The 139,327-nt window shown below is 46.9% G+C and overlaps 6 protein-coding genes, 2 non-coding genes and 1 pseudogene across 12 annotated transcripts; 5 read left to right on the plus strand and 4 right to left on the minus strand.

The window, feature by feature from the left end:
• Positions 1–4,181: 4,181 nt before the first annotated feature.
• LOC122490145 (WT1 associated protein) lies at positions 4,182–31,121 on the plus strand. 3 transcript variants are annotated; one of them, XM_043592684.1, is made up of 8 exons: positions 4,182–4,744; positions 11,623–11,660; positions 13,921–13,976; positions 16,746–16,804; positions 18,513–18,640; positions 22,775–22,953; positions 28,047–28,201; positions 29,864–31,121. In XM_043592684.1, the coding sequence occupies exons 2-8, from the start codon at positions 11,631–11,633 to the stop codon at positions 30,445–30,447; spliced, it is 1,191 nt and encodes a 396-aa protein (XP_043448619.1). In that variant the 5' UTR covers positions 4,182–4,744; positions 11,623–11,630; the 3' UTR covers positions 30,448–31,121. The 3 variants fall into 3 exon arrangements, with proteins under 3 accessions (XP_043448619.1, XP_043448618.1, XP_043448620.1); XM_043592683.1 differs by lacking the exon at positions 4,182–4,744 and adding an exon at positions 4,864–5,078; XM_043592685.1 differs by lacking the exons at positions 4,182–4,744; positions 28,047–28,201; positions 29,864–31,121 and adding exons at positions 4,884–5,078; positions 23,173–23,999.
• On the minus strand, positions 20,446–20,558 carry LOC122490717 (annotated as a pseudogene).
• A 6,390-nt stretch (positions 31,122–37,511) lies between the features above and the next one.
• Positions 37,512–53,732, plus strand: ACAT2 (acetyl-CoA acetyltransferase 2). The gene is made up of 9 exons (XM_043592687.1): positions 37,512–37,650; positions 38,253–38,387; positions 41,502–41,683; positions 43,125–43,242; positions 50,179–50,322; positions 51,174–51,296; positions 51,875–52,029; positions 52,595–52,705; positions 53,333–53,732. The coding sequence occupies exons 1-9, from the start codon at positions 37,596–37,598 to the stop codon at positions 53,501–53,503; spliced, it is 1,194 nt and encodes a 397-aa protein (XP_043448622.1). The 5' UTR covers positions 37,512–37,595; the 3' UTR covers positions 53,504–53,732.
• On the minus strand, positions 53,638–64,778 carry TCP1 (t-complex 1). The gene is made up of 12 exons (XM_043592686.1): positions 64,386–64,778; positions 63,458–63,543; positions 63,130–63,258; positions 61,548–61,645; positions 61,062–61,172; positions 60,344–60,525; positions 59,833–59,959; positions 55,950–56,125; positions 55,460–55,583; positions 54,961–55,153; positions 54,434–54,597; positions 53,638–53,942 (listed from the first exon to the last, which is right to left on the minus strand). The coding sequence occupies exons 1-12, from the start codon at positions 64,447–64,449 to the stop codon at positions 53,726–53,728; spliced, it is 1,671 nt and encodes a 556-aa protein (XP_043448621.1). The 5' UTR covers positions 64,450–64,778; the 3' UTR covers positions 53,638–53,725.
• Positions 55,270–55,401, minus strand: LOC122490705. The gene has a single exon (XR_006299238.1). It is a non-coding gene; the product is annotated as a small nucleolar RNA SNORA20 (small nucleolar RNA).
• LOC122490707 lies at positions 61,257–61,396 on the minus strand. The gene has a single exon (XR_006299240.1). It is a non-coding gene; the product is annotated as a small nucleolar RNA SNORA29 (small nucleolar RNA).
• Positions 64,779–64,823: 45 nt separating the features above from the next.
• MRPL18 (mitochondrial ribosomal protein L18) lies at positions 64,824–70,406 on the plus strand. 2 transcript variants are annotated; one of them, XM_043592688.1, is made up of 4 exons: positions 64,824–65,612; positions 65,876–66,062; positions 69,294–69,525; positions 70,014–70,406. In XM_043592688.1, exons 1-4 carry the CDS (start codon positions 65,561–65,563, stop codon positions 70,083–70,085), a joined length of 543 nt encoding a protein of 180 aa, XP_043448623.1. In that variant the 5' UTR covers positions 64,824–65,560; the 3' UTR covers positions 70,086–70,406. The 2 variants fall into 2 exon arrangements, with proteins under 2 accessions (XP_043448623.1, XP_043448624.1); XM_043592689.1 differs by having other exon boundaries at positions 65,296–65,612; positions 69,294–69,376; positions 70,014–70,081.
• Positions 70,407–71,743: 1,337 nt separating this feature from the next.
• On the plus strand, positions 71,744–89,977 carry PNLDC1 (PARN like ribonuclease domain containing exonuclease 1). Of its 2 annotated transcripts, none has more exons than XM_043592690.1 (19): positions 71,744–71,872; positions 72,288–72,345; positions 72,641–72,714; positions 74,556–74,595; positions 75,121–75,244; positions 75,643–75,731; positions 77,165–77,265; positions 78,163–78,239; positions 78,401–78,544; positions 79,026–79,098; positions 80,739–80,824; positions 82,018–82,073; positions 85,614–85,678; positions 86,126–86,179; positions 86,379–86,421; positions 87,872–87,971; positions 88,239–88,414; positions 88,552–88,650; positions 89,716–89,977. In XM_043592690.1, the coding sequence occupies exons 1-19, from the start codon at positions 71,797–71,799 to the stop codon at positions 89,777–89,779; spliced, it is 1,599 nt and encodes a 532-aa protein (XP_043448625.1). In that variant the 5' UTR covers positions 71,744–71,796; the 3' UTR covers positions 89,780–89,977. The 2 variants fall into 2 exon arrangements, with proteins under 2 accessions (XP_043448625.1, XP_043448626.1); XM_043592691.1 differs by having other exon boundaries at positions 71,745–71,872; positions 79,029–79,098.
• Positions 89,978–128,983: 39,006 nt separating this feature from the next.
• On the plus strand, positions 128,984–138,224 carry MAS1 (MAS1 proto-oncogene, G protein-coupled receptor). Its single transcript, XM_043592693.1, has one exon. The coding sequence runs from the start codon at positions 129,015–129,017 to the stop codon at positions 129,990–129,992; it is 978 nt and encodes a 325-aa protein (XP_043448628.1). The 5' UTR covers positions 128,984–129,014; the 3' UTR covers positions 129,993–138,224.
• The last annotated feature ends 1,103 nt before the right edge of the window (positions 138,225–139,327 follow it).

Raw genomic sequence — 139,327 nt, forward strand, 5'->3', positions numbered from 1 at the left:
GTTTTAGAGCCCATTGACTATTCTTGCCTGAATTAATTATTTCTTTAGGATTTTCATAATAGTCATTTGCTAGTGATATTATTTATTCTACACTTATTTACTACCACCCTATTATAAAGAATTTTTCCTCATTAATCAGGAGTGAACCATAATTCTTTTAAAAGAAAAGAGATGGGGCGCCTGGGTGGCTCAGTCGGTTGAGCGTCCAACTTCGGCTCAGGTCACGATCTCGCGGTCCGTGAGTTCGAGCCCCGCGTCAGGCTCTGGGCTGATGGCTCAGAGCCTGGAGCCTGCTTCTGATTCTGTGTCTCCCTCTCTCTCTCTGCCCCTCCCCCATTCATGCTCTGTCTCTCTCTGTCTCAAAAATAAATAAATGTTAAAAATTTTTTTTTATTCTTTTTTTTAAATTTTTTTTAAAGAAAAGAGAGAGAGAAATACTATTTTCCCTTTAATAAGTAATTTTCAGAGTAACTTGACATAATAATCATTTCCAATGATGAAAAATAGTCCTCCACCCCCTCTCTCATCAAGTATAGCTGCAGTCATAGATTTTTACCTATTGAGTATTTACAATTAATTGTTGCCATTTTCTTTTTGATGGTAAAGTTACCCCAAATGTGGCCTGTGGGAGATCCTTCAAGCTGGCTCCTGTGTCTTTTTAAAATTTATTTTTGAAACCTGGATATACAAACGGACATGGCCAGACCATATATAAAAATAGAATTGTGACCCACAGCTGGCAGCAACCTGCCCAGGAAATCAACCTCCTTATCTGCAACAATGAGCAAGGAAGCCAGCTTCCTGTAAGGCGAACTTGGAGGAAGCCAGATTACTATCCCAAGTAGTAATTCAAGCAGCTAAACAACACCTTCTATAACAATCAGCTCAAAATGGCCAGGGCTTGATTAAAAACTCACAGCTTCCCTAATTTTTGTCCCACTTCCAACTTAGAATTAACCAGAGAAGGGGTGTCTGGGTGGCTCAGTTGGTTAAGTGTCCGACTTCGGCTCAGGTCACAATCTCACCATTTGTGAGTTTGAGCCCCACGTCAGGCTCTGTGCTGACAGCTCAGAGCCTGGAGCCCGCCTTGGATTCTGTCTCTGTCTCTCTGCCCCTCCCCTACTCTCTCTCTGCCTCTCCCTCAAACATAAAACATAAGAAAAAAACTTTTTAAGAATCAATCAGAGAAAGTCAACTATGCACCCCAGCCAATCACATAGGATGCCCTGCTTCTGCTTCAGCTTCTCCATGCCAACAGCCCCCAACAGGGCCACCTGAAGCCATTCCATTTTTTCCACTGTGAAGCCTTCCCGCTCCTCTGCCTGCCTTTCAGTGTCTGCCAAGTGCAGTGCAAGTGATGGGGCGGGGCAGGGAGGGGCAGGGGGAGGGCGCCTGGGTGGCTCAGACCGTTGAGCATCTGGCTTTGGCTCAGGTCAGGATCTCACAGTTAGTGAGCCTGCATCGGACTCTGTGCTGACAGCTCGGAGTCTGGAGCCCGCTTTGGATTCTGTGTGTGTGTGTGTGTGTGTGTGTGTGTGTGTGTGCGCGCGCGCCCCCTCCCCTGCTCATACTCTGTCTCTCCCAAAAATAAATAAACATTAAGAAAAATTACTAGGAAAAATGCAAGTAACAGTGCCTCTCTTATAGCAAGCTCTGAATAAATAGCCTCTGCTTTCTCACTTGGCTGGTCTTCATTTATTTCCATGCTTTAATGAGGTATAACAGACATACATATGAGGGTTAACTTACATGAAGTGTATGTATGTAACAAATATGTATACTTTATATGAGGTAAAAGTGACATTAAGTGTACCCATTTTAGTGCTGCAGTTGATGAATGTTGACACACATATGCAGGCACACACACATATACACATGCACCTGGGTAAGCACTTTGTGATGTACAATATTTTCATAACCCCCCCAAGTCCCCATTCTCCTTTCCAGTCAATTTATGCTCCTTCCCTCTCCTAGCCAAGCATGGATTTGACCTCTATCACTGTAGATTAGTTTTGCCTATTCTCCTAAGTTCTGGTGACAGATCTTCATTAGCCTAAGCACTTCCTTTGCATTCAGGCACCAAGTGTCTAATTCATCCTGTACTTTCTTTGCTCCAGAACTGGAATGGGCCAGTTCTCCAAAGAGCTTTGTATCTATTTAGAGAGAAATGGAATTTAGAAACTACCATGCAGGGGGCAAGAGTGCTCATTGTTACAGAAGGTGACTAACCATCCCTTTGCCTCTGATGGTGCCAGTTTTGACACTGAAAATCCACATTCTGGGAAATCCCTGGGGACAGTTTGTCCCCCTACTGCTTCTAGGCCATTTTGGTGCACAGAACTAGGAAATTTATTTTTAAAACAATGTGCTCAAAGTGATATTTCCAATTTAAATTATAGGTTTTTTTTTTTCTGAATTTTCTTGATCTTATAGTTGTACCTCATTTTCTCTTGAAGTTCTATACATTACTACTTGTCTCACCCCACAATATGTATAGTTTCAAAACCACAGCAACAGTATTACAATTATAAACCACTGAGAGAAGCTTAAGATTTCTTTGCCGTTCTTTTTCATTCTTAGACCATCTCCCACCACAGATATTGTCGGAGTACTATGTTCAAAAGCCCTGAGGGAATAATTCATTTCTCTGGGTAACAATAGTTATGTTACCAACTTGATTTAAAGTTAACTTTGTTTCAATTTGTTTTCAACTTTGGGTTTATCGTCTTTCCTTTTTTACTTACTTTTTGGCTATATAAAACTTTTTTTTTTAAGTGTGCAGTTTTTTTTTTTTTTAAGTTTATTTATTTTGAGAGAGAGAGAAACGGCACATGCAAGCAGGGGAGGGGCAGAGAGAGGAGAAAGAATCCCAAGCAGGCTCCACACTGTCAGTGCAGAGCCCAACACGGGGCTCCATCTCAGGAACCAAGAGACCATGACCTCAGCTGAAATCAAGAGTTGGATTATACCTAACCCACTGAGCCACCCAGGCGCCTCATCTATATAAAACTTTAAAAATTCAAAACCAGGGGCGCCTGGGTGGCTCAGTCAGTTGATCATCCGACTTGGGATCGGGCCATAATCTCACACTTCATGGGTTCGAGCCCCGCATCAGGCTCTGTGCTGACAGCTCAGAGCCTGGAGCCTGTTTCGAATTCTGTGTCTCCTTCTCCCCCTGCCCCTCCCCTGCTCACTCTCTGTCTCAAAAATAAATAAACATTAAAAAGGTTTTTTTTTTTTTTTTTTAATTCAAAACCTCTGTAGGTAACCGTTTTTGTTTCTTGGATACCCTTCCAGGATACCCTTCCAAATTTCCAAACAAGCTCATTCCAAAGCAACTCATTTTTTATGGCTGCATTGTATTCCACTGTATGGTTGTATCTTGTCCAAACAGTTCCCCATTAATGGACATCTGGGTTATTTCCAAACTCTTGTTATGACAAATGATGCTGCAACAAATCATCTTGCCTACATGTTGTTTCTATTTGTGGAGGTGTATTCTCAGAATAAGGTTAGGGTTAGAAGCAGAATTGCAAGATGTAAGAATTGATGCAATATAATTTTGGTACTCCATAGGGCTTCAATGATTTTCCCATTGCCACCAAAAAATTTATGACCACTGTTTCTCCAGAGCCTTGTGATTTCAACGTGCGTTTCCATTGTGAGGACAAACAGCCTTGTATGTTTAAGGACCACTGATAGATATTCTTTGCCGTGAATTGTCTGTTCAAGTTCTTGCCCAAAAATTCTCTTCAGATTGTGGTCTTGTTCAGTCTTTCAGATTTCCTGTGAGTTGCAAATATTTTCTCTATACTGATCTGGGAATATGCCATGATCCCTTTGACCATCTGGAGTACACTTTAATCTTATCCTTATAAATCCCCTCATTTAAGGACACCTCCTTTGGGGATAAACAGTTCTGGTAAAGCCGGATAAGAGGCAGATCAATCAAAAGAATTTCTGACCCCTTGTAGGACGCGAAAGAGATTGTTTCACGTTTAGCAGGTAACACTGTCGTTCTTATGCAATGGTCCGGGTGACAAAGTCTTGCGTAAGGGAGTATGTTCAAATTACAAAACTTATCTGGTTCGTTAGAAACTCACAGGGTTCGCCTTCCCTTAGTTTCTGACTTTGCAAGGTGCCCCTAGAGCTGCTGACACCGGCACAACCCCCATCTCCTAGACAATAGCTCCTCGGTTTCGCCACGAGATGTCAAGGTGGAGACGGACCAAGAGGCCAGGAGGCTGCGCTTCACGACAGAAGACAGAACGCTGGTTTCTGAGGCCTCAAACATCACGGCTTAGTCAAGCCTAAACCGACCCACCCACGGCCTAGTTCCCGAGGTAGCACCTGGCCCGCCAGCGCGCGGAAGCATCACCGATGGACGCTACACCATACAGCAACCAATCACGCGCCGCCTGGCCCAGATTCCTCCGCCAGAGGCGGCGCTGCAGCCGCAGGTGGCCGGCCAGCGCGTTCGCCCCGCGCCGCCAATCGCGACCCCCGCCGCCCTTCCCGTGATGCCCCGCGGCTGACCTCCGACCTCGCCTCCCACCCCTCCCTGCGGCCCTCTTCTCCCCCGGCCCCTGCTGAATTTGCCGCCTTCCGGAGGCTGTGGGGCGTGCCACCGAGGCGCAGCACCCCCCCCGTAGCGCCTGGGCGGGTGCCGTCCCTTCGTCCTTCCTCCCCGTGGCGGGGCCTGGTGACGGGCCGGGGGCTGCGGCCGCGTCCGGGAGGCGACTCGGTGAGTGAGCCGGCCGCTGACAGGACCGGGCGGCGATGAGGGCGGGCTACGGCTGCGGCGCTTTAGGGCCGGGCGGTGGGCGGCGCGGGGCGGGGCGGGGCGGGGCGGGGCGGCGGGAGGAGCGGGAAGGGGGTGGGGCGTCGGGGCCTCGCGTCCTCCCTCAGCGCCATTTTGTGGCAGCGAGACCCGCAAATAAAGGGGAGCGCCGGGGCTGCGGCGGGAGGAGGAGCGCGGGGGCCGGCGGTAGCGCGGTCTGGCCGCCTGGGCGGTGAGCGGGCAGCGCGGCCTTGGCCTATGTGACTGGGCGGCGCCGGCGCGGCCTCCGTCTGGAGAGGTAGGTGCGGGCCGCCGGCGGGAGCGGCCGCGAGGACCTCCGGGTCCCGAGGGCTGAGGCGCGGCCGACCCGGGTAAGGGGTGGGCAGAGCCCGGAGGGCGACTCGGGGCTCCCGGGCCCGCCGGCCTCCCGTTAGCTGCGCTTTCTTCTCGCCTGCGGGGACACTTCCGCCGCCCCGAGGCCATTTTGCCTTCGGCCTCCGTCCCGGGGGCGAGGCAGGCGCTCCCGCGGGCCGGCGATACCGGGAGGCCGCCCCCTCGGTGTGCGTCGTGTCCCCGCCTCGGTGTCGCCCCCTCCCACCTCTCCGCGGGATCCCGAGGGTTGGCGGCACTAACGAGTCCATTAAGGGAAGGAAAGCCGTGGACCAAATTTCACGTCGCGCAGTAGGTTATTGCTGCAAGCTGCGTCCTCCTGTAGACTTCCATTTTTGAATGATTGCATGCATTCTGAGTAAAGAAAAAATTCTTTATTGAATTCGAGGTTTTCGTGAAATTTCGGGGTCTCACCTTGGGTCTTTCCAAGGCTGCTGTTTACTCCTGTCGTTCAGTAGCATCTGATGAGGCTAGTCGGCGAAAGAAATTGCAGTCCACCAGGTGGCATGTGATAAAGGATGAAGTTAAATTTGAAGGGTTTGGGTGCGTGCCTTTCGGGAGTTCTTTTAGAGCTTACCTTGTCTTAAACAGGTAGCTATAGCCAGGTAATCAGGATTCTCCTTTCTCACTGGCGGACCTTAAGCAACCTACCTAAATTTCTAAGCCCCAAAGGACGAAAGTAATAATAAAAATGTGTCCCCGGCACTGTTGATGTTTTACTTAGCTTATGTAATTTATAGAACTTAGTAGTATCTAGTTTTCCTGATTCAATTTTGAGTCCTACTTGCTCAAAATATTTTTTGTGTTAGAAATGAGTTGGTATATGCGATACAGAAAATCTGTGGCAGCTCTACGATGTGGAGACGAGAGCTGTAATAATTTGTACAGTACGCTACAGCTTTCAAAGTCCTTTGTGTTCTTGTATGTACGTATGTACTTGTATGTATATAGTATAGAATCCCCTAGAAAATAACCTTTACCTGATTTGGTCTTAGCATTTTCATATAACTGTATGTTACCTCGCTCTTGAAAGAAGATTTTGCCGCTAATTAGCAAAACAATAACCAGATAATGTTTGGTTTTATGCTTGTTTTTTAAATTACGGTTTTTTTTTTTTTACCTGTTTTCTGATACTCAGATTATCAGAAAAACTTTTCAGTATTCCCATAATAGTATATTCCATTGGGTATTAAGCTGGTCCATCAGATTAGAACTCCGAGCTATAAATATTCTCCGGTCTTGACAATGTAGTTGTTGCGTTTTGGTTTAATTGTTTTTAATGCATATTAAATTTTTAATGTTGATATTTTGTTTAAAAAATCATTTGTGTAGCATTTTTATGGCACTTGGATGTTGAGATTTCCAACACTATGTGAGGCAGGCAAAATTGGTATCCTTTTTTTGCTGATTTGGAGACTGCAGCCCAGAGTTAAGTGACTTGCTCAAGATCCATGACTGATAAGAATCAGGAAAAGGTGGTTTTCCAGTTCCTAATTAGTACCCTTTTTACCTACCACAGACCCAGTGTTGTATGCTGTCAGATTATTAGTTTCTTGAGTTTAGTTATGATTAGGTTCAGTGAGGTACATGCTTTCTTAAATTGTGTTGGCTGGTGTTCGCCTAAGAGAGAACAGAGTTGCATAACTTCGGGTCATAATGCTAAGAGCCAGGGAAGTACTGGGATCTGGGATGCTAGGCACCTAGCCAACCAAAACTGAACTCTCCATCATTAAATGTTTCTCATTGTTAAGGCATTAAGAGTACATGGTGGTTCTGAGATCTGAGTTTAAGAGGTTATCCCTGAATTAATCCATAGGAATAACTGAAACCTTTACATAATTAAAAAAAATTTTTTTAATGTTTTTATTTATTTTTGAAGGAGAGAGAGACAGAGCATGAGCGGGGGAGGAGCAGAGAGAGAGGGAGACACAGAACTCGAAGCAGGCCCCAGGCTCTAAGGTGTCGGCACTGAGCAGATGCGGGGCTTGAACTCACGAACTGTAAGATCATGACCTGATCTGACGCTCAACCGACTGAGGCGCCCCCTATTTTGCTTTTTTTATATTCTTAGATTAGTTAAGCTTAATAATTATTGACGATGGGAGAGTGGGAGAATAATCCATCTTATTCTGAGATGGTGTGGCATTTGGGGTCCTAACCCCCAATTTATTAATAGCTGTTTTGACCAGAGCTAATCACCAGATGACTCAATCATTTTCATCATCTAGAAGATGGGGACTAACTTTGATTTTGGAAAGTTTTGATTATTAAGCATGTGACTCATAGCACTTAATATTATATTCATTTCCGCCCCCCCCACCCCCCCAAGATTCTGAATTTAAATCTAGATATTTCAGTCATTCATTTTTCTGATACAAAAGTAGATGGTTCTAAGAACCTGGAATAAACATTGTCTTTATGAATCTAGAATTGATTTTAGATGGCTATTGTGCTTGTCAGTTGAAATTTAAAAGTTGCCTAAGGCAATAATAATTTTCTTAGTACATTCATGTAATATGAAAGACAAATTTGAGAACCAAGTTCTATTTTGACTAAATAGTTAAATATTGATGCTTTTAAATTTAAATATGTTCCAATTTGCCTTTTCCCCTTTTTTTTTTTTTTTTTTTTTGCTTTTGACTCTTGTGGCATATTATGGATTCTCAAGGAAAGAGTGACATTTCAACAGCTACAAATCAGGGAGGGATTTCTTTCAAAATGCTTATACTTTGAATTCCCAAGCCACATACATATCCTATAACGTGTGGAATGACCTGTGACTCTGAGAATAGACATGAAATGCAAACCTTTATACAAAAACTACATTTATTTCTGATGTATGTCACAAATTTACATATTTGTTTTATAAAGAGAATACAGATACTCGTTAAGCTGTGTGTAATGAAAATTTGCCCACCATCAAACTTTTTAGAAAGAAAGAGAACATAAACCAATGTTAAAAATTTTAACAGCTTGCTGTTTAGAATTCTAAAGATTGGAGATCACCAAGCATTCTGCAGTGGGGCTTAGAAACAAAGACGGGAGTATGTCTTGATAGTTATCCTCAACCTGTGAATTCTCCTTTCAGTTTCTTCAAGAAGTAGCGACTGAAAGTTTTTATTTTTTTGATGGGGAGAAGGAAACTAATAATTGCTTATTTTGTGCCGGTCACCATGCTAAAGATTAGTGTTTATCTTTAGAAGTAGCTGAATAGTTTTGAGCCTTGGTGGTGGTAATCCTTTTTGGGTTGGGCAAAATGGGCTCAGAAGTTCTGTTTTTTTTTAATTTTCAAAGTTTGTCACTCTCTTAGATAAAAGCAGGGTTATTAGAATTTCATGTGTTTCCCAGTCCTTTAAATGCCCTTTAAAAACAGTTTAGCTTATTCATTGCTAATTAAGTGTTTAATTTTATTTTAATGGAATAATCTGAATACGTATTAAAAGAATGAACCAATCTGGGGGAAAATGTCATGCTATAGAAGCATTTACTAGTTTATAAACTGGAATTTATGTTTAATAACAGCCATAATGCTTAAATTTTACAACTAAAATTCTGAGTAGCTGTGGTGCCCATTTAGCAATACTGTGGATTACCTATCCACAGTGATAAATCTAGCAGTTTTGAAACTGTCACTCATAGCAGTGTTATCACAGTATCTGTTATATTAGGTTCCATATTTATTCTCAAGATTTTTACTGTAGGTCATCTTGGTTTTTTGGGGGGGGGGGGTGGAAATTAGATTGGCTTATTTAGTTCACTTTTATGATTTCATTGGTAATTGAAGCAAATTCATCTGTTCATACTTCCATTCAGCATGTTTGCGTGTCTCCAGTGTACTGTGCCATCAGCAGTGAATAAAACAATTCTAATGGATCTTATTTTATAATTGGGAGAAACAGATAAGTATGCAAAATATCAGCTTATGATAAGAACTATGAAGAAACATAAAGCCTGATGTGAGGGGATAGTAGGGATCAGTGCACTATTTTGAGTGAGTTGGGTGCTTTTAGAAGGAGTAGTGACTTGCAGAGGCACATGTATACTAGTTAAAAATGGCTAGAAGTTCAGAGGGCCAGAATTGTCTCGTAGGTTTTTTTAAATGTTTATTTATTTTGAGAGAGAGAATCCCAATTGGAATCTGCTCTGTCAGCTTGGAAACCAACAAGGGGCTTGAACTCAAGAACCTTGAGATCATACCTGAGCCGGAAGCAAGAGTCAGACACCTAAGCAACTGACCCACCCAGGTGCCCTTCATCAGTTTTTAAAAGTTATTTAGTTTATTGACATTTACCTGTTATATTTAGCTCAAATGGGAAATTCTAAGGAAATGCCACGCTTGCTTTCTGGGTTCCAGTAGGTTGCAGTCTAGTAGAGTGAGTACACTTTGAACATACAAGTAGACCTCTGAGGACAAACATGGTGAAGGTTTGTTTCCCAGATGATTGGAATCACTGGTATCACGTTAGGAGAATCACTAAGCAGCTGTCTGTTACTTCCAGCAGAGAGTATACACTGGGCAACAAGAGGCCTAAAGTAAACAGGGACCCATTTAAAGGAAAAAAAGAAAAATATACAGATTTTATATCGTAGAAATAATGGTCATGTCTTCATAGGTTTTGGTCAGTGACTTGGTCAGCTTCTTAGTGCAGAAACAGATAACCTCAGATTTTTGCCTTCTGCCCCCAATGATAAAATTATTAAAGAAGGAAGAATTAAGCCAGCAATATATAATATCAACTTACGGGATTTTTTTTCTAAAATGTACTGATTTCTTTAACACTGATTTCTCTATCTAGTCTGAAAATGAGGTTTTAATGGCAGCATATGATTAGAATGTCTGATTTACACAGTTGGGATTGTATGTAACATAAAAAGTGATATTGGAAGATTATCTCCTTTTGAGGACTCTCAAATAGTAAGAAGTCAAGTAGCTTTTAAAAATTCGGTTTTAGGGGCACCTGGGTGGCTCAGTCAGTTAAACATCCTACTCTTGATTTTGGCTCAGGTCAACATCTCACTGAGTTTGAGTACCACGTGTGTGTGTGGGTGCCCATGCTCTCTCAAAATAAATAAATAATTCAGTTTTAAATAATAAATTTTTTGGTTAATTTTTTTATTGAGGTATAATTGATGTATCTTTAGCTTCAGATGTACAATATAATGGTTCGATATTGGTATATATTGTGAAATGCTCACTATAGTAAGCCTAGTTACCATCTGTTACCACAGTTAGAAAGTTTTTTTTCCTTGTGAAGACTTTCAAGATTTATTCTATTAGCAACTTTCAAACATGCAGTACAGTATTGCTAATTATAGTTACCATGCTGTGTGTTACATCATTGCAACTTATTTTCCTTTGGCTGAATGTTTAATAGTTGGGATTTGTAATAAGTGTGGGTAAGTAAAATAAATATAAAGGAAGTTTAAAATATAAGGGGAAGATTCATGACAGTGCTGTTGGAAATAAAACTTAGGAATGAATTTAAATTTGCTTGTGTCCTTATTTGAACAATAGGAGGTATCAGAAAGTGTTTTCAATAAGCATAATAAAGTTACTGAGAGTAGTTCTTCTCTATAACCTGTCTTTTGCAACTGGGTTCAGTAAATTTTGTATACGTTTATAAAAAGCTAACGACATAAATTCTGTGGCATAAAATTAAGTAGTTTGGAAATATTTTTATTAAGGTGTAGTATATAATGTATATAAATGTTCATTGTACAGTGGTGAATTGTCACAATGATGACAGATTCTACTTTACTATAGCAACCTAATGCTGTAAAAGGAAAGACTTAGCAACTGGTACTACCCTTCCTATTCTTGCGGAAGATGTCTGGGATACTGCCTGAGGTCAGTATCTGAGTTCAGTACAAAGCTATTGCTTCCGTAAGGTTTCTCTTTCTCATAGGACAGTTGTCAGAATGCATTGAGAGTTACATTTCTGGTCAATCCTTTATGGGAACATCAAAAGGAATGATCAGTTTTTTTTACAAAGGAATTCTTAAAAAATCTAAAGACAGTAGTAACAAAAGATGTTAACAAAGGAGAAGATGGGTGTGGAGTAAACTGGAGCCCTGTGATATCTTTGTAACTTTTTTGTAAATCTAAAACTTAAAAAATAAAAGGTTTTTAGGGGCACCGGTTAACTCATGGTTTGTGAGTTCAAGTCCAGTGTCAGGCTCTGTGTTGACAGCTCAGAGCCTGGAGCCTGCTTCAGATTCTGTGTCTCCCTCTCTCTCCACCCCTCCCCCGCTCAAGCACACGCTGTCTCTCTTTCTGTCTCTCAAAAATAAATAAGCGTTAAAAAAAAAAACTATGAAATAAAAGGTTTTTAAATAAATAACCTAGTGATTAACTAAGTTCCCTAATTGGTTTAGAAAAGCCAGTATATTATGTTCCTACCTTAACTGGGAGAAAATCAATCGAACCTCTGCTCTCTGCCTCTTTTTCCTAGGATTCAAGATGACCAACGAGGAACCTCTTCCCAAAAAGGTGTGTTTTTTTTTCAGCAGTTTTTTAAGCACTTTGTGTTTGGGGGTGGGGGGTGGTTAATAGAATTAAAGGGACTGTCCTTATTTGCTTATTGTTCATTCTTTTGCCTTATAACACTAATAGCATTGTGGGTGTATAATGTGTTAGACATAATCTTATAGGGAGTGTATTTTTAGAATATTTTGAGTTTTTAAAAGATTTTTATCTCCATGGTCTACTCTTAATCTTTGTTTTACAAGTAATTCCATCTACATGACTATAAGTGTCAAAAAAGATTCCTTCACAAGTTCTTATAAGTTGCTTATTTTTTTTTCCTACTTTTTAAATCCCTTTGGTTGTGTGGTAAAACCACTTCTGTGTTTTTCAAGAAAAGGTTACAGCTAGTTCTTAGATCCTCCGTTTTCTCTGAAGTTTGTTTTCTAGTCTTATTTTCTCCTTGTCCTATATCCCTAACTTAATTCAATTTAGTCAGTCACAGAATTACAAAATAACATTTTCCTAAAAGTAATTTATAATTCAAGTGGGAAAGCAGGGTATGTACATATTAAGCAGTGAGTATTTAAGTGAACACTTAAGATGGTATTATGGGAATTCGTCTTTAGTTTTGAAGTTAAATTATTCATGAAATAAAGAATTGTAATGTGTTTTAATAATCAGAATTGTGTGCTTTTTGTTAGACTTTTAATGTATTTTGGTACAGTGATTTTCCCTTTTCCTTTTGATGATAGTACTATTATACTGGTTAGTGTTGCAATTTGAAGCAAGTTTCTTAAAAAGGAAACTAATAAAGCATTAATTTCATACTAAAGTAGGAGAGGTGTCTCACCTGTATAGTCTTCATTTGGTATAGAGAAAACACAATGTTTCTCAATTTACAAAGCAGTTTCAGCTAGTTGGAATATTGTGCTCATTTTTTTTTTTAACTTTTAATTTTGAAACAATTACTGATTCATAGGAAGTTGCAAAGAAATGTACAGGAAGGTTCTGTGTGCTCTTCACCCAGCCTCCTTCAGGATCTGAAGTTAATTTTAACTTATCTGAAGTTAATTTTGCATAACTATCAGAATCTTGTATAACAATATGAAAACCAGGAACTTGGCATTGGCACAATCCACAGAGCGTGTGTGTGTGTGTGTGTGTGTGTGTGTGTGTAGCTCTGTGCAGTTTCTTCGTGGGTAATTAAGTGTAACCATCACCACAACGAAAATAGTCAACCGAACCATTGCTAATAAGCCTCCATTTTGCCACTCCTCCATAGCCCCATCCATCCTTTCCCTCTCCATCCCAAAGCCCTGGCAACCACTAATCGGTTCTCTATTTTAGTAATTCTGCTGTTTCACAAATGTTACACCAAAGAAATTATGCAGTATGTGTGTCTTTTGGGACTTTTTTTTCCCACTCAGTAAAATTTTCTGGAGGTTTGTCCCAAGTTGATCCATAGACTGTTTCTTTCTTAACGGTAAATACAGTATTCCAAGGGTTTGGATATATTGTAATTTGACCTGTTGAAGGAAGTTTGGGGGCTATTACAAATAAAGTTGTGAACATTCATATACAAATTTCTGTATGCAAATAAATTTATTTCTCACCAGCAATGTATGACACCCAGTATTTGTTGTTACTACTGTTCTTTAAAGCCATTCTAATCAATGTGTAGTGATAGCTCATTGGAGTTGTAATTTGCATTTCCTTAAGAATGATGCTTATATTAAAGATAAGTAGTTCACTTTTGAAAAACTTCTTTTCAATAAAATAAGATTTAAAAAAACAATATACATTGAGCCATTTAAGTCTCAGGCTCTGGAAATGCTTCATCTCAGTACAGAGCTCCTTTTAGGAGGGGTGCTGTGTGATTTTAGTAATGAGGGTAATGCTAATAACAGAAATGAGGGATTAAAATGTTACGATCCTGTTTAAATAAAAAAAATGTGAAGAATATAAGAACTAGTAGTATTCAGTATTTAAAAGTTTTAGGAATTGGGTTTCTAAGTTGGTTAAGCGTCCAACTCTTGATGTCGACTCAGGTCCTGATCTCATGGTTCCTGAAATGGAGCCCCGTGTTGGGCTCTGCGCTCACAGCCTGGAGCCTGCTTGGGATTCCTTCTCTTCCTCTTTCTACCCTTCCCCTTCTCAGGCATGTGTGCGTGCGCGTTCTCTCTCTCTCTCTCTCTCTCTCTCTCTCTCTCAAATAAAAATAAACTTTGGAAAAAAAAAGTTTTAGGAAGAGCAGTCAGTTCATGTTTTAAATCTCTTTATATAGGTTCGACTGAGTGAAACAGACTTCAAAGTTATGGCACGAGATGAGTTAATTCTAAGGTAAAAAAATTTTTTTAACCAAAAATATAAAGCACTTTCTATAGAACATACTGTGATTCTATCCTGTAATTATCTTCAAGTTAGACTTTTCTTTTTAACGTTAATGCATCCTCAAATCACTTAATGTACTGTCAAACATAATATGGTCTGTTCATTGTGTAAACATTGAAGGAAGTATAACACTTCATAGAACTAAAGTACTAGCTTGGGTAGCTTCTAGACTAATAGGTAACTTGAGGTTTTCTTGAGGGAAGATACTCAGAATTTTAACTGAAAGCATTTGTACTCCATGTGTATAACTTGGCTATGGGGAATAACCCTGCTTTCAGAAGGCTTTTAGTTTAACAGGTATATAGACTTGTTTTGATGTTATTTTTTCCTTTTCTGTTCAACATGTGAAAAAGTTGTAGTCCTGAAGGATGACAAGTCTAGTTATGGAAGACATATATCATTTGCTGATAGGCAAAGTTACTCTTTCTCAGAACTGACTTTGGTCAGCTCATTTAACTATACCCATTTTCTCATCTGCAGGTTAAAGGAGTTGAATTAAATTATTTTTAAAGGTTACTTTAAGCTCTGAATTTCTATGGTTATTCTGTAAATGTCTTTGGAAAGCAGATTGTCAAGAACAGCATTAAGGGGTTTTTTTTTTTAATGTAAAATATGATCAACACTGGTTTTGTGTTGTGTAACTTAAATGTGTTCTTTTCGCATTTTATTACTTTGGTAAGTTTTTTACATGATAGTTTTTAGAACAAAGATTTTTCAGGGCACCTTTGCCAAGGTCATTGAACTTTTTTCTCTAGAACTTTCCAAGTGATTTTTACTTGAATAAGTAAATTTAATTGGCTGGAAGTAGGGGAGAGAAAAAAGGTGTTTTATAAGATGGGCAGGCACAGATGACATGTTCCATTGTTAACTAGAATCTGATAATTTCCCACCTCCTTCAGCTACTCTATTGTAGACAAGCTTTTTATCTTCTTCGTGCGGAGGACAGTTTTTCCATTGCATACATTTATTTTCCTGCACATGAAATTTAAATCCATAGTATTCTAAAACACTCTTATCCTCCTGCTGAGGTAGTCCCTTGTTTATGATAATACTGCCATTCACATGTTGATACTCTCTCTGTATATTTGGTTGGTGTGTGCAGTCTTGATTCATCTGTAGGGGGAGAAATCAGTACTATGATCTTAATAAAACTCACGGTAGCAATTTTTTATATTAAGTTACTTTTAAGGTTTTAAGTCATGTGCAGTTTATATTCTTGAGGTCAGTTTAACTTCTCTTTCTTCAGGGAATTCTCACATATGACTTTTAAGTGAGTTTTTGTCCTCATTAATTCTCCTGGTGATTTTAAATCAAGTTCTGCTTATTTAACTGTTCTGTGTTTTTTCTGTCATCTTGATAAGGATGTTTTTGGCTGAGCTTTTATATTTTTCTGTTCCTCTAAAATAGTTGTTAATGTGGCTTCCACAAAAGATGTTTATTCATCTCCAAACATTGAGTGAAACTCCTGTTTGTGTCCTAGGTTGTAGAGCCCGTAAAAATAAGCATGCCTTTGACTGAACAGTAGTATGAACAGTAAAAGGTGAATTTGCTTGGTATCCTGGAATTTTTTTTGTTCATTGTGTTGTAATGTTAATATCTCGTAGCAAAGTTTTCAGAAGTTTTTGAGGTTTTGTAGAAAGATTTTCTAAAATGAAGGGTACAGTTGACCCTTGAACAACACAGGTTTGAACGGTGTGGGTCCATTTACGTGTAGATTTTATACAGTACAATACTTGAAATGTATTTTGTTTTCTTAATATTCCCTTTTTCTAGGAAAATTTTCTGGCTTTATTATAAGAATATAGTATATAATACATACACAAAATACATGTTATTCAAGTGTGTATGTTACTGGTGTAAGGTTTCTTGTCAACAGTAGGCTATTAGTAGTTAAGCTTTTTGGAAAGTCCAGAGTTATACATGGATTTTTGAGCATGCAGGATTTCTCCTCCCTAAACTCCACCCCACATGGGTCAGAGGTCAACTAAATTTTGAATAGCTGTAACTGAAGAGCAGCTTGAAAACATAGCTCTTCAGAAGAGCAGAATAGTAGACATTTGGGGCAGGTTACTTTTTGTTGCGTAAGCATAAGTCTGGGGACCTTGTTTATCAGCAATAATAGCCAAGCTAACATGGCTTGTATTTTGAAGGTAGAGGAATATAGCAAGGAAGAAAGGTTTCCTCATACTCTCATAGCGTATGGCATTTATGCAGATTGTTTCTGCCAATTAGATACGCTTTAAAGAATAGTTCTGAGAGAGAGTATATTCTCTCCCCCCTTTTTTACGGGCAAAAATAAACGGAGTCACGTGATATTTTCAGAAAAGAGCTAAGATAACCTTGAGTCCCTTATAAGTGGGCACATTTCTTAGGTGCCATTTGTTTGAGGTGGACAGCATATCTGAAAGCGAGTTGTTTACTCCGCTTCCTTTATCCAGGCATGTGCTGAGCATCAGTGACAGCGTCCTGTAAGGCCCATGAACTGACCTGGAGGAGCACACTTAGTATATTCTCAGCAGAGAACACTGTGTTCTGTGTTTCCTTTTGCCTAGTTCCTATAAGTTGAGAAGGAATAATGAAGTGACTAACTTTATTATTGGTTAAAAATCATGTAGTGAAATTCTTGGCATTACTTAAATTTATAAGTTTATAAATTTATAAATTTAGTAAAAGCAATATCAATGTAACAACTAATATGTGAATTTATTTTTGTGCTAGATGGAAACAGTATGAAGCATACGTCCAAGCTTTGGAGGGCAAATACACAGATCTTAATTGTAAGTTTTTAAGTTTCCTGAAGATTACATGAATATCTCCTTTTAGATTTTTGTTAAGGAGAATTTTTGTTGCAGGATAATTGGTTTTACTAAGCAACTGTAATTTATGTTTAATGTTTATTTTTGTGAGAGAGACAGCATGAGTCGGGGAGGAGCAGAGAGAGAGGGAGACACAGAATCTGAAACAGGCTCTGGGCTCTGAGCTGTCAGAGCTCTCAACCTAGAGCCCGATGTGGGGCTTGAACTCAGGAGCATTGAGATCATGACCTGAGCCAAAGTTGGACACTTAACTGACTGAGCCACCCAGGCGCCCCAGCAATTGTAATTTTTATTCAAGCATTTCGTTCCAGAAGTCTGTCCAAGCATTCACTGTATTGCTGCTGCAAAATAGGTGAATGAGCCGTGATCTCTTTTCTTTAATTCCCTTCGTGTGCAGTTCTTGGGAAAGACCGACATCTAATAATCATATGATAGCGAGACTGTTTTAGTAGAATTACATAAAAGTGTCTGAGAGCATAGATGGGGAAACTCAACAACTACTTGAACTTTCCTTGATGTGTCCCTCATTGCTTCCACAGAAGAATTGGAAGTGAAACATGAGTTATTAGTCTTAGAAAGGAAGTACATAGAAGCACACACAATAAACTTGTAAGAGCTTCAAGTGTAACAATAGATATATTTACAGATTTTTCAAAACCTGCTGAAAAATAATACCAACAAAGTTTATTAGTTTCAAGCCATTTTAGTTTTTGTCACTTGTCACCGAGTTAAGAATAACATACTATTTGTGAACATAAAAAACGATACAGGGGCACTTGGGGGCCTCTATCGGTTAAGCGTCCAACTTTTGATTTCGGCTCAGGTCGTGATCTCCTGGTTTGTGAGATCTGTGCTGTGAGCATGGAGCCCACTTGGGATTCTCCCTCTCTCTGCTCCTTCTCTGTTCCTACATGCACTCTCAGTCTCCCCCCCCCCCCTTCTTTCTCACACAACACACACACACACACACACACACACACACACACACACACAGTAAATAAACTTTTTTAAAAAGGGTCAATATAATATAGGGACACCTGGGTGGCTCATTTGGTTGAGTGTCCCAACACAGCCTGCTTGGGATTCTCTGTTTCCCTCTCTGTCCCTGCCCTGCTTGTGTGTGTGTGTGTGTGTGCGCGCGCTTTTGCTCGCTCGTTCGCTCGCTCTCTCAAAAATTGAAAAGGGCGGAGGGGGACAATATAGTTTTTCAAGTCCAGAAAGCTTAATAACCTGAAGTTTCAGTTACTATATGACTGTATTATAATCCACACACATTAGCATTATGAGAGCTTAAAGTAATAATCGTGCAGTTTTTGGCATATTTACATTGAATAGGTTAAAAACAATATAGTCAGGACTTTGTCAGTGTGTTACAGTATAGACGGATGCAAATAATGAAGCTTCCCATGTTCTGGGAGATGGATTGGACAAGAATAATGTAATCCCATGTAGGATGAGGTGGCTGTGGGCCACTCTAACACCACTGCCTCCTGAAAGAGCACTCGTGATCAAGAGCACATTAGGATAGAAACTAAAGACTGATGAATTTTTTTGCCTTTGTTTTTTTTATTCTTGACAGAGGCAGTCGGAACTTTATTTGGGTAGGTCAGGTTGATCTTGAAATTATATGTCCTAATGTTTGGGGTTTTTTTTTTCTTCTAATCATCAGCTAATGACGTAACTGGGTTAAGAGAGTCTGAAGAAAAACTAAAGCAACAACAGCAAGAGTCTGCCCGCAGGGAAAACATCCTAGTAATGCGACTGGCTACCAAGGAGCAAGAGATGCAAGAGTGTACTGTGAGTATTTCAAGTGGTTGAAGTCTTTTGGCGAAATTGGGTTTTAGTCTGCATTATGACATGTATCCGTAGTTAGCGAATTTTATATACTTGCTTGTAAGTATAAACGCACATTTTGTTGAGATAGATCAGCTTCATGCTATAAATATGCAAATTGTAAAATCTTGGGCGATCACCCTGTTGTCGGGTTTGAAGTTTTTTTCAGTGGCCAGGAAGTTCAAAGTTTTCAGTTATTTTCCATGATACAATAATCAGCATATTGATTCAGATGTTTTTTAGTAGGTTGGTATCTGAGAGTATAAGGAGCATTTGCTCCTTTCTAAGCAAGCTGTTTCTCTGCTCTCTTTACCTCTCTGTGCATAAAAAAAACTTCTTCCGGGTATCAGCAACCTCTGCCATGTCTGCTTTTAATTGTTAAAAGCTTTCATTTGTACACAGATCTGAAATCCATTGACATGTTTGATCATTTAGGTCTGGTTGGATTTAGGTTCGATTTTACGCTGTCTTCAGTAGTCTCAGTTATTCCTTTTTATTTAGTGTTTGTATATATGTTATGTAAAATAGAGGTAGCTCTATCCATGTTGTTACTAATTTTAAAAATCTGAAATTTCTTAAAATTTTATGTATTTAAAGTAATCTATCTTTACACCTGATGTGGGGCTCAAACTCATGACCCTGAGATCAAGTTGCATGTTCTTCCAACTGCCAGACAGGCAGCCTGAAAATCTGAAATTTTCTTGAATTCTTTTGTGTAATCTCCATTGGTCTGATACATTGTTTATTAAATCTAATGCAAAAGATAATATTCTGGTCACTGGAGACTGATCATAAATGGGACACAGTCCTATTCCTAGTTGTTTTCTCACTAATAAAATGTTTTTCAGGGTTCAGTCACAGTCCTTTTACTTCCTGTAAAGTTTGTTTTCTCAGTAATCACACACCTTCACTTTCTATATTTTCATCTCTTGACCACTCCCCACCTTTGGCTGTATTTTTTACCTGGACACTTGGTTTCAAGAAGTCTCACCAATAGCTTGAATATAATTTTCTTTTCTTTTTTTTTTTAATGCTTGTTTTTTTGTTGTGTTTTTTTTTTTTAATTTTTTTTTTTTAATGTTTACTTATTTTTGAGACAGAGAGAGACAGAGCATGAATGGGGGAGGGCCAGAGAGAGGGAGACACAGAATCTGAAACAGGCTCCAGGCTCTGAGCTGTCAGCACAGAGCCCGACGCAGGGCTCGAACTCACGGACCGCGAGATCGTGACCTGAGCTGAAGTCGGCCGCTTAACTGACTGAGCTACCCAGGCGCCCCAATGCTTGTTTATTTTTGAGAGCGACAGAGCAGAGCGCAAGTCAGCGGGGAGGAGCAGAGAGAGTGGGAGAGGGAGGCATAGAATCCAAAGCAGGCTGCAGGCTCTGAGCTGTCAGCACAGAGCCCAACGCAGGGCTCGAACCCACGAACCGTGAGATCATGACCTGAGCCAAAGTCAGGCGCTCAACTGACTGAGCCAGCCACCCAGGTGCCCCTAATTTTCTTTCTTTATAGGTAACACCCCAATCTCAAAACTCTTAAGTTCTTTTCTCCTTTTTTTGATACTAAGGATTCTAGATTCTACCTAGTTTTGGGTCAGTTTGCATGGCACTGTGCCAGATGCTTATACATGCAATGGAAGAATCTTATCTGCAAGATACAAACTGCTGGTAGAGTGTGATTGGAGGGTGCCAGTGCTAATATCTCCTAGCACCAGTGTGTCTTGAATTCTTTCTTTAGCCCTACTCTTGAAATCCTAGTTCGTGTGCCTTTTTTTAACGACGGTTAGATGACACAAAATAGGTGGCAGTGCCTTAACCATATGTGTTGTCATGCCCGAGGGCCTCTTCCATCCTTGTCAAGTGAGTGCTCCTTTCGTACAACACCTAGGTCACATACTTCTTACTGCTTGCCTAGACAGTATGTACTGTTGACTCACTTCTATTGTTCTCCAGCTATGCTATGGCACAGACAGTTTTGGTAACATCATGCCTGATCAGAGCCTTTTGTGATGCTCATTTACCCTTTTGTCTTCTCATCCTAGGTTTTTAAGGTTATTTCAACTAGAATCTAACCATTTCCAGTCATACTTTTTTTTAATAGTTTTCCCCTTCACATGTCAGCTGAACCAGCTCGTTTTCAGTTAGTTACAGAGTAAGATTTTGCAGAAAGGGTGGTAGGAACAAAAACATAAGGAAAGGACAAGATTATCTATGGCAGATGAGGGCAGTTCATGTTGTAAACCTAAATAGTAACTATGTCCATCTCGGAGAGGCATGTTTTCTTAGGGATCACAGTGGGTGATTAGTGCTGTATGACATGCTTTGTTCCTGTTCAGTTATCTTAACAACTGGTCTTATGTTAAATAAGCAGCTGCACTTTTTTGTTTAAAATGAGTGACTTTAAGGAGCACCTGGGTGGCTCAGTTGGTTGAGCATACAACTTTGGCTCAGGTCATGATCTCGCAGTTCGGGAGATCGAGCCCAGCATAGGGCTCGAGCTGCTGCAGCGCAGAGCCCACTTTGGATCCTCTGTTTCCCCCCCACCCCTGTCCCTCTCCCACTCATGCTCGCTCTCTCTCAAAAATAAAATGTTTTTTAAAAAATGAGTAGCTTTGGGACGCCTGGGTGGCGCAGTCGGTTAAGCGTCCGACTTCAGCCAGGTCAGATCTCACGGTCCGTGAGTTCGAGCCCCGCGTCGGGCTCTGGGCTGATGGCTCGGAGCCTGGAGCCTGTTTCCGATTCTGTGTCTCCCTCTCTCTCTGCCCCTCCCCCGTTCATGCTCTGTCTCTCTCTGTCCCAAAAAATAAATAAACGTTGAAAAAAAAATTAAAAAAAAAAATGAGTAGCTTTTGGGGCGCCTGGGTGGCTCAGTCGGTTGGGCATCCAACTTCGGCTCAGGTCGTGATCTTATGGCTCGTGAGTTTGAGCCCCGTGTTGGGCTCTGTGCTGACAGCCTGGAGCCTGCTTCAGATTCTGTGTCTCCTTCTCTGCCCCTCCCCTGCTCGTGCTGTGTCTCTCTCTCTCACTCTCTCTCAAAAATAAACAAACATTGAAAAAAAATTTTTTTTAATGAGTAACTTTAAGAAATCTCCTTACGCTAAATAAAAAAATTGCCTGTTTGCTCAGTGAAATAGTAAATATATTTCCAATCCACATAGCATATTTGTACTTTCTGCTAAATTTTGGTAGAAATTAGCAGCTTATAAATTGTTTACTTTAATCCTATTTTAAGTGTTAGTGTGCAGCAGGATCTTGAACCGAATCTATTTTGGGTGTGAAGAAAGTGATGCATTTAATGCTAATAAACTGTATTTCATATTTTAGAAATGTAATGTTAGTGTGCTAGTAATAGTACAACTGGAGTCGAAATTGAAGGTTTCATATGTAAGTAGAAGGGTTCTGGTGTGGTGGAAAAAGCCCCAGACTGGGAGTCAGGAGGCTTGAGAACTAGATTCTAGTCTCCATTCTGGCACTGAACTGTGTATCCGTGGACATTTGCCTTATTTAATTTCAAAAATGAGCAGTTTGGATTTGGTCAGTCACCTTCCACCTATATAATTCTGTGATTCATATCTACTCAGAAGGAAAAAAATGAATATATACTTTATTTTCACTTGAGCTATTTATAAAGCTGTAATACCACCTCATATAAGCACGGTGTATTTTTAAATTTGGAAATACAAATGTGTATTTTAAGTTATAATCTTGTACTTGGTATATTTTTAGGAGACCTATACATAGAATAATTTCCATAGATACAAATAAACTACTGTACTCTTAGATAATATTTTAAACTTGGCAGTTTTCTAGGGGTGTCAATATTTTTAGTAAATATAACTGATTTTTTGTATCCTTTGGTTGCGAAGTAAGATACAGCCTCTTTAAAGATTCCAAATATGGAAATGCAATTGTAGCCTTAATTCCTACATGGATAACCTTAAAAAATTGTTTACAATTTATACTTTTTCTAGAGGATGTTAAGATTAAAGGAGGAAGGATTTAATAAATTGGCAAATTCTGTGAACAAAAGGGGTTTTATGCCACCTTCTTGTGTATATTTTCTTTGATTTGGTAGTAATTGTTTCTTTTACTTTGTACAGACTCAAATCCAGTACCTCAAGCAAGTCCAGCAGCCTAGCGTTGCCCAACTGAGATCAACAATGGTAGACCCAGCGATCAACTTGTTTTTCCTAAAAATGAAAGGTGAACTGGAACAGACTAAAGACAAACTGGAACAAGCCCAAAATGAACTGAGTGCCTGGAAGTTTACGCCTGATAGGTAAACAAATCATACTCCCCAGTCAAGACTTCCCTGACAGTCCCACTGCGAGAAAGCTGTGGTGGGACAGCCAAGTACTCGTTTCCACACCAAGACTCAGACTTTTTGAGCCAAAAAAAGCCACATTCTTACACTATCCAGCTTGTAATGGTTAATGTAAAACTTACCAGATGAACCTTGTGTTTCAGCTTTTTTCTCTTCCCCCTCCCCTTGCTTCAGAGGCCTGATGGCGTCGGACTATTCCGAAGAAGTGGCCACCTCCGAAAAATTCCCCTTCTAGAACATGTAGACACTTGAGAAATGTTTCTGTTTGAAGAAAATAGAGGGAGAAACAGAAGTCTTAAGTCTGTGGCACACTGTGTCTTCAGACAGTTTGGAGGAATGAAAACCTAGAGATTTAAAATCATGAATTGAACATGTAAAATTCCAGTAAAATGTAAAAATGGAATATGCATCGCTCTTAACCTTGAGCATAGTGACTTAGAGACACTGTATATCAGTTTTGCCAATAAGACTGTGGACTTCGTGATTGTTGTTGAACTTCTGGGTCAAAACTCAAATGAGGTGAATTTTGCCTTTAAAGAGCTTCATTTGCTAAGGAACCAACTTAATAGTCGTGAGAGAATCAAATAATAGATGTCAGTACAAGTAGTTCATAACCGTTTAGTTTGGGGCTCTATATTACTTGATTGAGCCTTAAATCAATGTGGGTTTAATCAATGGTTTGTTCTTTGAATTCTTGCTAATGCTGTAGATAATCTTATTGAGGACTGTACAAACATAAAGGTGTGGTATCAAACTTCAGGTTGAAACTGTTTGAAGCATTATGAACATTCATCTCACTACTAGATTGTATAAGGATATTGGCTGTGATGAGACTCACCGCGTTATTTTTTTCAGTAGTGAAATTAAATCCCCATTCCATTCAACAGGCACATGTTGAAAGAGTATTGTCGCTGGTGTTAATGGGGGAATGTGTTTCCTTCATTGTATTTGGGGCCTTTTGTATTGCACTCTTGATATTAAATTAAATGTGCCTTGAAGTAGTTGGGTTTTTTTTTCTTTTTTCTTTCTTTTTTTTTTTTTTTTTAAGTTCAAGGAATACTATGATGATTTTGTTGTACTTTTAACATTTTGATTTTGGGGGGCTGTGGAGAGCAGATTGATTTTGGAAAAAATTGTTGCCATGCTCTTCAAAGTGAAGGAAAAGGCTCTGTGTCACGTTTTTAAAGACCTACCTTTTTCCAGCTGGTATCATAAAAGACAAGGAGACTTGACACTTGTTACTTTTTGACACCTTGTCCCAGGGTATTGCAGTAGAAATTCATGTGGGACAGCTTCACAGGGTGCCTGCCAGAAGATTGGGGAAATACTGTATTGGAACTGTGGGCTGGCCTGAGTGAGACATTTTGTGAATTGAAACAAAGGTATAGTGATCATTTCTAGCAAATTCATCTGATCATTTAGATAAATGAGGCATTATTTCTTCATGCTTCCATCCAATCCTGGAGGTGAATTTTTTTCGTCAGATCATTCTCTAAGTCACCAATGAGAATTTTCACTTGGTGATAATGGAGTCTAAGATGAGTGGAAGATAAATGTTCCAGATTGTCCCAACGCTTAAGTGCAGTTTTAACAAGGGTGACTTAAGTTCTCTTAACCATTCAAATCAATTGTAAGTATCTTATATGTTTGTGCTTTAGGGAACTGATTGTGGGGCAGAGGGTGGGTTGAAGAAGTGGTTTGTGTGATTTTACGGCAAGAAAATCCGCTTCTAAAATTCTCACTATTTGTGGGGTTGGAGGGTAAGTAAACAAAAATGTGCCGCATTAAGGCATTTGTATATATTTTATGCCATTTAAGATCACAGTAGAAATGGCCTACGTACTTTTAGTAGGTCAAGAAATAATTCATAAAATGTATTATTAACATGTACTCAAATTTTATTAGCTAGCATCCTTCTTTACTGCTTAGGTAAGAGTCATTGTGAGGTCTGTGGGGGTTTTCTCTGTGGGGTTAAAAATATTTTTTTAATAAGATAATACATGCTCATGTATAAAATTGGAACAGCTTGAAGAAAGGTGGAGACAAAAAATGAGAGTCCCTTCTGGATGTGACCTTGCCATTCCCCATTGTGTTCTCCAGGAACAGTAACCACTGTTAAATTTCTTGGGTATCATCAAGATCGTTTCTGTGCACATACAGTCATTTTATATACATTGATTTTAAACAAATGTGAACGTACATACACGATTGCAGCTTGGTGTCCCCCTCCCCCTAACACACACACACAGTTTATCCCTTGCACGTTTTTTTCATTCTTTTATTAGATTACTTCATTTTTAATGGGTACATAATATTTCCATTGTATTAATAAATCATAATTTATTTTAATCACCTGTAAGTGAATTTTTGTTCTGTAAAGAATAGGGTATAAATGGTACTATAAACATCATTAACTTGAAACAGTGCTTATTAATCAGTGCTGTGTCTGGAGTAATTCAAATAGAATGGGTTATGGGTCCCCCCCCATTTTCCTATTCTGTTTTAATTTTGAAAGAGAAAGATTCTCTAAATTATCTTCTTTGCTTTAGTTGAAATACTTCATACATGTAACAGTGCATATATTTTAGAGTATTTAAGAGAGGTATATTTCAGTTATTTTGACAGTTCTGTTTTGCATTTAATCATTTAGGCAATTGTGTGTACATGTCTCAGATACCCTGGCCCCCTTCCTTGTGATCATAAAGCAATGTATAGTGTCTGTTCTTTTTTATAAATCTTTCTCTCAAGACTGTTTCCTTTCATATTTTCTTTGGGATTATTTGATTTTTAGGAATGGGTTATGGGGCAGGGCGGGGGGTGTAATTAAAGAAAATTATTCCAAAGACAGTTATTGGTAATTGAACTCTTACCATTTTGGAGGATGTAATGAACACAATATAAATCTCACATGACATGGTAAAATGGTAAAGTGTTTTAAGACTTGTTTCAGTAATCACTAATTTTAGAAGTGATAGGATTATCTTAGAACAGGCATTTATTAAAAGGTATGACCATAAAGGAAGCATTTTTTCTATTAGAATTTGTGGTACTTTATACGAGGTTAAGTCAGGTCACAAGTTAATGTGAATTTAATAAAGATTTTATTTTTAATAAAGAACTGTCACTTTATTAAATTCACATAGGATTTTCAGGTTAGTTGGAAAACACTGAAGCTATAGACTTTGTAAGAAAACAAACTTGGGAGCGCGGGCAGGGCGTGGGAGGAGCACGCTGCCTGACAGTGGTTGCCCGTCTTTTAACTCCTCACTGGATTTCTAAACTCTTGTTCAGTGGAAGCCAAAGTCGGAGGGTACTGATGGGAAATGAGGGGGAGTCTGGAGCTACAGTAGCAACAAGCAAGAACACCAGCTAATAGAGTTACCATAGAGAGAATAAAACCCTTAGCAAGTGCTTTCACCTGAGGCTGCTCCGAGCAGCAGTAACCCAGGTTTCACTGTACCACAGAGGAAGTTAACTTACGAACTTTTGCTTAAATTACCCCTGAATTAGGGTAGAGTATATACAATGGATAAAAAACACTAGAACGCTGAGTCAAAGAATGAGAATCACTTACAAAATGCTCTCATGACTTTTTAAATATTTTGGGGACAGAACGAGGAGGGGTGCAGAGAGGGGAGGGGACAGAGGATCTGAAGTGGGCTCCTGTGCTAACAGCACAGAGCCCGATGAGGGGCTCAAAGTTCCGAACCATGAGTGCATGACCTGAGCTGAAACCGCAAGTCGGCCGCCTAACCAACTGAGCCACCCAGGCCCTCCACAAAATGCTCTCATTTAGAAAGTCTGAAGGCTTATATAATAGGATGTGATGCATTGTGAAGTAATGTATCAGGCAAGTGAAAGCCCCACTAAAGGAAGGAAAGGACAGGAAATGTCAGCAAAACTTTTTTTAACCCATTAAGTCTTTCTGAACTTATCGCCATCACAAGAATACCAGACCATCCCTGTGGAGCATGCGACTCTTGATCATGGGGTCATGAGTTCAAGCCTACTTGGGTGTAGGTGTAGAGCCTACTTAGTTTAAAAAAAAAAAAAAAAAGTTAAAAAATCAGACTGTCCTTATTCAAGTGTCAGGTAATATCACAATTATGTATTTAAATCAGATCCCTTTAGAGGTGATCATTTCTATTATTGAGGCTAAAGAAAAGCTGTAAAGTTTTATTGAAGACTGTTATTAAGGCGTTTGATTGCATTTTTGCAGTTGCTGTGTATGTGTGTGTAGTCTTTATGGAGTGTTGCACTGGGCCTTGGTAACTAATTTGTGGAAAGTTTGGTACCCCTAATTTGGCAGATATTTACATCAGTGTTATTTGTGATAAGTAATCCCAATCTTAGTTTTCTGTTCTAAAGATAACCTATTAAACATGAATAAAATCTTAACCACATATCAATATTAAATTTTTTTAAATTTATGTTTACAGTCAAAGATAGCTGAGAAGTATATAATAAAGAAGTTAAATGAAGATTAGTGAATGGAAATAGTCTTAACGGTTTTTTTTTAAATGGCTCCTTAAAAACAGTTACTGAATATGCCTCACTTACTGCAGTAAACCGTCTTGTGAGAACAGCTTATTAAGAGGCATCCTCATCAAATGCTGTTTTAGCAAGAATAAATATACTCTGCTTATGATACTGCCTTTTACCTTTTCAAGAACTTTACTGTTCCAAGCTAAGTACCTTAGTGTTTTCTTAATACTGATACATCTGAGATGTGTGTTAATTAACTGGTTTGTTTCTATTACAAATGATAAATTGGGATGAAAATAGATACCAGAATTAATTATTAGTGTAATAGAAGATGTGGCCATTTGGGTACTTTTTGTTTAGGGTTTATTTTTGCTGCTGTATTGGCAAAATACTGAAATGCAGAAGATGGACGTGTTCCAGAAGAGAAGATGGTAATTATAGGGAGGCATCTGCTGTGACAGTTACATTCTGTACGTGTTACATCTATTGCTGTAATAATTGCAAGTAAACAAGGTTGTAGAAACTTGTCTTCATTTTGTGATGGATGGCTCTTTCCTTTGCAGCCAAACAGGCAAAAAGTTAATGGCGAAGTGTCGAATGCTTATCCAGGAGAATCAAGAACTTGGAAGGCAGCTGTCCCAGGGACGTATTGCACAACTTGAAGCAGAGTTGGCTTTACAGAAGAAATATAGTGAGGAGCTTAAAAGCAGTCAGGATGGTAAGGGGATTTTTGAAAAGTTTGGTTAAATTTGCACTGGCTTTAAAAAACTTGCCAGGCATGAATATTATAGATTAGATTCTGTATGTGCTAATCTCTGCCAGTAGTTCTATAAAATTACAAATGAAACATTTCTAGCTGGGGCACCTGGTTGGCTCTGTTGGTGAAGCATCCGACTCTTGGTTTCAGCTCAGGTCATGATCTCCAGGTTTGTGAGTTCAGGCCCCACATTGGGCTCCTTGCTGACAGGAAGGAGACTGCTTAGAGTTCTCTCTGCTCCTCCCCCGCTCTAAATAAACTTAAAAAAAAAATTTCTAGTTGAGTAGCAAAGCCATTTTAATTTTAGTGGTCCCCCTCCTCCTAATTGTTTATTGTGCAAATTTCGAGAAGTTTTTGGTTTTGGAGGGGTGGAATTTGGTGAAACATAAGGCTGTACGTAGACAAATTTAAAGTCAGTGTTTTTAAAAGGGGGTTATCTCCATTTAACCAATTTCTCTGTAAGTGTAAATCTTGGAGGTATTTGGCTATTTCCAGTGGTCTAAATATAAAGAATTGATTGTACCTGTTAACGTCCTGTTTAGTGAATAAGATGTAACTTTTTTTGGAAAGAGAAAGAATGAGCATGAGCTCTGGAGGGGCAGAGAGGAGAGAGAGAATGAATAAGAATCTTAAGTAGTCTCCACGCCCAACCTGAGCCTGATGTGGGACTCAGTCTGCTGACGATGAGATCATGACCTGAGCCGAAATCAAGAGCCAGACACTTAAGCGAGTCACCCAGGTGCTGCTAAACATGTAATGTAATACTTAAATTTGCTAAAGGTAAACTTAATTCAGTCTCTGTCTCCGCCCGCCTCCCCCACACCTTTTTTTTTTTTTTTTTTTGGCAAGTGTAGCTGCATCTGTTCTGTTTCTCTTCTCTTTGAGGAAGGATGAATAGTACCTAAAATATCTCACCAATGAAAACTAAATTGAGAATTAGTATATTTGACAGTTAATCGTGAAGATCAGTAGTCAGTGTAGTATCTTTTAAAGTATCTTTTCATAGTGATAGTTGTTAGCTCTTACTGTTCGTAAACATAGAAAATAGATTTCAGTATAGTAGTGAAGGACTTTTTCCTCTCCCAAGGCTTTTTGGGATTTAATGGACATGTGTATTTTATCAGTTTTCAAGAGTTATTTTCTCTGATTTTTTTTGGATGTGGGATAGTCCTTTGTTATAGCATAGGCCTCTTTGGAGTGTTAGAGTAGAGGACCCACTGTTTCCTAGGGCTGAACCTGCTGTGGAGCTGAGACAGACACTGATTAGGAGGAATAAGGAGTAAGGGGACTGGCCATGTGGGCCCAGAGGTAAACCCATGTGGAGTGGATTTTGTGGGCTATAATGAGTTGTATATGGCTAGATGGCTTGGGTCAGTTGGAACTTGGTTGCTTTATAGATACTTTAAGCAAGTCTCCCCCACCCCTACTTCCACCCCAAACAAACTCATTCTTGAATGACTATTTTTAAATTCTAAGCAAAAGCTTGAAATAGTTTGTGAGTTTTAGACTTGTATTTGTTCACTTAAACATTTATTGACTGCCTAGCTTTGTGGCAGGCGCTAAGCAATATTTTAAAATCTGTTTTCAGAGATATTAAAGTAGGTTTGACTCTCCTTTGCACAGAACTGAATGACTTCATCATTCAACTTGACGAAGAAGTCGAGGGTATGCAGAGCACCATTCTAGTTCTTCAGCAACAGCTGAAAGAGACGCGTCAGCAGTTGGCTCAGTACCAACAACAGCAGTCTCAGGCTCCAGCCCCAAGTACCAGCAGGACTACACCTTCCGAGCCTGGAGGACAGGCGGAGGCCACAGGTAAAGACTGCAGCCGGCTGGCCAACGGACCAAGTAATGGCAGTTCCTCCCGGCAGAGGACGTCTGGGTCTGGATTTCACAGGGAGGGGGACACAGCCGAAGATGACTTTCCTTCTTCTCCAGGGAATGGGAATAAGGCCTCCAACAGCTCAGAGGAGAGAACTGGCAGAGGAGGTGGTAGTTACGTAAATCAACTCAGTGCGGGGTATGAAAGTGTAGACTCTCCCACGGGCAGTGAAAACTCTCTCACACACCACTCAAATGACACAGACTCCAATCCTGACCCTCAAGAGGAGAAAACAGTGAGTGGGAAAGGTAACCGAACTACGGGTTCCCGCCACGTTCAGAATGGCTTGGACTCAAGTGTAAATGTACAGGGTTCAGTTTTGTAATATTTTTTCCAACAAATTTTTATACAGTGTCATTTAATTTGGGAGAGGATACTGTCCGGAAAATTAACGCATACTTTTGTCACAATTTGCCTTTTTTTTGTGGGTGTGGTGTTTTTTTTCTTTTCCTCCCCGCCCCTCCCCCCCCTTTGCTTCAATACCTCTGCCACTTTGGAAATTGTAACAGTTAATTACCTTGAATGTTGCTAAAAGGACATTTTGTGTAGGGTCAAGTTATTTTTATATGAGTTAATGTGAAGTTGTAAATGGAAATCTTTCCCTAAAGTATAACACAATGATGTCTGTATAAATCTGTGTCTATCCTAGAACCTGTGCTGTGTACGGGCATTCTTCCTCATGCTGTTATTATACTTCTGCACCATTTCAGACTTGTTAGAGTAGATGTGGGTTTATGACTGCCAAGTTTGCCCAGTACAGTAGTTTTTCACTAAAAGCTGGACTTGCTGATGGAGTCCTAGAGTAGTTTCAGTGTTAGATACAGTTTTTTCCACCTTACATCTGTGCATTTTCTCTTTAGGTGACTGAATGTTTAAGAAATTTGTGTGCATAGTTACTCAGTTTTTATGAACTGTTGTATCCTGTTAATGCATATTGCTCTGTGACTCCAGTATATCTTACCTGTACTGACCAAACCTAAATAAAGATTTTTATTGTAACCGCTTGCATTAGTTTTTTTTTTATTTGGGTGTGTGTTTTTAGCATTTATTTTTATTGAATTGCTGAAGTTCTACTCCTAATTCTTCAACATACCACAAAAGTGAAACTTCAGTTCATGCATTGATTTTGATTGTGCACTTAATTTTTAAAAAATGTATTCTTTGGGGTGCTTGGCTGACAGTTGCTGGAGCATGTGACTCCTAGATCTCAGGGTTGTGTGTTTGAGCCCCACACTGGGTATAGATTTTACTTAAATAAAATCTTTAAAAAAATAATATGCATTGTTTTGCAAGATAAACGTGGAATTTAGGACTGTAAATGTTTTTTCTGACTTGTAAAAATAATTATTATAAAATATTCACATATACAGAAAAATTTTATAAAGAAGAAAATCAGTTCCTTAAGTGTATGTTAGGTTTTAGTTGAGAAGTAGACTTTGTTTTTGTGAGATGATTTCAGGTCACTAGGGTATCTGTGTAGTAGTCAGTGATGTTTGTTTGAAGACACTGGTCACTGCTACTGATACTAATGATATGTCTACTGATATACCAAAGTCTGTGTTATAGAATGGTTTTAGAAGCTATAGTTTTTTACATATATGTGGTTGAGAGGAAATGTGATTTCCGATGAAAGCAAGATACTGTTTTAGATATTTCTTGTAATACAATCAAGGAACCTCAGAAGTGGAATTAGGACACCCGAAACTGAGGTACAGCTTATTTGAATATAAGCCCTGGGTTTTTGCTCGCTCAACTGGCATACAGGTGTATCTTGTCTTCACTGGTGTATTTAAGATACTACACTTTGTGACTTTTGGTTAGCCTTTTGTGCGGTCTCAAATCCTACACAATTTTAAATACATTTACTTAGGATAATTTGACATTTTGGTGTATATTAAAATACTAGGGGCGCCTGGGTGGTTCACTCGGTTAAGCGTCCGACTTCAGGTCATGCTCTCACAGCTTGTGGGCTCGAGCCCCGCATTGGGCTCTCTGCTGACAGCTCAGAGTCTGGAGCTGCTTCGGATTCTGTGCCTGGCTGTCTCTCTCTCTGCCCCTCCCTAGTTCACGCTCTTTCTCTCAAAAATAAATGTAAAAAAAAAAATTTTTTTTTTAATACTAAATATTCCCTGGATTCATGAAGTACTTTTGACTTCGGTTTTTCTTAGGTACTTTTTTAACCTTGCCATTTTAAAGAAAAATGGAATTTCCTTTGAGGTTCTGTAATCCTTGGTGTATAATAGGAAATAAACTTTTCAACTAGTGATAGAATTTTATAACTAAATTTAATATAGAACGGTTATATGTCATTACCAATTTTCAAATTTCTGATGCATCTGTGTTAGGCAGAGAGAACTTGGGATTTGCAAAGTCAGTATTTTTCATTTTGGGGATTGGATGCTGTATTTGCTGGTATGACTATGATAAGAGAGGTGATAAGTCTTAATCCAGTTCAGAGCATGGCCTGGCCTCTGGAGCTAATGGGTTTGAATCCTGGCTTTACCACTTACTACCTGCTTCAAGACTTGGGAAAACTGCATTCTCTTTCGGTGGCTCAATTTTTGCCTGTAAGTTAAATGAGCTAGGGGCACCTGGGTGGCTCAGTCAGTTAAGCGTCCAACTTCGGCTCAGGTCATGATCTCATGGTTCGTGAGTTCGAGCCCTGCGTCGGGCTCTGGGCTGACAGCTCCGAGCCTGGAGCCCGCTTCAGATTCTGTGTCTCCCTCTGCCTCTCCACTGCTTGCACTCTGTCTCTCACAATGTCTCAAAAATAAATATTAAAAAAAAATTTTTTTTAAACGAGCTAATACACGTAAAGTGCTTACAGTGGTGCCAAGTACATGGTGCCTTCTCAGTAAATGTTAGTCCTAAGTTCTCGAAGTTCCAGTTCTGATGACAGACCATCTCCCTTGATGAGGTTATTTCAAATATAAATTTGTATTTGGATAGTTCCCACTGAAAGAGAAAAGCTCGTAGCTTACACTAAATGTGTAAGGTCTTGGGTGTAAAGGTGAAAAGCTGCCTGTGTTTACCTCCTGTTAAAAGTGTATTCCTTCTCTTTAAGTGGGATAAGTGGGAGTACTGAAGTGTTTTTTAGACAACCTCCAGTAATGGAGAATCCACCATTTGGCAAAAACTCGAGTACTGCCAAAGAAGGTTAATTGTAAGTGCGGTCAACTTGGATAAAGCTGAAGGTTAGTAAAGTTGTGATGTCTCTACTTTAGCATCACTCTGAAGAGAATTGTACTATGAAGATAGCAAAAAGTGCCTGAACGTTTTTTTGATACCTGTTGAGTACTTACATGCCAGAAACTGACAAGTAATTTTTTTAATCTGCATTTTTATCATCACCCCTATGAGAAGAGGCAACTGGTCATTTTACAGAACAAGAAATGGGGTTTGAAAGGGTTAAGTGGTCACCCAAGGATTGGTAGGTATCAGATCTGCCCCGTAGGGCGCTGTCATCAAAGCTTCCTGGGCAATACCCACCTCCAAAGCTAGGAGCAAAAGTTTGTCTGATTCCTAAAGCCTGGGCTTGGGGCTGTGTCATCCTGCTAGTCCTCTTGGGTGGGAGAAGGAGCTGTGCTTGAGCGGAGGGTGATGGTTCCCAAGCGGTCAGAGAGGCTGCTGTGTCAGGTATGTAGGAGCAGGCAACAACCACAAGACCCAGCAATGCACTGATGGTGAAAATACAAATTATAAAGATTTGTAGTATGTAGTTGAAGACACTGGCTGAAGTAAGAGGGTTTCATTAAGAATAGTCTTTTAGAAGTGGCTAATATGTCTTTTGAAGGTGATACCAGTTTGTGGACAAGAGGAACGAAAACATTTCGCAAAGGTCTGGCATTGTTGGAAGTGTACCAGTTGCCACCTGCTCACAGAAGTTTCCGTGGACACTGCTGCTGGGAGAACAGAAATGTCACAGCGCTTGGTACAGAGGGCTCACTTCCTTCTCTTGGCCTTGGCTGCAGTTGACAAAACTGGCCACTCCAGTTTCTGGGACATTTCTGCAAACATCATGCGAAGGCATTCTTTCTCTCAGATACTCCTTATTTCTCATTCGTAGCAGTTTGTCCTCTAGACCAGTCTTTACCCCCCTGCTCTTCTCTGACAACACTTTCTTAGGAGTTCATTTATCCCTGTGGTCATAATGAACCCTTCTCACAATCCTGGATAACGTCATCACCTTTGGTCTGGAGCCACCATGGAGGAGTTGTGCCGAGAAAGAATTGAGTCACCCCTGTTGCAGAGTGCACGGCAAATGAGCTGTGGCCAATCTGCAGTGGTGGTTCACTGCCCCCTTCAGACCAACTGGGGAGCTTGCTACAGGGGAGGTTTGGGGGTTCTGCCCTCTAGCTTAAATCTGGCCTGCACTCCTGCAACCCTCTTTGTGAAACTTCACCAAGAATGGCTTCAAGGCCCCTTCAGGAGAAACTGGCTGAGGAGCGCTGCTGTAGCAGTGGCCCCTCGCTCACACGTGGAGATTATGGTGGCTACCCACCCATTCCTCACCAGCCCAGGTAGCGTATGATCCTTGATCTAGATGCAATTTTTAAAATGATTCTCTTGCTCTCCTTTTGCCTATTCATTATTCTTAGTTCCTATCCTGGTCCATGCAAAGCTCTCAGTAGAGCTTGATGCGCAACTATAATGAGGGCTCCCCTGAAAACAGGTGCTGTGTGGCGCCTCAACAGAAGCAAGCAATTACCCTCTCAATTTTTGCTCTTAACTTGGTTCTTGATAGAGCCTTCAGGTGGGAAACAGCTGGATACATTCCTTGCATCCAGAAGAATATATTCATATTCATTCACATGTGTTAGGCACGGGACATAAAGAATCTATTCACTCATATAGAATGCCTGTAATGTGTTAGGACCTGTGCATAAAGCAATATAACAAGATGATCTGTAAAGCTTATGTAGTCTAGTACAGGCGACAGATGAAACTAGGAGTTTTAACATCTGGTAAGAAGATAAGTTGGGTAGATGATGTCAAGGGGCACCAAATGCTAGGAAAGACAGGAAAGGGTCCTGAAAGAAGTAATGTCTCCATGGAGTGCTCCTCCCCAGTAGGTGGGTTAACAAAAGATAGGTGCACCGCTAATTGAGATTTTCAATAGAGAAGAAACAATAAAGGCTGGAAGAGGTAGATATTATCATGAGTTTTGTTTAGATGTGTTAAATTTGATGGGCTTATATGAGATTTTAATGGAGAGGGCATCTGCTCAGGAGACAACTAGGTTAGAGAGAGAGATTTCACTATGGTCCGCTTATGGTAGTAACTGAAGCCACGGGAGTGACGGGCATGACCCAGAGTGCTAAGTGCAAAGTCATAGCCTCAGGGGAATATATTAAGGGGCGGTCAAAGTAAGTCCACAAAGGAGACTGGGTAGCCAGAGATGTAAGAAGACACTGGGATAGAACAGAGTATGAAGCCAAGGGACAGGCTCCATGCATTTCTTGGACTCACATGTTTGAGGACAGGGAACACATTTCAGACGGGAGGATCTTAGATTTGCTGCTGAGTTCTTAGGGAGGACTGCTGATTCCATCATGATTCCAGACTAAGGATTTCTCCCGAAGGAAACGGTGTTATCCAAGCTTTTCCTACCCTACCCGTGGGGTCTGTGCTCCAGCTATTTTCTTCTCTGGTTCATTTGGCCCACTTACATACCTTTGCAAGGCCTTAAAGTAGATTCCCAGGATCTAATAAGTATTTCATCTACTTGAAAACTCTTCAGGATTCTCCAGGCTTGGCAGCAGTTTCCCTTCCACAACATTGTGACAAAGTCCTCTTGCCCCCTTGTTCTCAACAAGCTGCACTACTTCCCTAGAAACCCCTTTCCTTCCTGCCATATTTAGGTTGTTTCTCTTTGATTCCTCAAACTTCTAAAAAAAAAAAAAAAACCAACAAAACCTTCCTACTAGAAATTCAGCTTGGGTAAACTCAGCTTGGTTCAAAGAAACAATTAAGAAGTCATGTCCCTATAAATGTTCCACTTGAGGTGTTGACAGCTAGATGACCTTTCATGAAAATAGCGAAGCAAACGCTTTATAAACCATAAACGTAGCTACATAATGAAAGCAGTATGAAGAAATTAATAAGCAAAAGGCAGGAGGGAACGTTACAAAGAAATAACCATGAGGTTCCTTAATGGGTGATTACACAAAGGAACATTTTTAGAATTAGGTAAAGCCGAGAAACATAGATGACGCACGCTACGAGGAAATGGCTAACACATATAATGCCACGCTTGCCACAATAAAGCGGCCAGTCGAAACACACTGTTGTCTGTGTCCATTTGTTATTTTCGCAGACGCCATCCTTCGGGAACCCCTACTGGGGCTGGACCCCCGGCACTCACACCCCGGCGATGGAGTTACAGGCTCCACCCACTGAGCCAACCAGGTGCTCCAGTTATTATTCAAATATTTGTTTGAGTCTCCATATTTGTGGCTGACTCTAATCTCTATGGGGTCTTACGCAACCTTTGAGGGTTTGCTAAAGCTTTTGGACAATATCATGAAAATTCATGAATACTTATTAGGTAGGTATTAAGTAGCTAGGGTGGATCCGGCGCTGCTCTGAGCGCTAGAGAGAAGAAGACAAAGCAAGACCCCTCTCTGGGAGACTAGACTGCGGGGTGTGTCCAGGAGAAAACCGCCAGACTAGAGGCTGAAAAGTGACCAGAGGGGCCAGGTATTAAGGTTCCTAGATAGCTTTGAAAAATTCTGAGCTTTGCCCAGTCGGAGCTGGGAAGTGGCAAAGGGTTTGTGTTTCACAAGAGTGACCCAGCTTGCTACATGCACCCATTTTCGGATTCTGCCTGTCAACTGAAACGAAATCCTTTGGACGTGTGGGACATTAAGACACCCCTCACACAGACTTCCTCACGCATTCAGCGCCGGGGCTGATCTCCTCCCCGCACGAGAGCACGGAGAAGGGTTTGCACGGAGAACCAAGTTAAACCCCCAGTGATAATTATTGGCGCCTAGTTCGGAGAGGAACGGTCGAAGCCACGAGAGCAAAAGCACACAACAGAACCGCCCGCAGGTCGGCAGCTGGCAGGATTCGCGCCCACATTCTCGCCACCGGGATTCGAGTCCTGAGCGAACGTGGGGTACTGTTCTGTCACCCCCACTTTTCACTGACTCGCCAAACACGCCTCCCGCCCCCAAATCAAAGACGTCAAGACAAACTACAACACTGGGGTGTTCAGGTAAGGGTCCGAGGCGGTGGTGATGCGTGTCTGGCTCCAGGGCCCGCGCGGTCCCGCCCGCTGTCCGGGTCCCCAGCGGCCTAGCCCTCCCGCGCGCCAGCCGTCGCGCCTGCGCATTGGCGCCCGCGGACCGGTGGGCGGGTCTGCCTGCGGCTCCGCCCCCTGGAGCGGCCTGTCAGCGGCCGAGCAAGGCTTTGCCTCATTCGCCTGCAGCTCCGGGCCCTCAGCAGCACGAGAGGTTGTGGTGCGGCAGGATGAGTGCAGGTACCGACCCCGTGGTGATCGTCTCGGCGGCGCGGACCGTTATAGGTGAGTGGCCGGCGGCGGCTAAGCCGCGGGGACTCCGGGACCCCTGGGACACCCTGGACTTTGCACCTCGCCCTTCCCGGCCGACCACCCGGCAGCCCCGCCCCGTCCTCGCCAGGTGATGCCCACTCCTCTTCGCGTGCTCTGATTGGGTCCCCGGGTAGAACCACCGTGCCGCCTGACTCTCCCATTGGATGGCGAGGGTGGGCGCTCTCTCTCGAGCCCCCTGATTGGCCAGCTCCAGGAGGAGCCATGTCAGCCCTGTGGCCACAGGGGCGGGGTTGACGGGTGGTCAGAGCAGGGTCGCGGCGGTGAATGGAGGTTTAGTGAGAATTGCCGTCCCGCGCTTAGCGCTGTGGACATTTCAAAGCCCTGGGGCGCGTGGGACCGTCGACCCCCTTTTGTTAGGGAAGCGTGGGCCGCGCCCATCTGCCAGCGCTTGGGGAATGGATGCGCAGGCTTCCCGCGCGTCCGCGGCTTCCCGATGCTCTGGCAGCGTTCCGCGCGAGTCTCGCCTGGGTGAGAGTCACACACGCTCCGCTCTGTACCCTCACGAGCCGCGCTGGACGCCCTCCTCATCGCCCCCGCCTGCCCTTCTGCCCTAGGCTCCTTCAATGGTGCCTTGTCCACCGTCCCTGTCCACGACCTGGGCTCAACGGTCATCAAAGAAGTCCTGAAGAGGGCCGCTGTGGCTCCCGAAGAGGTGTCAGAGGTCATCTTTGGACACGTTTTGACAGCAGGTAACTCCTCAGAGACCCCGGCTGAGGTTAGGTTTATTGGAAGCAACCCATCAACAACACATCCTCCCGTCCCCGCTCCCGAAGCTGAAGTTCTTCACTCCAGAGGTGTGCCCACGGCGTTCCCGCTGTGGGAGTTCTTCCTGTCGGCCCTCTGGCAAGCCCCTTCCAGTTTAGCACTCCTAGACTTCCATCTGCGCGTCCGGATGAGCCTAGACTAGACCACCGCCCCCCACTGCCTTTTCATGCTGTAGACCCAGGGCCAGCCTCACGCATCCGAGAGTATGCACGGCCCTCCATAGTCCCCAGAAATGTACACATTCAGTACAAAAGCGTGAATTCCTCCTTTGTGTCTCGCACTGTGCTACCTGCTGGGGATAGGGCAGAGGTAAGGGCCTTGCCTTCCAAGATAAGGGCTCCCTTCCAAGCTGGCCAGGTAGGCTGCACTTCCTGCTCCTCACGGGGGCGTCTCACTCCCTGGGAATAGGTGAGTCACCAGAGTGCTCCTGTCTCCCTTCTGGTTCCCACTGTCTACGGACTGGTGATCACTGGCCATTCCTACTTATTAATAACCAGATTCATGTTCACTCGGTAGCATAAATTCCAATTATCGCTAGCGGTAACTGGTAATGCTCACTTACAGCCAACTTTTGTCCTTTGTCCTTACCCTGTCTGAGACCTGGCCCTTTTTTTTTTTTTTTTTTTTTTTTTTTTTGGTGTTTCTTACTTTATAGTTTTGTAGTTCCTCTTCCTAATTCTCCTTTGTCAAATTGTCCCTGCGGGCCTACCACTTTCCCTTGACTCTCCAAGGGCTTTAAAATAGGTGAGTAACACTCTCAGACTGGCAGCCTTCAGCCCACATCCTCCTTCCTTCCCGGACCCACGATTCAGACTTAATTCAGTTGCCATACGGTACTCCATGTTGGTTTCTCTGTTCTCTCTTCCACGCTTCTTTTCTATAGTATCTTTGCAAATTAAAATACAAAGAATAGCGATGTTTATCAAGGGCCTGCTGAGTGTTGGGCCTTTAAAGCACTGTGCTTACTGCTTTCATTGCTTTATTTAATCCCGTCAGTAAGTCTGTTGCATCGTATTGTCTCCATTTTCGAAATGAGTGAATGAGATTTTGAAAGGTCAAGTCACTTATCCACAGGCACAGTTGCAGATGGAGCTAGCATTCGAACCTTCATCTGTCCTACTTCTTAAGCCTAGACACCCTCCATAACCCTATAAAAACGTTTAGCTGATCACCTGCTGTGCACTGGGCACTATTTTTTTTCAGCTAGGGATAAGTAGTGTTCATATCAGATAGAAATCCTCATTCTCATGGAGCTCACGTTCTGCTAACTGCTAGACTATTAATTATGTTTAGCACTCATTTCTTACCTTTTTTTTTTTTTTTTTTTTTTACATTTTTTAACGTTTTTATTCATTTTTGAGAGACAGAACGTGAGCGGGGAGGGGCAGAGAGAGGGAGACACAAGATCCAAAGCAGGCTGCAGGTTCTGAGCTGTCAGCACAGAGCATGACACAGGGCTCAAACTTACTGCGAGATCATGACCGGAGCCAAAGTTGGACACTTAACCGACTGAGCCACCCAGGCGCCCTGCGCTCATTTCTTACCTTGAAGATGGAGGTTATGGATAAACACATAACATCTTTATGAAGGAATCATGTACTTAAATGCATTTGTAACTCACTGTAGCTTAAAAAGCAGGAGCTTCAAATAATATTTTCTTCTTTATTAACTAGTATGCTGAGTTCAATTTAGAGGTATTTTGATTCTGTCATTTGACCAATTTTTCCTATATATGTTTTTAGTTTCAAGGCTACCAGTCTAATCCCAGAGAAAGAGCACTGTGATGAATATAATCTCTAAATTTTTGTCCATGAGCTATTGGCGAGTTTTTTCCAATAAACTCACTGAGGAAAGGTGCTAGGTATGGGTCTATCTGAAATTTGCAATAGAGTGACCACTGTACAAACATTGATCCTTTGGTAATAGGCACTGGGTACTGAGAATATTTGAAACTTTCAACTCCATTCCCTTCCTTTTTTTTTTTTTTAATGTTTATTTATTTTGAGACAGAGAGAGATAGAACATGATCGGGGGAGGGTCAGAGAGAGAGGGAGACACAGAATCTGAAACAGGCCCCAGGTTCTGAGCTGTCAGCACAGAGCCCGACGCGGGGCTCGAACCCACGAACTGCGAGATCGTGACCTGAGCTGAAGTCAGACGCTTAGCCGACTGAGCCACCCAGGCGCCCCTCAACTCCATTCCCTTCTGTGCTACTTTATGTATGTGATGTATTTCTTTCGGTTCCCTGAAGGAACAGTTCCCACAGTTGAATTATGCAAGGGTATTTGTCAGTTCTGATTTTGCACATGTCTTGTTACATAACCAGTTAACCATGTGTGATGAATATCAAGCAAAGAAAGAAATACTTCTTATCAGAGGTTTTCCTCTTTAAGTAACCCTCTTACTGTGCCAGGTGTCTTGAAGCCATGATCATGGAAGCACATGGCCCTAGTTAGAAACATGGATGATGCCCAAGTTCTGCCCTGTGTTTATGAGGGAGTGTGTGCTGGGGCACCTGGGTGGCTCCCCAGTCGGTTAAGCATCCGACTCTTGATTTCGGCTCAGGTCATGATCTCATGGTTTGTGAGATCGAGCCCTGACTCCAGCTTTGTGCCGACAGTGCAGAGCCTGCTTGGGATTCATTCTCTCTCTCTCTCTCTCTCTCTCTCTCTCTCTCCCTCCCCCTGCCCATCCCCCACTCACACTGTCTCTGTCTCTCTCAAATAAATAAACTTTTTTAAAAAAAATAAGGGAATGTGTGCTTATTCAGACCTGTTGAAAGATCAAGAAGAATGTTTCCTTCTTAAGATATTAATCGTTTCCTTGTGGAAGAGGAAACTTATATCCCTAAAATATAGAACAGCACAAGATAATTCATATTCAAGAGCTAGATTGTGGCAAGGATAGAATGTATACAGGCCTTTTTCTGTCTGGCTGGGAGCGTGGCTTGTTTCAGCTTGGCTGGGAAGTGACAGGAGCCCAGTGAAACATTTTGTTTCTCTTTGATTGCTGAGAAGTCTCTGTGTTCCCTCTTCCAGGTTGTGGGCAGAATCCCGTTCGACAAGCCAGTATGGGTGCAGGAATCCCTTACTCTGTTCCAGCATGGAGCTGCCAGATGGTCTGTGGGTCAGGCCTCAAAGCCGTATGCCTTGCAGTCCAGTCAATAGGGACAGGAGACTCTAATATTGTGGTTGCAGGAGGCATGGAAAGCATGAGCAAGGTGAGGCCTCTGAAGAAACAACTCTTGCTGACCTCTCACTAATAAACTCATTTTGCCATAGCAGAGTAACCTGATGCATAGCAGAGCTGAGACCAAACAGTAAACAAAGTAAAACTGGATTCAACCTTGATTCCTAAGTGGATGTTAATTATTCTTCCAAGCTGGGGGAGAAATGCAGGTTGTAGAAAAATCCTGTCAACCAGTGTGATTGGAACAGAATTCATTTTCTTTTTTTTTTCTAAAATGTTACCAAAGCATAAAATGTGTCCCAAATTTAACCTGTTACATTAGTTGGCTGATATCCTTGGTCTTAAATTTCTTTCTCATTGTATGGAAACGTAACAAACAGATGTTTGCACTTATTGTCCTGTGCTTGACAAGAAGGACCCCAGGGACCAAGGGACTAAATTTTGTTGACCGTTTGGAGACATCGAATGTGGAAAAGAGGACCACTGAGTGGTACCCTTCTCAAATAGGTTTGCTCGGCAGAATTTCTTTCCCCAAGGCCCATCCCTCAAATTGGCATGGGAGTGAAAAGAAAAAAGTATATCACCAGCTTCCTACAGGCAGTTCAGGGTCTGACCTGGGGATCCCCTAGACAGGGCCAAATCAGCCCAGGAGGAGGTAAGTTGAAGGTAGTGAACATGATCAGAGTGATTCCGAGGGGACCCTGCTAATATCTGTGTAGTACTTTACGAGGTTTGTAGCTTTTATACATATAGTCACAACAGCCCTTATAGGGTAGATGGTATCATTCCCAATCCACAGGTCAGGAAACTGAGGCCCAGAGCCAGGATTCAAATATCAATTTTCTGACTCCAAGTTTTTCCATTCTATTTTAGCTGCTATTGAGTTGGTAGGAGTTAAGAGGACCCACACCCAGAAAGCTCTCCCCATTAATTAGGCCTCCTGATTGTTCTGACCGTAGGCATTATGTCTTGTATCAAAATGAGTAACACACAGCGTGATCACTTATGCCGTTAGATTAGCTCCTCATTTAACAGATAACTAGTTGTCTGCTTTGGATTCTGTGTCTCCCTCTCTCTCTGCCCCTTCCCCACTCATGCTCTGTCTCTCTCTGTCTCAGAAATAAATAAACATTAAAAAAAAAATTTAAAAAAAACCCCAGATAACTAGTTGCCTCTTCGGAAAGACTAAATGGAGTTTTTAAGGACATAGAACACAGAATGGATAGATTTGGTGGTGAATGGAAATAGGTAGGTAGAAGAGTAACAGCTTCTCAAGAGTGGGTAGGATAGAATTGTGTGCTGATTTCAGGGGTCTTCAAGCCCTGGGTGGGAGGAGGATGGGCCGACTGGGGAGAAGGATCACCGGGGGGACTAGGCGAAGACCGGGGAGCCACTGGATACTTTTGAGTGGGATCCTAAGGAGAGGACTAGTTACAGCCAATCCTAAGTCCACTTGTATTTCTTGTTTCCAGGCTCCTCACTTGGTTCATTTGAGGGCAGGAGTCAAGATGGGGGAAATGCCACTGATGGACAGCATACTCTGTGACGGGCTTACCGATGCATTTCACAACTACCATATGGGCATTACGGGTAAGGCAGACACAGCTGAAGACAGACTAACTGTAAAAAGGTGTCCAAAAGGTCATGTCATAGTCAGCTCTGCAGGTGCTTTCCTCTTTAAGGTCAGGGACCATGTCCTCATCATTTTGTATCACTGATGGCAGGGCTAGTTCCACTCGGGTGAGCCCAACTGAGGAAATAGCCTGTCTCTCCTCTGTGACTCCTTGATTATGGCGGGATGTTACAGGTGGGTGGGACTTCAGAGCTCTGATCAACCTCCCATTTCACCGTATGAACAGACCAGGGCCCCAAACGGTGGTTTTGTGGCAGAGGTGGTATCAGAGGTGAGCAGGTACTCCTGGCACCTCACACCGCACTCTTTGCACCATATGACCTGGTTTTCATTAGGCGTCTGCGGTTCAGGTTTACTGGCCAGGCAACTGGAAGGTCAACAGAACTGCTGTCTTGAGTCATGAGAAAGTGGGGGAAAGAGCAAGATTCTAAGCAGAGGGCACAGTGTGTATAAAGGCAAGGAGGGAGGGGCGTGGAGACGTGGGGAGCAGAGAGAAGCTGAGGCATCTTGTCACTGCAAGCGAGGGCGGCCGCGGGGAAGGCTGGAGAGTGTGGCCAGACTGCTGGAGGCTGTGTTCCCTAACAGGGTGTTATCATAGTGTCCAGACCGGAATTTCTCCAAGTGTGATATTCCAGCTGTGTCAACATCACCAGAGGCTGTCAAGCCTTGTCTGAGGTGTTCTGGGCTGAATTGTGACCTTCCAAAACTCATATGTTGAAGCCCTAACCCCAGGACCTCAGAATGTGACTGTGTTTGGGAGTTGGGGCCTTTTAAGGAGTAATCAAGTTAAAATAAGGCCTTTAGCGTGGTCCCTAATCCAGTCAAACTGGCATCCTTATAAGAAGAGGAAGAAATACTAGAGATGGGAGCATAGAAGAAAGACCATGTGAGGATACAGTGAGAAAGTGGCCAAGGAGAGAGGCCTCAGGAGAAAACAAACCTGTCAACATCTTCATCTTGGCCTTCTATTCTCCAGAATTATGTAAAATAAATTTCTTTTGCTTAAAAAAAAAAAAAAAAAAGAAAAAGTCTCAGGCCATGATGTAGGCATTAGTAAAGACTAGACCTCCTAATATAGACAAACAGAAAACTGGTCAAAACATATCAAGCAACTGTTTTCAAATATTAGCCAACAATCATGTAAGACTGAGATTCTTCTTTTGTCCTCCTAATTTGGGCCTTTTTTCATGAGGACCTTCCAGAACCTTCTGTATTACCACTTGGGGCTCAGCCCCCATTGCTCCACACCTTAGCCTCTTGCAAGCTCCTGGCAGGGATGGTGTTGGGAACAATCCAAATTGTTTGGAAACAAATCCTCCCCCTTCTCTCCAGCTTTAGATAAATGCTGTCACTCTGGGAAAGGTCCTGCATCTTGTCCACAGTGGCTCAGGCATTTCCAGTGCGGTCGGCCCCAGCAGTGGGTGGGAGCTAGGGGCAGTTGCCAGGAACTGCCATTTCCTACTGGCTGTTGTCCCTTCCTTGCTGGTACCACTCCCTGATGGCTTGTTCTAACAGGGGTAGATGTATTCCTTCCACACAGGGCAGCACCAGGGGCCTTCCCCATGGAGCCTTCATCTGATGCCTGTCAGCTCTTTCCTCCCTCAGCCTGGGGAAACCCTCCCTTCTAGATTTATGTAGAGGAACATGTTGTTCCTCTCCCTCTGGTGCTTGAGTTCCCCAAAGACAAGGTACAGGAAGGAAGTTCACCTGGGCTTGGAATGGCTCTACCAACTTGGTATGGACCAGGATCCGGAGCTCTCAGATCCACACCGAGCCTTCACAGTAGATCAAGATTGAGGCATGTCTTAGAGGCATGGCCTGCCGAATGCTCTCAGTGTGCCCCCGTCGGGAACTTGGCTAGCACTGACCAGGGAAGGTGATAGATCCCGAGTTTGGGCATCATCCCAAATAGTTCAGATGGATTTTTGAAGATTCCTGTCAGGGCATCGTGGCACCTTCTTTCTGCCCTGCGTGATCCTGTGACGAGGGAGGGGTGGGTTACCAGGAGCACCTTGCTTTCTCCCCAAGGCAGTTTCTTGCCCTGCCTCTGGGGTCCTCTCCCTGAAGGGCTGCTCTAGGGCTCCCCTAGACGAGAGCAGGGGACTCACCCACCCTGCAGCCAGCCGTGGTGCCAATGCCCACACCAGTGCCACCTCTACTTTGGCTGCAGTCTGTCACAAGACTGAGATTCTTGAAAGAAGGGAAAACCCCACTATCCCTGACTTTCTGCCTGGAGGAATAGTAGCCACTGGACTAGGGAGGCAGAGGTCAGAGTTTGGTGCTGCTGAGATGGCTAGATTTTGTGGGGCAGAGTACTAGAGAGAAGGGAGCTAGAAAAGGAGCCCCGGAAGTCTCCATAAGGGTCTCCTCAACACTTTGGTCAAATACTCAGATGTATGTGTGCAGGGCAACACCTGCTGGAAACAGCTGCTAGAGAGTTGTGAACTGGGAGACTCAGGAGTTCGGACCAGCCAGAGCAGAAACTTTACTGAATCCCCTGGCCACTCCCTTGACATCTCAGAAAGGTCAAAGTTTAGGGTAGGGCTCTAGCCCCAGAGTAAGGACTACTCTAGACCCAAACTAATAAGCTTAAAAATCAAGCTTCAAAAGGATCCGTATGATCTGCCAGCATGTTAATGGGAATGATACTTATTACCCTTGCTTAAAGATCATAAAATGCACATGTTCAACAGTATAGCGACTGTAATGTCCAGCGTGCAATAAGAAATTTCTGGGCATTCACAGAAATAGGAAAATGTTAGCCCATAACAGTAGAAAAAACGGTCAATAGAATCTGATCCCTACAATGACAGATACTGGAATCAGCAGACAAGGATTTTAAAGGTGCTGTTTTACCCGGGTTTACGGGCATAAAGGAAAACACGACTGAGGAACATGTAAGGGAAACCTTAGCAGTAGAAGGGAAAATACGCACAAAGAAGTAGATGAAAATTAGAACTGTGAAGCCCACACTCTGAAATGAGAAACCCACCGGATAGCCTAATGAAAAACTGGAGACGGAAGAGAGGGTCAGCGAATTTAAGGATAGAGTAATACATACAACCTGAAGAACACAGAGAGAAAGATTGAGAAAAGAATGAATAGAGCCTCAGGGATCTGTGGAACAAAGTAAACTGGACTCACATGCATGGAATAGGAATCTTGGAAGAAAGACAATGGAGGCAGAAACATTACTGAAGAAACAATAGGTGAAAATTTCCCAAATTTTGTGAGAAACAACATTCGAACACCAAGAAAGACAAAGAGTTGCATTTCGGCAAGCTAGTAAAACTACCAAAAAAGAAAGGATAAAAATACAGAAATTGGGGCCCTTGAGTGGCTCAGTTAGTTAAGCATCTGACTCTTGATTTTGGCTCGGGTCACAATCCCAGGGTCGTGGGATTGTGCCCCATGTCGGGTTCCACACTGAGCATGGAACCTGCTTAAGATTCTGTCTCTGACCCAGACTCGTGGTACATTTCAACAAAGGTTCCAGTGTGATGAAGTGGGGAAAGGAAAACCTTTACAGTGAGTGGTGCGGGAATAAGAGGGTCCACAAGCAACTGGGAAAAGATGACCCTCAGCTCCTACCTCACACTGTATACAGATACTCATTTGAGATGAATCACGGATCTAAAGATAAAAACCAAAGAAGTCAACATAGAATAGCTTGTAAACCTGGGGGTAAGACAAGACTCAGGAGGCAATAAACTTAGAAGATAAAGTAGATAAATTAGATTTCAAAAATTAAAACTTACCATCACTGAAGGCACTATTAAGAAAGTAAGTCACCAATTAGAAAATATTCATGATACATATAAGAATTCCTATAATAATAATAAAAAGACAACCAATTGAAAAATGAGCTAAAGGGGCGCCTGGGTGGCTCAGTCGGTTAAGCTTCCAACTCTTGATTTCAGCTTGGGTCATGATCTCATGGTTTGTGGGTTCAAGCCCCACATGGCGCTCTGTGCTGACAGTGCGGAACCTGCTTGGGATTCTCTCTCTCTCTCTCTCTCTGCTCCTCCCCTGCTCTCTCTCTCTCTCTCTCTCTCTCTCTCTCTCTCAAAATAAATAAATAACATTTAAAGAAAGAAAAATGAGCTAAAGATTAGGCACAAATTTCACAAAGGAAGATAGATGAATGGCCAGTCAGTGCAAAAAAGTATTCATCATTGCTTCAGGGAATGCAAATTAAAACCACAATAAGATGCTGTTCTACACCCCCAGAATGATGAAGATTAAAATGACTAGATATTGGCAAGTATGTGAAGCAACTAGAACTCTGATACATTGCAGCCATTAAGTGGTACAACTACTTTGGAAAAAATTTGGCAGTTTCTTTACTAAAGACACACGAAAACATCGATCACTAAAAGCTTTGCACAAAGAAGTTCATAGCAGCTTTATTCATAAGAGCCAAGACCTAGAAATGGTTCAGGTATCCATCAACAGGAGAATGCATAACAACCACTCAGCAGTAAGAAGGAACAAACAGCAATAACCTCAACAATATGACAATGCTGAGAACAGACACTGAGTTGCATTTATGGTGACAGAAATCAGAATATTACTTGCTTCAAGGAGGGGGAGATGGGTAAGAGGCATGTGAGAGCTCTCTGGGGTGATGGAAATATTACATATTCAGGAGATATGGTTGCCTGCATTTGTCAAAACTCGTTGAACTGTACACTTCAGATTTGTGTATTTCACTCTGTGTAAGTTTTACCTAATCAAAGAAAAAAGAACTGTAAACAAATATCGAGTTCTAGTTATTGGGTTTGCTTTCTCCCCAGTAGTGTGGGATAGCAAGTTCTGAAACCACCTTGTGTATATTCTAGATTTGAGCAAATGAGTGATTATATTGAGGATAATGGGAGCCAGGCTTCTCACTATTGTAGGAGGGAGTCCACGAAGGGAAAGGGCGAAGCGTGCGCTGGTGGTGTTAGGTTACACTCAGAGAATGCAAGGTATCACCATGAGTGTGTATACATTTGCAAATCGTATGTGTATGTAAGTTCCTAATGAACCGGCACAGGAACAATGACATGCCAGTAATAGTGAGCAGTCCTAACACCCGGATCTTTATTTCTAAATGCCTTCTCCACTAAGGAGAACTAAGGAACTAAGGTTCCTTTGAGAAGTGTCCACGGTAGGACAAAAGTGCTAAAAAAAAAATAAAGTTTTTCTCTGGCGCTGTCTGCGGAGGTGGCAGCGCCCTACTTGGCATCATGGCTGCCTTCAGATCTCTGGTGAAACCCAGGAATGTGACCAAGGAGTTCATCTGGTACCAGTTAAACTAGTATGTTAAAATTAAGTGCGACTGGTAGAAACCCAGAGGCAATGACAATGGGGTGCTCAGAAGATTCAAGGGCCGAATGTTCATGCCCAGAATTGGTTACGGCAGCAACAAGAAAACAAAGCACATGCTGCCCATTGGCTTCTGGATGTTCCTAGGCCACAAGATCAAGGAGCTTGAGGTGCTGCTTGATGTGCAACAAATCTTACTGTGCAGAGACTGCTCACAGTGTCTCCTCCAAGAACCGCAGAGCCACTGTGGAAAGAGCAGTCCTACTGGCCACCAGAGTCCTCAGTTCCAATGCCGGGCTGCACAGCAAAGAAAATGAATACACAGCTTATGTGCACATTGTATTTGTGTTAGTAAAACCATAAAACTACCAAAAAACAAAAAATGAAGAAGTGCTTAGAGCACACGGGGACATGTCAGAAGGGCTCAGGAACCAGCTTAGAGGATGCCCACTGTCCGAATCTTGAACAATTTGAACATCAGAATAAATAATGGTAGTTACGGGTTATGTAACTTACTAAATGAAGGAAAAATATTTGAGTTCATACTGATGTCAGCATGATACATGGAGGGAAGGAAAACACCAGTTAACATGTACACAAGGAAGGTTGGAGTTGGAAAATCATGAATGCGAAAAGTAGCAGGTGAAATTTGATGAGGAAGAAGTATTTTTTCGCAACCTCAAACTAACTTCCCATAAATTACTGATAAGTTATAAACGGAAAAGTAGTAACTTGACCGTGTAGAGAGGCTTGAACCAAGTGATGAAAGCTAACGGCACCTGAGGTGAACTAATACCACAGGCATCCTGATAAGATTCACTGAGATCATGTCCGTGGTATGCCTGCTTTTCTGCAAAATCTTAATCTAATCTTGAGGAAACATCAAACCTAAATTGGAAGACGTTCGATAAAAGAACTGGCCTCTGCTCTTCAAAAAATCCAGGTTAAGAAACACGAAGATAGTATGAGGAACTATTTCAAATAAAAAGAAACTGAGGAGCTGTTTCACTATTAAGTGTAACACAGTGTGTGATCCCTGAACTGAGCATCTAAATTTAGCTACAGAGGACATCATTGGGACAATAGGTGAAACTTGAATCTGGACCACGAATTAGATCATAGTATTGTATCAGTGTTAAATTTCCTGATCTTGATAACTGTGTTTATGTAAGAAAATGGCCATTTGGGGGAAATATACAGGGAAATTAAAATTGAGGGATAAAGAGGCAGGATTATACATTTTTCTCAAATGGTTCAGAGAGAATGATAAAGTAAGTGGGGCAAAAAAAAATATAAAACAGTTGGTGAATCGGCATAAAGGAAATTTCTGAAAGTTTAAAATTATATAGAAGGGAAAAGAGAGAAGGACGGGAACAAAGAAAATGGCTTCTAAGATTTACTGCAACATTTCCAAATTCATTGCCACTGTGAGGCAAGATGGCCACAGAACACTGTCGCAGCCCATCGGTGAGTCTGCTTGTACTAGGCGCTCCGTGCTTGTTTACATGTGAAAAACTTGAGCTACCGAGAGCCAGTTCCTGAAAATGTTTCTTTTGCTTTATTATTATTTTTTTCTTTCACAGCTGAAAATGTAGCCAAAAAATGGCAAGTGAGTAGAGAAGATCAGGACAAGTTTGCAGTTTTGTCCCAGAACAGGACAGAGAGTGCACAGAAAGCTGGCTATTTTGACAAAGAGATTATACCAGTTTTTGTGTCTTCTAGAAAAGGTGAGTATCTGGATCATAATGGTTTAAACAGCAGCATGCCTATTTATAGGTAAGAGTAATACTCCACAAAATAATATATAGGCGTGTTTATAAATTGTGTCTTTCAGGTTGCAAAGAAAAGATTGATCTTGGATACGTCTTAGATGGCGGGGCTGGGCGGCGGGGGGAGGCATGTTTATGGGGTGTGGAAGGGTTAAGAACATAGGCAGCTGTGTTAGCACTGGACCCTCTCGGTCCCAGAGTGTCCACACTGTTCTGTAGATACAGCTGGTTTCATGTGAGAAGCTGGAGCGTTGGCTCATGGTTATTAGAAGGCAACAGCTGACCTTTTGTCCCTACAGGCTAATTCTCCTCGGAAGTGAACATTCGTTATTTCCTGTATGTTTTTGTTTACATATCATACATCTTGAGGGTGGATCTTTTTGGGTCACTTTGCTATTATCTACTATGGCGTGCTCTAGTCAAGGGGCTATTACTGGTAACTGTTCCGTTCCCCATAACTGACGTCACTTATGTCCAAGCCTCATAGCTTTGATGCTCCCGGGTCCAGGCGGTTGTAACCAGACAAGTCCTACGCCCACACCTTAACTTTTCGCACAAGGAACTGCCCTCCTCAGAAAGGGCCGTGCATATGGAAAACACTCAAAATGTCTCATGAGGACAGTGCTTACAAAATGTTCGAACACACACTTTTTTATTAGTGTGTACTTTCCTCTTGGAATAAAAGTATTTTTGATGAGCCTTCCTTCCAAGTATGAATCTTCATGCATCATGTCTCGGGACTCCACCATTCCTAGCACGCCAACTGCCATCTCTGTGGTAATCTTGGGGAATTGATTTTCCTTGTTCAGGTCTTACTGAAGTGAAAACAGATGAGTTTCCTCGCCATGGGACCAACATAGAAGCCATATCTAACTTGAAGCCTTACTTTCTCAAAGATGGGACAGGAACAGTCACCCCAGCTAATGCTTCAGGTCAGATTTGCCAAAGGGCAGTTGGGAGAAAACCATCTTCTGCTAGGCCCCACCAACTTAATGCCTTCTTCGTTTCAATTATTTTTTTGTATACAAATGATCCTAAAACCTTTAGTTGCTCTAAGGGAAAATGTAGTTTCTCTGTATTTGATCATTACTAAGTGTTTACATTTTTGACTTAATGTATATGTGAAAGAATGGATTTGACTCCCTGACATCCTCACTAGACACAGGCGAAAAAGCAAATTAGGGAACCCCAGAATTTATCTACTACCTCTGTGCTTTTCCAAAACCAGCAACTCCCAGTACCTCCCGTGAAATGAAGACTATTTCTTCCATTTCTTTTCTTACCCTCCCCTCCCCCAGCTTTCCTCAGTTAGAACATTCTGTGGTCAATTATGTCATATTCATATTACCAAACTTACCATTTCCAATTACATTGTAAATAGGAATTACAGCCAATGAATTTGCCAAGATGTATTAAGAATAATTTAACACATGTCTTCACGTGTGAGAAAGTAGACACAGGCATGTAACTCAATGAGCATCTTAAAACTCCAGACTTTCATATTTTACAGGAATAAATGATGGTGCTGCCGCTGTGGTTCTTATGAAGAAGTCAGAGGCCGACAGTCGAGGGCTTACACCTTTAGCACAGATAGTTTCCTGGTCACAAGTAGGTGTGGAGCCTTCCATTATGGGGACAGGACCAATTCCGGCGATAAAGCAAGCTGTGAGTCTAGTTCTGAATGTTAGCACCTGTCCTTTGCTTTGTTGGTTGAACGAACCTCTTTGGGACCAGACCAACACCCTGTAATTCTGTTCCTCTGTCCTCTGTAAACCTTGGCTCAGATCCTCTCCACTCCAAAATGTCAAGATCGAGCCTGGTTTTGTTTTCCTTTTTATTCTTATCAGATCTCATCTTCCCTTTAATGGAATTCCTCCCTAGCCTTATGCGAGCATATTCCTGCAGCTCTACCTTTAGTCCACTTTCCCACCACAAAGAGCAACCGAGAACATTTGGGTCATATGCCTTTTAGGCGTAACTGATAATCCCTTAGATCATGTCACCTACGTGTAACCCGTTACTGCTTCAAAACTTTAACTTTAGAATCTCCAAGGGATGTATGATCCTTCATGTTTTGGAACTGGTGTCACCGAGGCAAAATGTGGTACCACTAGGCCCCTGCTGGAACATCCCAGAAGAGATCCTTCAGTATCAGTCTATTCTTTTGAGTATCTACAATGAAGGCTCCACCTGAGTGTTCAGACCTCTGTTCCATTCATCTTTCCTTCAGGTTGCAAAAGCAGGTTGGTCACTGGAGGATGTGGACATATTTGAAATCAATGAAGCCTTTGCAGCCCTGTCTGTTGCAGTAGTTAAAGAACTTGGATTAAACCCAGAGAAGGTAAACCCGAGCAAGCAGTCGTGGGGATAGCTCACAAGTGAACTCTCACAATGCAATTTGAAGATTGCAAACAGCAAAACCCACGCATAGTTGTTCCACAGTATCCCTGGTATTGGCCAACCGGCCAATAACTAACTTGTGGGTGGATCCTGGGTAAGTGCCTGCTAGGGCTGGGGAGTTCTTTTACTGCTTCCCGAGGCAAAAACCCTGGACTGTGTTAGTTTACTTCTAACACCAACAGAGCATTGACTCTTCTAAACTAGTGAGGTAGGGTGGATGTCACAGGGGTATAAACAGTATACCTAAACAGTAAAAATGAAAGTGGAATTTGAAAGGATAGTTTACTGGTGTAATGTTAAAAGGGTAAAGATAATTTACGATTTTTAGCCCTGGGGCACCTGGGTGGTTTCAGTAGGTTAAGTCTCAGACTTGATTTGGGCTCAGGTCATGAAATCACGGTTGTGGGATCAAGCCCGGAGTCAGGCTCCACACCCAGCCTGCTTGGGTTTCTCTCTCCCTCTTGGCCCCTCCCCACCTCACACATGTTCTAAATAACTATTAAAAAAACCCCACAAAACTTTTTACCCTATGTCCACAGAATAACGGTATATATTTTCCCCCCCTTAGGTCAACATTCAAGGAGGGGCGATAGCCTTGGGCCACCCTCTTGGAGCATCTGGCTGTCGGATTCTTGTTACCCTGTTACACACAATGGAGCGAAAGGGTGGACATCGTGGTGTGGCTGCCCTATGCATTGGGGGTGGGATGGGAATAGCAATGTGTGTTCAGAGAGGATGAAATTGCTTAATGAATCATGCCGAAACTAAACTGAAACCTCATCTCTTCTTAAGCTAACAAGGTACTAAATTGTAATATGTGACATCAGAGGACCAAAGTGAGGATGGAAACCATCTTTCGTAAGAACCCAAGGCTTGACAGCTTGTTATTTTTATTAATGTGTAATACTCAAGATACAAGATAACTGCGTCTAACATTGTTATAAATAAAAGAGAAATGAGATCAGTCATCAAGGGCTCCCGAGTGAACGGCATCTTCATAACCTCCATGCTTATCATCTTTGCTTTCCGGGTGTAATTTGATAAGATCATCAATTCGAAGAATGGTAATTGCAGCTTCTGTTGCAAATTTCAAACTCTTAACTTTCACTATGGTTGGTTCAAATACTCCCGCTTGTTTGTTGTCTCGGGGTTTACCATTGACCAAATCAAGACCAATCCTGCAAAAAAAACAAAAAACAAAAAAAAAACCAACCAAAAAACCATTAAGTGATTTCTTACATAATGCACACCTATCCCATCTCATCTCTTTAAGAGATGAATGGCTTCGCCATTCAAATGTTAATCTTGGGAAATGTAGGGACCTCAGGATAGATCCCTTAAGACTACAGTAGTTGACTGTAAGTAACAAAGTAAGTACCGAGTCATAGAAAAGCTTAGATAGATACGGCTCCCAACATCATTCAGTATCTTAAACAGGGGCTCCTCAAGAAGATACGGATGACCCAAAAATAATCCCCTGGCCTCTGTGGGACCTTTGTGCAGGTGTAGTGACTGTCCAGAGAAGCAGGGAGAGGCTGGGACTCTGAGCTGCTAACTAAAATACACCAATGCTAATCACCAGTCATCATCTTTTATCAGTTTAAAACAAAGCTAAAGTGCCATACACGATACACAAGATGACCGTGAAAAAGGGAAATTGTATGCTTACCATTTTAGATTTTTGCGTTCTGGGTTGACTTGAGCCTCATTATGGAAAGCTCTTAACTTTGCAACCAGATCTGTGGAGTCTTGGGCAGCATTCACGGCCAGTGTGTTAGGAATAACAAGAAGAGACCTTGCAAACTCCGCAATAGCAAGCTGCTCCCGAGACCCCTGAGAAGAAAGACAGCGAAGGGTCTTAAAACCCACGGCGGCAGCAGAGGACGGAGAAGAGTATGTGTACTTTTGAACGTTTATCTTATTTTAAAAGAGAAAGCGTGCGCTACCTGGGGAGGGGCAGAGCGAGTGAGAGAAGAACCCCAAGCCGGCTTCGGCTTCGGGAGTCAACACAGAGCCCGAGGCAGCGCTCGTTTCCACAAGTCGGGAGATCGTGACCTGAGCTAAAATCTACATGCCGACGCTCCACGGACCAAGCCACCCAGGGGCCCCATCAGGGAAGGTACATCCACAAAAAGCCAAAGATGGTGCCCCGCCCTGCCCTTCTTGAAAAGAAAGCACAATTCTAGGTGTTCTCACCATGCTGGTTGCGTAGTTTTCGAGGTATATGGAAAGCGCCGCTTCTACAGCACCTCCGCCAGGAACCACAGATTTGGACTCCAAGACTCTCTTCACCACACAAAGAGCATCGTGTAAAGAGCGCTCCATCTCATCGCACATGAAATCATTCGCCCCACGTAAGATAACTGATGCAGACGTACGAGCCTTAGTGCTATTTAAAAAAGTAAAGTGAAATTCTTAATATATTTTCATAGACGTCTACAAAGAAACCCACCGTAAGCACCTCGACTGGAAATCCTGCTCACGTGGTTCACCCAGACACAGAGGCAGTGTCTGGACCGCGCAGAAGAGATGAAATGGTTACTCCATCTCGTGGTAGCGCACGGCCTACTATTGTTCTCTCCCACGCGTATAACTGCTCTGATCACTGAAAGACTAGAGCAGCAAATCAATGGGAAGGCGATCCGTTCCCTTACTAATAAAACCCGTGCAGCTCGACTGAGAAAACAGCTCTTACTTTTTGATCAAGATCAGTTCGTCATCACAAATTCTCTCCTGTACCACCTCTTCTGCTTGTCCCAACATTGAAGCTTCGAAAGTTTCTTCTCCTTCCAAATTGGCCAGGGTTGACAAGATAGTCGCTATGAAGATGATGACAAAGATCTGTAAACACTTTTCCCATGAACACTTTCATATGCTGTCCCAAATTCAGAAACATTTATGATAAGAGCAACGTATAGACAGGCATCAGATAAACCACTGTCCTTTCAGCCTAACACGGAACCATGACCTTCTGAGGTCAACACATTCAGTAAGTTAAAGAGCTTTTCCAGTAACGTGGAAAATGGCTCTATGAGACGTATTTGTAGCATAAGGCATTAAAGGAGTAAGATGTAAAAAAACCACTGCTTCTGAAACTGCTTAGTGATAACATTCCAACGTAAAGAGACACGGTCTCATATACGGTAACGTGACGCGCCGCAGCTGGGAGCGAGCAGAGGACTTACCTCCAGAAGCTTTAGCGATGCGTTTCAGGTCCCTTTTTAAAACTCTTCGAACTGCCATAGCACCTGTCTCCACAAAATACTTCAGACACATGTCGTCAATTCCACCAGTGGTTAGAATAACGTTGGCACCAGTTGCCAGGATCTTCTGGATCCGCTCCTTGGTGATATCAGATTCTCTACAGAGATGAAGTATTTGGGTAATAACCCAAAGTTATCTTCTGTGTAGTTAATCTAGTTCCAATTTCCATTAAATACTTCACATAAAATAACTGCAGATTAAATTACATCAAACACTCTTTCCCTTCTGTGACCAAAATTTAAATCAACTTACAGAAAAGTCCAAGAAATTAAAATTACCACTTAGTTCTCCCCCACCCCAATGTGAGTTCCTGAGAACCAAGGAATGGCATCCCTGCCTTTAAGGATCTGGCAGGGAAACACTGTCAACCATACCCTGGAAAAGCATTAGCTACCACGGAATGCAGAGATGATTGGGAAGCAACATACAGCCTGCCAGGTGAGGCAAGGAAAGCATGAAGGTCTGGAGTCAAGAGGAGTCCAGAGTAGAAATGACTAGTAGGAACAGGGGCGCCTGGGTGGCTCAGTCGGTTGAGCGTCCAACTCTGGCTCAGGTCGTGACCTCGTGGTCCGTGAGTTCGAGTCCTGCGTCGGGCTCTGTGCCAACAGCTCGGAGGCTGGAGCCTGTTTCGGATTCTGTGTCTCCCTCTCTCTCTGACCCTCCCCCATTCATACTCTGTCTCTCTCGGTCTCAAAAAAAATAAATAAACATTAAGAAAAAAATTAAAAAAAAAAAAAAAAAAGAACAAACTTAAAAAAAAGTTTTGTTTTTTTTTTTTAAATTAGAAACAAAACGACTAGTAGGAACAGAAAATGAACGTTTTGTAGAGTTAGATGTTAAAGTGTCTCGGGCCCGTTAAGAAATTTAATATTTTTATTTATTTTTAATAATGAATTTAGAAAGTATGCACGAGTGGGGGAGAGGGGCAGAGGGAGGGAGAGAATCTTAAGCAGGTTCCACGCTCTGTGTGGTGCCCAACACAGCTCCATCCCACAGCCCTGGGATCGTGACCTGAACTGAAATCAAGTGTTGGACGCTCAACTGACTGTGCTACCCAAGCACCCCAATTTATTTATTTTTATTTAAGTAGACTCCACACACAAAGTGGGGTTTAAACTCACAGCCCCGAGATCAAGAGTCACATGCTCTACTGACCGAGCCGGCCAGGCACCCCAAGAAGTTTAACGTTTTTAAGTAAGAGTATTATCCGTGTTTTCAAAAGGATGCCCCGATGTCAACGTGGGCACCGCACTGGAAAGATAGAGGAGTGAGGCGAGGAAGCAGTAACTGGAGGCACAGGAGCGTATCTGATGCGAACAGATGTTCTGAACAGAGAAGTCCCAGTTTATGGCTTGGTGACAGGGAGGTTCAGCCAGTGACTCCCGGCATAAAACAAAAACTAACAGGTTATGGGGCAGGACGAGAAAGTAGAGTCTGGTTTTCAAAAGATGCGTCCAAAGCCCCCGTGTTAATCAGGCGAAGCTGCCAGGAGGAGGGCACAGGACAGAAATCACAAGCAAGCTATGGGGAAGGGACACAGATTTGAAAAAGTCAACATGTTATAGATTATTAAAACTATTTCACTTGTCATTCAAAGGGCTTTTTTAAAAATAAGACCAAGACGAACCCCAAGGTAAAGCGGTCTATAAACCGTGACAAATGCTCTGGGCCACACGCTGCAGGATGGGCAGCGGCTGCGAAGCCAAGCATATCCTTCAGGCTCTGCCTTCAGAGCTTCTGGCCCAAGTCCCACAAACACAGAAACTGTGCTGACAGGCGGGAAGAGCAAGTACAGGAACTCATGGCAGAGCACACTTCGGAGGGAAAGAGAACAAGCTGTTCTCTGAGCTAAAAAAAAATAAGCAGGCAGAGAGTATAAGCGGACGGAAGAACGTTACTAGGGGCCGGCAGGGGAGTCTGACGGACTCTTCCAGTTGTGGCTGGACCACAGCGGAAAAAAATACTAAGACAGGAAAAAACCTATCCCAGAGCGATGGGAAGCCTACAAAAGGCTCTGCCTTGGAAATGACGAGATGACCGTGGCTGCTGTATGGAAAATTGCCTGGGAGGGGCCAAGAGTGAAACCCAGAGGAGCAGCTTAGCTGCCCCTCGACAGGGGCAAGAAGATAGGAAGTAGATGAATCTGAGATTTAATTTGACGACAGAAATCAAGGGGTCTTGGTGATACATTAGAAGGGAGAAAGGCATTAGGTAAAAAGAGCCAAGGTATTTCCTAGTTTTCTGCCTGAGGGGTCCCCATCGCTAAAATGCAGATTTATGGGTATCACCCAAAGTTCGGTTTTAAACATACTGAGATGTGTAAGAAGCATTCACAGGTGTCTGGAGCTCAGAGCAGCACATTCTGGAAGTCTCCAACACGGGAAGAATACCCGCAGTCACAGGAATGACGAGGGCTTATTCTGGGGAGAGCAGAGCAGACCCCGGGGCTGCCCACGCATACAAACACAAGATGGGGCAGCACCACCGAGCTGCCTCCCACCTCCCAGTGTTTCAAGAAGGAAGTAGTCACCAGCTCGAGAAAGGTCAAGTGAGTTGAAAGCGTCTACTGAATTTTACACTAGAGACGACTAGCGACCTTAGCAAATGGTCCTCCACTGGAGGGCACAGCTGCCAAGGAGATGAGACACAGGGGCGCCTGGGTGGCTCAGTCGGTTCAGCATCCAACTCTTGATTTCAGCTCAGGTCATGATCTCACGGTTCCTGAGATCGAGCCCCAAGTGGGGCTCTGTGCTGTCAGCAGATTCTCTCTCTGCCCTTCCCCTGCTAGCATACTCTGCCTCCAAATAAACTTTAAAAAGAACCAGAATTAGTAACTGAATATGCAGCTTGAGAACAGTCACCCTAGAGGGACTGATTGGCCTCCGGTAGAAGAAAGGACACTTTGTTTACAGGAAGAAAAAAATACATAGGCAGATCTGAAAGGCAAAAAGCATGACTGACTTTTGGCAAAGACTTCTTGTAGCTTGGTTCAGTTACTGTTTTTTTCCTTTTTAACCAACCAACCAACCAACCATTAAAAACAAACAACAAAAAAAAGAGTGAGTGATACAGTCCAGTGGAAGCAGGCAGTCAAAATCCAGGGTAGCGGTCAGAGTCTAGCTCTGGAGCGCGTTAACCAATCGGGAACAGCGTTAGCGTCCCCTGGGGCCTGGCGTACAGGGGGCACATAGTGCACACTCTACTACTCGAGGAAGTACATTCCTTGGCAGGTCTGTAACATTAGTCACTCCTAAAACCGACGTTCTACAAGGTTTCGTTGAAGTTCTATCACCCCGGGTCTATCTTAAAACACCAGATCACCACATTTTCTAGCCTTCCAGCAAGTTTGACTCTGGTCAAAAATCCTAAATCTTGGGGGCGTCTGGGTGGCTCATTCGGTTGAGCGTCCATCTTTGGCTCAGGCCATGATTTCATAGATTGTTGAGTTCAGCTCAGGTTTGTGAGTTCAAGCTCCACATCAGGGTCTGTGCGGACAGCTCAGAGCTTAAAGCCTGCTTCGGAGTCTGTGTCTCCCTCTTTCTCTGCCCCTCCCCTCCGCTCAAAAATAACACATTAAAAACAACTTTTTTAAATCCTAACTTTTCTAGTCCTCTGAGACACCACATTTTAAAAACTCCAGCTGCATAATCACCATCCTCTGCTACCTGGCAACTGATTGATTACTTGCTGTTATCTAGGAGATGTCACCACTCCTTAGGATCCTTTTTTACTTGTCACCGGCTCTAACGGAAGTATCATTTCCAGACACCGCTTTCAAAGGTCAAAAATAATCTCTGAACATACCTCTGTCTAATCTGGTCCAGTTTTTCAGGGTCTGTAATAACCACCTGTACACCAAGCTTCATTTTTGTCTTCTGTAGACTGAAGTCAAGGCAAGCAATCTTTGCGTTCACTATTCTCTTGGGCATGCCTGCAATTGAACATAACATTAAATAACTGTGAACTGTAACGACGTCACGTTTTATAAAATATGGGTATTCTTAAAGCCTGATTAAAAAATAACAAGAAATATTAGATTATGTTATCTACAAAGACAAAAATTTAGATTTTATAACATCTAACCATAGAAACAAACTTTTACGGCCTTTACGTGGTCTTTAACTTGCGTTTTTCCCAAGCTTTATGAGCTTAAGTTACACAAGCGAAACTGAAAAAGTGATCTACAATTTCCTCTGCCCTTGGGCTTTACTGAAGAACTGTTAAGTGCAAGTCGTGGAGCGCTCCCCTAAGGAGGTATGGTATGTATTCCATGGACGGCAAATTTTGACCCTTAGTACCAAATCCTGAGGCTTACCCTGCGATCCCACCACACAGTTGAGTGCGTAGCCACTGATGAGCAGACTCTCCGTCTGACTCCTCCCGTGCGCTTTCAGGATATTAACAGAATTGACAGGATAGCGAGGCTGGCCCCTCACATCTGTGTATTTAACTGCAAGCACAGCATCTACTACCATATTCGCGAAGAAATCACCATTTCTCAGCCAACAGTTAAGGAGAACAAGAGACACAGAATGGATAATGGGTGCTCACAAAAACCAGGGTAATTCTTTTAAAAAAACCTTTTTTTTTAACGTTTATTTATTTTTGAGACAGAGAGAGACAGAGCACGAACGGGGGAGGGTCAGAGAGAGGGAGACACAGAATCCGAAACAGGCTCCAGGCTCTGAGCAGTCAGCACAGAGCCCAATGCCGGGCTCGAACTCATATACCACGAGATCGTGACCTGAGCTGAAGTCGGACGCTTAACCAACTGAGCCACCCAGGCGCCCCAAAACCAGGGTAATTCAAATGCACTTCCTTTTAACCATTTCCTCAAAAAAACAAAACATTAATTATGCTGTCAAAATACCATTTATTACTACCTGCAATTCCTATTACTATTATACACTATTGACTTTCCCCCTAGGAAAGCAAGGAAGGAAGCAGACAATTTCAATACAGTATCACCCGGCACAAAAACAAGATCTTACTCTTTAGAAAGCCTCAACTTTATCGAACCATCACAAGGATACATTCCGATGATTTTGGAAGACATCGATGTCTTAGCAGCATTGATCAGGCAATCTCTTCCGAGTTCATCTGTGTTAATAATTAGGTTTTCACTGATGTATCGCACAGCTTCCCTGTTTGAAGTGTGTAGGAAAAGACATTTATAAATTCACTACTCAAACTTTGTTTTCTCACAATGGCAAAACGTCACGGGGACCAATTTTTTGTTCAGCCATTTCATACAGGAGGAGGACACAAGTAAGTCCTCCCTCGTCAGATCACGGCAATTTTTATCTATCCCATAAGCATAGCCACCAAAATCTATTATTGGGAGAAAATGTGGTAGTCAAATGGGAAAAAAAAAAATACTAGCCCTGTTTCTTACTCAAATATCACTACTAAAATGTGACTTTTTCAAAATAAATTTAGTCATTAATAACATTTACAGAACACAGACTTTTTACAAATAACATCAGATAATGTAAAATCTTCCCTGACCACAATCTTACTTGCAAGCAAGTCGATAGCCACTAATAACTGACGTGGGATGAATCTTCTGTTTGACTAGTTCATCGGCATTTTTAAGAAGTTCTGCTGCAATAATAACCTGTTGAGAAAAGATTCATTGCTCTGACGGAGCCTGACAACACGCGCCTATGTAAAAACAACACTGCAACAACGATCAGCTAGTGTTAAATGGTGACGATGATGAATAACTGGTTATTGGAAACCTGGAGAAAAGAGAGCTATACACAGTGTTTTATTTACATGCAGATGGCCAAAGCAAATAGGAGCCAGGCCACACAATGGTAGAGAACTGCACATCTGTTACCTTTAAAGAGGAAGTGCTCAACAGAAGCCAAGTGAAGAGTGTGACTATTCAAATGATGTCTATTATTTTAGACTATTACTTGGTCGATCTTAAAAATCATTCTTCTAGGGGTAACTCAATCAGTCGGTTGAGCGTCCAACTTCGGGTCAGGTCGTGATCTCAGTTTGTGAGTTCGAGTCCTGCACCGGGCTCTGTGTTGACAGCTGGGAACCTGGAGATTGCTTCAGATTCTTTGTCTCCCTCTCTCTACCCCTCCCTTGCTCACACTGTGTCTCTGTACCTCTCTCAGAAACAAACATTAAAAAAAAATTTTTTTAAATCATTCTTCTAAAGATATTACAAAACCAAAAATTCTGTCTGCTTCTTCTAGGAAAATTATCACTTTGTTTTTAAAATCATAGTAAAGTTATTTAGACAAAAACTATTCTCATTATTTCAGAAGAGATAGATCCCATTCTTTCATGAGTTAACGTTTAATCTAGAAATACAAAGATTTTCCCCACAAACCACTGGCCTGCCTCTTTACAGTGAATTATTATTTGTTCCTCACTAAATCCTGTTTCTACACTACACAACACACCACATCAGCGTGCTGGATGATCTTCCAGAAATTTGTATTGTTACTGATCACATTTACTTTTTCACGCTCCCATTTTGAACCCATGAAATTCAAAATGCAAACTTTTTTTCTTAAACCCAGTAACATTTCTTCCTTAGATAATTATAAAGAGAAAGTTCTAGGAACTTTTAAGTTTCAGGTGGCGAAAACATAAGACCTTTTAATGAAACTATTAAAAAAACAAAACCCTTGTGTATATGTATAAATACTGTTGTGGCTGAAAAACTCAGGAAACTTGTGAAAACCCACACTTGCTTTTACATTATTTATTTTGAGAGAGAGAGAAAGTGCAAGTGGGGTGGGCAGAGAGAGGGACAGAGAATCCCAAGCAGGCTCCATACTGTCAGCACAGAGCAGGATGTGGGCTGGGATCTCAAGAACCGTGAGATCAAGAGTCTGACGCTTAACTGACTGAGCTACCCGGACGCCCCTGAAAATCTACATTTAAACCGAGTGGACTGTATTATCTCTTAAGTTTCTCTCCTTTGTACAAACTACACGCACTGGTTTTTGAATTCTGTCTATCCCAGAAGCAAAGTAAATTTTCTCCCCCTTGACTTACTCATAGCTTCAGTTTGTGAAAGTCCATTCTAGGAGAACAACTAGTCTCTAGCCACCTACCAGGTAACCAACTACCTACCACGGAGGTGGTTCCATCTCCCACTTCTTTGTCTTGCAGATCAGCCAGCTCACAAAGAACTTTAGCTGCTGGATGTTCGACCTCCAGTAACTTCAGGATGGTTGCACCATCATTAGTAATGGTTACATCCTAAGAAATTTGCAGGAAAGAAAAGAGACAACACAATCACTTGCAGACACAGGACAGCCTCTAAATGAACACAAACCCCTATTATCACTTTTGCTGCACCTTCCAATACCAGGATTATGATAAAAGCAGAGAATTCACATTAATAGTGAAGAACCATCATTTCTCTTTAGAGTAACACACAACACGTAAGTGTACTTACACCAATATCATCCACCAACATTTTATCCAAGCCAACTGGACCAAGAGAACTTTTTACAATATTGGCAATAGAAGCTGCTGCCATAACTGTAGAAATAAAAAAAAATTTTTTTAAACCCACTGCTCCAAATGACAACCATTTCAGCCTAAAGAAGGTGACACCCAACAGCCTCTGGATTTTCCAAATCTACCAATCTATCCAAATTACTTAAATGGTTAAGATCGGCAAACATCCCTGATTTCAAAAGTGTCCACGCTCTCAACTAAACAGCAACCAATGTCTTAATCCCTCGTTTGCTACAATAACCTCACTTTCAGTATCACTTATGCTAACGTTCAACTGAGATTTCGTCAACCAATTTTACTGTAAAAACCTGCCGGCGATAGGTGGATAAGGTTAGGATCTGGACATCCGGGCACCTGACATGTACTGCAGAAAATAACCAGTGGGGTACAGTGGCCCATTTGCTGGACTGTGGCCATTTGCTCATCAGTACAACCAGCAGTTAAAGCTAGCGTTTTCGGCTTAATAGCCCAAAAACGAGGTCCAAAGATTGAGAGCCACGCTCCTCCTGGTTAGAATCGAACATACAAGGCGCAGGGCACCCGGACCAAAGGGGACGTGGGGCGTGACCAGCACGTGTCAATGCGGGCGGCTGGTTTTCCAGGCTGGGGAGCGCTTCTCAACTCCCGGGCCTGGGCATCCACTGCCAACCACACGCAGCGGGGGCAGTTCTCCAAAACGTGCTGGCTGTTTCGGAAATCCTCCCCTACGGGAATAGAGGGCGCCGCCGCCCCGCCCCGCCCCGCCGAGACCGGACCGGGCCCTTTACTGGTACAGAAGAGGAAAGCGCAAAACCCGCAGCCCTGGCTCTAATAGGGAGGGCCGGGATGGGGCCGGGCCCACGGCGGGCCTTGTTCTCCCTTACCGTTCTGGGAGCGGATCGCCTCCCCGGTGCTGCGGTCTCCGAACACGGATAAAGGCCCCTCCATCTTCGCGGCGGCGTGCACGTCGAGTTTCACCCTCACCGCAGGGAACCAGCGTACGGGTCCCTACGCCCGGTGGCGTCCACAAGAGCGGTGGCGGCTACGGCGTGGAACGGGCCTGAGCGAGGCCGCGGAGACTGCTGGGAACACCGCTCCCCCGGCCCGGCCGCGGGGCAGGGCGGGAAGGGATGGAGGGGAGCGAAAAGTGCGAAAGACCCGGAAGTGAGGAGCTGGAGAGGGCGGGCTCAGCATTTTCACCCAATTAGAGGGCGAATGAGAAGGGCGCGAACGCAGGAGAACGGAAGTCGGGCTCTGGGACTTGGGGAGGAAGGAGGTGCTCGGCTGAAGATTCTCCCCCACGTCCCCCAGACACCGGTTGCGCGTGCGCATTTGCACATTCTAGTGCCTTCTAGAAAAAGTGGATGGAGGGCGGAGCTTGTAGATAGGGTGTAACTAGAAAGGGCGGGCCCTTTCAAGGTAAAACTGCGCTACGGAGAGAGTGTGGTGTGTTCGTTTAACCGTCTCGTTAAACGTATGAGCTTGCTCGGAGAGCATGCGGCGAATCACAGCATAAGCTCACGAGCTTAAGCTCGGGGCCTGAACCTGGGTGGGACGGGGCAAGAGTGTTACACGGGCCATCCGGGGAAATGACAACCACGGCTTCTGAAGAGAAACTGCATCTTGCGCTGCCCAGTTTCTCCTATTGCTCAGCGGGGCTGTGTGTGGGTTCGACAACGATCGGCCGAGGCTTTGCGACTACGGGAGCCGAATACGGCAACGCGAAGTTACGGGTGCCTCGGACCCGCGACTCAACGCTAAAAGCTCTCCTAACCTAGTGCGTTGCGTTCCGCCCCCAGTCGCGTTGCAGCGAGGTGGTTGGTGGGCTCCAGGGTCGCGTGCATTTCAGCGTAGGCGGTGATTGGAGGAACAGAGGTGACGGACCGCCCTCTCAGCCGCTCGGCGGAGGGGCTTGTTAGTTCCGGGCCGAGACGTCTGTGACCTCCGGGATCCGAGTTCTTTTCCCTGAGTTAATATGGCTGCGGCCGGCGAGCGGTTGGGACCTCGATGAGGAAAGGACGCGAGGCTTTTCCGAGGCTGTGCTCGCGATCCCTCAGCGATGGCGCTCCGGTCGCGGTTCTGGGAGTGGCTGTCGGTCTGCAGGAACCGCGGTAATTCCCACTTCTCTCAGATAACTTCCCAGGGCCTGCCCAATAAGTGTGCACACGCAAGTAGTGATTTATATTCAGCACATCCCAGGCTAACAGCATGGTGATGACAGTAGTAGGAAGTCAAGAACCAGGATCTGTGATGACTGGACTCTGTGACCAGACTTACCTTTTTCTCCCCCTTCCGGGGAGAGAAGGTTAGATCACATTCCAGTTTTGTCCGTGGTTGTCTTTTTAAAGATACATGTGGTGGTTTCCATTCTTAGGGTGTGGGGTCGCAGCGCTCTCAACCAGTTCCAAGCCAGCGGTGAAGCCTGGAGTGGATCCTCTGGAAAATGAAGCCGTCGCGCCAGAGTTCACCAACCGGAACCCGCGCAATCTGGAGCTCTTAGCTGTGGCCAGGAAAGAGCGGGGTTGGGGGACAGCGTGGCCCTCCCGTGAGTTCTGGCACAGGTAATAACATCGGCCAGGTAATTGACTGACAGAGCAGTGCAGGGTGCGCTACAGGTTGGTTTCATCAATTCAGTTAACCTGCCAGATACTTCTGGGGATTCTCTTCGCAGGAATCTGCTGTAGCAGAGGAGGAGACGGGCGTGGGGGGACAAACAGTAAATAAATGTCAGGAAGAAAATTTAAAGAGGATGATGTTAGAACGGGGCGGATGGGGGGGGGGGGCTGGGTGCTTGCTAAAAGATAGGGAGAAGACAGTCTGCCAGGAAGAGCATTCCCAGCAGAGGAAACGGCCAGGGTGGTAATGGGCTTGTGTGTTGGAAGGACTAAAAGGCCTGTGTACCTGGAGCTTAGTGAGCTTAGTGTGCGAAGGAGTGGATAGTGTAAGGTGAAAATAGAGGAGCAGGCAGGAGACCGATCATTAACTTTGTAAATTGAAGTAAGCAATTTATGATTTTTCACTACAGTAGGAAACTGTGAGAGGGTTTAAAGTTTGAGTTTGAATTAAAGGTCATTCTCGTTGCTTTGGGGTGAGCAGATTTTTAAGGGGGTAGGGTAGAAGCAGAAAGACAAGTGAGGAGTCGATTCTTTTTTTAAATTTTTTTGTTTTAACGTTTATTTATTTTTGAGAGACAGAGCATGAGCATGGGAGGGGCAGAGAGAGGGGGAGACACAGAACCTGAAGCAGGCGTCAGGCTTTGAGCTGTCAGCACAGAGCCTGACACGAGTCCCGAACCCATGAACCATGAGATCAAGACCTGAGCTGAAGTTGGACGCCCAACGGACCGGGCTACCCAGGCGCCCTGATTGGGAGTCTCTTCTTTGTTATAAAGATGGTTGTTTATTGACCGCTTTGTATTTTCCAGGAACTACATTAGTTGCTTTATGTACGTTTTCTCATTTAATCCTTAAAATTGCTTTATGAAGCAGGTGCAATAATGTCCTCCATTTTATAGGAGCAAGAGAATTGAGGCATAAGGGGACAAGGTTAATAATGAGCACCAGAGCTAGGATTCAGATATGTTTGGTCTCCCCTAAGAGCCAGGCCACTAGAAATTATTATCACTGTGCTGCTTTATTTTATCTGCTGATTTACTTAGTAAGCATGTGTTAAAGGGGAATGTTTCTTTAAGGACTCCATAAAATTGTAACGGAAAGTTAGAAATCGTATGTGTGTGATATATTCATTCAACAATCATTAGGCCTGTGGCGTTTCGTAGGCATTTTGCTAGAGGCAAGAGATGCAAACATAGAGTAGACGTCATCCCTGTCGGCAGATGTTTTCATGGGTTCGTAGTGAAAGATGGAATAGGGATAATGAAGTGTTACAGTTGTTATGATGCATTTTTACTTAGTGTACATAGGGAGGAGTCAAAGGGAGAAGGCAGATAACTTGAATTAATCTGGATCGTAAGTCAAAAAAGCTTTTGAAACACCAAACCTATTTACTTGATATTTGGATCATTTAAATAATTAGAGATCTATTTTCCCACCTGTTTTTTGTTCTATCAGTCATATTCACAGTATTATCAGTATAGAATTTTGGTATTTTATCGTAGGAAGTGACCTTAGAGATGAGTCCTCTATCTTTGTTGAACACATGGTTTAGGATAAGGATCAGCAGACTGTGGCCCACTCTTGATTTCAGCTCAGGTCATGATCTCATGGTCGTGAGATCAAGCCCTGTGTCAGGCTCTGCACTGAGTGCAGAACCCACTTGGGATTCTCTCTCTGTCCCCCGCTTGCTCTCTTTCTCTGAGATAAAAAAAATAAATAAATTACAAATCTTTTAGCACACCACATACACTGTTTTTTGCCTGAATCCTCCCTGCGTCCTTCAAAGTACATCTTGGAATTCCTTTGTGTTGGTGAAGAACATTGGCTCTGGAACCAGACCCCTGGACCGAAATCCCAGCTCCATTACTTACCGTTAGTTGTAATCTTGCTAAAGTGACATAACCTTTTTGGGTCAGTTTCTGACTGAAACAAAAAACAAAAAACAAAATCAAAATAAAAAAAAAATCAAAAGAAATGGTTATGAGATTATTTTGCTACATGAACTATGCCTGAAACAGGACCATGCCTGGCACAGTAGATGCTCAATAAATGTCAGCAGCGTCGTCATAAAGTGCTACTTCGTTCTGGTGACTGCAAAGAATACCACCACATGGATGCTTTTGTTGGCTGGCTCCATATCGTTGATTACTGCAGTGATTTCCAAACAGGGTTGCAATGAATTGTTTTTTCCATGCATTTGATCAGTGAGGTTGGACATGTTTTCATGGGCCTAAGGGCCATTAATATTTTCTATTTCCGTGAACAGGCTGTTCAGATCTTTTGCCTGTTAAGTTATTGGTCATTTTCTTATTGATTATAGGAGGCTTTTTACATGGAAATGACCTCTTTGCATAATATGTGTTTAAAGTGTTTTTTGTTTCTAGCTTGCCTTTTGGTTTGTTTGCTGTTGTTTTTTTTTTAACTGCAGAAAAATTTGTCAGTCTTTATAAAAACTGGATGACATAGTTTGATATCATATTTAAATAGGCTTACTTCGAGATTGTAAAAAAAAAGTGTACCTTCTAGTATTATGATTTCAGTTTTTTACATTTAAATCTTTGATCAATCTTTATTTTGGTGTTAGCTGATAAATAAAGGCTTAGAGTAAATGTATCCTTACTCATCGCAGGGTCACAGCTTAGCTCTGCCTCCTTAAATCCTTTTTTTTTTTTTTTTAATTTTTTTTTCAACGTTTATTTATTTTTGGGACAGAGAGAGACAGAGCATGAACGGGGGAGGGGCAGAGAGAGAGGGAGACACAGAATCAGAAACAGGCTCCAGGCTCTGAGCCATCAGCCCAGAGCCCGACGCGGGGCTCGAACTCAAAGACTGCGAGATCGTGACCTGGCTGAAGTCGGACGCTTAACCGACTGCGCCACCGAGGCGCCCCTCCTTAAATCCTTTTTTGAGGTAGCTGCTGTGTCAATAATTCTCACTTTTCAGAAATACCAAGTTTCTCTAGGATATTTGAGGTGTTAAGTGGAAATGTTTGGTTTAGTTATTGAGGTTATCCTCACAAAGGCAGAGGACAAACACCTTCCCCAAGTAAAATCCAGGTTAAGTGCGTTGAAGTAAATGAAACACCGTGTTCTTGAGAAATAGTTGGCGTTTATTCACCCGAGGCTTTTTAATCTTTAGGATTCTTTTATGATTTCATTCTGTTCTCATCTCGTTTAGGTTGCGAGTTATAAGGACTCAGCATCACGTGGAAGCGCTTGTTGAGCATCGCAGTGGCCAGGTTGTGGTTTCAGCGTCCACTCGGGAGTGGGCCATTAAAAAGCATCTTTACAGCACCACAAACGTGGTGGCCTGTGAGAGCGTGGGACGGGTGCTGGCAGAGCGATGCTTGGAGGCAGGAATCAACTTCATGGTCTACCAGCCCACTCCATGGGAGGCAGCCTCAGACTCGGTATTTTGGTTTTGTATTTATTTAGAAGGTACTAATTCCCGATGTCAGGTGCTTACATAGTAGCGGTAATTGCATTTCTCAGGTTCTTTCAACGTGGCAGGTGCTGAGGTGGGTATCCTGACCTGCAGAGTGGCCCAGAGGGTCAGGATTAGTATCCCCTGTCCTGTGTACAAGTAACCTGAGGCTGGCTTGTCCAGAGTCCATCCAGGGGAACTGGTGTACAGCCGCAACGTAGACCACTCTGCTTCCCGTTCACATGTTAACATCTCGTGTGTCTAACGAGACACTATTAGTCTTTGACGTCTCTAAGGTCTCTTCTTATCCGTGTCATTAAGATCGCTTTCTGAAAAACCAGGGGAGGCTTGGAAGTTAGCAAGGAGCAAGTCAGCTGTTTCATCTCTCTTTGTTTTGAGGAGCGAGAAGCACGGTGTATTGTCCGCTTACTGTGCTGACTTAATCTTTTCCTTTTTTCTGATCTTCAAAACCAGATGAAGCGACTACAGAGTGCCGTGACAGAAGGCGGTGTGGTGCTGCAGGAGCCCCGGAGAATCTATGAATGAACTAGAAGCATCGTTCCGAACGTATGGATATAAAGCTGTGAGCTGTTACATCCTTCAGAAGAGAGCATCTGGAAGAACAGCCAGCTTGGAAGTTTTATACAATCACGTAACAGTGGAATGTTATTACCAGTTAAGAAGGTCGTCCCTTTCACCCCTTGTATGTGTGTGTGTGTGTGTGTGTGTATATTTTGTTGTTGCTCATCAAGGGCTAAATTCTTACCTTCTCTTGGACAGAAGTACCTGAGAAAAGCTGTTGCCAATGATAATTAACTTTCGAAGGACAAATTGTTTATAAGCTAAAGAATAAATGCATATTATGAATACTTTCTGGTTAAATGAATTGTTTTTTTTTGCCTTTGAGCTCACTGTGGCAAGAGCACACACACGAGGTTTATGCAAACTGCATGTCACCACGTCCAGCGCAGAGGGTGATCTCAATAAACGATGGCCGTTGCTGCTCAGTGTGGACTTTTTTTTTTAATAGGAAATGCCTGTATCAGTCAATTTATTATAAATAGCCTTAGTGCTGTGAAGAAAAGGGGCAAATCCTAACCTCAGTTGGGCTCCTGAACCCTAACATGCAGAAGCAGATTTGAAAGAAGAAAGCACAGTGGGCAACTGAAGCAGCGGTGGAAAGGAGCAGGGGTGGTGTGTATCATATGCCATTAAGTGAGTTTGTTGGATGGGTGGTGAAGCTGTGCCGGGTGGGAGTCACGGCAGCTCTCTCACAAGAGTGGGTTAAATCAAAAGAGGTTAACTACTTCTGGCTATTTAAGACAGATGTGAAGAGGAAGAACATGTAAGCAGTTAGGGTAGCTTCTGGAGCATTTCCTCCCAGTTTTTAAATGTGTATCCCAATTATACATACATAAGTGAAATAACACTACTATTTCCAATCTGAATATTTGATAGATTCCTGAAAAAAGCTAAGTATGCACCAACATTTTTTAAAAGTATGATTGGTTCTGAGAGGCCTTCAAGGGAAGACGTAAAGACCGATGGACTAGTGGCTTCGGAAATTGACAGAGACAAAAATAGAGTTCACCTGGAAGTGACACTGTACCTGGGTTCCCCCCCCCCCCCCCCAGCAAGGAATAGGTGGATGTTTTTTTTTCCCCCCCGCAAGGATTGTCCCAGATCACCTCTGCAGTTCGATGGGCAATTATTGAGGCTTTTTGCGGAGAGTTTGATAGATGGTATTATAAAGGATGATGCAGACAAAGTGAAGAAAAAGAAGGGGTGTTGGGGGAGGGGACGGGGCAGCTCAATATGGGCGAAGTGCGAACAAGTGCTGATCTCAAAGCGGACGAGAGGTGGTCCCTCCACCCTGCCACAGCTGCCGTCCTGACCTATCTACCGCGGTTCCTCCAGGTGCTGTCTACTGGCCCCTTTTCACCCTTCTTCAGGCACCATTTTCTCCCACCACCCGTCCTAATACCCTAGGTCTCGGTAAACCGCACCTTAAAGTCACTGCAGAGATTGCGGCGCGGAGCAAGGGAAACGGGCTTTGGCTGGAAGGCGGGGTCTAAGCGAGCCCCGCCCGCGGCCGAGGTGTAAGGGCGGACACCTGTGGGCGGGCAGGTGGCGGCACGGCCAATCGCAGGCTCCCGGGCCGCCCGCTTCCCGTGCGAGCCCTTTAAGGCGGCCGGCGCGGCGGAAGCGCGTGGCTGCACGTGGCCGCACCGGGCGCCCTCGGCGGAGCTGCGTGGCCATGGACGTGGGCGCCGACGAGTTCGAGCAGAGCCTCCCTCTGCTGCAGGAGCTCGTCCTGGGCGCGGACTTCGTGGGTAAGGGCGGGGATTCCGGGCCCTGTCGCCGCATCCCTCTGGCCCGCGGGAGCCTGCACAGGGTGTGGCGCGGGTGGGACAGGGGCAGAGAGGTGAGGCCCAGCCGGGACGCTCGGCAGGCCGCGGGAGGCGCAAAGAGGGCCCTTCCGACGGACGGGGACATTCCTTCTGGGGCCTGGGCGGTGGGACGTTAGGCAGCGATTACGCCTTGGCCCCACTGTGGTCCAGGTAGAGCCGAGCGGATGGGATGAGTGGCCTGGCTTGTCCTTGCTTTGGCTTTCTGTCTTCTTGACCCCACCTGGCCTCCTGAGCCGAGTACGCTCGCTCACCTGCAACACTTACAACATGAAGAGCCGTGGCAATGGTCTGCGTCTGCGGACTCTCGTCTTTTTTTTGTTTTTTGCCTCCCCCGCAGGTCTGGACATAGAGTTCACGGGCCTTCGTTCTAACCAGTCCCGGCCCCAGCAGATCAGGTAAAGCCAAAGCTGCCTTACAGCTGAGCTAGGGAGGGGCTCACCTGTGCCCTTCCGACTGGTGTTCTGGCCACTTATTCTTTCTCTGCAGACACCTTGTTGGCATGGGGGGGGGGCAGGACAGTACTTTGTGTGTGTGGGGGGGTGGTCTTTGTCCACTGAGCACTGGGAGTACGTAATAGTTGTAACAAGGAAAAATGCTGCTTGTGGTTGAGAGATGCTGATCCAAAGTGGAGTCTAGGGTGCCTTCACACTATTTCCTTCCCTGTGGGATGAGATGTCTGTTTTTCCGCAGCCTGTTCGACCTGCCCTCGGAGTGGTATCTCAAGACCCGTCAGAGTGTTCAGCAATTCACAATCTGTCAGATTGGTGAGTTTCTTCTTCAGCTGTTTGCTAGAGTTACTGAAGGAGGGGTTTGTTATCGCCTTTGGGTTTCCTGCTGGTAAAACAGCTTTGACTCCCTTCAGAGATGCTGGCTTCAGTTTTGGCCGTGTTGTGCCTGTGGGGCCCGACATTTGGGAACAAGCAGAAACTGAATTAGCTGCACTGTTCCCATGCCTAAGTAAATTAAAGAATCTGTATCCTCTCTCAAGAAAAAATGCGCGTGGTTTTTGCTTAAAACCTGCAAGAACAAGATCCTGTTATAAAGCGTCTCGCTCTGCAGACTTTTTCACTAATGGGGCTTAGACATCTTTCTATATCGGCATAAACAGATTCCCATTCATTTTTTAACAGTCACGTAGTGTTCTAGCTGTGAATGTAGGGATTGACTCAGTCTCCTTATGATGCCTTTTTACCTTTTGTGTGTAATTAAACAAGTTGTGTTAACTGTCCTGGTGTTTATGGATGTGTTTGGTATACTACCAGCAGTGGAGTTGTGGAATTAGTATGTGAGTGAAAGTATGAACTTGGGGGGGCCAAACGATCCCTCTCCTACCAGCCATCCACAGAATTTACACTGACTTCTACTAAAGCACTGAACGTGCCTGGTTTCCTCATCATGCTGGGTAAGATCAGTCTTTACTTTTTTGCCCACCTGGTAGAGGAAAAATCTAATTGTTCTGATCTACATTAAAAAAATTTTTTTTTAACGTTTATTCATTTTTGAGAGACACAGAGCATGAACGGGGAAGGGGAGAGAGAGAGGGAGACACAGAATCCGAAACAGGTTCCAGGCTCCGAGCTGTCAGCACAGAGCCCAATGCGGGGCTCGAACTCACGAACTGCGAGATCATGACCTGAGCTGAAGTCGGGTGCTCAACCGACTGAGCCACCCAGGCACCCCTGATCTACATTTTAAATGGGTTAACCTTTTTTGTAAAGGGGTAGGCGATACATTTTTAGGTTTTGCAGATCGTTCATATGTTCTCTGTTACAGCTACCTTTCTGTTGCTGGAAGTTAGCCAAAGATAATATGTAAATGAGCATGGTATGTTTCAATGAAGTTTTATTTACAAAAAAGGTCTTGAAACAGATTTACCTTTGCTTTTTCTATGCTGAGCATGTGTGTGTTCTCTCTCCTTGTCCTTTGCTATTTTTCTGTTGCAGTTTTTTTCTTAATGGTAAGACCTCTTTGAAAAGTATATGAAACAGCATGTAGGTATTTCTGTTGTCTTCCCCTACTTTGAAGTCTTCTTCACTTCACCATAGGGTCTTCTTAGCCATGCAGACATTTTAAAGTCCTTCACTGTATAAATCTCTGTTTTCTTTAGCATTTCCTCCGGTTAGTTTTAAAACTAGAAAAATGTCAGTTTTCTGTATTTGAAGAACCATTCACAATTATAGTTTAGTAATTTCGGTGTGAATTACAGTTTGAGAGCTCTCCTGTTTCTAATCTTTTTTTTTTTTTTTAAGAGATTATTTTAGGGGCGCCTGGGTGGCGCAGTCGGTTAAGTGTCCGACTTCAGCCAGGTCACGATCTCGCGGTCTGTGAGTTCGAGCCCCGCGTCGGGCTCTGGGCTGATGGCTCAGAGCCTGGAGTCTGTTTCCGACTCTGTGTCTCCTTCTCTCTCTGCCCCTCCCCCGTTCATGCTCTGTCTCTCTCTGTCCCAAAAATAAATAAACGTTGAAAAAAAAAAAATTAAGAGATTATCTTATTCTAAGGCATACAAAGTATCTTTAGGTGCAAAGTACCGTTTGCAATGTTTCCTTTCTGCAGCTAACTTTTGATAGCTTTGCTTGGGTATTCACTCCCTCTGTTATTCTTGTAGGATTGTCTGTGTTTTCCAGTATTGAAGGAGAGTCAAACAAGTATGTATGAAGACCTTTTGCAAAACATCTGGCTCTTGCCCACTAATCTTCTCCACCTGCTCCCCTCCGTCTTCTGCCCCAGGCTCTGAACCACTTTGGCCCTGGATGTTCCATGTTCTCCTCCCCTTCTGTGCCCTTCCGGCCTCCTGTCCCCTGCAGGTTCTGGCTGCTTCAAGTCTCTCTTGAGGCAGCATCTTTTCCGGGGGTCTTTCCTGGCACGTCGGTGCCCCTCTCCCTGTTTCTGTGAGCCTTCAGGGTAGGTCTAATGAGGGTGATGTGACTCCTGGACACCAGCAGGCAGAAAGCGTGCTGAACGGTGGACTCAGGATGGGGGCGGACCCTTCCCCGAGGGCAGGATCTCTGCCTTTTTCCTTTGGCCCCAGCGCAGTCAGCAGTACTAGACGTGGCCAACGTTTAGGTACTTCTCAAGTGAAAGAAGTAATTCGCTTAGAACCCTGCTCTGTGGGCTAGAACTGAAAAAAATGTCTTTGGCTTTTTTTTTTTTTTAATGTTTTTTTTTTATAGGTATGTAGCCCATTCGTGTAACTTCTTTCTCTTCCCCACGACGTTTGGGGTTTTGGATTCGGAGTTCTCTTTCCAGGCTTCCAGTGTCCAGTTTCTGAATCAGTATGGCTTTGACTACAACAAGGTATGGCAGCAGAGCGGGGAAGGGGAAGGTTTTTTTTTTTTTTTTTTTTTTTTTAAAGCTTTATTTATTTATAATAAGAGCACAAGTGGGAGAGGGACAGAGAGAGAGGGAGAGAGAAAATCCCAAGCAGAGTCCACACTGTTAGCACAGAGCCTGACACAGGGCTCGACCCTATGAACCATGAGATCATGACCTGAACCGAAGTCAAGAGTCAGATGCTTAACTGACTGAGCCACCCAGGCACCCCAGAGATAGGAAGGTTTTAAAGGTTCTTTGGTCCAGCCGGGCTGCGTCTCATTTCCTGTGCACGTGAGACTGGACAAGGAGGGCTTCTTTTTCATCTGCTCCTGCTGCACAGAGGATGCCTCCACTAGTCTGCTTGTTCTCATCCTGTCTAGTTTCTCAAAAACGGGATCCCATATATGAATGAAGAACAGGAGAAGAAAATCAAACACAACATCCTGACTGGGAACTGGAAAGTTCGCAGGTAAAGCCTGTTTCTCCAGGTGCTTCGTGGGTTTCTGTTTCTGGTGTTTTTTCACGTATCCTGTGGGTAGGTGTGCTGGCTCAAGAGCACAGTGCCCTCGCGGCGTCACCTTTAACCGGGGTGGCTTCGGCAGTATGCAATCAGCCAAGCAGGACAGCTCAGAGTGACGGTGGTTCCGTTCCTTCCGCTGCGATGAGAGCCCTCTTGCTGCATCAAGTATGATTTTTATGTTCAAAAGTGAAGGGGAGTGGGGAAGAACCGACTCTTGACTCAGTACTCCAGTGGAGAAGCAGGAACTCCATTCCGGTGCCACAGCGGGGAGGGGCTCTGCGGGACTCCCTGTGACGCGTTGTGCTGGCTTTCCGTGTGATCCTGGGGAGGTTTCAGGGGTAAATCCCGGGTAACCTTGACCATGCTGGTCATAGGCCTCCGCCTGGACCTACTGCCTCATGTTCTTGAATCTGAGTGCTCCCGAGGGTGGCGTCTCTGCCTCTCTTCTTTGGCCCCAGGGCCAGTTGTCCTACTGGAAACCCCGTAATGCCGTAGAGCTGGGCCAAGAGTGATGCAGTGACAGCATCGCGTGGTCACCTGGGCCCCAGACAGGCCCTGCAGTCAGTTGTATGGAGCTCAACCAGTCACTTCAGCAATTTGAGCTTTAGAGTCTTGCCTTTATTGGGAGGGGGCTTAAATTAGACCAGTTTTAGCTCTGGAATGTTCTGGCTGATTATTAGGTCCAGATAACTACGTACTATTGGAGGTGGGGGGTTTTGTTTGTTTGTTTTTGTTAAGCCCTACACCCAAGCTGGACCTCGAAACCACAGCCTCAATATCAAGAGTTGCATGTTCCACTGACTGAGGCAGCCAGGCGCCCCCAGAAGTTTTGGGCTTTTTTCTTCCCCCCTGAAATCCTCATTCATGGATTTTCAATAAAAATGTGTCTTTTTGTGAGAGGAAAACTATTTGAATTTTTAACCTTCTGTTATTTTCAAATGTTGGAGAAGTCTTTCCTCATCTCAAAATAACATCATGCTCTTGTGTCCCTAACATGGGAGAAGATGTGCTTACCAAAGTTCCTGTCTTTTCCTTATGTCACCAGATGGTGCTTTATTACCCCAAAGGCCGAATTAAGCAGACAGGCCTGATGGTAGTGCTCAGCGTTGGCTTGCTCCCAAGGCCTCTTCCTGCATGCGTCCCAGTGAGGCAGAAAGGATGGGGCGTGCCCCTGCGAATGTATGGGAGAGCATAGGCCAAGCGTCTGGCTTTCTGTTGCAGAGCAAGGCTCAGAAAATAGTCCCTTTGGGGTCCATTCTGTTGCCCGGATCACCGTGTTAAAGCTGGCACCCTCCAACCCCCTGGTCACGTTCACACTGTCTTGAGGTTCTGTGGTTCCCGTGGTTTTCTCCAACCTCCCATTTCTGTGTGCCCGCTTTCAGTTCTCTGGATAAAGACCAGATCAAGGTGGTGATTGATGAGGTGACACGGTGGCTGGACCTGGCGGAGGAGGGCGACTGGATGACTCTCCCTGGTATTGCCGGTAGGCAGGAGGCTCTCCCCGAGCCTGGGAGTGTTGGGTCACTGGCAGGTGTGGGGGTTGGGGGAAACGTACCCCCTCTGTCTTGTGGATCCTGGGCATCAGCTCAGCAGGCACGTTGTCCTTGGGGTGAGATCAAGCTCCGACCTCAACTCAGAAGCTGGAGGCATTCTGATCTGTTTTGTTCGGTTTGGTTTTGTTTTTACGTTTGCTTATTTATTTTTGAGAGACAGCACAAGCAGGGGAGGGGCAGAGAGAGAAGGAGACACAGAATCTGAAGCAGCATCCAGGCTCTGAGCCATCAGCACAGAGCCCCACGTGGGGCTAGAACTCACAAACCACAAGATCATGACCTGAGCCGAAGTTGGACTCTCAACCGACTGAGCCACCCAGGCACCCCATACCTGTTCGGTTTTTTTAATTAAAAAAAAAGACAACAACTTATTTTTGAGAGAGCGAGAGCAGGGGAGGGGCAGTTAGAGGGAGACAGAATCCAAAGCAGACTCTGTGCCGTCAGCACAGAGCCCGACGCGAACCACGAGATCGTGACCTGAGCCGAAGTCAGACAGTCAACAGACTAAGCCACCCAAGGGCCTCTGTGTTTATCGTTTTGAAAGAGAACTTTATGACCTTCAGCGTAGTGTGCTAACGTGGTGGCCGTCAATAGCTGTAACCCCCACACAGAGACCCTTTGGGGTCCTCAGTTTCAGAGTGGCCGGGACATCAGCTTCGGGAACGGATGTGGATGCCGTGTCGTCCCGTCCTGTGGGCTTCTGGCCGTGGCACGCCGAAGCGCTTCGCTTGCTCCATGTAGCTCTCCACTTCCCTTCCTCCTCTCGAGGGGAAGGTGAACCGCCGTCTGTGGCGGTTCCACGCGAGCCTTGTGTCTCCTTGCCGCAGGCTTCCAGGCCTTTGAGATCCAGCTGGTGCTGAGGCAGGCCCTCCCCAACATCTGGACGGTCCTGAGAGACCAGGGGGTGAGTTCCCGCCTGGGGGTGGGCAGCCTCAGCGGCTCTGTTTCTCCCTCGGCCTCTGAGAAAGGCTCTCTCTCGTCTTCCCCCCGCTCTCCTTTTGTGAGATTATGGCTACGTTCCCAGGAACCCGGGATTCAGAGGACTCGTCTCTACTTTTGTCTCAGATAATAGTGAAAAAAGTGAGCAAACAGCATCGCTGGTACCTTGAGAACACCTCCTGCGATCGAGAGAGCTGTTGGAAGGAGAAGATTCTTCTCTCTGCGAGGGGTTTCTCTGTGTTTTTCCAGATGCTGGTGAAAGCCCAGAAGGTAGGGAAAAATCTCTCTTCTTGGCCTCCAGCCGTCTCTCGTATTTCTGACCATGGTAATGCGCTGCGGCTGCCAACAAAAATGAGATGCCTTGAGATAGAAGCGGTCCGTTCTTGTTGATAACCCGCTTTCTGGATGTAGCCTTCTTTCCCCAAATCGCGACGGGTTAAGCGGGGACAGAGGGTCTGCATAAAACACTAAGGTTCCCGTCCCCCACGTCATGACTAGCTGACCCGGAACTGCTTGGGGGGATTGCTTCAGTTTAGCCCCCGGCGTGGACCCTGCCCCACATCCCTCCAAGCCCTGCTCTTCCTCTTTCTGGCATCTGCGCATAGGGGCCACTTCTCATGGGAGGGGCTGGTGAGGGGGGATACCGTGTGGTGGGATCTCAGGGTTCTGAAGCCACCCCCCCTGCGGGAGAGTGTGGACCCGGGATGTCTGGTTTTAACCCTCCTTTCTGCCGCCTGTCCATCCCTCCAAGCAGCCCTTGGTGGGCCACAACATGATGACAGACCTACTGCATCTGCACGAGAAGTTCTTCCGGCCGCTCCCAGGTACGGGCGTGCCCGCCACCCCCTCCCGGTCTTCCCTTCACGTCCAGACGGGGTTTGGGCCCCCGTCCTGCCCCAGGGTAGCCCCTCCACATACCCCTCCCCGGGACCCGCGGGCTTCCGGGGGTCTGGCGGATCTGTGCCTGTTCCCATTTTCCCCCAGTGCAAGCCAGGTGACTTTCCGGCAGAAAGACTTCCATTCGGCTTGATCCCGTCCCCGCCTTGATGGCAGCTGTCGTGTACCATTGCGTGAGACCTTGTGGGATCAGAAATGTGAGGAGAGAGGAAGCTGCCTTCCGTCTCCGCTATAATCCTAACACTTCGATCCCCCTCCCCCCCCCCCCCCCCCCCCCCGCCCGGGACTTATCACAAATTTGATCGCGCTACGTGATTTTGCATTTGGCTTTCCCTCCCACTTACCCAAAGCATTTATGCCGTTAACCTAACGTCATTTCAGTGGCTGTGTGGCCTTGTCTTATGGCTGTGCCACACTTTGCCTGACTGGTGCCCTCATTGGATGTACGATAGTGTCCTGCAGCCGTTAAAGGCTTGGACTCGAGAGCCCTGCTTCTGTCCTCCTCCAACCCTCCTCACATGTGTTAGCTCCGGCAAGGTGCTTTCTCGGTTTCCTTGCCTGTAAGAAGGGGGTGATAATGCAATATCCTAGTATTGGGGGATTAAATGAAATAGTGTACATTGTCCAGATTAAAAGGGTGGGAGGGTTTTAAGGCTTCCCCGGAAATGATAAAACCCCTCAGTTTGAGCATATGGAGAGAATCGGGGGAGAAGTAGGGGTAAAATTAATGCGCACTGGCCAGAAAAACTAAGACAACAAAACAAAACTGCTGGGAGAACAAAAGCTGGGTAAGAAAGGAGAGGTTGGGGACCACGGCCTGGGCCCTGTGAGAGCAGGAAGCCACCCTTCCTGGGGAGGGGTGTTAGGGACATGAGGGGGGGTTGGGGGTAGAGAGGGGAGCAGGGGGCAGAGCCAGGGATGAGACGGGCTGTCCTCTCACCCAGCGGGCAGTCGACAGGTGGATGCGTAAAACTGGGGAAACCCGCAGCACAGCGCCTTCGCAGATCTGGGAACAAACGCCCGGAGAAAGAACATGGAAAGCGCTTGCCTGGGGAGCGGGCAGAGGAGAGTGGGGTTTGCTTTGGTTTGTTTTGCCATAAATCTCTTTAAACTCCATACAGGTAGTCCTTTGATAAATATACCAATTAATAGCTTAATAGCTTTTTTTTTTTTTTTAAATCAGGGCACTTAGAATTTTTAGTTGATTTTTTTTTTTCTGTTTTCCTCTAAACAGTCCCTTACAGACCATTTCATACCCGCTTTTCAATAGCACTTCTTTCTCCCTGTGTGCGTTGGCTCACACCACAACTACGTTAACTAGTGTTGACAATAGCCAATATCCTGAGTTTATTGGAAAACCGTCTGGCTTTCACCACCACAAAAGGTGATGGCAGGTTGGTTTGAGATTTAAAATCCTTAATGACTAGGAGAAAGGATGTTTTTAATTCCCATTTTGTTCTGTTTTGCTTGCCTTGTTTGTGAATTAGCGTTGGTGACAAGCTAGGTTGGAGAATCTTCCTTCCCATTTTTATCTACAAACTCCCTTCTATCTGGTGTTTTGCTTCAGAAAGCTATGATCAATTTAAGCTGAATATCCACAACCTATTTCCTGTTCTCATTGACACCAAGAACGTGACAAAGGACATCTGGAAGGTAAGGAACGGGATTGCTTTGTCCCAGTTTGTTAAAGTTTGTTTACCGAGAGCCTGAGCTCCTGAGAGTGCAAGCAGGGGAGGAACAGAGAGAGAGGGAGGGAGGGAGGGAGGGAGAGAGAGAATCCCAAGTAGGCTCAGCACTGTCAGCAGAGAGCCCGAAATGGGGCTTGAATCATGACCCGAGCTGAAGTCGGACACTTAACTGGCTGAGCCACCCATGTGCCCTCACTCCGTCTCTTTTTTAAAAATTGTTCCTCAAAACCAGTAACAACTTCCTTTGTATTTTCACGTTGGGTTATCCTCTTAGCTTGTAAGTTTTTTCCTTCTCTCATCCAAGTTCCCATGTTTTGACTGAGTTGTATGTAGCTTGTCCGATCTAAAGCACCACACGGAGCAGTTTGTTCTAGAGCTTGATACATGCGTGATAAGTATGTTTAGGGGGCTGGGGGTGCAGTGGTGTTTCTAAAGCTCCCAGGTGACTTCTGTTGCACAGTTAGGGTATGAATTGTACATGGAGAAGGGAGGCACCCAACTGGCTTGAATGCTTCTTAGAACTTAAACTGAGGAACAGAGAGAGGGGAATCAGATCAGCATTTTAAAGCCCGAAGCTGGTCACCTAACTATTCAGTAAGGGAGCTACAAAAAAGGCATTGGGTTACTTGGTACCCCTTTACTTAGAGCCGTGTTTATCATTTGTCCCTCCCCAGTTTCCAGCTCTTCCGCAGGTCTGTGATGCTGTGCATCTCCATGTGACAGAGTCCAAGGGTGAAGCAGGAAGGGTGTGGGCTGATCGGAGGGAACCCACGTGTTCTTGCCACACAAGCGGAGAGGAGCTCGGGGTGACCTGGCATTGCCCAAGGCTCTCTGGTTCTTAGAGCACCTGGTGTCCACATGTGTGTCCTTGGCCATGGTCTGGTGCCTTGGAGGCATATGTTTACAGAACCCCTTAGACACATGCCTTTGTAGGAAGGTGGTAGGAGTTATTGCAGTTTTTCTAGCCTAGGTTATTGGGTACCTTCTAGAGAACCCAAGGATGCTGCTAGGGCCCTAATCAAGGGATAAAGACCCTGATCTTTGAATAGAAAGAGGAGTTTATAGGAATTATTTTCCAGGATCCTTCAGTGGCCATTGGTAATCCCCAAGCGGATAAGAAAAGCACAAGTTTTATTCTGATTTGTTCCATAATTCTAGGAACTGAATTTCCCAAGGGTTTCAAATCTATCAGAAGTTTATGAAGTCCTAAACAGGTAAGGAGGCTGTTTTTTTGCAGGGGGAGGGAGCTGCTCGTAGAGCAGGGGGTTCTTGATGGGGCGTGGGGGGATTTTATTCCCCAGGACACACCCTTTTGGTTGTTGGGGGGTGGGGAGGGCTGTCGTGTCTGGCGAGTAGACGGGACGCACAGGACAGCCCCCAATGGCAAAGAATTTTCCAGCCCCTGACATTCCTGTGCTGAGGTTGATAAACCCTGCCTAGAGAGGCAGGAAGCAGGTAAAATGTCTACAGCTACTGAAGTATATGGTGGTCTCTGTGGCCAGGGTTTAACTTCTTTTGATGTCTTTCTGATTGGAGTGAAAAGCTCTAGCACAACAGGCTTCTTTCCTTCAGTGCCCTGATGTTTGTCCCCCGCCTGCCGTGGTGTGGGTGGGCACGCCCCGAACACTTGAGTGAATGGCCCCGGACCTTCCTGCAGGAGCGGCATCTCCCACTTCCCCTCACAGCCCTGATCCGCTGTGGTCTGGGGGCCTGCTGGTGGGGACGCGGTGCCTGGAAGATGCCAGGGTGGAGGTGCTGCGCCTTTCCGTCCTGGGGGGAGGTGGGGGGGCGGGAAGCAGCAGACCTGAGCGATGGCAGCTGGAGGTGGGACCGTTCTGGAAGGACGCCTTGTCGGTGATTGTCCTGTGACAGCCCGCAGGGGTGCCCTGCGGCTCAGCACGTGACGGTCTCCTCTGGGTCCTCATGCCTCATGTCTCCTTCCTCCGATGGCCTTCCTGGGCCCCATTTCCCGGAAGAAATGGGGCCCAAATGCAGGAAGGGTCCCCTCCCCTCCAGACCCCTGCAGTGTCGTCCTCTTTGTGGCAGTATCTCCTGCTAGTCAGCGCATGTGAGCGCCTACTGTGTGCAGGGTCCAGGCAGGGAAGGGCTGCCCTCCGCCCACCTGCCCAGCCTCTAGTCCCATTGTCCCTCCGCTGGTTGGATGGCCTCCCTCTCGGGGCCCTCCTCCTGGCCCTCTCCTTTCCCTCGTCATCAGCCCGACCCAGAAACGACAGCTCCCCACTTGACTCTCTTCTCGCAACATGGTCTTTGTTCTTATCTTTGCGACTTATCTTCAGGGGCCTCTACTTCGCCTCGGCCCACCGAGGCCGGGTTTTCTTCCTTCACAGAACTTGCTCTTGTGAGCTTGCCCAGTGCAAACTCCTCCATGGTGTCGGCCGATGGGCTGACTCATGGGTGCGTTCCTGGCACCCCGGGCCCCTCTCTTCCTGCACCGTTGACGGTAGCCTCTCGTGGAGTTGTGGAGGGTTTTCGTTCTTAACTCACTCCCGTGGGCTCTTGTTCTTCCGCCCCTCCCCTCGCTCCCAGGGTCGCTCCTCGGCCTCCTTCTTGCTCACTGCTGTGTCCCTGGGTGACCGAATCCACCCCACTAGCTTCAGCTACCACCGCCGTGACTGCCTTTCAGACCTCCAGGACCCCCCGGCGAGCCGCCTGTCTGCCTGATGTTCCTACCCCACGTTGCCGCAAGCACGTCTAACCTGGCGTTGTTCTCTGCCCCCCAGACCCACTTCTGTGCCGGAGCAGCTTCCTCTACGTCCTTCTGGCACCTGGTGCCGTGCTCAGGGCTGGTGTGCACGCCAGAGTTTTGCCCGTCACTAACGGGCTCTGAATCTAGACCTTGGGTTTGAACCCCAGCTTTGCCACCCAGTGGCTTGCGAGCAACCTTGAGAAAACTACTTAATCTCTCTGGGCCTGAGTTTCACGGCCTGTGACCCGAGAAAATGACTCCAGGTGACGCACAGGCCGCCATGGGACTTACTGTGCTCATTGGTGAGAAAGGACCGAGACCTGTGCCTTGCGCTGGGCCCGCGGCTGTGACATGTTCGCCACTGGCCATGCTGCTGACGGTCCTAAACCGAGCAGCCACTCTCCTTGAACAGATGAGGAGACCAGTGTTCCGAGACACTGGGCACAGACCCAGTTCTCAGAAGCTGTGGCGGAAAACGGAGGGAGGGTCTTCTCGTTGAGCGGGGGCACCCGTGCCACAGCCGAGACCTGCACGGGCCGAGCCAGCCACGTCTGCTGGTCAGGCGAGTTCTGTCTGTCTTCCGCCCTGAATGTCTGTAGTCAAGTCTGCCCTTCTCTGCATCCCCAGGATCACTGCCCCAATCTTTATTTTCCTTTTTTTTTTTTTTAATTTTTTAACGTTTATTTTTGAGAGACCGAGACAGAGCACAAGCGGAAGAGGGGCAGAGAGAGAGGGAGACACAGAATCTGAAGCAGGCTCCAGGCTCTGAGCTGTCAGCACAGAGCCCAATGCAGGGTTGAACTCACAAACTGAGATCATGACCTGAGCTGAAGTCAGCTGCTTAACTGACTGAGCCATCCAGGTGCCCCGAGTATTTTTCATTCCAGGATGGTGGTAGCCCCATGGGTGCCTCATGGCCTGTCCTACCTTGTTTCCCACTGCTGCTCAAGTGCTCTTTTAAAAAAAAATTTTTTTTAATGTTTATTTTTGACAGACACAGCATGGGGGGGCGGTGCAGAGAGAGAGAGGGAGACACAGAATCGGAAGGAGGCTCAGGGCTCTGAGCTGTCAGCACAGAGCCCGACGCGGGGCTCGAACTCACAGACCGTGAGATCACGACCTGAGCCGAAGTTGGACGCTCAACCAACTGAGCCACCCAGGTGCCCCTCAAGTGATCTTTTAAAATGTGAACTTGACTGGCCTGTGTTTCTCCTCTGCCTTTCTGATGCTCCTCAAGCACCTCCCCCTGCCCCCCGCTGTCAGCAGCTGAGCTCTTTCCCTGGCCCCTGCCTTTCCCTCTGGGGCTCCAACCACACACACACACACAGGTCAGGCCTTGCTCCCTTTCCCTCACTGCCTTTGCGCCTTCATTGTGCAGGAGACGCCAGACGCCTCCCCATCGCTTCAGCCAAGCGAGTTCCTGTGGTTCAGGACTCCTGGAGTGCTTCCTCCTTCAGGAAGCCTTCCGTCCCTCCTGCCCGCGGCCTCCGTACCCACCAGTGCACTGTTAGTGCCTCGGACGCTGCAGGGCCAGCTCTGTATGTGTCCTTTGGGTCACCAGGTGCATGCTCCCTGGGCAGAGCCAGTGTCAACTTTATCCAGGTTCCTCACTCAGGCTAAGCGTGTGGCCAGTACTCTAGTGACCTAGTAGCAGCCTCTCTCGCCGTCTTCACCTGTGCTGCTGCCTGCTTACTGAGACCTCATCCGCCTGTTCCTGGACCTGTGCCTTTTTGTTTCTTTCAAAAAGGCACCCCAGTCCTGGGGACGCTTTTAGTTATATTAGCATAAGACGGTGAGGAGATACCAAGAAGGGCTTATTTTCAGTGACTGCTTTTTCTTTTTTTAATTTATTTTTTAACGTGTATTTTTGAGAGTGAGAGAGACACAATCTGAAGCAGGCTCTAAGCTGTCCGCACAGAGCCCGACGTGGGGCTCAAACCCACGAGCTGTGAGATCATGACCTTAGTCGAAGTTGGACGCTTAACCGACTGAGCCACCCAGGGGCCCCTCTGTGACTATGCTTTACGCTGTTTTTCTTCTGTACTAGTGACTTGAATCCTACCAAAAATTCCGGGCCAGTGATTATTCACGCAAGCAAGTGCGAAAAATACGGTATGTTCCCGTGAGCTGGGGCCACCCCATAGGTGGCTGACTGTTGGGGTGGCGGCACTATGGCCTGGTCTCCCCACGGGCAGGTGTGTGGGAGGGTTACGTGGGTGCTCCATCATTTTCCTGTCTGTGCTCCACGTGACCCCCCCCACCCTGAAAAGGAGTCCTTCTGGAAGGCTTCACGACCTCCTGGGGGGCGTCTGCTCCCCTTTGACACGTGATTAGCCTGCTGGGTGGCTTTCTGCCTCGGCTTCCTGCTGCCGTGGGGGACCCAGGGTGAAGATGGGTGCGGGTGGGAAGAAGGGCACACCCCTCTCTCGAGGAGCGATGGTTGGTGGTGGTGCGTGTGCGGCCAGCACGGGTGTGGAGCTGGGCGGAGAGGAGGTTCCTTGTCCAGGCTGCGTTCTGACGGCTGCCTGATTCTCTCCCGCTTCTGGAACACGGCTTCAGCTGAGACCAAGTACCCCCACGAGGCTGCGTATGATGCTTTCCTCTGTGGCTCAGGTGAGAGTTGCTGTCGTTACACTTGGTGGGGGGAGGCTCACGCTTTATTCGGGATGATCCCCCCTCCCCAATCCCGAGGCTCTCCGTTCATTTCTAGGTGGGTTGCACATCACAGAAATAAAGCGTGGCTTTGCATGTTTTGATAAGGGGAGCTGGTCGAGGCTGGACGTCTGTTATATCTCTAGTGTTTTGTCCCCAGTTCTTCTGAAAGTGGCACATTTGCTCCTGTGGAGAGTACATGGGTGAGTGTTCCTTCCATCCTGTTACGGGAACGGGGCTCGCTGGGTGTGAGCTAAGGCGCCCGGTTCCTGCGGCTGTCCCAAAGGGAGCGTGTGGGGTGCTATGTACACGCAGTCCCTGCCCGGGGAAGCAGATTTCCTCCTCAGGGTGGCCTTCCCTGCTGGTCTTGGCCCTTGTGTTCCCACTGGGAAAACTCACATGCCGGGAGGCCGAGGCGGTAAGGCCAGCTGTGGCTCCTGACCCCCGCCTCCGTGCCTCCCGGGGTGTAAGCTTGCTTTGTTACCTGCCTGTTCTTCATCACTGTGTCACAGTGAGGTAGGAGGGCTAAGTGTCCAGGCCGATAAGGGACCCCTCCTGGGGGTCCCCGCAGTCAGGCCGGGGAGAAGGGGAGGGACTGGGAATCGAGCATATAGGAAAGTGTTTCTAAAACCCCAAATTGGAATGTGTGGCGACGTCATCCTCGATGCTTCCAGCATCCGCTCATAGGCGGTGACGCCACACATGAAATACACATTCTGTAGCGCCAGCTGGGTGTCCGTGTTTGTTGTGTAGGATTTGGGCCAGGTGAGGAGCTCATCAGAATTGAAACACAGGGTCCTTGAGGCCGACTTGGAAACCTTTGCGGACCAGTGAAAGCTAATAACTTTGGACTAATCTGTTAACCTTGGTACTGCCTTTTTGTCTGTTTTGGTAATGGACGTTATGCATAGCAATCCTCTGTGAGCTACTGATGTGAGGCTTATAACTTAAATAGGAAGTCGGCCCCCTCTTGCTCCTCCCTGAGCTCTGGCCGCATCTCTGTGCTCCCCGGGAGGTACCCACGTGCCAGACGGTGAAGGCAGCTAACAGCCCGAATGGCAGAAAATCTCCTCTGTTCTTCTCCCTGTCTTCTAGAACTTTTCTGGTCCAGATGACCCCAGCGTCCGACCTCCCATCCTCCTCCTTAGCGTCCGGAAGTGGCACCTGGGTGCCTTACATCCTTTTATTCGATTGAATCCTCGTGACCTAAAAGCCCTCCTAGATTTAGAGAAGTTCTATGGCTGCTGGGCCTGCCTGGCTCCAAGGCCTGTGTCTTCTCACAGACCTGTGCTCAGGGGTCTGCTGGTGTCTGGACAGAGGCAGGGCGTGGTGGGTCGAGGGGTGAGGGACGGCCTTTTGGAATCAAGGGTGATGGTCCCATCAAGGGATGATAAAGTGGACCTGGGGACAGCGGCCTCTCACGAATTCTCTGAGCCCATGGCTAATGTTTGTCAAGGGATCTTTACCAAAGTGGAAGTTCTGCTTTGGCCTGGGCCTGGAGAGAGCTCTGAGATTGGCCTGTTGGGGGAAGCATGTGGACTTGGAGGGAGGAAGGGCCTTCCCCTGTTGTCCCCAGACCCTCAGCTGTGGCCGAGGACCTGTGTGTAACCGTTGGTATGCCTGAGTGCTCCGGGCTTTTCTCTGTCCCCGTAGAGCTGGCTCCCTGCCTGAGCTGTCCTTCCCTCTGTACCTCGATGTGCTGGCTCCCTACGTGAACCAGGTGAATCTTATCCGAGCCGGGGTCCCTAAGATCGTGAGTAGCTTTTGTTTTGCTCCTTCCCCTACTCAGCCGCGTGCGGGGAGCGGTCTGGTTTGGGGGTCTCTCAGAAGGGGGCGCTCCCGCCCCGCTAGGCTTGTTCTGTGTCTTCCTGCGCAAACCCGCGTGGACGCGCTCGTTCCTTCCTTCCCCTCCCAGCCCAGACGGAGCCCTTCCTAGCCTCTCTCAGGGTCTTCAAACCCTGGGGTAGGTTGCCAGTAGGAATGGCAGAGAGTCTCCTCCTTTCTTCTCCCTGTCTTCTAGAACTTTTCTGGTCCAGATTACCCCAGTATCCGACCTCCCATCCTCCTCCTCAGCGTCCGGAGGTGGCCTGGGGTCAGCGAGCAGCAAGTGTATCGTGAGTTTCAGAATCTCTGCAAGTTCGATGTCCGGCGACTGTCGCGGAGCCAGTTCCTGCTCTTGACCAATAAGTTCAAGGAGTAGGTGCCTGGGTTCTCAGCCCGCCCTCCCGCCCTCCCGCCCCGCAGCCCGCCCTGTCTCCTTGCGGCCTCCCGCGGCCTGCTCAGAGACGCAGGGCTGGTCCTTGCACGCCTGACCTGAGACCCTCTCTTGGCAGCGCTCGGAGCATCCTGAGGGAGTACCGGGGCCACCCCACCCTGCAGATCTCCCTCTATCGGTACTGGAGACACTCCCCGGACATCAACTGCTTGTTGCAGTAAGTGACCAGGGCCGAGGCTGCCCTCTGGACTGGCCCGCGGCGCCAGCTGGGGCTGAGTGGGGCACGGTTCCCTGGCTAGCGTGTGGTCAAGGGGTCCTTGGCGCGTATGGTGGCCTGAACGTTAGTCAGTGAGACTGGACACGGCTCTAGTAAACGTCTGCTGTGTTGGGTGCTGGCCTAGGTTCTAGGCCTTCGTCCGTGAACAAAGCGCAGTCTTGCCCTCGTGGAACTCACACTCCAGTGGGAGGTGACAAGCAAGTGAATTGTGTGACAGATCAGGTGACAAGTGCCTGTTAAAAAGAAGAGCCCGTCAGGAGGTGGGAGTGGAGGGCCAGAGAGGGGCGGACGGTTAAAGGAGAAGGTGGGACCCCATTAAAGTCTCCAGGGAGGTGAGGGAACGAGCCAGGCAGAGCGCGGGGGAGGACCGTGTCCAGGCAGCGGGCAGACGCCCTCGAGAGGGGCCACGAGGAGAGAAGGGACAGGTATGTGGGCCGGAAGGGCTGGAGGGCTGCGGGTGAGGGCCGTGGGCGAAGCCGCGGGTGGTCGGAGGTTTTCAGCAGACGTGGGACGCAGCCTGCAGAGGACACGGAGGGCCAGGGAGGAAGTCGGGGAGCCAGGCAGGAGTGCCGTCGGCTTTTGGGGCTTGGACTGCATGGCAGCAGAGGGGTGCGCCCAAGGGGGTCCTGGGCAGACTGGAGGGGGGTCGAGTTTGAATCGGGGTTTTTTGGCCCGCGTAACTGAAAGGTGGAGTTGCTTCGTAAGGGTTTCGGCTTGCCGGTTGGGAGCCGTATGTATAGAAAACGGCATGCTTGAAGACGTTCGGCCCCTTGGCGATGTTTTCCTGCCTGCCAACCTCTGATGTAAACTGCTAGGAGGAAGACCGGTCTGGGTGGGTCTCGGAGCCCTTCTGCACTCACAGCAGAAGCTCGCGCTGGGGAAGTGACGGGAAGACAGGACGGTCTGGGTCAACGGAGCGGGGGGCCTGCGTGTCTGGGCTTTCACACCTGCCAGCGCACATGCGGCCGTCCGTCCGGCACCACTGACCCGCGCTCTGTCTTGCAGGGTCTGTGGCGTGGTGGCCACCTGGGCCCTCCTCGCTCTCGTCCTCGGAAGACCTGACCCCTGAGCGTGGCCTGCAGCCTCTGTCCCATCTCCGTGCCTCTCTGGGACAGCCGTCCGCATGTCCGCATGGGGCTCCTGTGGCTTTTGTGTAAATCGTACCTTTCTCTGCAGACCGATCTGTGTGGTCCTCATGAGGAACTTTGTTTTCAAATGTGAAATTGTGTAACTATTATCAACGATAAAGAAATCCTTAGAAGTGGAACTTTCGTGGCCCAGACTTTTCTTTTTGTAAATGGGAGAAGTTCCCACCTCTGGGAACTTAAGCTAATGTTCCAGAGGGTCTCATGTGCAGACAACTAGCCCTGGAAGCCAGGTGAACAAAGGGCCACGTTATTTCTGGGAGAGAAATTCTTGGCCAATAGGCTGCTTGGGATTTAAATCTGGGAAATGGCCTAAGTGTCCATGTGCATCTGTGATGTTTTGATAACATTTTATGATTTATAATGTTGGACATTCACTTCAGAAGCAAGAATTACCCAGGGGCACCTGGGTGGCCCAGTCGGTTAAGCGTCCAGCTCTTGGTTTTGGCTCAGGTCGTGAGCTCACAGTTCGTGAGTTTGAGCCCCGAGTCGGGCTCCACATTGCTGGTGCGGAACCTACTTGGGATTCTCTCTCCCTCCCAGTCTCTCTGACCCTCTCTGGCTTGCTCGCTTGCTCGCTTGTTCTCAAAAAAGAAAAATTAAACAAAAAACAAAACTTCTCCATCCCACAGCTGTGTCCCCTGAGGGGCCAGGGAGACTCGGGTTATTTTGTTTCCTCTGTGGTGCTCCACACCCGCCATGCCCACACTGTACTCAGCTTTATGAGTAGCTCTTCTCCATCGGGAGCAGAACTTGGCTGTTTGTGCAATCTTGAAACTTCACTTATGATTCAGCAGAACCTTCCTAAATGGGGGCGGGGAGGGGGGTGTCGCTGTTTCCTCCATAAAACGGGAGTTAGTGGTGGCAGCCGCCCAGTCGGGAGCTGCCTGTCCTGAGGGACGTGAGCGCCAGATGGGGCGCTGTCCCTCGAGATTCGGGGCAGCTCATGGTCAGGCCAAGGACACCGAACTCTCAGGTGGCAGGAGGGAAGTTTTACCCCTTTGTCCACCCAGCATCCTAGTGGGACGCCCCCCCCTTCCCCAATCGGATGTCACTTTGTATATACTGAGGAGAGCTCCCTTTTCTCACGTGGGCTTTCGGGGCCCAGTCTAATTTAGGTGGGCTCCGCATTCAGTGCTCAACACGAGAGTGAGAACAAGCTTAGGTCGGTGAGCGGAGTGCGGTCCGAGCACTGTGAGCTGTTTTCTGTGGTTTGGAAGTGAAAGCGGCCTGTCAGGACTTTACCTCTTAGCTGTTCACGGGTCTTTACCCCTCCCCTGCTTCTCACACCTTCGGTGGGGCATCTGCTGGTGCTGAGGGCACTGTCTGCTGTCCCTGCTGGGGCGGCGGGTGGGGGAGAGGGGTGGGGGCGGCGTGGAGGCGGCCGAGTTGCTCCAAGTCCGTGACTCTGCTTGGGTTCTAGCTCCTGATTCTCCTGGGGTTCGTTTGTTTTCTCTCAAGTTTATTCGTTTATTTTGAGAGGAAGAGAGCCAGTGGGGGAGGGGCAGAGAGAGGGAGAGAATCCATGCCGCCAGCAAGAGCCCTACGTGGGGCTTGAATCTCAAACCGTGAGATCATGACCTGAGCCGAAGTCGGAGGCTTAACTGACTGAGCCCCCCCCCCCCCAGGCGCCCCCCTCGTGGGGTTCTTGATCTGCGTGCTTCTCAGAAGTGCTGAGAGCAGGGAGAGCCCTGGGATGCCGGCGGGGGGTGGGGGGGGCAGGGTGGCTTTTGCTGCCTCACCCTGCTTTCTCCTCCTCTTTGTGTAGGTCTTGGTAGCCAAGCTTCTCCTGTAGTTCTCTCCCCCATCATTAAATGAAAAATCCAAAGCAAAATGTAAACCGGATGCCTTACTCTTCCCCCTGCCCCCACCTGCCCCTCCCTGGGGCTCTGGCCCTCCTTCCCCTTTCAGGCTCCTTTCCCTTCAGCAGAGACTGGTGCCCCCCCTCCCCGCCCTGCAGAAAGTCTCCCTCTCTGCCGTCTCCCCTGCAGAGTCTTCCCTGGATTCCGCACGAGCATCCCTGAGCCTCTGGCCTTCCCGCTTTTGCTCCTGTCCTGTAGGTCGGGTCCAGCACCCTCCTCTTCCCTCTGCCTGGCTCCTCCCCTTCACCCCTGAGACTCTGTTCAGCTGGCATCCCCTCTGGCTTCTGGATCTCTGCTGACGGGCTGGTGCCGTCGGGGCTCGGGCTCGTCCTGCCTGTTAGAACCCCGAGCGCCATGTGGCCGTGCTCCTGGCCTGTCCCCCTCACGGGTGGCTGCTCCGGTCCGAGGACCGTGTGTGGCTCTCCTGTGCTGCCTGTGCCTGGAGCCTCCGTGCTACTTGCAGTGGAGTTTGAGTTCTTTGGTGCTGCTCCTGGAGGCACCTTAAAAACGGAGTCTGCGGGCACCTGGGTGCTCAGTCCATTAAGCGTCTGACTCCTGACTTCGGCTCAGGTCACCATCTGGTTCATGGGTTCAAGCCCCGAGTCAGGCTCTGTGCTGACACTGTGGAGCCTGCTTGGGATTCTTGTTCCCTCTCTCTGCCCCTCCCCCACTCACTCTCTTCTTCTCAAATAAACTTAAAAAAAAAAAATAGGGAGTCTCATCATTCCACACAATTGACACGTTCTGCCTCTGCAAGAGGAAAAGGACACCCGGGAACCCCACATCTCCCTGGCCGAGGGGTGTCCTAACGACCCTCGGGGTCCTGATCAGATAGAAGTGACTTGATTCCAGTCCTTGCTCTTAGAATGTTTGAATCTTCTTTGTAGTTTAATCAATGACATTTTTAACACGAGAAAGATCATGACTGGAAATCCTCTTGAAATGATCAGCTTAAAATTAGCCTTTCTCTTTATATCTTTCAAGTAGCTTTTCCCTGAGAGGTGAAAGTTCGTGTCATTTGTGATCCCCTTTGGAATACTTTTTGAGGAAGAAGCAAAGCCTGTTACTTTGAAGCATCTGGTGTAATTTTTCCGTAAACTTGTCTGAAAATCCAGGGCAATCTAATTAAAACGCTAAGTCCCTTTGGCCGCACAAGGTGCTGTATTCCCAGGCTCTGAGATGAGGACGCGGGTGTCTTTGGGGCCCTCACCCTGCCCACCACCTTCTCCAGCAGCAGTTACTAAGGACCCGCAGCCCTACCAGGTAAGTGCTAGTGTCCCCACCTTTCGACGACGAAGCAGAGGCCGAAGCAGGCTTTGGTGGGTGCAGAACTTGCGGGCAGTGACCCACAGCCTCTGCTGGTGGCCCTGCACCGTCACTGGGTCTCTGGAACACCACGGTGCCTACACAGTGTCAGCTGGGGGTCCGCCCTGGGCAGCTCGCACACACAGGCTTTCATGCACCCCAACCCCGCCGCCTGAGCTCTTATCATTTGCCTTCACCCCTTTTCCTAGAGAGAAATACATGGTCCTAACATTTGGGAAAGAGCACAGGGGGAGCTGGGCTCAGCCTGCTTTTTTGATTTTTAGGTTAATTAAAAAAATTTTTTATTTTTTACATTTATTTTTGAGAGAGCACGAGCAGGGGAGGGGCAGAGAGAGAGGGAGGCACAGAATCGGAAGCAGGCTCCAGTCTCCGAGCTGTCAGCACAGAGCCCAATGCGGGGCTCAAACTCATGGTGCTCCTGTACATTAAAAAAAAAAGGGGGGGGGGCGGAGGCGCCTGGGTGGCTCAGTTGGTTGAGCATCCGACTTCAGCTCAGGTCATGATCTCGCAGTCTGTGAGTTTGAGCCCCGCGTCGGGCTCTATGCTGACAGCTCGGAGCCTAGAGCCTGCTTCGGATTCTGTGTCTCCCTCTCTCTCTGCCCCTCTCCCACTCGTGCTCTGTCTCTCTCTCTCAAAAAGAAATATTAAAAAAAATTTTTTTAAATACATATCAAGAGCATTAAGAATGAAACATGCATGGGGCGCCTGGGTGGCTCAGTCGGCTAAGTGTCCGACTTCAGCTCAGGTCACGAACTCACAGCCAGTGAGTCCGAGCCCCGCGTCGGGCTCTATGCTGACAGCTTGGAGCCTGGAGCCTGCTTCGGATTCTGTGTCTCTCTCTCTCTCTCTCTCTCTGCCCCTCCCCTGCTCGTGCTCAGTCTCTCACCATCAAAAAATGAATAAACGTTAAAAAAAAATTTAAATACGTTGCAGAGAACAGAAGAGAAAGCAGGCACTTGTTCTGTCCCTGCCTTAATGTCATTTTGGACTTGCTCTTTAAGACATTTATGTGTGCACACCGTACGAGTCTTAGAGTGCATATTCTTTCATCCACAAAGACTCGCTAAGCACCACAGAGACTTGCTGGGCATGGGGCACTGTCCCAGGGCGGGGTGGGGGGTGGTTACGAGAGCACAGAAAGGTGGTGCTGAAAGGGCACGTCAAGGGTAACTCAGAGCCAGCAATGGAGAAAACGAAAGAACGGGGTAGTTTGTGACGTTAGAGTGTCCAGGGGGCTCACGGAGGTACTGTGTGAGCAGAGACCTGGCGGGAGAATAAGCCTAGGATGCCTGCGGGGAGGTCTCCAGGCAGGGCTGCAAAGGCCCTGGGGCAGGGGAGTGCTGGCTGCCCAGGTGGGTGTGGTGGGAGCAGAGGGCTGGGCGGCAGGGAAGCGAGCATCTGGCCAGGCCCCGGTGATGCTTTTATCAGAGGACTGAAACCAGGGGAGGGTTCGGAGTGGGGGTGGGACATGACTGGCTTGGGTTTTATTTTTTTATTTTTTAAGTTTTGGTTTTAAGTTTATTTAGAGAGTGCGCACAGGCGGGTGAGGGGCAGGGAGAAGGAGAGGCAGAATCCCAAGCGGGTTCCACACCATCAGCACAGAACCCAATGCAGGGGCTCAGACCCATGAACTGCAAGATCATAACCTGAGCCGAAGTCAAGAGTCGGACACTTAACCGATGGAGCCACCCAGGCACCGCTAGGTTTGTATTTTCATTCCAGTTTAGGTTTTATCTATTTTTTTATTTTTTTAACGTTTATTTGTTTTTGAGAGACAGTGCGAGCGGGGGAGGGGCAGAGAGGGGGGAGACACAGAATCTGAAGCAGCTCCAGGCTCTGAGCCATCAGCACAGAGCCCGATGCAGGGCTCAAACCCACAAACCAACAGTGAGGTCATGACCTGAGCTGAAGTTGGATGCTTAACCGAGGGAGCCACCCAGGTGGCCCTAGGCTTGTATTTTAATTCCAGTTTAGGTTTTGAAGGGGTGGGCTCAGGCCTTGTGCGGCTGAGGGCAACCGGTTAGGAGGCTGTTGGGATCACGTGGGGCTTGGAGCCGGCATTGCAGCAGTGGGCAGCCAGGTGCCTTTTGACAGCAGAGCCCCTGTGACTCCCTGAGCGCGGGGTCTGAGAGCAAGGGGTTGCGTGTCTGTGGCCTGAGCAGGTGGAGGTGCAGGGTCACCCTATGAATGCGGGGTCTTCGGTGCCTGTGAGCAGAGGACACTGTTTTCATTGCGATAGTGTCTGTCATTTATGGGTGACGAGGGAAGAGGTGTTCAGGGGAGGCAGAAGAAGGTGCGTCTCTCCCAAGGCCCCTGGGGTAGGCAGAGGGCCAGGCTGGTCGGGTTCTGCCACCAGATCTCCGACCCCCCCCCCCCCGCCCACAGCTGGGCCCCTTCACTAGTTGTCATGCGTCCCCACCCTGGAGCCTCCGGCCGGTTCTGATGTGGTTAGTGTATTGTCCAAGGAATGCTTTGGTTTTAAGAGAGGGTTCTAGGGGGAGAAAACCAAGGGGCTGTTGCTACATGGGTGAGGGAAGTTCCTCCAGGAGAGGCTGGGTTGCTCAGATGCCAGTGCCCCGAGGGACCAGACCGAACAGCAGACGCCCCTGCTCTGGGCACATCCGACCTCGGCATCATCTTGGCTTCTCCGCTGGCACCCAGGGGAACGGCTGCCAGTCACTTTGTCCCACCCCCTGGGGACTGCGGTGCCAGCAGGAAAGGGTGTGGGGCCTGGAGTCCAGGCAGTGCTCTCCTCCCCCCGCCATGCCCGCTGCATCCCTTGGAGGAAGGGGACCGTGTCTGAATCCCCACAGAGTGGCCGAGGCCCTAAGGAGGACTTTCTTGCCGCAGAGCTCAGCCCTGGGGCCTGGGGCCAAAGCTCAGCTCGGAAAGTGCTCCTTTCCGGGCTCCGTGAGGATCCCCCGGCGAACCCAGGGAAGATCACCGGACAAGGAAGTTCTAGTGTTTCCGCACTCCTTGGCTAAATGCCATCATGGAGTCACCCTGCAGTCACATCCGAAGGTATTTCTAAAGGAATCTGAGACACTTGGCTGTTAAGTTACAGGCCAGGTGGGGCTCTTTCAGTATCCCTTAAAATCTTCCCGGATTGGTGATCGTTTACTTCCCCGTAGGTCAAGCTTGTGCTAAAACCCGAGACCTATGCTGGCGTTTGGAAAGAAAGTATGAGAAACTTGTTTGTTTTCCTTACTCCTAAAAATTTCATTTTGGAGCACCTGGGTGGCTCAGTTGGTTAAGTGTTCGACTTTGGCTCGGGTCACGATCTCACAGTTCATGGGTTCGAGCCTGCATCGGGCTCTGTGCTGACAGCTCAGAGCCTGGAGCCTGTTTCGGATTCTGTGTCTCCCTCTCTCTCTGCCCCTCCCTGCTCACACTCTGTCTCTCTGTCTGTCTCTCTGTCAAAAAGAAATAAACATTAAAACAAAACATTGAAACAAAAGTTTCATTCTATAATGTGCATATTAGTACATGAAGCACACTAACTTACCGGGAGATCACACCTGGGTTAATGCTCAGCCCTTTAGTGATAAGAGTAAACCTCACTTGGAGACAGATCACTTCCTTGATTTCAACGTCAGTGTTGAGTTTGGCAAGGATAGGAAAAGCCTTGGGAGGCTGGCTGGAAGCGAGCCCTGCCCGGACCTACAGGCAGGATGCTCGAGGATGCTCATGATGGATGCTTCCGGAAGGGGGTCCCTGTTCTTGGGACGTTCTGGGTGGAGCGCAAGAGGCTTTACCATCTGGCAGGTGGAAGCTCACACACTCCGTGGGGGAGTCCTCCTCTCCCTCCAGACAGGGGTTCAGGACCTTCTATGGCACAAAGCTCAGTGGGCAAAATAATCGTGTCTGATCAAGGTGGTCGGGTGGGAAAGTGCTGGAGCTGGCAGCAGACAGATTTCAAGTACCATGAAATGTCATTCAAAGTGCTTTTTATGTGAGTCTTAGTCACTTCTGTCTGAGGACCGAATCCAAGAGGGTCCCGGGACCTGCGAAGCTCGGGTCCACAAAACCGAAGATGCACGCTTCCAGCCGTGGTGGGAGCCCCCGCCTCCACAGTCCCACGCACCAACTCCACGCGCTGTGGTCTGGCAGCCGGTCCGAGGGCCTCCACGGGGCTTTCCCTGGGTGCCTCACCGGTTGTCAATCCAGGCACACGCAGGCTCGGGTGTGGGTCTCCTGTATGTCTACAACTCCACCGAATCCCTTGCTGCAAACTCCCGTTCCGCCCAGTGCGGAAGGGGAACTCACCACAGTAGCAGGAAAAGTCCGGCACATGCGGGGCTGTCTCCCTGTTGTCTCCCCTTCCTCGCCCCTCGGCCCCCAGCTCTGGGTGCTGGATGCAAATAGCACCCTGGCCTGTGCTCCTGCCTGTCATCCGCAGCCCCAGCCGATCACCACTAGCTTGACTGTGGTTTCTGCAGAGCCGGGACCTCTCCGTGGGCACCCCTTTGTAGCACCATCCAGGGCTGGGCGCCGTGGCTTCCTGGGCTTTGCTGGCCAGCCCACCTGTGCCCCTGCTCCCAGCCACTGTGCCGGGTGGCTTTCTCTGATCCTCTGACATCCGTCCTCCAGTCTTGGTTCCTCCCTTATTCCCATTGTGCTTCTAGTAGCTAGGTTTTTCACGCTGAACCCTAAGGGACCAGACAAGCTTCATTCCCCCACCTTGTCACCGTCACAATCCGTGCCTGTATTGCCCCAACTTAGACCAGCGGGAGCCCTTTCCAGTCCTTCTGACTCTAGTGCTGCTGCTAGGCATAATTTGTAAGTAACGTTCTTAGAAAGTTTCTTCCTCACCTCCCTGGCTTCCATTCAGGGTCACGTCTACAGGGAGCCCCCCACCCCACGATGTCTAGTTCAACTCTTCCCCCCCATCTTATCCCTCTATTGTGCTTCGGTTTTATTTGTAGCACTAATCAGCACCTTACATGCAGTTCATTTCTTAGCTTGTCTCTCCACTAGAATGTCAGCTCCGTGAGGACAAGGTCTTTGTCTCACTTACTGTGGTGTCCCCGGTGTTTCATGATGAATCAGACTCCAGGCCTGGAGCATCTGATGGACGGTCCCTCAGTCCTGTGCCACATGTGGTTGTCAAGAGGAGAGATGGTGGGTGGGGGACGGGGTGCCTTCTTTTCTTTTTACACCATGAAAAGGCAAGAGGGCTTTTGGCTGCTAGGTCAGAAGAAAAGGGTCACAGACTAAAAAGAGAAATATCCTCCCATATTATTTTATCATAAACTAGGACTGCAATTAGTAGGTAATTGAATGCCGTCAGGAAGAGTGACTTTAAATTCACTTGAAACCAACATGATTTTTTTTTTAATTTTTTTTTTATTGTGAGAGAGAGAGAGAGTACACGGGGAAGGGACAGAGAGAAAGGAAGAAAGGGAATCCCAAGCGGGCTCTGTGCTGTCAGGACAGAGCCTGACGTGGGCCTCAATCCCACAACCCACAAGATTATGATCTGAGCCAAAACCAAGAGTCAGGTGCTTAACGGACTGAGTCACCCGGGCGCCCCAAGATGATTTTTACTTTGGCAGAAAATTTGTGCAAATTTAATTGGCCTGTGTTCAGTCAGTACAGTCAGCAAGTAAACGAGTGTATTTACTTAGAACTTCACTTCCCAAGCTGTCCGTGTGAGTAGGTTGTTTCTCATGGATACACTAAGAATTTTTCTGGAAAAGTGTTGGGCACTTGCTTACTTCGCTCTCAAATTCTTCCAGGTCAAAACCTTCTGAGATGGGCAGTCAGCTGCACAGCTTTGCTGCTCGATCATTTTTTTGTTCACGTGTTGGGGGAGGATCTGGAACGGTTTTCTAAGTAAAACTCTATCTCAGCCCACAAGCACGTACCTCCCTCCACAGCTGGAATAGTCATCTGTTGAGTTTCGAGTCTGAATCGCAGTTAGGGTCCTGAATTCCCACAGAAGGTCCCGCATCCTGTCATCTGGCCAGTCCGTTTCGAAGCCCGCGCGTCCGTCTGTCACCAACCCCGGGATCTGCCCATCCACCCCCACCTTTTCGGGTGGTTCCCCTCCGGCTGCTCCCTGATCGGTCTCGATCAAGTGCCCGCCTCGACCCAAGCTGCAGACACAATTCGAAGGACTCGCGGTGCACTTCATTTCTTAGATGTTCTGTTAACTCCACGGACCCAGCTGGATTACCAGGAAGCCTCTGACTCGGTGTCTACCCCCTGCCACCGCGCTGGAATTCCGCTCTCTGCCTAACTTTAGAAGAGACGTGAGATGTGTCACACAATAGAATATTACCTGGCAATAAAAAGGAACGAAGGGCTGATCCGTGCTACCACACGGATGGAAGACCTCATGCTAAGTGAAAGAGGTCAGTCACAAGAGACCGTATGTTGTATTTACCTGAAATGTTCAGAGTGGGCAAATCATGGAGACCTCAGAGAGAGTGGGTTCATGTTGCCGGGGAAGGGGGAGTGTGAGCTGAGGGGACGGGCTTTCTTTTGGGGATGATAAAAGCGCTCTAAAACCAGACGGTGGTGATGGTCACACCATTCTGTGAATGTACCCAAACCCACTGGATTGTATGCTTTAAATGTATGAATATTATGGTACATGAATTATATCCCAGCAACAACGTTTTTTTTTTTTTTTAATTTTTTTTCAATGTTTATTTATTTTTGGGACACAGAGAGACAGAGCATGAACGGGGGAGGGGCAGAGAGAGAGGGAGACACAGAATCGGAAACAGGCTCCAGGCTCTGAGCCGTCAGCCCAGAGCCTGACGCGGGGCTCGAACTCCCGGACCGCGAGATCGTGACCTGGCTGAAGTCGGACGCTTAACCGACTGCACCAACCAGGCGCCCCCCAGCAACAACGTTTGAAACGACAGGAGTCATAAAAAACACCACCTGATGACTGATTTCAAAGTCTTTGCTCACTGTATCACTGGGAACATCCATGTAGAAATTCTATTTAGAGGGGGTGAGGGGTTGGGCATGTGTCTTCCCTAACTGCATTGTGGCCCCCAGCGAGGAGCTAGGCAGCTTATAGAGAACACACATCAGGGGCCCTTGACCTTCCTCGCCCATCCTGCCGGTGCCTTTTCTGATTTAGGCTTGTATCTATTTCCACATTTTTGCATAATTTATGTGTCTTAGCTACATCACATCCTTTGTGGAATATAGGCAAGTAGAATGAACACACATACACACAGGCATTCCTGAAGGCTGCACACAGGTAATAACTTCATCGAATCTTCCATTTCCCCTGTGAAGCACCTCCCAGATAGCCATGGTTACTCCTCTTCCATGGTTTGGGAGAGGCAACTACCTCTGAGTTCTGGAGTGAATTGGCCACTAGGTGACCTAGGCCCCCCCAGAGACAAAGGAAAGGAGACTTGGGTACGGGTGACTCTCCACACTGAATTACCAGCGGTCTGGCTTGGAACGGGGCACTCTAATGTTTGTGCTTTTTGCCTGAGAATCAAGTTTCAGAATGCCATTAGAAAAATCTAGTAGGTTGACACATTTATATCACGTAGATCTAATATTTTTGGTGAAGCCTTGTAGTGACTCTACCCTCAAGATAATTAGCCACCTCTTAGACAAATTCTGTACTTTTAGGAAGGTTATCAAAATTCAAGAAGGCGTGATTTCAGTTACCTCCAAGGGAAAGATGACAGAAGAGGGTAATGAGTATAATCATTAGAACCATTTATTAAAAGCAGAAAAGCCACGTAATGGCACCAAAATCCAGAAACCAAAAAGGGTTTTCCACTGGTCAACTGTTTTCTCTGGTGGCCTCTCTAGGCCCGTTCTACAGGAATATCCTTTTAAAAATACTCAACGGGCAAAAAGATTAATGTCCCAAATTCCCCTTCTTCTCCCCTTGATTCTATCCGGATACTTTCATAAAGAAGGTTAACAGGCTTGTTTTCTGTCTTTCTCCTTGAACTTTTCTTTTTGGCTTTTCTTCGCATTTGACTATCATTCTTGAGACGGGCCTTCCTTCCCTCCTTACCAACCCTTGCCAGATGTGTCCCCCTAATCCTGACTCTCGTTTGCTCTCTCTGAGGGGGAACCGGAGGCCCTGGCGGCAGGGGCATGTTGCCGACAGACGATGCTTTGGCATCACAGACAGGTGGCAATTGTCGGGAGACTCAAGTTACTGGAAAGTGTTTGAGGAAATCATCCCGATATCATCCCTGTGTCTGTCAAAGCAAAACCAGAATTACGTTGAGTAAAATGTCTCTCAAAAGTCCACACTTGGTGGGGGCGCCTGGGTGGCTCAGTCGGTTGAGTGTCTGACTTCAGCTCAAGTCATGATCTCACGGTTCAGGAGTTCAACCCCCGAGTCAGGCTCTGTGCTGACAGCTCAGAGCCTGGAGCCCGCCTCAGATTCTGTGTCTCTCTCTCTCTCTCTCTCTGCCCCTCCCCCACTCACTCTAGCAACAAAACAGAGCCAGAACATAAGCTTTTCTTTGGTCTTTAGAGCTTTCTTTATGTTATGATAACTTTTATGTGCTTCCCTTTTTGTCGTGTCTCTGTTAGCAATGCAGAAGGAGCCCACCTCTCAGTGCCCCTGGAAGGAGAAAGAGACGGTTGTGATTGGCTGTCTTCGTTGTCAATCATGTTGGGGCATAAAAGAGGGAGACAGGTCGCCTCATGGGAGGGGAGCTATTGGTTGGGCCGGGTCGCCTTTGTCCACCCTCGTAAGGCCATCGGTCCCCCAATCTCTGCTTGTACCTCTGGAACACTTCAAGGGGAAACACTGGTGGAGGGGTGTGAGCAACTGGGGTGATAGCTGAACAGGGTGATGTTATCTTGTGTGGAAAACAAAGGGACTTCATTAAAACCCCTTTTGAGTGCTGCCCCTTAGAAATTCAGAATCTCTCGGGGCGCCTGGGTGGCGCAGTCGGTTAAGCGTCCGACTTCAGCCAGGTCACGATCTCGCAGTCCGGGAGTTGGAGCCCCGTGTCGGGCTCTGGGCTGATGGCTCGGAGCCTGGAGCCTGTTTCCGATTCTGTGTCTCCCTCTCTCTCTGCCCCTCCCCCGTTCATGCTCTGTCTCTCTCTGTCCCAAAAATAAATAAACGTTGAAAAAAAAATTAAAAAAAAAAAAGAAATTCAGAATCTCTCATTTGCTGACTTTTTAAAACAGCCTATTTAATTTGGTTAGTAATTAAGGTAAGGGGATCTTCCCTGGTCTTTTTTTTTTTTTTTTTAAATATTTTTAATCTTTATTTTTGAGAGAGAGAGAGAGAGGGAGAAAGAGTGTGTGTGTGTGTGTGAGCAGGGGAGGGGCAGAGAGAGAGGGAGACACAGAATCGGAAGCAGGCTCCAGGCTCTGAGCTGCCAGCAGAGAGCCCAACGCGGGGCTGGAACTCACAAACCGCGAGATCATGACCTGAATCGAAGTCGGATGCCTAACCGCCTGAGCCGCCCAGGGACCCTTCTTCCCTGGTCTTTTGGGTAAAATTCCCCTAAAAAGAGATAAAAATGCAACTTCTTACAGAAGCAGGGAAACAAAAGAAGACAAATCATTAGAATGATTTCCACGTTTGGAAAACTGAAGTCGCCACTTGAGGGCACCAAAAAATAAGAAATCTAAAGGGGCTTTTCTCGTTGCCTAAAGGTGGAGTCATTTAAAACTCCATTTTTTTCCCAAATGGAGGGAGAGATGCTACTTTTTGAAATAGGTTTTGATGTATTTTTGTTCTCCGGAGAGTCTGTGACCCTTGTCTCTCTTCCTCGGCCTGCGACAGACATCATTGCTCACACTAGGGCTTAAACCAGTTTAAGAAAGCTTTCGGAGATAGTTGAAAGAACGGCTTCCTGGGGGCTGTTTGGTGGGACTGTAAATATCCATAGCTCTGGCCTGGAGGACCAGGCGTCGAGTGTCTCTTTTAAGATAGACTGGACGTTCAGGGACTGATGCTGGCCAGGACGTCCACGCTGGGGCTGGCCTGGGGCCTGGGGAGGAAGGCTCAAATGGGAGTTGCTTGACATGGTGCTCAGACCCAGGCAGTGGAGAGCCCAGAGGGTCCGAGGATGTGCAGGAGAGGGGGTCTGCTCTGCTTCCTGGCTGGGACCCCGGGTGGAGGGGCCCTGGGACGGCCTGCTTTGTTGGCAGGGCTGAGAACATCCTGCCGGGGTAGCGGTGGGACGGGGCAAGGAGACGAGCCTGAGCCAGGCCAGGTGGGCATGCGGAGGCCCAGAGGCCGGAGGCTCGGGGGACAGCCTGGAGGAGGGGGTAAGGGAGGGGACAGCCTGGGGGAGGGCGGTGGCAGTGGTGGTGCCCTGGGGCCTTGCTGCCGGTGGCAAAGGGCGAGCCCCACGCAGGCTGCCGGGAAAGGGGACTCCACTGACAGCCCGCCAGGGCTCAGGGATGCCCCAGCGACCTCGCTGAAACTTCCTCGTCCACCGGCAGGCCACCAGTCATTCTTCCCGCCCCTTCACATGGGGGTCTGACGCGCCGCGGCCTCGCAGCTCTGCAGCTCGTCACCCTCTTGCCGTTTGCTCTTGCCCGGCAGTCCCCAGCTGCCACCCACCTTGGTGTTTGCCTCCCCGACAACCTGACTCAACACGGCCCCTAAGGCCCCAAGGTCGCTTAGCTGCCTTGCACGTAGCATCTGCCCCTGCCCCTTCAGGGGTGGGAGGGAGAGGGCTCTTCGGTATGGAGCTGAGATTTGAAAGGACCGAACTGAAAGTCATCTTCTTGCCTTCTTACCCGAAGGAAACTAGTTAAACCGGAAGAGACGGGTACGGTTGGGGCGCCGAGATTAAGGCTGTTTCCAGGACAAAGTAGGTAAAGGGAATTTGAGAGCAAATCAGCTCACTTCTAGGAAATTAAAGGCGGATGTGTGTCTGCGTATCTGGAATCAGAGCCAATCCGTTTCCGTCCGATTCGCTTCCCATTGAACTTGTCTGGGCCGCTTTTGACTTGTGAGTCTTGTGTGACCCGAGCGACCCCCACCTCTGCGGCACCACCCAGAGAGCTGGCCCCACGTTGCTAGTGGGATGGAGGCTCGGGAGGAGAGTCACCTCTTTGTGGGTTGGACAGTGCCCCCTTCAACTGCACCTCCACCCGGAACCCCATGATGTGAAATTACTTGCAAACAAGGTCTTGGCAGAAGTAATTAAGGGTCAAGCTGAGGTCATACTGGAGTCAAGTGGGCCCTAAGTCCAATGAGAGGGTCCCTGTAAGAGGCAGAAAAGGACACACACAGGGACCGGGGGAAGGAGGCTGTGGAGACGGAGGCAGGGGTTGGGGGACATCCAGGGACACCAGGAGCCAGCAGAAGCTGGAAGAGGCAGGGGAGGACCCTGTCCCAGACACTCCGGAGGGAGTGTGGCCCTGCTGGCACCTTCTGTCCTCTGGAGCTCTGGGAGAAGACATTTCTGTTGTTTTAAGCCACCCAGTTTGTGGTCCTTTGCCACGGCAACTCTAGGAAACGCACACACTCTCCAGTATAATTGTGGTGAGAACGAGCCCAGCCTTAGCAATTCCAGGCTCAGCTAAGAGCACACAGACCCTACATCCCGATATCCAGACGTCCCCAAACAAGCTCCCCTCTATCAAAAAAAAAAAAAAAAAAAAAACGCACAAAAACACAGCAAATGTCGGCGGGGATGGGGAGAAATTGGAACTCTCCCATGTTGTTGGTGGGCATGTAAAATGGCTCAGCCCCCGTGGAAAGGAGTTTGGTGGTTCCTCAAAGAGTTACTCGTGGGACTCGGGTCGGATTGGGCAATCCCACTCCTTGGTATACACCCCCCAAGCGGGACTCCCAGCGTGTTCCCAGCTGTATTGCTCGCCGTCGCCGAAAGGGGAGGAACAAACCAAGTGTCTGTCGACTGAAGAAAGGATAAACCAAACGCGATGTTACCTACGCCGAATATGATTCAGGTTTAGGAAATTCAAAACATTTGTCAATGTTTATTTTTGACACACACACACACACACACACAAACACACACACACAGAGTGTGAGTGGGGGAGGGGCAGAGAGAGAGGGAGACACAGAATCCGAAGCGGGCTCCAGGCTCCGAGCCATCAGCACAGATCCCGACGCGGGGCTCAAGCCCACGAACTGTGAGATCATGACCTGAAGTCGGATACTCAGCCCACTGAACCACGCAGGCGCCCCTACCCTTAGGAAATTCAGACACGTACTACAACGTGCATGACCCTGGACAACAAACATTCTGCTGAGTGAAATAAGCCAGACCAAGAACAAATACCGTGTGCTTCTCCTTACGGGAGGCACCCAGAGTGGGGAAACTCCCAGAGACCGAAGCAGGGTCGAGGTCACGGGCGCTGGGGCAGGAGTGGGGGCGTTAGTGTTCCTCGGGGACACAGTTTCTGTTTGGGAAGTTGAAAAAGTTCTGGAGACGGATGGTGGTGGTGGCAGGAAGGGCAGTGGGACTGTCCTGAATGCTGCTGAACCGGGCGCTGAAAAAAGGTTAAAACGGTAAATTTTAGGTTATGTCTACACGCGCCCCGCTGCTGAACTCTTAACTGTGCTCTGTCCTTCTCCCTTGACAGATACACCTTTGTAACAACTGGAGGGCCAGGGCCAGGGGTGGGTTTAGAATTCTGGGACACTCTGGAGCCGTGTGCCGGGATGTGGCCGTGCAGGGGGAGCTGGCCCCTGGCCTTCGTCCTGCCCTCCTCTCTTCCTGAACTTGGCCCCATCCCTCTCCATGGGCCGTGAGGGGCCTCGCTGACGTGTGTGACACGTGCTTACCCCAGGAGGCACACTCATTGCAAACGGCACACTTTGGGGGTGCCTACCGGCAGTGTAGCTCGTCCTCAGGGGGCGGACCCAGGGTTGAGGGCTGTGCAGGCCCCGGGAGCAGTCCCCACTCTGCACGCGCACTAGACTTTTCAGTAACGCTGAGCGCTGTCTGGCTGATGACGCCCAGAGCGTGAGCTGTCGGAGGAGCGCCACAGGCCAGGCGCACGACTTGGGGCCCACAGACTATGGCAGATGGCACGTGATGGAAGAGAGCCACTAGGGGCCTTCAGAGTGTGGGGCTCAGGACAGGGCCCCACGTAAGCAGGCCTAGTTATCCGGTATTGGATAATTTGGGACACCCGCTGCCGTGGTGAGGCTTGACGTGGCCTTGGAGAGGCTACCGGAACTTGATGTGGATCCTCATCTGGCCTCTCGGCCACGCAGAACCCAGGCTCCTTCCACACGGGGGGATAGTACACGTCAGGAGGCCTCACTCTGCTGGCCCACCTTTCTCCGGGCTGTGGGCGTCTGCCCTGGGTGCAGCCAGCCGCTCTGCCGGGTCCTGACTTGGCCTCAGTTGCTGGTGGCAAGAGGGAGCAGGGACCCTGAGAATCTGTGCTCTGGTCGGGGTGGCGGTTGGGGAGGCCGAGAGCCCCCAGGGTGGCAGGACCGCACCCCGGTCCTGGGCGAGATGCGAGTGAAGGAGCGGCTTGGTAGAGGCGGGAGCTCTGACGGAGCTAATTCTGCTGCACGATTTTAGCATCAGGCAGTTGTTTTTGGCATCCTAACTTAGCCTGGATTTTTCTGTCCTGGAGATTCTGTGAGCTAGCTAATATCCTTGTACTAAATCCCCTTTCTACTCAGATCAGCTGGAGTCTATTTCTGTTTGCAGTTAAGAACCCTCACTGTCCTTGGCTCGTGTGAAGTTTAGGGCCAGCCGTGCCTGCTAAGTACCTTTTAGGTGTACCGACTACTGCTTCTGAGAACGTTCCTAAAACCTCGATGGGGAGAAGGGTACCCCCCCCAATGCAGCTCTTCTTTTTAAAATTTATTTATTTTGAGAGAGAGGGAGAGAGCATGAATGTGTGAGCAGGGGAGGGGCAGAGAGAAAGCGAGAGAGGGAGAAAGAGAATCCCGAGCAGGCTCCGCACTGTCAGCTCAGAGCCCCGCGTGGGACTCGATCCCACCAACGCTGAGATCATGCCCGGAGCCAAAATCAAGAGTCAGACGCCTAACCGAATGAGCCATCCAGGCGCCCCCCCACCCCCCCTTCAATGCAACTCTTAAAAGGAAAGTCCTCCAACAACCCAAGACTTCACTGACAGATAAGTGGATAAGCAAAACGTGCTGCATACACATCCCATTCCATGTGATGGCATATCATTGGGTTCGAAGAGGAAGGCAGTTCTGACACCTGCCACGATGTAGAGGAACCTTGAAGACGTGCTAAGTGAATCCAGCCAGACACAGAAGGGCAAATACTGTCTGCCCCCACTTTCGTGAGGTCCTTAGACTAGTCAGGCTCATAGGACAAGGATCAGAGCTTGCCAGGGGCGGAGGAGAGAGAGGGAGGGAGAGTTAATGTCTAATGGGGACAGAGCGTCAGTGTGGGAAGATGCAAAATAAAACGCTGAGGACGGTCCACTCATGTGCCCGCTCACTGGGACCGAAACGTTGCTGCTGGTCGGGGCGGGCAGCCTGACTAGCCAACTGTTACTTCAGGACTCATTGTGGATGGGGCTGCGGCAGTGAGGTTGTGGGTGCTCGTTCATGCGGGTGCCATGTGTCCATCACCCCAAAGCTTGAGGAAACTTGAGAGTCGAGAGGTTGGCAGAGGTCTGCGGTGGGGAGAAGGTGTGCCTGGGGGCTCTCACCCTGGCTTCCAGAATCGGAAACCAGAATGCATGCAGGAAAGGGGCAGGGCTACAGGGGTGGACCTGTGTGTGTGTGTGCGGGAGAGAGAGAGAGAGAGACAGACAGACAGACTAGGGAGACTAGTGATGAGGTCACATAGCCTCTTGCTGGTTTGTGATGGCTCACAGGAAAACATCTTTCTGGAGAAACAGACTGGGGACAGAGTCCCAGATCCTCTCTTGTGGAGGGAAGCTAGGCACAGGACACAAAGATTTTCTAGTATTCCCAATATTCCGTCTTCTCTCCACTGTACCTTGAAGTCTCCTCTCCAGACCCCTGCCTGCACTGCTCAGTAACCTAATGAAGTTACAGGGGGAAAAAAAGAGAGGCTGCAATTTGCCAAGATGGGAAGAATCAGGCACGTATTTGCGGAGCGATGTCGCCACTGACAGTGACTGGGTACATGACGGCAGGCTGGGAAGAGGGAGAGGAGCCACGTGGACCAGCGAGGCGCGGGGTGGCGGGCGTGTGCTGCAGGGTGCGGGGGCGGCCTGGGCAAGACTCAGCCCGGAGCCACCCTGCTTGCTGCTGACTGTCCCCGGGGTTGGTCGGTGTCCATAGCGCGGCGAGGCACTCGTCCCCCCATCTGGACAGAACTCTGCCCAGCTCTACCCCCCACCCCCTGTCGAGGGGAGGGCCCCCTGCCCCACAGTCCTCCAGAACGGAGTGGGGAAACCTGGACGTCTTTGGACGGATAAAGGCGTGTGGGGGAAGCCCCTGATCCCGGCTTGAGGGAGGGCAAAACGGAGCCTCTCTGTAACTGCTCAGTTTATATATCGACATGTTATATATGGCGTGTTACACAGCCATCCGCTAAACAGGCCCCGTGGGTAATGATGTCTTGCCTAAGTTTTCTACCTTCTTACTCTTTCTGGCCGCAGGACATTTTGTTTTCGTGTTAGTTAAAAAAAAATTTTTTTTATGGATATATAATTTGCATACAAAGAATTAACACATTTTAAGTCTACAGGTCGATGACTGTCCATGAATTTGTAAACCTGTATAAGGACCCCCCTCCCCCATTCAAGATGTAGAAGCAGACATTGTACTCTTTGACATGTATTTTTTTTCTTTTCTAGTTCCTTCATGTGAGTTCCTTGAACACAGTTTAGAACTACATTTTATTTTATATGTAGTGTTTTGTATAGCTGTTTCAGTAGTTGCTTTCATATATATACGTATAAATCCACTGCTACTCACATCATCTTTTTTTGAATTCAAGTATAATTAACGTACAGGGTTATATTAGTTTCAGGTGCACAATACAGTGATTCAACAACTCTATACGTTACTCAGTGCTCATCACGACAAGTGTCCGGTGCATCCCTTCACCTGGTTCCCCATCCCCCCCCACCCCCCCCCCCGCCAGGTATCTTTTGATTGAGATATAATTGACATGCAACTGCATTCGTTTTAGCTGTACAGCATACGATTTGAGATACGTACCTATTGCAACATGATCACCACAATAGGGCTGGTTAACATCCGTCACCACATGTAGGTACAATTTTTTTTCTTGTGGGGAGAGCTTTTAAGGTCTACTCTCCTAGCAACTTTCCGATATACAACGCATTGTTAACTCTGGTTACCTTGCTGTGCCTTACACCCCCAGGACTTAAATATCTAAGAATTGGAAGTTTGTACCCTTTGGCCCCCTTCCCCCACTTTGTCCACCCTTCAGCACCAGCGCTCTGTTTCTAGGAGTTTGGCTTTTTCCCCCACACATAAATGAGATCATATAGTATTAGATTTTCTCTGTTTGACTTGTTGCACTCGACATAATGTCCTCAAGGTCCATCCGTGTTGTTGCAGATGGCAGGATTTCCTTCTTTTTTATGGATGAATATTCGAGTGTGTGTGTGTGTGTGTGTGTGTGTGTGTGTATGTGTGTGTATAAATATAAACGTGCTGTATATGTAAATGTAGCATATATATATATCACATTGTCCTTACCCATTCGTCAATCAGTGATAATTTAGGTTATTTCCATAGAAGCAGACAGTTTAAAAGGATGGCAGCAGGGGCGCCTGGGTGGCTTAGTCAGTTGAGCATCCGACTTCAGCTCAGGTCATGATCTCATGGTCCGTGGGTTCAAGCCCCGCGTCAGGCTCTGTGCTGACAGCTCGGAGCCTGGAGCCTGCTTCGGATTCTCTGTCTCCCTCTCTCTCTCTGCCCCTCCCCTGTTTGCGGGCTCTCTCTCTCATTCTCTCTCAAAAATAAATAATATAAAAAAATGTTAAAAAAAGAATGGCATCAAAGGAGGACTATTTTCTTTCTTTCTTTCTTTCTTTCTTTCTTTCTTTCTTTCTTTCTTCTTTCCTTCTTTTTCTTTCTTCCTTCACAAATCACTTTTCTCCCTAGTCACCACCCCTCCATGTGCACACAAGATTTTTCACTAACACTGAAATGCTTTTGTTTTCTCTGAGCACACAGCAACAGAGGGCCAGGCGGGGGTCCAGAGGGTCCAGAGGGTCGAGGGCGGCTGCTCCCGGCACACAGGACACCCTGTACTCCCAAACACTGATGTGGATTCCTCAGAGCTACCTAAGCAGCGGCCGAAGGACACTTTCTAATATTGTCCTAAGAAGGTGGCAGGGAGTAAAATTCAACTCTGTGTAGGAGTTGTTTGGGGCTGAGCTGTGTGCCCCAAAGATATGTTAGAGTTGTTTGGGGCTGAGCTGTGTGCCCCAAAGATATGTTGAAGTGCTAATGCCCCAGTACCTCAGAATGTGACCTTATTTGGAAATGAGGTCGATGTAGATGTAATCAGTTAAGATGATGGAATCCAGTATGACTGGCGTTTTTAAAAATTTTTTTAATGTTTATTTATTTTTGAGAGAGAGAGAGACAGAGCGTCAGTGGGGGAGGGGCAGAGAGAGAGGGAGACACAGAATCTGAAGCAGGCTCCGGGCTCCGAGCTGTCAGCACGGAGCTCCATGCGGGGCTAGAACTCAGAAATGGCAAGATCATGACCTGGGTCGAAGTTGGATGCTTAACCAACAGCCACCCAGGCGCCCCATGACTGGTGTCTTTATAGGAAGACAGCCACAGGAGGACAATGCCATGTGGTGATGGAGACAGAAGTTGGAGTGACTCTGCTAACATGCCACGGATTGCCAGCGATGACCAAGGCTCACTAGGGATCGCCGGGGATCACCACGGTTGCCACAGATCACCAGGGATCGCCAGCCACCACCAGAAGGCGAGAGGAAACAGGGAAGGACATTCTATCTCCAGAGACTCAGAGCACGGTCCTAGCCACACCCTGACCTTTGACTTCCAGCTCCAGAACTGTGAGAGAATCCATCCTGTCATTTGAAGCCCCCCAGTTCGTGGTCCTTACAGCAGCCCCAGGAGTCCAACACCATGCCACCTACCACGCTTTCACATTCTATCGTCCCTGCATCCTATGGGTCAAGGAGACTTTGCTAAGCCCTGGTTTTGGCCGTTTGTATTCTAGAAACGACTGGCCGACATACTGAAAATTCAGAGTGAATTTCAAATGACACATTCTCGGAGCCACGTGGACACGTCCTGCCATAGCAGCAGAAGCAACGAGAACGAAACAGCTAAGACGCATGAACACTTACCAGGAGACCCTCTTGCGGCCCCCGGTCTCATACCCACACGGCCTCAAGGGGGAGGATGACGCTGTCCGCGTTGCACAGGCGAAGATGCTGAGGCTTTGGGAGGTTAAGAAACTTGCTCAAGGACTCCAGAGGTGAAGTGGGATTGAAACCCTGGACAGCGTGAACACACCGGTGGTATTACATGGGCCTCCTCGTCCCCACTGCTCCTCCCCTTTCCCCTGCTCTGTCAGATGTCTCCTGAGCCCCTCCCTTATCTGCGGGAACTCACGTGTTAACGTCTGGCTAGCGGTGGATAGGGGGAACAAGGCTTCCCTGCATGTGTCACCGGATTATTCCTTGAGGTAGGTTGTGGTACAAACAGCATGAGCGAGTCAGCTTCCACAGTGCGGCACTTAAGGACCCGCCTTCTGGTGACGGCAGGCAGTCAGGTGTCACCTGCCCGAGGCTTCTTGAGGCGCTAAGGGAGAACACCCCTCAAATTTAGCCTCTAACAAGGCCGTTGCTAGGGAGGGCCCACCCTCACTGGGGAAGCAATGAGTCAAACGACGTGGCCTCTCGTCAAGACTGCACACCCAGGTGCCGGGGAACGCAGGATCAGAGGATCTGTGTCTGTAGAGTTGGTGAGGAAAGACCTCTGATCCTAGAACTTTCTAGAACTTTCACTTCAGTTTATTCCTTTTACAATTCCGGGGTATCGGCACTATTTAAGGGATTTGAATGTAACACAGATTAGTGACGACATTAACCTAGGCTGGGCTGAGTTTGACCCAGATCAGTAGGTCTTTGCCCAGTGCCCCTGACCTTTTCTTGAAGATGGAAGCGCACTTCTCAGGGGTCACTCATCTTTGCCTTGTGTTTGGAAACCTTCCTCTTCCTTCACTGTCCACACCTTTCCTCTCAGCACTTAGGAGCCACTTCCGTACCCCTCCCTTCGCTCCTGAATCTTCGGACTCAGGGATAGTGACCAGAGGTGATCCAACATGTCCTTGTCGTCAGAGCGCAGGGAGAGAATATTCAATGGAACGTATTAAAAATCCCTCAATCTCTTTTTGGCCCATAGTACAACCTCCCTTTCCAGCACGTTCTCGTAAGAGTGTGGTGGGCTTACCCCTCTCTTGTTCCTCTGGCTCACCTTTATATGGTGAAGGGTCTGCAGGATGAGGAAAGAACGATGCCGAAAGCACAGGTCCAGGACGCGGAGGCCACGTACCCGGGGTCAAGTCTGAACCACTGGATGTTGACTGCACTTTCCTCTTTACCCTGAGTAATGACTAAAGTTGGGGCAAAATTAAGAAGGGTGATTTTATTTACTTTGTCTATTTACACTGTCCGTGGGCTGGACATTTTTGTTTTTGTCTGATACAGTTTTTACAACGTGGGACAGCCGGGCAACTCTAGAGTAGCTACAGATGCCAGAAATATTTAACTATTATTTTCTTGGCTGCAGATGCTGAGTGTCCCTCTTTGGGGCCACGTATGGACATTGAAGCACCACTAACGAGCCCCGTGGAGGGTGTGGAATTCGGGTGTTGTCCAGATTGTTCTCAGACGACTGAAGCGGGTCTGCCTTTTCACCTCTGTAATCTGCCACTGACACTGTCTGGTAAGTGCACGTTAGGCCACGGGAAGACACCCTGGTTTTTACAAAAGAGAGCTCACAAATCCTCATCCTCTACAACGTGACAGGTAGATGGCCCACCCCACACATACCCCAAACCAACGTGAGCCATCAGTGCGGTGTTGCCTTGGACTCCGGCGAAGGGTTTGCTAGGTGCTGTGATAATCAACGAGACGGACGGTTCCGGCCCAATATCGACCTGGGCTCCACCCGCTTCACTGCACGTCGCACGGAGCCCGATACCCGTCAACGGTCCCGTCGAGGGCTCTCAGCCCCATACGGGCCGCCCGAGGAAGTACAGACCTGGTTCCTTCCCCAAGGGCTTGCAGCCTCACTGGGGAAATTAGACGAATGCTCGAGACATTCTAAGACACTTTTACAACAATTATAACAGAATCATAAAACAACCAATATTTAAAACTGTGATAGCGATTCTAAATATAGTTGACTTATTCCATTTGTCCTTCTGCTCAGCTAATACTAAATGAGGAAGGCATTGCCTCTGCCTCATGGAGCTACGTTTCGTGGGGCAGACGGACACATAAACAAGTAACTCTAAAAATACAATTTAATAGGTGCTACCATAGAATTTAGAGAACTCTTTTCTGCACGGATCCAGTCACTGGGATTTATTTTTTATTTTATTTTTTTAAATGTTTATTCAGTTTTGAGAGAGAGAGAGACACACACACACACACAGAGAGAGACGGAGAGGGAGCGGAGGAGGGGCAGAGAGCGAGGGAGACACAGAATCCAAAACAGGCTCCAGGCTCTGGGCTGTCAGCACGTGGGGCTCAAACTCACGAACCGTGAGATCATGACCTGAGCTGAAGTCGGATGACCACTGACTGAGCCACCCAGGCGCCCCTCTGGTCATTGCTATTTAAGCTAGCTGCTTGTGGGAGTCCCAATACCCAAGTAACTGTCACTTGGAAGTGACCGACTGGTTTAATTCTCCTTCAGGATGGAGTCGGTTTGAAAAAACATTGTCAAAATCCACAGTCAGAGGCAGAAAAAGGATCATGAACATAAGTTTAATGGTGCCCAGATGGACCTTTGACTAAATGAGTGATTTCAAACCTTTTTCTTTTAAGTAGCCCTGTAGTCCACTTGCAAAGGCAGGTCAGATATGTGTCTTCAGGCTTTCTGGCAGGAAAAGAAGAAAAAAAAACCCAATTCCACGCTTGATGGTATTTTATTGACCTAAACAAGCCGGCTACTGCTTAGGAGAAACTCAGCCACCCCTGTAGCAGAAATCTCCAGAAGGAGACTCTGGGTCTGATGGGAAGGGCGCTACCCAATTCCTACATGAACACAGTTTTGATCTTTTTATGTCTCTCTCTCTCTTTTTTTTCTTTGGTAGAGATTCTAAATGCTAGCTGATGAGTATCTCCAAAGGATAATTTAGAAATTACAGTTTTACGAAGGGCCAAAACAATGCTGGCCAAGTATGCAGGGCTAAACCCAGGGTAATATTTAGAACATCTAGAGGAGTGGATAGACTCCATGTCCCAAGGCAATGCTCCAAAAATGTTCTTTCTCACAACTGGATTTTTTTTTATGATGTTTGGACAAGGGAGAGCACATGATTGCAATCTAGGTAAGGAATCTAGAGGGCAAAGCGTCTACGCAGCCAATTAGGTGCTGATTCGGAGGACGAGGAGATATTCCATGTGTGCCAATTAGGGAACCTGCCTGATGCTTGTGTCTACGCGGACGAGCGTCACACATGAGTGTCCCCGCAGCCCCTCAGCAGCCTCATCCTGTGTCCTTCACATCTCCTCGTCATTCTGCAAAGGAGCTCGTGCAGAGGGTGGGTGGGGGGGAGTCTCCTTTCCGGCACGTTCCAAATACAGTGGGAGGTCTGAGAGGACTCGGGCCTGGGGACCTAGCTTCCCACAGCTGGGCCTAATCCTCCCAGGGTTCACCCAGGAGGGCGGCTTCTGTCACTTCCTCGTGGGTTTGCTTCCCCCTGTTGTCACACCTGCTGTGGTTTCTGCCCCACCGCGTGGGCCTGTCTACCTGAAGGAACACAAATGACATGGGGGGAGAAACATGCCGGTTCTCTTTAAGATTCGATGTTTAGGATATGTGTGCTGAAAGTAAAGATCATTACTTGGGAGAGACCCAACCAGTCCCAGACAGGGCGGGCTAGGGGAAGCCTGGAGAAGATTCCCCAAGGCTGATGGGACTCAGATCAGCCTGGGAGAGTTCTGTTCTCAGGGTTTTATCTTGGGTTTTTATCTGGCCAGTGAGATCTGAAGTCTCCTTTGCAGGACTGGAGGGCAGAGGGCGGGACCAGCCCTGTTCTGAGACCCTGTCCATCAGATGGCGCAAAGAATCACTCCAGTCAAGTTTGCAAGTCCCAATCTCTAGCATCTCTGAAGTTGCTCTTCTCCCAAATGGTGAACCCAGACACTTTGTACAAAATTAGTTGTCTGCCACTCTGAGATCTGCTGTTTCCAGCCCAGACTCTGAGGTCTGTCGTCTCCCTGTGAAAATGAGTCCTCTGACCAGCCCCACCCCCCAGCTACTCTCAGTGTGAGAGAACCTGCTCTCTTGTTTTCTACCTCTGGTTCTTTCTTTCTTTCTTTCTTTCTTTCTTTCGAGAAGGCACAAGTGAGCCAGGGGCAGGGAAATAGAGAGAGAGAGAGAAGCAGGGCTCATCCAGGGCCCTAGCTCACCTGACACGGGACTCGAACTCACGAACTGTAAGATCTGACCTGGAGTCACATGCTTACTGACTGAGCTACCCGGGCTCCCTCTTGCATCTTGCTAACACCAAGGGGAGCGCTGGGCTTTGGGGAAGCACTTGGTGGCTATCTCCCCATCATCATGAGCTCAACATCCAGGGCGAGGCAGAGTCCCTTCCAGAAGAGGAACACATTCTTGGGTGTGAGTGGAATTCACCGGGTATCCCTGGGTTTGGCACTGGGTAGGGTCTTCACGGCATTGAGAGGGTTTGGAGCTCGAGCAAATGCGCTTTGGGTCTATTTGTGGGTGCTACCGCTCATGGGTTGTACCACTTATGGGCTTTCCCTCTTATGGGCCCACTCTATGGCCTTCTGGGTTGCTAAATTCCACCATCCTTGCTCCTATAATTCTCATCCCCAGGCCTCCTCCAGCACGTTGCCCTGTTGTTTGTTGGGAGAAAGAGGGACGTGGTTTCACCTCGTGGAGGCGAAAGCTAGAACTTCCTTCCACGCTGGACATTGGGGACCGCAGACTTCGTTTCCCCAGGCTCCTCTGGCTCTGTTTCCCGTTCTCTCTACACCTCCCTCCTCCAAACTCTCCCTACCTCTCAAGAGGAGGATGATTACTCACAAAGACAAGCCAGGCACAGAAATAGCCAACCTATTTGTGGCTTAAATGCAAGCAGTTTTATTTTTACAGAGAGTTGCCGTATTTTCTCTAAGTAGAAATCATTATCTACCCCAAATGAAACCCAGCCTCCACCTGTGGTAGTTTCTGCTTTTGTTAGTGGTGCCGATTAGTCACAAAACAATCCGCGCCTCCTCCCGCCCACTCGGTCTGGGGGGGTGGGGGGAAGAGAGCCCCATCTCCGCCGGGCTCCCCCTGCCTCGCCGGCTGCTTCTCTGGATCCTCTGCCCTCACCTGGGCACCACCTGGCCTCTCCACCGTCCCGGTGGCTTGTTCCTCATTCGCCTGGTGACTCTCACCAGTTTACAAATTGGGCGACTTGTTCTCTGTCAGGATGGGAAGACTCCTGTGTCCTGCTAGGAGCTGGGAAAAGCAAACCGGTGAGGCCCTCTGTTCTGTTGACTTAAATAATAATGACGTTGGAGTCTCCTTCCAGTTGGTCACTCAGCTCAGGGTTTTCACAGCCCCCAAAGGGACAGGGTGAAACGTGCATAAAATCTGGACAGTCCCCGAGCTGCTGAGAAGCAGCGAATGCGGGACAGAGGAGCAGAGTGGATCACTCTGCCCCCCCCACCCCTGCCCCGCTCTCCTTCATCCCTCCTGTCCTTCGGCTGTCTCTTTCCTCCCCGACCGTGACTTTGCAGCCCTCGCAGCGGCCCGGTATTGCTCTCCTGTCTTTGCTGGCGTGTGCCCGGCCCCTTCCCACCGACTGCTCCTTCCTCTCTGCCTCGCAGTTCGCTTTAGGAAACCCCGGTTTCTGATTAGCCTCTGGGAAATGTAAAGTCCTCCAGGACCCCGACCCTCTCCTCCTCTGGGACATCGGAACCAGGTAATGCGAGTGCACTTCCGACTCCCCTGGCACCCAGCTCACCTGAGGTCTTGCTCTGCCGCCCGATGGGTGCCCCGAACCTCACCTTCTTTTGCCTGTGGCTTGAGGTCCCGAGGGAAAGCTCCCGGTCTCCTCCTTTCTTCTTCCCGCCGGGAGGCCAGACCACAGATCGGGCCGTCCCCCGCCAGCCCCAGGCGTGCGGCTCACTCGGGTCCTGCTGCTTATGAAAGCAGTTGGAGGAAAGCTTCGTATCTGGGCTCCTGAGTCTGCTTCCCCGCAGGATCTGAAATCGCCTTCTCGCCCTGTTTTGATCTCATGGGTCCCGCGGGTCCATTACTACTCTGACACAGTAACCACGGAGGGATGCTTTTGACAAGGAAGAGACACTGCCACGAGTGGAGGGGGGGTCTTCGCGGGAGGGCTTGGTGAGTCAAACTATCCAGAATTTTCCCGCTTGGCCTCTGGGCCTTTACACCGGGGCCGTTGGAAAGGGAACAGGGGTCGGGGGGAACGGAACTTGATCGCAGGGGTGAGAACGCACATAATGGGTTAGTCTCCGAACCGGGCGGAGAAGCCGTCTGGGCTCCCATGTCCCTCCAGGGACTCCACGGCTGGGCTCCTGGGCTCCCTGTCTCCACTGCGTCGTGCTCACACCCTGGCACGGGCTTATGACTCTGGAAATGCGCTGCAGGCAGGGAGCGGATGTTTACTTATTGAACGAGGTGTCTCCCACCGTGCAGGTCTATGTCCACATCTTACTTACTCATTGCAACTCTTTGTGGTAATACAATTGGCTCCATTTCCCAGGCGAGCAAATGGAGTCTCAAAGAGCTTTGCAGAGACCGGCCGTCAGGGACTTAAGTGGTCCTGTGTTCCGGCGACATGCGTGATTGTGCCCTTCCACGGGACGTTTCTCCGGGTCCCCTTTCCCCTCGGCCCTGGCTGGTCCTCACGGTCCCAGGGGGTCAGCCACCCCACATCACCACCAGCTCGTTCCCACTCTGGAGCAGCGTGAAGATTTTCACTCGAGTGCTTCACTGAACGATGCCATTTGAAGTGCGGCTTCTGCTGATAAGCGTGGGACCATCTGCTTGGCACATCTCAAATATTTTCAGCAGTGGGAGAGCGGCTCTGATTTCTCCAGAGAAGGGAGGCTGAAGCCATCCTTGGAGCTGCGGGGACCGGAGACCCCGCAGGCTGGGCCCCAGGGCCCCAGGATGCGAACGGAGACAGCGTCCCCGCTGCCACCTCTGACCCTCCCTGAGCAAATGGAACTCGTGAGTCTGCACCCCGGGTTTTAACTGCTCAGCTGCCCTCGGCGACCAGAGTTAAGATGTTCCCTCTTTGAAAAGCGACCTCCCCGGGGACTCTTTGCGTGCCGGTCGTTTTTACAGGGGGTTGGCTATTCGGTGGGTGGTGACAGACACCTCTGTATCCCCCTTCCTGCCTTTGTTTCGGAAAACTTGCTTCTTCGCTGGGCGAACTGTCCACAGACATTGGTTTGCAACTCCGGGGTTGAAACTTCCGTGTTGGCGTTTTCTTTCGGACTCGTGGTGGGGGCGAGGCTCTCGGGGTCGATTCGCGAATCCGGCGCGGGCTTGGAAGGGTTCGAGGTCGTTTCGTGTGTTGCTCTGAATGCTAGAAGGGTCGGGGTCTGAAAGGGTTGTTACTATATTTGATTCCTCTGGGGAAGTCACCGGGCTGTTAGCAGTTGGACATGGCCAGAGGCAGAGCTGGATTGATTTTTTTTTTTTTTTTGCCTTTCCTTAGTGGTCACCAGAATTAGTACCTGCTTCTGCTCCTTGTGAAACTCACACGTGCCATCCAGGGGTGGCAAGGCGGCCCTGAAAGCCATCTCCTGTTCCGTCTCATCTTCGATGTAACTTGGCACTATTTCCCAGGCAGGGGTGGGGGGCATTTGGGAAAACTATGTATAGGATGTTGTTCAGTTGCTTCGTAAGCAGCAGCGAGAAGGTGGTTAACGAGCCTGCCTCCAGAGCTGTCTCAACCTGGCACCACGACATCTGGACCAGATCATTCTTTGTTGCGGGAGCTGTTCTGGGCGTTGTGGGGTGTTGAGAGGCATCCCTGGTCTCAACCACTGGAGACCAATAGTGCAGACCTGCCAAAAGTCTTCTAGGGGACGAGACCCCCCAACTCCCCCCCCCCCCGCCCCGCACCCCCTCCCCTGAGACCGGTGTTGTAAGGGGCTCCTGCTGTACATACAATGGGAAGGGAGCAAAAAGTTTTTGCTTCTCTGTGCAGATGGCTCAGGTGGTAGGAAGCTGGAAACGAGGCGTTTAATACCAGGACAGATGTCCCTGCCCTGCACATTCCCATCAGATCCCGTACCTGCCATGGAAATTCCGTCTCACAAATAGGTTTCTGTTTGTCCAGTTCACTGCACACACACAGAAGGAAGAATTTGCCCTTTCCTCGGGAGCTGCGTACCCGGGAGGGCCAGCCTAGGGTCAGGCCTCTCTTTTTGGTTGCGGAGGAACAAAAAAAGGTTTCAGATGACCTCCTGTGGAGCCCTGATTTTGTTGGTTTTTCTCTTTTTCCTTTTCCTTCCTCCCTCCCTTCCTCCCTTAATCCCTCCCTCCCTTTCCTCCCTCCCTCCCTCCCTTCCTTCCTTCCTTCCTTCCCTCCCTCCTTCCCCCCTCCGTCCCTCCCTCCCTTTCTTCCTTCCTCGAGGAGCCATGGGGCAGGCTGGGAATGCAGGACCACAGGAGGACTGTGGCCACTGAATGGGAATGTGGAAGGGCATGTTTGCTTCTTAGGACTCTAGAGAAAACTTTGGCGAGCAAATTGTATAGCATTTAAAACTCTTTGCCTTATGCCCCAGTGAAGCTGAAGAAAGTCCACAACTCTCTGCCTTCTTTGATTCTCCTTGCTCGTCTATCACCCCATGCCCATCTCTTCCTCTCACTTTCGTTGGGAGGGAAACACCGGTAGCAATTTCCAGGAGACCCACCGGGACACGGGCTCTGCAAAGCCCACATCCTTAAACGGCTATGGAAACCACCATGCTTGTTTTCGCCGCTTGTGGATTCTCCATCTCAATTTGGCATTTCCACGAGACTCATTATCGGCAAAGTGCTTTTCAATATCTAGGTTTCCTTACACCCTAGCCTTCCAGAGATACATGAAAATGCCAATTATGCGAAGCAACCGAAGCTCAGAGGGGCCAGACTGCTTTCTGTAGGACCTGAATCTAGCGGTCACTTGGAAAATGGGGCTCTGAGGCAGTGCAGCCTCAGCAGAGGGGGAATGGACAGTCATCTCTGCAGGGTAACCTGAACACCGTCAAACTTCTCTTTTCAAACATCTCTTTTGCACTCAGACGCCAAATTGCCTGTAGTTCTTTTGATTTTTGCAAGGGGGAGGTGGTGCCCTCTACTGCGATCAGCCTGGCTCGCTGTGGCTTGTGCGAGGCGTTGGGGCCTGAGAGGGTGAGCTATGAGCATAGCGGGACAGCCCAGCCAGGGTGAGGGGGGTGGCGACATGGGGGAGGGCAAGGAGGTGCACCCCTCTGCACGGGGGTGGCGGGGACTGGCACCAGGGTCAGGGCTCCTGCTGGGGGAGGAGTGTGTCCAGGGCAGAGGGCAGCGGCAGCGGTGGCCTGACGGGAGATGAAAGAGCCAACAAAGTGGGGGGAGCGGCCGTGTGGGGATGGGGGCTGGGCAGTGGCAGACACAGAGGTGATTTACCTACAGGTGGGTGGATCAAATAAATAAATACATGGGGGATAATGGGGGCCAAGTTTCTCACCATCAGAGAAGGGAGTTAGAAATATGGCGAGGAAGAAGATGAAACTAACTAACTCAGTGGCATCGGATTGAAATCGGAGATGCTGATGTGAATCCTTTGAATATGTATATATGCGGACCTTTGAACAACATGGGTTTGAACTGCAGGAGTTCACTTACGTGCAGATTTTGTCGATAAACACCGTACAGTACTGTAACTGTGTTTTCTCTTCCTTTTTTTATAGTTTATTTATTTTGAGAGAGAGCATGAACACGAGTGGGGGAGGGGCAGAAAGAGAGGGAGAGAGAGAATCCCAAGCGGGCTCCACACTGCCAGCGCAGAGCCCGACTCAGTTCTCCATCTCACAAACCGCGAGACCCCAACCTGAGCCGAGATCAAGAGTGGGACGCTTAACCGACCAAGCCACCCAAGCGCCCCTCTTCCTTATGATTTTCTTAATACCATTTTCTTTTACCCAGATTACTTAATTATAAGAACACAGAGTATAGTACGTATAACATGTAAAAGGGACCGGTGCAGGGAACATACAAGATGAGCAGCGCGGGGTAAACCATCCAGTGTTTTGGCTTAAAGGACTAGGAATACCAGAGCAGGGTCTGATTGCTGCTTCAGGGCGGCTGGGGTGGGTGTGCCTCCATGAGAGGCCTGGCTAGAGACATACAGAGCTGTGGGCGACAGGGTCCGATGTCCTAGGGAGCTGTCTGAACTGTGGGCAACAGAGTCTGATATCCGGGGAGCCATCTGAGCTGTGGGTGACAGGGTCCGATGTCTTGGGGAGCCATCCGAGCTGTGGGCGACGGGGTCCAATGTCCCGGGGCGCCATCCGAGCTGTGGGCGACAAGATGATGTCCCAGGGAGCCGTCTGAGCTGTGGGTGACAGGGTCTATGTCCTGGGGAGCTGTCTGAGCTGTGGGCAACAGAGTCCGATATCCGGGGAGCCATCCAAGTTGTGGGCGGCAGGGTTCGATGTCCTGGGGAGCTGTCCGAGCTGTGGGCGGCAGGGTCTGATGTTCGGGGGAGCCGTCCGAGTCAGAGCCAGAGGTTTGGTGCCACTACCATGTGGTCATACTGAATGAGGAGGTTGGACAAGCCCACCCAGGGAGAGTCTATAGGGTATGACGGGAGAGGCTCAGCAAGTGAGCCTAGCAGCCCAAAGGGCCAGGTAAGGAGGGATCCAGGAAAGGACACAGAGAAGAGGCTGCAGGCAGGCAGGGGGGGAGCCGGAGGGAAGAAAGTATGTCTGTTTAGGCAATGGTGTCATCTTGGGAACCACAGCGAGAGACATGGGGTAAGAGCCCTCAGCACACTGTGTGTGTGCCGTGGGCAGGGTGAGCGCGATCACATCTGACTCCCTTGGGGAGGACTTGTCTCAAAGCACAACGTGGCGAGCGGCTGCAGCTGATTTCTTATTATTTGTCCTCATGAAAGGACATGACCTGAACGTTCCCTTCTGACTTCAAGCATCAATACCTACGAGGGTGAAGGGTGGCGCCCCTCATCAACAGAAGTGTTCGCTGATAGTGGTGACGACTCGGGGTCACTCCATTTCACAGAAAAATCTGGAATCAGAAGAAACTGAAAACAGTGCATCCCTGTTGCATTGTTATGGCTGTGAGTTTGGCCCTGGGTAGATGGCACAAATAAGCACTTATGATTTTGGGTAAATAAAAAAAAATCTGTCCTCTAATTAATAATATTCATCTTTTGGTAACAATTATTAGCCTTCAATAACAAGAAAGAATCCGTTCTTTTATTAAATAACCTTTTAAAAACTGTTTTCTTGTTTGTTTTGAGAGACAAGGACACATGGAGGCAGGGCAGAGAGAGAGAGGGACAGAGAGAGAGAGGAGCTGAGGTCTGATGCTTCACCGACTGAGCCACCCAGGTGCCCCTAAATAACCTTTTTTGTTTTTAATTTTTTTAATGTTTATTTATTTTTGAGACAGAGGGGGACAGAGAGTGAGTGGGGGGGGGGGCAGAGGGTGAGGGAGACATAGAATCTGAAGCAGGCTCCAGGCTCCGAGCTGTCAGCACAGAGCCTGACATGGGGCTCGAACCCACGAACCGTGAGATCATGACCTGAGCAGAAGTCGGACACTTAACCGACTGAGCCACCCAGGCATCCCCCCCCCGCAAATAACCTTTAATAAAAGTTAATCCTCTGAGTCTGTTAATAAAAACCATTACTGACAATCAAGTTGATGGTGGTGATGGCTTCTGGTGTCATTGAGGCTGTTATTAAATGTCCCAAAGGTGCCTGGGTGGCTCAGTGGGTTAAGCATCTTGATTTGGGCTCAGGTCATGATCTTATAGCTCATGAGTTCGAGCCCCGCATCGGGCTCTGTGCCCACAGTACAGACCCTGCTTGGGATTCTCTCTCTCCCTCTCTTTTTCTGCCCCTCCCCTGCTCTCTCTTATGCTGTCTCTCTCTCTCCCTCAAAAGTAAATAAATATTTCTTAACAAGGTCCCCAAAGTTTCACTGGGTGCATGTACGGGTGAGTGAACTTCACACATACGTGAACTGTCAACAAAGAACAGGTGTGGGGACTAGAAACCGTGCCCGGTGGGCCTGGGCAATCTAGGCTCTGGTTCTGGTTCTCAGGATGCTTGCGAGGGAGGTTTGTCACCTGTAAAATAAAGGGCGGTGGGCAGGATCTCCCCGGTGCCTTCAAGCTCCAACCCCCCGCCGCCAACAGAGTATGAGCAGACTTGTAACGGCAAGGAAGTGGTGTTATAAGGCTCCAAGCTGCGTCCCTTCCATCTTTCATAAAATACCCCAGTTTCTGGGGGAAAAGAACCTGTCACAACAAATATGATGAAGTGTTATCTTTATGAAGAATTCTCACAACTCAATAAGAGACGTGTAACCACGAAAAAATACTGCGCCAAAGAAGACATAGGGAATGTTAACCATGAGAGAATATCCAAACTCATTAGCAATCAAATAAATGCAAATGAAAACGAGCTACTTTTTATCACCTACCAAATTTACAAATCAAAAAAAAAAATGGAGATGTTGGATGGGGGGGAGCAAGTTTGTGTATATAGATACGCAGTGAAAAAAAGAAAGCGTTTTATACTTTTCACGTCCGCGTAATTGGTTCAGGTGTTTTTGGAAAGACAGTTTGTTAATACGCTTTTAAAGTCTTCAGAAATATTTATACCCTTTCATCCAGCAATTCCACTTTTAGAAATATGTCCTAGGGAAATAATTAAAGATGTGTGCAAAATTTGCATCTGAGGGAGTTCATTAGAGAGCTTTGTTTTTAGAAATAATGATGAAAAGTAAGAAGCAACTGGTATATCCAGGATTAGAGGATTCTTACAAATAAATGATGGTTCATCCGAATAGTGACTAGTCAGGTCATTTTTTTAGGGTTCATGGTGACAATATGGTATTGAGTGAAAAAAAAAAAGGCAGGATACCAAAACAGATAAAAAATGCCATTTCATTTTTATTTTTATGTTTTAAAGTTTCTTCATTTTTGAGAGAGAGAGAAAGAGCACAAGCAGGGGACGGACCGAGAGAGAGGAGACAGTGAATCCAAAGCAGGCTCCGGGCTCTGAGCTGTCAGCACAAAGCCCCACGCAGGGCTCGAACCCACAAACCGTGAGATCATGCACTGAGCTGAAGTCAGACACCTCATCATTTCAATTTTAAAAAGGACCGTGTGTGAGGCACAGAAGCAAGACTAAAAGAAAATATCCCAACATGTTAAATCAGATTAATTTTGATGAGTAGTTTTATATGTGGTTTTTCCCCCCACTGAATTTTCCAAATGTTCTTCAATGAGCACATACATTTAATGAACAAATTGTTTTATAATTAGAGAAAAAGGCAATCACATTTTTAAAAATACCCCCATTTTGCGGGGAGGGGTGTCTGGGTGGCTCAATCAGTTAAGTGTCTGACTTGGGCTCAGGTCATGAGCTCAGGGCTTATGGGTTCAAGCCCTGAATTGGGCCCTCTGCTCTCAGCGCAGAACCCGCTTCAGATCCTCTGTCCCTCTTTCTCTGCCCCTGCCCCCTGGTTCTCTCTCTCTCTCTCTCTTTCTGTCTCAAATAAGTAAACTTAAAAAAGAATACCCCCATTTTGTGTTGAGATGAAACCGAATGTACCATGAATTAGCGGCCAAGCCCTTGTGTACAGCAGGGCAGTTCAACCAGAGTGTGGGGCTACTTTGCTCCCAGGTGAATTTGAACTCGGAGAGCACACAGCAAGTAATCAAGTCATTGGGGAAAAACAATCCCCTATCACATTGGAGAATCTGATGCTTTCAATTCCTTGAGTAGGAAGAGTGGAGGCAGACAAGATCGGGCTATAAAAGGTAAAGTCTTAAAAATAGGGTCCAGCCCCAGGGCAGAGGGGGAGGTGGTAGGGAGTCAGAATCAGGAGCTCCCAGCTACAGGCTTCCCTCCAACTGGGTGTTAGATGGCCTCTCACAGTCTCCATGGTGGGCTTCCATTTCCGGGTCTGTAAAACGAGGGGTTTTGGTCAGACCAGGGGTTTCATATGACCTTGTCCCCCACTCTCCCTCAGCCGTTCCTTCCCACCGTCATGCTCTACACTTGTCAATAGCGAAAGCCCCCACACTGCACTGCCTTGGTCTCAAGCCTCCCTTTCTCCCACCTCCATAGGCTATTTTCCAGTTGCCTACCTTTAGTACTTGGGCTTCAAAATCCTCTGATAGCACTGGGATCTATCAGATGGCTCCTATGTCCTGGTCACTGTCCTCTCTCTCATGACATCACCTTTCTCCCAACCCCGTTAAGGTTCCATAGTCCGTCATTGTAGCCATTCCCTTCCGTGTGGTGTAATCCCATTGATGCCTCTCCTTCCCACACTGCACCAGCCTAGTAAAACCCTAGCTCTGGCTAAATCCGACTTCCGTCCTTCACCCCGCGCCCACCTGGACAGCTGAACTGTAGCTGGAGAAAGGCACACGTCATGCTGAAGTTTTTTTTTTTTTTTCAACGTTTATTTATTTTTGGGACAGAGAGAGACAGAGCATGAACGGGGGAGGGGCAGAGAGAGAGGGAGACACAGAATCGGAAATAGGCTCCAGGCTCTGAGCCATCAGCCCAGAGCCTGACGCAGGGCTCGAACTCACGGACCGCGAGATCGTGACCTGGCTGAAGTCGGACGCTTAACCGACTGCGCCACCCAGGCGCCCCTGAAGTTTTAAACTTAGAGCCTAGGTGGGCTCTAAGTTTTACCTGAAATCTCACTCTTTGTGCATTTCCTTATTCCTTTCCCCTTTTCTCTGAATTATTTTGTGTGCTGCCCTCTCTCCTTAAACTGTCCGCCTCTCCTCACTCTTAGCTGATGATCTGGCTTCTATCTTTGCTGAAAAAAAGAGACACTGTACATTCAGTAGAGAACTTCTTCCACTTCTAACACTCCCGCCGTCAGCCTGCCCGCCTAGCTGCAAACCCTGCCTTTTCTTCTGTTCTGATGAATCAATCATGCTACCAGTGAAAGCCCGCAGCTCCACCAAGCTCTAGACCCCAAAGCCATGAATCATCAATGGTTTCTTTCCTCCTGGAAAATTCTTATTAGCTTATCAACTCTCCCAGAACTCCCGCAGCCCTCTCCAGTTACCGCTCCATTTCTGCTTGAATTTACATTCAGGTTCCTCAAGAGGGTTGTCTATACTCACCGTCTGCACTCTCTCCCCTCCCATCCTCTCTGGAAGCCATGTTGGTTAACCAGGCTTTCGTTTTCTCTACTCTGCCGAAACTGCTCTCCTCAAGGTCAACAATGACTCTGCTCTAGCGGTCCATTCCCAATTTTCATGTAATCTGAACTTGGACCAGAAGTTAGCACAGTTGAAACACCTTGAGCCACCTTTGCTCCCTGGACACCACTCTCCCTCGGCTGTCCCTTCCCTCTCTGCCAGATCCTTCTTATTTCTTTTGCTTCGTTCTCGTCTCCCCAGCCTGTAAACTTTGAAATGCTCCAAGGACTGGTCTTTGGACCTTTTCTCCCTTTTAATTACCTGTATTTCCTAGATAATCTCGCTTAGCCTCATGATTTTAAATCTCACCTGGTTGCATACAATACCCGCATTTTTATCCCCAGCCTCTGCCTGTCTCCCCAACTCCTGATGCTACTAGACATCCTATTTGGCTATTCCATAGGCATTTCACACTTAATATGCCTTTCCTAACCTATTCCACCTGCACCCTGTCCATTCATCAAATGGCTTAAAACTCCTTCTCTCTCTACTAACACATCTCAGTCATCAACAAACTAAATTGCATCCAGAATCCAACCATGTCATGCTGCCTCACAACCACATTCCGGTTCGTGCGTGGTCCATGCTTTACTTTTCTGTGTGGCACTTATTAGGACCTGGCATCTTTATATTTGTTGTTGCTGTTTGGCTATTGACCACCTTCCTCGTGGAAAATAAACTCCAAGAGGGTAGTGCTTCGTTTCATTCACTGCTGTGTCCCAGCGTGTAGAACAGTGCCCAGCAGGAAGCTGGCACTGAGTAAATATTTGGTGAATGAATTTGGGGAACGCGACTGTCTTATTTACAAACTCCTAGCAAAGGCTGGTCTCTACAGCAGATCTCCGGCCAACCGTGCCATGGTATTCTGAATTCTGGTCCTTGTGTTGGGCTCCTGGGGGTATTGGGTCTATATCTTCTGTTTAATTAGGCAATGAAAGGAGAGCTTGCCCTAGTAAAAATAATTTCCCATCCCTTATCAGAGCAGCTAAGGGCAGTGTTAGGAGATGGGGGATGGGGACAGTGGAGGCAGAGGGCCCCTGGGTTCCTGGATCACAGCTCTGGGGAGGTAACTGTCCTCAGCAGGCTGCCTGCTCATCTGGGTTTCAGGCACAGCTGCACTGAGCTCAAAACACGAGGCCGTGCTGATGCTAGACTTGTGCTGACTCAGTCCCAAAATATCATGTCATTGAGATGTGCAAACTTCATAAAATATCGCATCCTGTACTGTTCTGCCTCAGGGAAGCTAGTGAGAAAAGGGCAGATGTCTATTAATTTAAAATATTGGTTTGATCAACTTCCTTAAGGTTAATTATTTTGCACTTGTAGGGACCCTGGCCTACAAGGTCAAAGTTCAAAAAGCAAAGAAGGAACAGTGTTTCACGACTACTGTCAAAATGACAACGATTTGATGACCACAACAGAAGGTCAAGGACAAGTTAAAGTTGGCACCAGGGCGAGGGTATCTGTGGCTGCCTACCTTGTCCTTTGTCGAGGGGGAGGACGTGGCATCTGTGTGTTTGTTACGTAACAGGATGAGGGCGGGGCCTGTGCATACATTTAGTTCATAATTCATAAAAGTGTGATAGAAAGTTTCTGAGAATCTTTGCTTTGCAGTCTCAAATATTTAGCATTTTTATTGGTTTCAAGTGAGTGCTTTGTTGAACATCAGTAGTGTTTTCCTGCGTGGTCTGGCCTGTGCCTTGTGGGGAGACGACCACACCTCGCAAGGGCTCACCATCTGTCCCTCAGGGCACGTTGGCTTGCACCACACACCTAGGCTGGATAGGTGTCTGGTTTTGCCACAGGTATTGAAACCACATAAGACAAAAATGCCTTCTAATTGTTCACACTTTCAAAAATATTGGAACACTGTTGAACATAATTTGGGTACCTCTTCTTGATCATTTACGCATTGCTTGTGGCACTTTTTGCATCAAAAAAATAATAACAATGACAACATGGACCACACATATATTTTGTCTTTGCATGTGAATGCGATTAATCTGGTTCCTCAGGATGGGAGACAGAGTGATGGGAGATGATTGATTTTCAAAATGCCATTCAGAAAGTTGGGCCAGACAGGAAATGGACCCCAAGAGTTCTGCCCCTCTCTGCTTTGCTGGATCCCTGTTGGCCCTGAGCCACAAGCAAACAATAATACAGGATTAAGGGCTATTGGAGGATCAACAAGTCATTAAGTCAGTTCTCTTTTCTGCAGAAATGTCTAGTTTTATCATTGTCAGAGAGACAGTTGTACAGTCTAAACATATTTGTTAGCAACATGAAGTTTATGACCCATAGCTGAGATTCTCCCTGCTACCCCAATGCATCACTTTTCATGGTGTGTTTTTGTTTTCCTTGTTTACAGAAAATTATCTGAAGAGCCCCTGCCCCCCGGCCTCCTCATGGAGGTGTCGAACATGACATCGTCCGTCGATGAGAAGTCCACGAACACCTCGACTGCCAGGAACACCTCGGTCGGGGACCTGCATCGGGAAATCCCGGTCGTGCACTGGGTGATTATGAGCATTTCCCCTCTGGGCTTTGTTGAAAATGGGCTCCTCCTCTGGTTCCTCTGCTTCCGGATGAAAAGAAACCCCTTCACCGTCTACATCACCCACTTGTCTATAGCAGACATCTCACTGCTCTTTTGTATTTTTATTCTGTCGGTCGATTATGCTTTAGATTATGAGCTCTCTTCTGGCTATTACTACACGATTGTCACATTATCGGTGACGTTTCTGTTTGGCTACAACACGGGCCTCTATCTGTTGACGGCCATTAGCGTGGAGAGGTGCCTGTCTGTCCTGTACCCCATCTGGTACCGATGCCATCGCCCCAAGCACCAGTCGGCGTTTGTCTGTGCCCTCCTGTGGGCACTGTCATGCTTAGTGACCACCATGGAATATGTCATGTGCATTGACAGTGAAAGACAGGGTCACTCTCGAAGTGACTGCAGGGCAGTGATCATCTTTATAGCCACCTTGAGCTTCCTGGTCTTTACTCCTCTCATGGTGGTGTCCAGCACCATCCTGGTGATTAAGATCCGCAAGAACACGTGGACGGCCCATTCCTCAAAGCTGTACATAGTCATCATGGTCACCATCATCATATTCCTCATTTTCGCCATGCCCATGAGGCTCCTCTACCTGCTGTATTATGAGTATTGGTCAGCCTTCGGGAACTTGCACGACATTTCTCTTCTCTTCTCCACCATCAACAGCAGCGCCAACCCTTTTATTTACTTCTTTGTGGGCAGTAGTAGGAAGAAGCGGTTCAAGGAGTCCTTAAAAGTGGTTCTGACCAGGGCTTTCAAAGATGAAATGCAACCCAGGCGCCAGGAAGACAATGGCAACACCACCACGATTGAGACTGTGGTCTGAGCACCGTGGCAGGGAACAGTGGACAAAATGGTGGGACACAGATCATTTGTACTTTGTGCTTGGAATACCACTTCCATATGTCCTAAATAAGACACAGAAGGACACCCCATCCCATATGCATGAGAGACTAATGAGGAGGCTAGACTGTATTCTTGCACTGTATCTTCTGAAAAAGCCTAAAAATGTGTCGGACCTCTATCATTTCTGTACCTATAAAAAAAACATTTTGTTCCTCCTCAGCTCTTCCAGCAACATTTCCCCATGAACTGTAGAAACTACTCTAGCAGGAAGGTTTATAGATGAGTACAGGAAAAGTTAATGAAAGCACTTGCTGGAACTTGAGAAGGTGGAGCGATATGGCAGGAAGAACATGGGCTTTGGAGTCAGATCGACTCTGTCATTTGCTGCCTGTGCGACCTCAGGCAAGTGGTTTGACCTCTCAGAACCCCATTTCCTCTCTTATAAAATGTTTAATAGTAATAGTCCCCAGGCTTGTAGTGAGGATAAAATGGGGAGATACAGTGTGGATAGCGCTTGGCACATTGTCAACGTTCAATAAATGTTAGTCTTTTCCTCACTCCTTGAAGTGGAAGAAGAAATACACTCTTCTGATTTGTAACACACACACATACATGCACACACGTGTGCACGCACACACACAGCTCTATTATATACAAATACTGCTGTGTGTTTTCAAATGTTAAATGTAAATTTATGAAGGTCTTCTGTCTGCTTGAAGCGTGAAAGCCTTTCACAGCACGGCACCTCTACTGAAAACATCTGCAGATGTTATAACATCCAACTAGCCATGTGTTAGAGCATCATCTGAGGTTGTGAAGAAACACATTTGGCCACCAGTAGAGGAGTTTCACATGACTTTTCCTTCCCTCTGTGGGAATGCTTGATGTAATGAAAGTCTGTTGGGAAATCCTTTGTTTGATATAAGTTTTCATGAATGGAACTCAATTCATGACTTTGTGAGGGTGATTGTGCTTTTGGAGCCTCCCATCCCACCCCCATGAAATGAAATGATGAAGTGATGGGTTATTTATGGCCACAAGGTTCTCACCTGCAACCAGATGCAGGTTTCTGTGCTTCGGACTTCCTTTCCTCCTGAGCACTTCTTTGCTCTAGTCTTGGGAGAAGGCACCACAGCAGGGGCTGATGAGAGTGGCCACATCTCGGAGGGGCCCTGGGCATTTTTCCCAAGAAAATCTTTGCAGGGCTTTGTCAGTACCTTAGTGCTCTGCTTGCTTGCCATGACTTGTGTCTGAGTCTTTAGACAGTGCGTCCTGGGTTTCACCCGTGAAACCCACTGTGGCCCATAGACTATGTTACTACGTTTCATCTCATTCTGCCCCTTCGAGGTGCCCCATGAAAGTGGCCATGCTTTGTGTGGGTCTAGGGGAGTAAACTATTCACTCCCATAAATGAGCCCATTAGGATTTGTCTTAACCATTTGTTTCCGAAGGGTCAGAGACGCTGTGATGAAAGGGTTCTCTGTTGCTGTCTGCTTCATCTCCATCTTCTGACTTTGAAAGAAATGACTGCGTGTGAGCTGATCATGGGGGCAACTTCATTGGGGGAGATGATTGAGTCCCTCCCGCCCAGCCGACTTTGGAGGCAAGTGGCTCTTCTGTGGGGGATGACATCTGATTCAGAAACCAGGCAGCTTGCTTTCAGGAGCCCAGATGGGTGTGGAGCACTGACATTTAGAATGATCTTGTTTTTGATGGAAAACAGAGCATCTTCCCTGGGACAGAACAAAATATGGAGGTCAGAGCTCTCTCCTCTGTTTGCCACCATCCCCTCCAGTGCTGTGCTGGCCTCTGGGGCAATAAAAAGGGATCTGTCTCATCTCATCTCAAAGGGATATTTGGTCTCAAAGAGGAACCTGAAGACCCGTGGGAAACAAGGAATTTTCACCCACGGAAAATACAATGAACTCATAAGAAGCCTTCATCAATTGCCTTCCTGCAGATAAGGTGGGGAAATTGAATGTGACCATAAATATAAAAATTCTTCTGACCTTTTAAAGAGCAAGGCCTGGCAAACAGGTAGGATTCAGTTTGTCAGTGTTGTAAGGACGAATTCCTCTCTCTTACCTAAACCCATTCCCTAAAGTGAACTATAAGATTAAAACTCAAGCAAGATTTAAGTCAATATGCATATATGGAGAGTTGACTAGCTAATTTGTACCCCTTGTGCGTTTAGACACTTGGCCTGAGTCATTGTAGGCCAGGGGGTGCCGTTTCTGAGAATTCCCTGAGCCTGGGAGGAGCATGTTCAGATATAATGACTGTCCTTGATGAAGGGAACAAATATGCTTGGACAGTCTGCTCTGCCAAACTCCATGATGTGAACAAGCCCCTGTGTTCTAGAATCAGAGAGGAAGACACACATGTGTATCTACAGCTCCAAGATGGGCACAGATCAATGTTAGGGGAGTGTTCTAAACAAAGTGGTGTTGCCATCAAGAGGAAGGTGAAATCCCACCTTGTGTAGTAAAAAAGGAGTGTTTCATGGAGGTGTCCTTTGGTTGCTTGAGGGCAGGTAGGATTTCAGTGGGTCGGGGAGGAGGGGATCCCCAAAAGAGTGTGGCACGAGCGAAGGCAGGCGGCGGCAAGGGAGAAGCAGGGCCAGTCACTGTCAGTTGTATGGGCTGGCTGGAGCAGCAGACCTTGGAGATCCACATGGTCCTGCTTTCCACCCCACTCCTCTCTCTTTGATGCCGTTGTCTTTGGTCTTCCGTCATTACATTCTTCAAGATTCTTGGAACAGAGTCCCTGGGCCTCCTCTCCACACCCATTCTCACTGACATCCAGCCTGGCCGTGGGTGGTGGTCCAATTTCATATTGCCACAAGTCCCCCACTGGCCTCCATCAGGTGGCAAGGTGACCTGGTGACCTCAGCTGTTCTCCTTTCTGGGCTACACTTGAGCCTTACAACAACTCACCAATCTACTCCCACAAAACAAAAATCCCACAGGTCTGCCTTCTGACCATGATCTTCTGTCCTTCACATGATTCACTTTCTGACCCTCACTGCCTTGAACTTCTACCCGCTGAGACCACCTGTCCCTGACCTCTGTGTCTGCCACATCTACGTGTCCCCTCTGTGTCATCTCTGTCTCTGTGCAATGAGACCTCTGGTGTCCCCGACACAGTCACTCTCACTGTCCCCCTTGATTCCCTTGCCCTTGCCCCCTTGCTCTCCTATTTGCCCTTTGTCTGGTTGTCCTTGACCCAAACCAGGCTGCCGAGCAGCACAGAGAACCCCGGCCATTTAAGGAAGGAGCAGGGAAGGGCAAGGGAAGAGGTGGGAAGCCTCTAAATCTGTAGGCTAGGATTAAAAATGAGAGCTGGAGGGAAGGTGGCCAACTAGAACCCAATAAAAGAGATATTTTCAAGAAAAGTGTGAGCAGTGTGTCCGGTGCCACAGAAGGTGTAGGTAGAAAAGAGCCCATCGGACACGGCAATGTGGAGGTCACTTATGGAAGAGGGCTTCTGCACAGTCAAGGTCTTAACAGCTTGGTCCCTCTTCATGAATCATGCCCTTGGCAGCTCTTCCAAACCCTCTCCTTCCTCATCTCTCCGTCTGACACCTTTCTCCCCACTGCCACTCTTTCCTCACCACCTTGCTTCATAGATTACTGAAAGCCAATCAAAGCCATTAGGCAACAACTCTCCAAGGCTCTCCTCTGTCCAGGGTGACCTCATCAACATTGTCCCTTCTTTCTCACTTGCCTGAAGATTTCTCTCCCCTTCCACATTTTCCTATCCATTGCTCTCTCAGATAGTAGTCTTACTCCTGTGTTAGCAACCAATGTTACCTTTTAAATTTTGTTTTGTTTTATTTTATTTTATTTTATTTTAATTTATTTTATTTTCTGTAAAAATCCAAGTCCTGATAGTGGTCTCTAGGCTTCTACATGACCCAACTCCCCTAACTCTCCCTGGGGTTAGTGGGGCTCCTCTTCCAGCCACACCTGCTTCCTAGAAATCCTGTGAAGATGCCAAATGCACTCCCACCTATGGGTTTTCACTTTGATGAGCTTTGATGTTCATTCTACTTGGATTGTCTTTCCCCCACGCCAGGTCCCTGCTCACCTCCCCTCTTCCCTCAGGCTTCTGGTCAGATGTCACCTCAGCAGGGAGGTGCCTCCCACTCCCCTCACCCCCCCCCCATGGCCACCAGCCTCCCATCTTTCCCCACTTGGCTCTGTTTCTCCTCAGAGCTCATCGCATTGTCCTGTTGCTCGTCCCTCTGTGGGTTTGTTCATTCTGGAGGATACGTTGCTGGAGGGCAGGACTTCCTTTTGCTCATGGCTGTGGCCCCAGCCCCTGGAGGAGCAGGCATTCCTTACTTGCTGCAGTGGTGGGATCACTGTTCCCTCCCAAGCTCGGGTCACTCCCATCTTAACACAAACCAACTGTCAAAAAACAAAAGCCAATCCCTCTAGTCCTATTCAGCTTCTGTCTCATCTCCTTTTCTTCAAAGACAACCTTCTGGAAATGCTCCTCCACACTTGCAGTATGGACTCAGCTATGGTTCATCCCTCCACATGGAATCCAGCCCAGCTTGGAATATGGGTGACCGCCATATTGCCGTGTCCAATAGGCTCTTTTCTACCTACCCCTTCTGTGGCACCGGACACACTGCTCATACTTTTTTTGAAAATATCTCTTCTTGAGTTCTAGTTGGCCACTTTCCCTCTAGCTCTCATTTTTAATCCCAGCCTACCGATTTGGAGGCTTTCTACCTCTTCCCTTGCCCTTCCCTGCTCCTTCCTTAAATGGTTGTGTTTTCCATGATTCAGAGGCTGGACCTCTGCTCTCTCATTCTGCACACTCTCCCTTGCTTTCTTGATCCATAATGGCTCACCTATCCACGACGCTCCCATCCCTCTGATTGACCAGACTCTGCTGGGCTCCAGTCCTGTGTATCCAACCACCTAAAGGACATTTGGACTCAATGCCAGGTGCACCATTCTTTTTATATTCCTTTCTCAGTGAATGACACCAATAGTCACCCTGTCACCCCAGCGATGCTCTTCCCTTTGCATAGATTGCTCTTCCCTCTTTGTAATCCAGCAACCTTCATTTATCCATCTACATCCTGTTCATATGTCGACCCCTCAGGAGCGCTTTCCTGGGACCCAAGTTCCTGGATGACCATTTCCCACCTTCTCTTTCTCAGTCTCTCACTGTCTCTTTCTTGCCCTTACTCTCAGCTGATGGTTTGCTTTCTTTTTCACAAGTATAGAAGCAACTAGAAGAAACCTTCCACATCTTACCCATATCACATCTACAGATCTAGCTGCATTTCTCTGCACGTAGGCTCCCTTTTTATTCTGAGGAAACTCAAGGTGCCCTTGGCTAAGGGGAGCCCCCACACCTGTGTGAGGTACAATTTTGGTAGGTACAATTTTCACAGAAAAATTATTCCAAAAATTATTAACTTTTTCCTGTGACTGAAAATGAAAATTTGTCACTTCTCAAGGATCTATGGGTTGACTGAGCTCAGCTGCATGCTGTCCAATTGGGGTCTCTTGTAGCTGCGGCCAGATGTTGGTGGAGGCAGTAGGGGTCTGAAGGCTGTACAGGGTGGGGCATCCAAGATGGCACACTCTTAGCGTTGATAGATGGCTGTGGGCTCAGTTGGAGAGATTGTCCAGAGTTCCTACACTTGATCTCTTGGTGTGGCTAGAGTTTCTTACAACATGGCAACTGTCTTCTGATAGGAACCTTCCTGAGAACGAACTTTTCCAAGAGGCCAAAAATCAACTGCTGTTTTCCCACTTACTTAAACCAATTAGCATGTGGTTGAAACTACAAGTTTTTTCCCTCCTGTTTCATTGACGTATAATTGACAGATAACATTGCATTAGTTTTAGGTGCACAACATTACAATAAATTTTGATAAAGGCAAAATGAAAAACTTTTTCATAATTTGAATTTTACTTTTTGAGGTAATGTATTAAGCCTCCCGCCCCCCCCCCCCCCGGATTTATTGTGAAATTTTGGTCCTCATTTTAATAAGATTCCCTTTTAAGAAACTTTTACTAAAACTAGTCATCCTTGGATAAGAAGATCTTCTTATGCTAATTATTATTTTAAAATGTGTACATATGAGTGTTAACACAAAGAGTTGAGATGTCAAAGAGACTCAGTGTGAAGTACAGATCTTACCCAACAGAAAGCTATTGATTCAAATGATACAGGGAAGTACAGACACAGATGAAACTCTTTTTTGGAGGAGCCCCAAACTGAGAATCAGATCCCAAAACATCCCCTTCTATACGAGAATGTAGTTTAGCTCTAGACTGGTGAGTTTTAAGCAACGTAGATAAACACATTGTTTTCGAAGGAAGGCAGTTAGGTTTGGGGTATTCTGTTTATCATACAGAAAATGTGTGTGTCACTATTCTGTCTTCTCCAGTCTTCTGTGCCCCGTAAATCTATAAATTCCAAATTTACTTAACGATAACCAGTCTTGACACATCAGCTCCATCCTGCTGAAGATAGGACCAGTTCCCCAAGTATAACACTTTTACAAAGCAGTCCGATCAAGATTAGTATCTTTATAAGGAGCTCTGGTTTAGGTCATTCAAGGAAGGAATTAACTGAGAGTTAACACTCCCTTTCTAAGGTCTCAGCCAACACCAGAACCAAATGCCTGAGGCAGAGACCGCTTTTGCTTTTACTGTAAGGCAGGCAGAGAGAAGGGCCCTGCCCTTGCAGTGAGAAAACTAGAACTTAACATCTGACTTTCTACCTACCAGTTGTGTGAGAGTCAGCAAGTTCCCTGCAAAGCAGATCCCGAGGCAAGGATTTGGTGCAAGCAATTTATTTAGGAGGTCACCCTGAGGAGCGAGGGAGGGATTGAGATACGCAGACAGGAAAGAGAGGAAGCCAATTCAAAGTGATTAGTGAGTACAGGGGCCCAGAACAGTGGACACCCCTGAGAGACATGTGTCACCCACCTCAGACCTGGAGGGCCGAAGGTGGTGCAGAGCCACTGCGTCCTGCCTCTTGTAAGCGAGGGTCACTCTTGGAGTGACAACTCTCAGCAACTCTGGGCATGCCCTGTGCCCAGGTAGAGCACAGCCTGTGTTGAGAACACCTTGAAGCAGAGAGGCCCAGGGAGCCATGGGGCAGGTGCAGGATCCGCCTGTGGGTGACCTCAGGGGGGTTTCAGGGCTAACCAACAGTCTTTGCTCTAATGAGATCGAAATAACCTGCCTCACAAAATAGTTGTGCCAAATACAAGTGAGATAATGTTTGTGAAACTCTGCGTAAACCGGGAAACATCAATAAAAGTCATTCCTAGGGCACCTCGCTGGCTCTGCTGAAGTGTGTGACTCTTGATCTCAGGGTCGTGGGTTAGAAACCCACACTGGGTGTAGAGATTACTTAAAAATAAAAAAAAAATTAAAAAAAAAAGTGAGATCTTCTTTGAAGATATTATGCTAAGTGAAATAAGCTGGACACAAAAGTGTGATTCCACTTACATCAGGTGCCTGGTGCAGTCCAGTTCTTAAGGACAGATTGTACAAGGGCAGCTGCCAGGAGCTGGGGAAGAGGATGGGGAGTTGGTGGTCAGTGTGGACAGAGTTTCAGTCTGGGTGGAGGAGAAAGCTCTGGAGATGGATGGTGGTGATGGGTGCACAGTACTGTGAATGTACCGAATTGTACTGAAATAGACACTTAGGAATGGCTAAAATGGTGACTTTCATGTTATGTATATTTTTGCCACAATAGAAACAATTAGTTCTTGTGCTTTCAAGCATTAGGTGTGCTTCTCTGTATGCTTGACAGCGTCTGGCCCACCGATGGGCCCCAAGCCAGTAGTAGTGGTGATGACAGTGAATGAGGACAAACTTCCTCTGTTGCTCCAGGAGGTGTTGGACTGGCACTATCTCCAGTGAGAGTGCAGACATGAGGCTGATTAAACAATACCTCTCATAATCTGTGTTTTCAAATGAGTGTAGTCTTTTCTACAGCAGCCCTACATGATCTCAGTGAAGCCATCACAGAGGGGCCAGAGAGCGACCATTTCGGGCTTTGATGGCCATACAGTTTGTGTTGCAATGACTCAACTCGGTCACTTTTTGTGTTGCGATGACACAGCTCGGTCACTTTTTGTGTGAAAGAGGCCACAGATAATGCATAAATGAGTGAGCATGGCTATGTTCCAATAAAACTTTATTTACAGGTACTAAAAATTAAATCTTGTGTAATTTTCTTTCATATGCCATAAAAATTCTCCTTTATTTTTTCTTCAACCATTTAAAAATGTGAAAAAAGCCTATTCTTAGTTTGTAGGTTGTACAGAAACAAGTGGCGGCCACCAAAGCCGGCTTTGGTGGCTGCCATACTTTGCCACCCATGACCTAGAGTATTTTGGGACTCCCTCTTCTGGAATTGCTTTTAATGTGGCCACAGCACATCCGTCTACAACCCTGACCTTGGTGGTGGCAAATCTTCATTGTCCCTTGAGGATTTGACTTTGCAAAAGGTCTGGCAGACACCTTGACTCAAACTGAGGGATGAAATTGCTATAAAGTTAAGAAATTCCAATTTTGGTGGACCATAGGTGATACTAGAAAACAAGAGAGAGAGAGAGAGACTTTCTGTGGCAGCTAACTTGGCTATAAATAGAATTCAATTTCTATACTCAAGGACCATTTTCTTCAGTCATACCAAACTATATTCTCTGGATTCAGAGGGAACTATTGGAGTTCTTCAGAGACTAAGAATGAAATGTTCATGTGTAAGAATTCATGTTGGGTTTTCAGAAAGATAAAGCTCTCACATATGGCTTTTGGGTACAGCATGAATAAACTCTAATTGCTGACAAATCTGAAAATCAGAACATTCCTAATACTGGGTTGATTAGCACTTTCAAGCTTTGTACCAACACCATCTTAAACAAGGGACATAAGCCTTGTCTAGGGTTGTGGGACAAATATTTCAGGATGTTATTAATGCAAAGGTCATTATCACCCTGATTTATTGATGTATGCTTTTGATCAAAGTGTACCCCTAAAATGATTTGCTCGTAGGCAAATGTAGAAAGCTAAAAACATTCCTTAAAACATAACAGCACAGTGAAACACCATTAAAAGTCCTTCAGCCTCATTAGCCCTGGTTGAGCATAGTTGAACGTTTATGGGGAATGAAAATGGGGCCCTGAGGTCTTCCTACCTTTCTTCTTCCTGGGAGAGAGGAAATAGATGAGGCCTGAGAGGCAGAGCGGCCATTTCCCTTCCCGAATCTGACTGAGCTAGGGACTCACTAACACAGTGAGTGTGTGACAGTATTGATTGTGTT

The sequence above is a fragment of the Prionailurus bengalensis genome, chromosome B2 (genome assembly GCF_016509475.1).
Source record: "Prionailurus bengalensis isolate Pbe53 chromosome B2, Fcat_Pben_1.1_paternal_pri, whole genome shotgun sequence".
Lineage (NCBI taxonomy): Eukaryota > Metazoa > Chordata > Mammalia > Carnivora > Felidae > Prionailurus > Prionailurus bengalensis.

What these genes read in the sequence shown, in the direction of transcription:
- LOC122490145 (XM_043592684.1), top strand. Translation starts at nt 11,631, where the DNA reads ATGACCAACGAGGAACCTCTTCCCAAAAAG. An exon ending in AGGAACCTCTTCCCAAAAAG is followed by an intron (nt 11,661 to 13,920) that starts GTGTGTTTTTTT and finishes CTCTTTATATAG; the next exon opens with GTTCGACTGAGTGAAACAGA. An exon ending in CGAGATGAGTTAATTCTAAG is followed by an intron (nt 13,977 to 16,745) that starts GTAAAAAAATTT and finishes TTTTTGTGCTAG; the next exon opens with ATGGAAACAGTATGAAGCAT.
- ACAT2 (XM_043592687.1), top strand. Translation starts at nt 37,596, where the DNA reads ATGAGTGCAGGTACCGACCCCGTGGTGATCGTCTCGGCGGCGCGGACC. An exon ending in GGCGGCGCGGACCGTTATAG is followed by an intron (nt 37,651 to 38,252) that starts GTGAGTGGCCGG and finishes CTTCTGCCCTAG; the next exon opens with GCTCCTTCAATGGTGCCTTG. An exon ending in TGGACACGTTTTGACAGCAG is followed by an intron (nt 38,388 to 41,501) that starts GTAACTCCTCAG and finishes TCCCTCTTCCAG; the next exon opens with GTTGTGGGCAGAATCCCGTT.
- TCP1 (XM_043592686.1), bottom strand. Translation starts at nt 64,449, where the DNA reads ATGGAGGGGCCTTTATCCGTGTTCGGAGACCGCAGCACCGGGGAGGCG. An exon ending in CTGTGTGGTGGGATCGCAGG is followed by an intron (nt 59,960 to 60,343) that starts GTAAGCCTCAGG and finishes GTTCAATTGCAG; the next exon opens with GCATGCCCAAGAGAATAGTG. An exon ending in GAACTGATCTTGATCAAAAA is followed by an intron (nt 55,154 to 55,459) that starts GTAAGAGCTGTT and finishes TTTTTTAAATAG; the next exon opens with CACTAAGGCTCGTACGTCTG.
- MRPL18 (XM_043592688.1), top strand. Translation starts at nt 65,561, where the DNA reads ATGGCGCTCCGGTCGCGGTTCTGGGAGTGGCTGTCGGTCTGCAGGAAC. An exon ending in GTCGGTCTGCAGGAACCGCG is followed by an intron (nt 65,613 to 65,875) that starts GTAATTCCCACT and finishes TTCCATTCTTAG; the next exon opens with GGTGTGGGGTCGCAGCGCTC. An exon ending in TCCCGTGAGTTCTGGCACAG is followed by an intron (nt 66,063 to 69,293) that starts GTAATAACATCG and finishes CATCTCGTTTAG; the next exon opens with GTTGCGAGTTATAAGGACTC.
- PNLDC1 (XM_043592690.1), top strand. Translation starts at nt 71,797, where the DNA reads ATGGACGTGGGCGCCGACGAGTTCGAGCAGAGCCTCCCTCTGCTGCAG. An exon ending in ATTCACAATCTGTCAGATTG is followed by an intron (nt 72,715 to 74,555) that starts GTGAGTTTCTTC and finishes TTATTCTTGTAG; the next exon opens with GATTGTCTGTGTTTTCCAGT. An exon ending in GGGAACTGGAAAGTTCGCAG is followed by an intron (nt 75,732 to 77,164) that starts GTAAAGCCTGTT and finishes GCCCGCTTTCAG; the next exon opens with TTCTCTGGATAAAGACCAGA.
- MAS1 (XM_043592693.1), top strand. Translation starts at nt 129,015, where the DNA reads ATGGAGGTGTCGAACATGACATCGTCCGTCGATGAGAAGTCCACGAAC.